Source organism: Thamnophis elegans, chromosome 4, assembly GCF_009769535.1.
Source record: "Thamnophis elegans isolate rThaEle1 chromosome 4, rThaEle1.pri, whole genome shotgun sequence".
Classification (NCBI taxonomy): Eukaryota; Metazoa; Chordata; class Lepidosauria; order Squamata; family Colubridae; genus Thamnophis; species Thamnophis elegans.
Genome location: NC_045544.1, coordinates 5074920 through 5219098, shown reverse-complemented (window position 1 = coordinate 5219098; position 144179 = coordinate 5074920). Strand labels below are relative to the sequence as shown.

The 144179-nt window shown below is 42.2% G+C and overlaps 1 protein-coding gene across 1 annotated transcript; it reads right to left on the bottom strand.

The window, feature by feature from the left end:
- Positions 1-37364: 37364 nt before the first annotated feature.
- On the bottom strand, positions 37365-82381 carry TINAG (tubulointerstitial nephritis antigen). Its single transcript, XM_032215155.1, is given in 13 exon segments — positions 37365-37481; positions 42033-42078; positions 49666-49780; positions 55108-55153; positions 56135-56312; positions 68382-68535; positions 70455-70490; positions 70493-70529; positions 70531-70578; positions 72696-72810; positions 76837-76926; positions 78990-79053; positions 82036-82381. Coding segments are annotated over 13 exon segments (1392 nt in total).
- Between the last annotated feature and the right edge of the window lie 61798 nt (positions 82382-144179).

Here is a 144179-nt window from a genome sequence, read left to right as displayed (position 1 = left end):
AGCATATTGCCCCCAACAATCTGGGTCCTCATTTTACCCACCTCGGAAGGATGAGAAGGCGTGAGTCAACCCTGAGCCGGTGAGATTTGAACCGCTGACCTGCTGATCTAGCAGTAGCCTGCAGTGCTGCATTAACCACCTGCGCCACCTTGCTCTTTAATCCAAGCCATCAGGATTTTAGCATTTCCTGTGAACTTGCAAAGTTATTCTGCCTACAGTTGCTTCAAAAATAACATGCTCCAATACTTCATGAGTATCCACGTGGATCTGATCCTCAGATTGTAATGGTATCCTCCCCAATCACGTTCGATTTTATCTATGGTCACCAATGTGATCAGTGATTTGTTTGTGGTTTAGGTGGATCCCTAATTCAGAGACTGAGAAACGGAGGAGGAAGTCTGCCTTTTCTTACTCGTTCACTTGCACCTGACCACAGAAAGAGAGAGAGATATGTAAGGCATTCTCCCATTCTCCCTATTTCTATAAGCCTATACTAGAGGAAAATAAGACAAGACTAACAGTTGTAATGTTTGGTCTCTTTTTACCCATCCTATAACTTCTTCTGAATATATTAATAGATAGTAGAAATACACCGAAGGGACTGGAGAGAGGGATCGAAGAACGAGGGGTAGAGAGGGTGGGAGAGAGGATTGAGGAGGGTGAAAAGGAAGAGAGGGAGTGTACCGGGAGGGGGAGTCGTAGAGTGGGAGGGGAAGTCGGGTAGAGGGGAATGATGGAGGGAAGATGGAAAGTTGGAGGGGGGCGAAAGACAGGGTGTATGGAGGGTCGAAGAGGTACATGGGTCTTATTTTGGGGGGTTTTGTGACAAGAGGAATGGCGGGTTTATTGTTTAATGTTATAGACCCGGTTATGCACAGTATATATGTGACTGTACGAAATGAAAATGGAAATAAAAAAACATTTATAGAAAAAAAAACTTCTTCTGAAGCCCTTATTTGTTTTAACCTTGGTTAGCTGAACAGGTCATAAAGCTTGTGTCCACAATTCATGCTTAGCTGAAAGCAAGAAGAGCACTTACCACTTTATTATAATCTATAAATTATTTTCTCTTTTGGCAGATTAGAATTTACCACACTTCTCAGTACTACTCGGACTAGCTATGAATCCAGTAGAGGCCTATCTGCTCCTGAGAATGAAACAAGAACTTGTTAGCAGCAGAGGCCTTGTTGAACTCAGTCTAAACTGCCAAAATTGGGTGTTTTTAAGTCTCAGAAATGTGCAAGGCGCGTGTGCTCCTATTTACACAAATGCAATGTCAATAATGTTGTTGCTCAACCTTGGTAACAATCCATTGTAATGAAGAAAGATAGCAGGTATTGGAATGACACAGTAATGTCAACCTAATTGACACAGCCTCTAAGTTCTGAGGTGTTTACATTAAAAAGGTGTGTTAAGTTTCCCTGCGGTTTCATACAAAAGTTGTGTATATGTTGATTTTGTATTTTATTTTTAATTTACAAGGGTGTCATGAATTTATTTTGTGAGGTTGTGTTATGGTATATTAGACAATTTAATTTTAAAACTAGACACTGTACCTTTTGGGTCGTCATTTCAGAAATATTTATTCCCAGATTCCTCAGTGCTTTCAACAGTGGCAGAGTTTCTAATGTACCTGAAAAAAATTCTAAAAATTAAAAGGACGTATTTGCCTTGAAAGTAGCCTGGGTTGAACTGTATCGCCACAGTTGAACATCAGGAGTTGACCACAGGAACTGTTTTTTGACATATGGTATTATCGTAAATGCTGTACGGTAATTTTTATGCAAAAAAAATGTTTGTAAAATTTGCCAAATTTTAAATTTTTGCTAAAAGATCGGCATATCTTAAAGATAATTCAAATGAGAGATATAAACGAGACTGGAAAAAATGGATTGACTATATACAAAACAAATACGGGACTGAGAAATTCCAGATAGCCTACGCTTAAGATCAGGAATGATTTAAATTGTTTAAAGTTAGCTTAGCAAGAAGAAGCTAAGATCAATGTTAGAGATGTTATTAAACCCTTTTTATTTTTTTTTCTCAATATATTTTAGACTGTGTTTGTTAAAAATCTATACCATGTACGGGCTCTGGGAAGTCGGGGGGGAGGGAGGGTGGGGGGCTGGGGGGAGGGGGGGAGGGAGGGATATATACTAGGTTAGATTTCAATGTAATATAACTTCACATGTATACTGTTTTCTATAATTTCTCTGTAAAAATAGGATAAGTTAAGTACACTGACATATGGTGGAAATACACCAAGGGGAGGAGGAGTAGGATAGAAGAAAGATGGGTAGAGAGGGCGGGAGAGAGGATGGGCGGGAGGGTGAGAAGGAAGGGAGGGAGGGGATCGGGAGAGAGGAGTGGTAGAGGGGGAGGGGAAGTAGGGTAGAGGAGGAGGATGAAGGGAAGATAGAAAGTTGGAGGAGGGTGGAAGAAAGAGGTGTCTAGAGAGGGGAAGAGGTATATTGGGTTTGTATTTTGGGGTGGTATTGTTGACAAGAGGAATTGCTGCGATATTGTTCAATGTGTATGGCGCCGGCTATGCACCAGTATATATGTGAGTGTATGAAAATGATTAAAATGGAAAATAAAACCTTTAAGGTAAATAAAAAAAAATTGCCAAATTTCAATTCCACAGGAGTCACGGGTTCCAGGTGTATTCTATGTGTTAACCCACTTGACGTATTTCAGTTGAAATAAAATCTTGCCCTATAATGCACCATTTCGCCCAGGTTAAGGTTAAGACATGAGAAGCTTAATAGCATATAGATAATAGATATATTTTCAAATATAAAAAAATATTATTTTTTCACAAATATTTTACATTGTTGCATGTGTTGAGTTCAGTTTGATTCCTGTTGATTAAATGAACAAAACCTATGTTGTTTTCTTGTCAAAGGACCAGAAATGATTTGCTGTTGTCTTCTGGAAGATACTTTCTGTTTACTTCCCAGTGTATGCTTATAGCTTTGAGAAAACAAAGACAGTCTGTCTCACACATGCATGGTGTAAGTATTTATTTAGTTTACAGTTTCTATAATTCACTCAATCAAAAAGTGGGCGGGGTTACAATATGTTAAACTGTAAAAACAACAAGAGCAGCAAATTATAACATAATATAATCCAGGTACCGGCAGTATTAAATTCGTTATCCCAATCAGCCTTCCCTCAAAAGGAATGCCAATAAACCTAAAATTGAAGACCATGTGAATAAAACAATTTTTAAAGGTGTGGAGGAGTAAGCTTCAAAGTGTATGGAGCCGCGGGTGGCGCAATGGTTAGGGTGCAGTATTGCAGGGCCACTTCAGCTGACTGTTATCTGCAGTTCAGAGGTTCTAATCTCACCGGCTCAAGGTTGACTCAGCCTTCCATCCTTCCGAGGTGGGTAAAATGAGGACCCGGATTGTTGTTGGGGGCAATATGCTGACTCTGTAAACCGCTTAGAGAGGGCTGAAAGCCCTATGAAGCGGTATATTAAGTCTAACTGCTATTGCTATTGTATATAGGCCGACATTGACAATTGCTGCTATAAGTTAAAAATTAACTGGACACAGGACAAACAGAATTAAATATCAAAAGATGCCCCCAGAAATAGATAATAGGAAGATAAGTTGTTACGAGCCAAAAGAGATGGGGGGAAAAATCCAATCAAAAGACAACAAAGGGAAGCTGGGTGCAAATTTACCAAATTTACAAATCCCTAAAACAAGGATAGTGATACAAAGGGGCATCCCAATTCTTTGAGTAGTTCTCAATATATATTTGGTGGCTCCTAATCCTCTTAATGCCTGGCCAGCCTAGTTGGATGGCATTTGGGTAAGTGGGGTGTGAACAAGAAAAAGTGAATGTGGCAATGATTGTATACAGTACTTTAAATCAACAAAAGTTTTGCTATAGCTTTAATAGCAATAGCAGTTAGACATATGCTGCTTCATAGGGCTTTCAGCTCTCTCTAAGCGGTTTACAGAGTCAGCATATCACTCCCACAGTCTGGGTCCTCATTTCACCCACCTTGGAAGGATGGAAGGCTGAGTCAACCTTGTGCCTGGTGAGATTTGAACCGCTGAACTGCAGATAACAGTCAGCTGAAGTGGCCTGCAGTACTGCACCCTAACCACTGCGCCACCTCGGCTCTTTCCCCTTTAAATTCAGAGTCTTTGTATATTCCAATAACACTGATTGCCTCCATGCTTGGTTGAAAGTAGTTCGTGAGAATTGCCAATTCTTTTCTCTGTGATCTGCACACCTTGATAGAGTAGATGATTGGAGCAACTGGTTTATAAATAGAGCCTATGAGCCGAGGTGGCGCAGTGGTTAAATGCAGCACTGCAGGCTACTGCTAGATCAGCAGTTCAGCGGTTCAAATCTCACCGGCTCAGGGTTGACTCAGCCTTCCATCCTTCCGAGGTGGGTAAAATGAGGACCCGGATTGTTGGGGCAATATGCTGACTCTCTGTAAACCGCTTAGAGAGGGCTGAAAGCCCTATGAAGCGGTATATAAGTCTACTGCTATAAGTCTACTGCTATTATAACAGACCAGGAGAGGACCTGTTCAAGAAAGGACATCCGAGAAGTATTAGCTGCCTTATCTTTTGTGATCATATGTTTCCACCACAAAAAACTATAATTATGTTCTTGGATGAGCATGAGTTCTTTTTTTAAAGGAGAAATGTATCAATTCCAGTCATCAAAAGAATGTTATGGATGTGTGGACACGATGGAAATAAATAATGGATAATGGAGATACAAGAGAAATGGAACTGCGGAAAATATTTCATTCATTTTTTTAAAAAAACCTGATCTGATTGAAAAGTTAATCTTGAAGACAGGGGCATCCAATGTGAGGGATGTTAAAAGTGCCTCCTGATGTTGCAAGATAAATCTGACCTTTTATATGTGCATCACAATGTAAAGTATGTAAGTATGTGAACTATGTGAATTATGTATAATACAGAGTTTGCATTCTAACACAATGCATGTTAACTCATTTTGATGAAATCTTAAGTTTGCTTCAGATGCTGCTAGTTGAACACGGTATGTTCTGATGAAGAATGCTTTTCTAAGGGTCAACCTGATTTTTATGGAAAGAAAGAGCATTTGATCTATGACAATCAAACTTAAATTCATCTCCAAGATTTATTAAATAGAATTAAGCTTTAGCATATTTCAGTGGCAATTGCAGGAAGTGATGGCCATGGTTAAGAGGGCAGAAGTAGAATACATTCTCATTACTGACTGTCTAGGAAGCTTCCAGTAAATTCATTGAATATTTTTAATACACATGAAAGTTAAACAATTGTACTAGATATTGAAGTGCAGATATTGCTCCCAATTATTTCCATTTTAAAATTGATTTATGAAACATCATGCAACAAGGTTGCAACTTCTTAATTATTGAGCCATAGCAAACTATGGTTTATGAATTATCATATTATGTAAATCTAGCCAATTGTAATTTATTCCATAGCTATGATTAAACTAATCATTGTGTTGTGCACATAAGGGCAATCTAAGAACCTGAGTGAGCACAGTAGGAGATAATAGCATTACAGCCTCAGTTTTTGTATTTACACAATAATATATAGCAGTTATTTCTATAACAACAAACCTATGGCAAAACCCAAAATCAAAGTTTCATTTTTCCATCTCAAGCATGAAACCTAGAAGCAGTTTCCAAGTAAAAACAAAATTAGAAGTGTTCTTTTCTATGAATTAAGCAGTCAGTTTAACCATCTCTACTTTTTTCCTTGTTGTGAGAAGTAATCAGAGGTGGGTTCCTATCAGTATGCACCTATTCGGTAGAACCGGTTCGTCAAATCTACCAAACCGGTTAGAAGAGGTTCCACCAGTGGACCCGGAAAGCAGGCCACACTACAGAAGAGGTTCCAAATTTTTTTGAAACCCACCATTGACAGACACACACACACAAACACACACACAGAGAGAGAGAGAGAGAGAGACAGACTCCACAATATGGACCAATAAATTGACTCCCCAAGAGAACTCAAACTACTCATGTTAATACTGGCTACAGTAACTGAATCTTGGAAATCTGATTTTCTTTCAATTCCTACAATTATATTCAATGTGAATTAGGGAGGTGCCTGTCTGAGTCTTTTGTACATGCCTTCTTGTTTTGCATCTTTTTCTCCTTGTTATTTTGATAATGGATCAGGCCAGAGGTGGGTTCCTACCAGTTCGCACCAGTTCGGTAGAACTGGTTCGTCAAATCTACCGAACCAGTTAGAAGAGGTTCCACCAGTGGACCCAGAAAGCAGGCCACACCTACAGAAGAGCTTCCAAACATTTTTGAAACTCACCACCGGCAAGGATCTTGTAACTTGACAGCTTTAAGGCTTGCATGTTTCTGAATAGCTACTTGGACCGACCTAAGTACTAATTCATAATTTCATATCCGGTCACATGGGCAGCAAGCCACTCCCTTTCGGTCACATGGGTGGCAAGCCACTCCCACAAAGGAGGCCACACCCACAGAGTAGGTTTCAACAATTTTTGAAACCCACCACTGGAAGTACTATATATTTAGCAAGTAATTCTAGATAAAGACTGATCTAGGCTATAATTTGGGGGGGGGGGGAGAAACAGTTGCCTAGAACTTTTCAATAGGAGAATAAAAAGGAATAAAGGAAAGAAAAGCAAACAGTAACTATACCTCCAACTGTCATCTTAAAAATAAAATCTGAAGAACAGATAATAGTCATTTAAATCATTGTGTGAACTGAAAAGTAAAAAGAAAATAGCAACCAAAAATTCGTTAAGAACTTGGTGACTTACTGATATTTTGATAATAATAGGTAGCACATCCTTTGACCTGACCTGTGGGTTAGGAAGTTGCCAGTATATTAATTTAAAAAATTAAAATTGGGGAACTGTGAAATTATAGTTGGGTTGGTTTAATGCAGTGGTGGGATTCAGCCAGTTCGCACCTATTCAGAAGAACCGGTTGGTAACTTTCTAAGCAGTTCGGAGAACCGGTTGTTGGAAGAAATCTCCTTCTGTTTTTTTCCACTTTACAGGGCTAATCCTGTAAGGAAGGCAGGAAGGAAACATTCTGGTGTTGTTTCTAGCCTCATCTTTATTGCCCTGCTTACAGAAACCGCCTCTCCGGTTAACCCTTATTACATTGTAACAGCTAAGGCGAAGCGCCCATCAATCTGAGTGATCTTGAGTTGGCCACGCCCACCCAGTCACATGACCACCGAGCCCCACCTACCCAGATGGTCATTAGGGCAGAGAGCCGGTTGTTAAATTATTTGAATCCCACCACTGGTTTAATGCCTGTAAATAAGGTGAGTTTGATGAAAAGCAACATGAATAAAATTGCATAAGTAAATACTTCCTCATTGAAAAAGTCTTTTTTTATTTATTGGTTGATTGGCTTTGGTAGTAACTATAGTTTACTTGTTTTTCAAAATTCATTTACCAAAGACTGATAAAATATTGCAGCTATGAGTAAAGAACAGAAGGAAATGTTTTCTTTCATCTATTTTATTTTCTTTTTTTAATTTTGCCATTTGGTTTTAGAGATTTCCTTTAGGTAATTTTTCTTGTGTAAGTTATATTAATTTTTCTTGTGTAAGTTATATTCTTGTGTAAGTTATTATTAAGTTATATTAAGTTTATATAGTTTAGATTGCAACCATAATAAAAGGCTAAAATTATTTCAGTTGTAGACCATTTTTGCTTGTCTCCAAGTAAGTCTCAACTCCTGGTGACAGCCTTGGAGACTTGGTCAGTATATTTACAGCTGCTGGCCCTACCTAGTTAACCTTGATAAAAATGAAAAAGCTAAGCATCACTGCTCCAGATGAGTGCTTGGATTGGAGACAGTCATGAAATTCCAGTTCTGTAGACTAAATTGGACAATTGAAGTAAAAAAAAATACAGATAGTCCTTGACTTAACAACTGTTCATTGAGTGACCATTCAAAGTTAAAACGACACTGGAAAAAATGACTTACGGCCATTTTTCACATGATCTGTCATCAAAATTCAGATGCTTGGCGGCTGACTCATACTTATGACCGTTGCTGTGCCCCAAGGTTATGTGATCACCTTTTGCCACCTTTTGACAAGAAGCCGAGGTGGCGCAGTGGTTAAATGCAGCACTGCAGGCTACTTCAGCTGACTGCAGTTCGGCTGTTCAAATCTCACCGGCTCAGGGTTGACTCAGCCTTCCATCCTTCCGAGGTGGGTAAAATGAGGAGAGCCTTTTCAGTAGTAGCTCCGACCCTTTGGAACGATCTCCCCATGGAGATTCGTACCCTTACCACCCTTCAGACCTTCCGCACAGCCCTCAAGATCTGGCTATCCCGTCAGGCCTGGGGTTAAAGATTATAATCTGTCCCCTCCCGAATGATGAATGAATGTTGCTTCTATTTTTAATTATGTACTGTCTTCATATGTCATTGTGTGTACTCCCCTCCCTATACGTTGTAAGCCGCCCTGAGTCCCCTCAGGGAAAAGGGCGGCCTATAAATAAATTTATCTACAAATCTACAAATGAGGACCCGGATTGTTGTTGGGGGCAATATGCTGACTCTGTAAAGCGCTTAGAGAGGGCTGAAAGCCCTATGAAGCGGTATATAAGTCTAACTGCTATTTCTATTGCTAAGCCAAATTCACTTAACAACGGTGTTACTGACTTAACAAACGTGAAGAGTCGTTTAACAACTGTGGCAAAAAAAGTTGTAAAACACACTTAACAAATGTCATATACTTAACAACAGAAATGTTGGGTTCAGTTGTGGTCATCAGGTCTACCTATAATGGCATCCTGGAAGGCAAGTGACTAACGTTTCTTTATTATTGCTTAAGGAAATTGCATAGTGCCTAAGTATAGTGTCTGTGTAATCACTAGGACAAGAACATCCATTTGTTACTTTTTTCTTTACTGTGTTTATGTTTTAGTTTTAATGCTGTACAGTCTCTTTTGTACAGCTTCTTGCCTGTAAAGTTTTCCTTCTTTCATAGATGTTTCTTTTAGTTGTTTGCAAGATTCCTTGGGAACTAATTTCATTGCAAACTGGAGAAAGGGACACAATTTATTAGTGAACAGACCAGACGATTAATTAAACAAGTAAACAAATATGCCCTTTATGTGCTAAAAATGGAATTTTATAACTTCTATTTGCATCGAATAGAAGACAAGCTTTATGTTTGGACAGCAGAGACATTACAGCAAAAGGAATGCATGATGGAGTATAAAGTATAGTTTTACAAATAAAGTATTCTTGAGACCGATGCTTGCTCGAAAATATATATCTATATCTATATCTATATCTATATCTATATCTATATCTATATCTATATCTATATCTATATCTATATCTATATCTATATCTATATCTATATCTATATCTATCTATCTATCTATCTATCTATCCATCCATCCATCCATCCATCCATCCATCCATCCATCCATATCCATATCCATATCCATATCCATATCCATATCCATATCCATATATAAGATTTTTACAACCGCTGGTAAGCCCCAATTATGGGAGGAAGCTAACTGCTTCCATCATCTGTCAATCGGCTCGTCACAAGAGTCCATCACGACAGAAACCCAATGTTTTTTACTGTTGCCTTTGTTATTTGTTGCACAAATAAAAAAAAAAAACGTGTGTGTGTGTGTGTGTATGTATGTGTGTGTGTGTGTGTGTGTGGGTATATATATATATATATATATATATATATATATATATATATATATATATATATATATATATATATATATATTATGAGTGCGGTGACATAGTGGTTAGAGTGCAGTACTGCAGGCTACCGTATTTTTCAGAGTATAAGACGCACCAAGATTTTGAAGAGGCAAATGAAAGATCTCCCAAAACCACCCCATTTTTTGCAAAAACAGGCCCGTATTTTGTCCAAAAAAGGGCATGCATAGCCTTTGGAAGGCTGGTAGAGTGCTGGGGGGGAGGGGAATGAGCAAAAAAATGGCCCGTTCTTTGGAAAAACAGACCTGTTTTTTTGTCAAAAATGGGCATGAATAGACTTTAGGAGGTTTATAGAGTGCTCCTGGCGGCTGGGGGGCAAAAACAAGCAAAAATGGGCCATTTCTGCTCATTTCTGCCCTCCCCAGCCGCCAGGAGCACTCTGGAAGCCTCTTAAAGGCTATGCACGGCCATTTTTGCAAAGTGGGCGGGGTTTCAGGAGGCCAAAAATGCTATATTCAGTGTATAAGACGCACCCAGATTTTCAACCTCTTTTTTGAGGGAAAAGGGTGTGTCTTATACTCTGAAAAATACGGTACTTCTGCTGACTGCCAGCTGACTGCAATTTGGTAGTTCAAATCTCACCAGGCTCAAGGTTGACTCACCTTCCATCCTTCCTCTTAACACTGTAAAGAGTTATATAAGTCTAAGTGCTATTGCTATTTTGGAAATACCTTACCATGGTGATTGGAAAGCCTGGGATACTGAGGTCTATTTACAGCGAAGAGCTTGGATTCTCTCATGGAAATTGGCAAGCAAATTAGGAAAGTACTTGACTTACAGAGATCAGAGACAGAAGAAGGCCGAAGTGTGAAAGAATTCTAACCAAGTCTCCCAGTTACATAGAGATACGCAAAGAAAGTCTGTTAAACAAAGAAAATAAAAATGCATTGCTAGTCAGTTCTGCAGCCAATGTCCCTTGTGATCAGCAAGTTTATAGGTGCAGAGAGCTGGTGTGTGCAAAGATCACACTCCAGCACTTCAGACTGCTGGAAGTGTTTTGCCTCCCAAGCATTTAGGGATTTGTGATGGGGAGTTGTTTGAAAACTATTCCTTTATTACGTGACCCGACAAAAGGGCGAACGACAAAATCTCGCCCGACTAAACCGTGTCGCTAAAACCGCGACGTCATCAACGTGGCGACAACAGCGCAGAGATAGAAGGACGCTTTAACTTAAGGTAAGGGTTAGGTTTAGGGTTAGGATTAGGTTTAGCGTTACGTTTAGGGTTAGGGTTAGGGTTAGGTTTAGCGTTACGTTTACGGTTAGGTTTAGTGTTAGGTTTAGCGTTACGTTTAGGGTTAGGTTTAGGGTTAGGTTTAGCATTACGTTTAGGGTTAGGTTTAGGGTTAGGTTTAGCATTACGTTTAGGGTTAGGTTTAGGGTTAGGTTTAGCATTACGGTTAGGGTTAGGGTTAGGGTTAGGTTTAGTTTTACAGCGCGCTTCTGTCGCTGCGCTGTTGTTGGCGCGATTCAGCACTCATTCGTCGGAGCGCTTTAGAACACGCGGTTTTGTCACCGCGGTTTAGTCGGGCGGGGTTTTGTCGTTTGCCCTTTTGTCGGTGAACCCCTTTATTATTTTTCAACCTTTGCTTGTACTGGATTGGCTATTTTGATGGAGTTAATAATCAGTTGATAAATATCACAGAACAAACTATTGGCTTTGGTGCAAAGCAGGTGACTTGTTTCCTCTGCTTACAAGATCTTCGATGCGGTGCAAGCTTTATAAGTCATCTTGTGATTTCCCGTGGAGATCCGGACCCTTACTACTCTTCCAGCCTTCCGTAAATCTACTAAGACCTGGCAGGCCTGGGGCTGTTGATCTGTATCCAGCCCCATTTTAATCAGTATACATGGTGTGAAATTTTAATAATTGTATTCTTATTTTAATTTTTATATATGTCCCTTTGCCTTATCTGTAAGCCGCCCAGAGTCCCAAGGGGGTGGGCGGCATACAAATGTCAAATAATCTAAATCTAATCTAAATCTCTATCACACAGTTGGATTGGATGCTGCTATACTATTCTTTGTATAGCTTTACTCTGCAGGTAGTTTGGAGGCAGTGATTGGAGGCTTCAAAATATGAATGTCACCAACAACAGGAAAGGCCATTATCAATTTGTATATGTAAAACTTTTTGAGTTCCCTCCTACCTTTGCCTGAAGCTTAGATGCAAATAGTAGAAACCAGTCATTCCGTTCCTGTTTTGAGATTGGATTTATTATTGAGCAACGCATTTCATTTCCTTTGGAGCAAGTGCACATGTTAAGAGCTAAAACTACTGCAAAATAAATCAGTATAAAATTACATCTAAATATATCACAGAAACAAGAGATTCATTTCTTAATTCATTTAGCATCAAGTATCTTGCTGCTTTGCAACTGCTGTATTTCTGAACCAAGCTGGCAGGGAAGGCACTTTCTACAATCCAGGGTTGTCTGTGAGGAAGAGACAAAAGAATCAAAATGGCAGTCACAGGTATAATTACTGATTGTACAATTGTAGAGATTAATTTGATTTTGCATTTAATAACTGCAGCTAGATTGTTGGTCGCGCAATACTGGAAGAAGGAAGATTTGCTTACTATTCAAGAATGGACATTGAAAGTAACAAACCTAGCAGAGATGGCTAAAATATCTGCATATCTTAAGGACCACTCAAACGAGAGATATAAACTGGAGTGGAAAAGATGGATTGATTATACTCAAAATTAATTCTCAACACTGAGCAGAACGGACACAATTTTGCATATTTTCACTTTTATTTAAATAAACTTAATCTATTTCATTTCTCAGTTTCTCATTATGTCTTTATCCAGATAAGAAACTATATGTATTGTATGTTTATCTGGGTCTGTTTGGGTTTTCTCATCACATTTCAGAAAATTGGATTATGGATGTATATTCTTGAAGAATTTGGCAAGGGGTTACAGTCTGATCACAGCTGGCAAAATTTTGCCACTGGAATAAAAAAGCTATCTGGTTTCTTTTTGAAACAGAAGCTTCAATGGTTGGCAACCTGCTTGTAGAAATGAGAAAAGTCATCTCCTATTTTATTTAGGAAAGAAGAGAGGCATATTTATGTTATTCGAATTTAAACGTGTTCTGGAATGACATTTGTGGGTTTTTCTTTAAAAAACAATATTTATCCGTAGCTCTCAGTCTCAGGCCGTGTTTCACGAATAATGAAGATGCTAAGATGGCAATGTCTTGCTTATTTGCCAAGTTTTGATTACATCTTTCCCTCATCCCTTTTGAACCAAGAGAGGCCATTTCAATTCTTGCCCTGTGTAGAATTGAGCCGGTTACCCAGTCATGGCAAAAGGTCAGCCACAATATGGACTAATAAATTGACTCCCCAAGAGAACTCAAAACTACTCATGTTAATACTGGCTACAGTAACCGAATCTTGGAAATCTGATTTTGTTTCAATTCCTACACTTACATGCAATGTGAATTAGGGAGGTTCCTGTCTGAGTCTTTTGTACATGCCTTCTTGTTTTGCACCTTTTTCTCCTTGTTATTTTGATAATGGATCAGACCAGAGGTGGGTTCCTACCAGTTCGCACCTATTCGGTAGAACCGGTTCGTCAAATCTACCAAACCGGTTAGAAGAGGTTCCACCAGTGGACCCGGAAAGCAGGCCACACCTACAGAAGAGGTTCCAAAATTTTTTGAAACCCACCATTGACACACACACACACACACACACACACACACACACACACACACACACACACACACAGAGAGAGAGAGAGAGAGAAAGGAAAAGAGAAAGAAAAAGTGAGAGAGAGAGATGAAAGGAAAAATGGACAGAGAGACAAAAGGAAGGAGAGAGAGAGAAAGAGAGAGAGAGAGAGAAAACACATAGCCGGCAAGCCACTCCCAGCAGGTCACATGGCCAGCAAGCCACTCCCACAAAGGAGGCCACACCCACAGAGTAGGTTCAAAAAATTTTTGAAACCCACCACTGGATCAAGCCTACCACTATAAAGTGATCTTCCTTATTTTTAGTTCACATCGTAGTGTTGCAAGGGGTGATTGTGTGACCCCCGGGATACTGCAACCATCCTAAAGGGGGAAAAAGGGGGTCAACCTATTTTCCAAAGTACCAGAGGGCAGGTCAAGAAACAATGGATGGAAGAGAGAGAAGAGGAGAGGAAGAGAGAAGAAACTTTGAATTAAGGAGAAACTTCCTGACAGTGAGGACAATTAACCAATGAAACTGCCTGCCTTCAGAAGTTGGAGGTACTTCATCATTGGAGGTTTCTAAGAAGAGACTGGACTTGCCTGAAATGCTATAAGGGTCTCCTGTTTGACCGGGGGGTTGGACTAGAAGATCTCCAAGGTCCCGTCCAGCTCTACTTTATTCCCACTTCTCATTTGGGAAGTGCCTAGAAGGACCGTGGAGACACCACAGACAAGCCAGCCACGAGAAGCTCAGTCAGTGTCCTAGAATCATACTTTCCCCATGTCTGAATAGCTGCTGATCTGTTTTGGACATGGCAAGAAATCCCTGATTTGTATACTCATCATGTATCAGGCTCATGTATCACCGAACATTGACTTGTCACAGTTTCAATTTGCCAAAAATATGGTAGGGGGAATAGGCAGTTCTAGAGATTTCACTGTCTGCATCATCTCAACAAATTGGTTTTTTTCTTATCTTTTTCTCTGTTTCATTCTAATAACAGTAATAATATAATTTTAAGAAGATACTTGGTTGATACCTAGGATGCTGGCAGCAACCCAAATCAACCATCAGCACCCGTCAAGGATATTTGTGATGCCTTTTTAAACGTTCGGTTGACTGAGTTTCATGTTTAATAAATCAAAGAGATGGTAATCATCAACATTACCATCCTTTGGTATTTGTCACCAGGATTCCACCATGTATCCACTGACTTGGAAATAAGTCCCATTAAATTCAGCAGATAAATTTCCGAGAAAGAGAAAGAGAGGTGTTTGTGTCATATTCATCCAAATGAGTCTTCCTCCTGTACTAATGAACTTTTCCTTCAAAGAAATTACTTTCAGTTATCCATGTTAAGAACTCATGGACTCAACAGAGAAAATTAGTGTGCATTATAGGCAATTAAACATTAATGCCCTTGTGACCTTGTGACCTCTAGACTGGATTACTGCAACGTGCTCTACATGGGGCAGCCCTTGAAGAGCATTCGGTGACTACAGCTTGTCCAGAATGCAGCCGCGCGAGCGATCGTGGGTGCGCCTCGGTTCACCCACGTAACACCTATCCTCCGTGAGCTGCACTGGCTGCCTATTGGTCTCCGGATACGCTTCAAGGTGCTAGTCGTCACTTATAAAGCCCTTCATGGTATTGGACCTGGGTACTTGAGAGACTGCCTGCTGCCAATTACCTCCACTAGACCGATTAGATCCCACAGATTAGGCCTCCTCCGAATTCCATCCGCCGCCCAATGTCGACTGGCGACTACCCGGAGGAGAGCCTTCTCTGTGGCTGCTCCGACCCTCTGGAACGAACTCCCCGTGGAGATTCACACCCTCACCACCCTCCAAGCCTTCTGCAAAGCCCTTAAAACCTGGCTGTTCCAACAGACCTGGGGCTAAAGACCTGTTGCCCCCCCACCTCGAATTGGTATGACTGTTGTGTTTTAATTATGTATTGTTTTTTTATGTCATTTAAATTCTTGTTTGTATCCCCCTTCCCTGGTTGAGTTGTGAGCCGCCCTGAGTCCCCTTCGGGGAAAAGGGCTGCATATAAATAAAATCAACATCAACATCAATTTTAAGGTTGCTTGCTTGTTTTAACAGATTATTTGCTATTTATTTGGCTTAGAAAGAACACTAAAAATGGCTTATAGTCCTATATAGAAGTAAAAAATATTAATACAAGAGGAGGAAAAATAAGGATAAAATATAAATAATGACAGATTTAGATAGTGTGTACTTTCTATTGATGCTGAAGATTATAGCATTACTAATTTAAAATATGTTATGCTTTAATTTCAAGTGTCATGGTTCAGTTGTGTTTTAATATATATAGCAGAAACATTAATTATATTAATGCTCCAATGTCCTTAGCATTGAAGAAGTTTCTTTGCTTTATATTTAATATTCTGATAGACATATTCAGTGTAAAAAAAATCATGTTCCACAATGCTGCTCAAATTTGGGTGAAATCCTCATTAACGAAGCTGCTTCATTGTGAATTAACTTCTCCATATTTGGTACAGCTGTCTGTGAAATATATTACTGTTAGACCAAGCTACGTATTTGAAAAGGATGGTATTCCTATTATTTCTGGTATCTAGAGGCAATGTAAAGAAGTGGATTAGAGAAATAAGATGATGATTTAACAAAGTAATTATATAGTATTATGAGATTGAGGTAAGCAGCTACTTCTCCCATCCGGCCACTTTTAAAATTGTCTCTTATCTATTTGTGGATCCTATTTAAGATATTACTTTTTTGTATTTTGTATTATAATAATAGCAATAGCAATAGCAGTTAGACTTATATACCGCTTCATAGGGCTTTCAGCCCTCTCTAAGCGGTTTACAGAGTCAGCATATCGCCCCCACAGTCCGGGTCCTCATTTCACCCACCTCGGAAGGATGGAAGGCTGAGTCAACCCTGAGCCGGTGAGATTTGAACAGCCGAACTGCAGATAGCAGTCAGCTGAAGTGGCCTGCAGTACTGCACTCTACCCACTGTGCCACCTCGGCTCTCAATAAAAACTTGATAGAAAAGAAAAAAAAGAAAAATGGGCATCTTTTACTGCAACTAGCAGCTATGAGTATGAATGTTCAACCGTTTACTATAATCATTGAGTTTTCAGTGCAAATTATTGCATGGCTACTTCTTATATCCTTCTGTTTATGTAAGTACAATGATGGTAATGGAAGGGATTGACGTTTGTTGATTCCCCCCCCCCCAGGAAAGCGGAACGAAAAAGAAGGAAGAAGAAAAAAGACACAAAGAAAGCAGCAAATAGATTTGCAACCATCCTACTGTAAGATTAAGTAAATAAAGTACACATTGTCAGAATGAAGTTGTAGTTCTAATTCGGTGGTGGGATTCAGCCGGTTCGCAGCCAGTTTGCACCTATTCGGGAGAACCGGTTGGTAACTTTCTAAACAGTTCGGAGAACCGGTTGTTGGAAGAAATCTCCTTTGTTTTTTTTTTCAACTTTACAGGCTAATCCTGTAAGGAAGGCAGGAAGGAAACATTCTGGTGTTGTTTCTAGCCTCATCTTTATTGACCTGCTTATAGAAACTGCCTCTCCGGTTAACCCTTATTACCATTGTAACAGCTAAGGCGAAGCGTCCATCGACCTGAGTGACATTGAGTTGGCCACGCCCACCCAGTCACATGACCACCGAGCCCCACCTACCCAGATGGTCATTAGGGCAGAGAACCGGTTGTTAAATTATTTGAATCCCACCACTCTTCCAATTAGAATTAAAGAAAGGGCCACTCTAGCACCCACTGTCTGGACACTATAAAGGATGGCACTGGGATGACCATGGCATATGTGAAAAAGATGGTGTGAGACAGAGGGGCATAGAGAGAGAACTGATCCATAGAATGGGGTTCACCGACAAAACCGCGCCCAACTAAACCACGCCCGACTAAACTGCGTCCGACTAAACTGCGTCACTGACATCATCAATAGGGCGACAACAGCGCAGAGACAGAAGCACGCTGTAAACCCTAAACCTAAAATTAACCCCTAAACCTAAACCTAACCCCCCTAAACCTAATCCTAAACCTAACCCTAAACCTAACCCTTAACCTAACCCTAAATCTAACCCTTAACCTAACCCTTAACCTAAACTTAATCCTAACCCTTAACCTAACCCTAAACCTAATCCTAACCCTTAACCTAACCCTAAAGCTAACCCTTACCTTAAGTTGAATCGGCTTGATTTCAAAGTGCTATTTAAAGCGCCCTTCTTTCTCCGTGCTGGCTGTTGTCTCCCTGTTGATGACATCAGCGGCGCGGTTTAGTTGGGCGCGGTTTAGTCGAGCGCGGTTTTGACGGGTCACGATAGAATGGCTGTGGGTCAGATATGACTGAATGGCTGACGAGGACAAGGACAACGAATTCTAGTAATTAACTATCTTGTGTCATTTTGAAACTAGAGATCATTACTAAATTTAAGTGAATCTGCAAACATTTACAACAATAAATTCCACAGTATGAAATAGAAGTTGAAGTTATTCATCTAACAAATAAGAAATCTTTTTTTATTTAACAAATAATCCATGACTAGAATAAACTCACATTTCAGGTGTGGTACAAACCTGCGGTTCACCGACAAAAGCGCGCCTGACAAAAGCGCGCCCGACGAAACCGCGGCGAGAAAACCGCAAGTTATAAACCACGCCAATGAATGAGCGCAGAAGCGCGCCGACAACAGCACACCAACAGAAGCGCACTCTAAACCTAACCCTAAACCTAACCCTAAACCTAATCCTAAATCTAACCCTAAACCTAACCCTAAACCTAACCCTGAACCTAACCCTAAACCTAACCCTAAACCTAATCCTAAATCTAACCCTAAACCTAACCCTAAACCTAACCCTGAACCTAACCTTTACCTTAACTTAAATCGTGCTTCTGTTAGCGCGCTGTTGTCGGCGCGTTGATGACGTTGCGGTTTTTGTGCCGTGGTTTCATCATCGCGGCACGCTTTTGTCATGCGCACATTTGTCGGGTCACGCAAACCTGCCAGTAGAGTTATAGTCCCCCCCCAAATCATTCCTATGTTAAAATAAATTCTGTGTCAGATTTATTTTTAAATATAAGATTATTTTAGATATTGAAGCGAAGCCTCACAACTTAGCTTGCCATTCTGAAAATGAAGAAATTGTATGTACTTTCCAGTGAGAATATCATTTTTCAAAACTGATGGGATGTACATCGTTAGCACTCAGTATGAAACAGTGATCCAATCTGAAAGTTACATTTGTTGGATTTTCACTAGTGTGTCATTATTTACTTATTTTATATGCCACCCATTTTACTCTGCAACTGGACAGCTAATACTAGATTATGCTATTACATTAGACTTTCCATTTTTGTTCTTTCATTATCTATGTTCCAGAAAAATACAAAACAGTAGCTAAGGTACTCAAATAATATTTAATCAGTTCACTATTTACTGATATGTTGATCAAGTCAAGCCTTTTAAATAGAAGCTAAATGTTGACATAGATAAAAATGAATTAAGGAACAGGAGGAAATGTTAATTGTTCTATTTGTTTATACCATTGTTAAAGAATTAACTATTCTAAAACTATTTGATATTGTGTTTACCTCTTGTTACTCTGTCTGCTCTGCTGACAGAATTTAACATTGCTACTTACTAAAGTATTTTTTTTTCTAGAAAAAAATGATATTTCATGTTGTATCTCATTGTGGGATGAAAGTACACTGTGTTTTTCTAGAATTCCTACAATATTATTTAATATTCCTGTATTTTACTACTGGAGTTTTTTTCAGGTAGAACAAATTCATAAACTCTCTAACGTAATTCCTCACTCTTTATTTCACCGAAAGTCCCAAGTTGCAGTTCCTCACACTTGACTTCATAAAACATTAAAAAGAATAATTCTCAGTAGCAGGTTTTGTTATTCTCTTGGAAGAAGGAATCTGCCAGGAAGATTTTAAATGATCTTTCCTTCCAAGTTTTAAAAATTGGCTTCCAATTGCTAATTTCCGGTCCTCTGATTCTTGAGTCTGATTTAAGGAACAATACAATAATTTCATATTTGATCTACCTTTAGATGACATTTCTATTTTAAAAACTAGATTACACAATCCAATCTGTTGGGTCACCAGGATCAGAGGTTTTGTCTTCCGAGCTTTCGGAGTCATGCTAAAGATGGACTCCAGCACGAGTATGAAAGCTTGGAAGACAAAAACTCGTCCCGGTGACCGACCCAGATTGGATCCTGCAGCATTATCCTGGGACACATATCCTGGCCTTCATTCATTCTAGATTGCACACACAAAGAAAGTTGGGGGTTTATTGGGTTCTCATTGGATGTTTCAAAAAGATTGGCTATCATGCTATTTATCTGAAGTTCTAATACATGTGAAGTCATTGGTCTTATCCATCATTCGTTTTTGGAGTATACATTATTACTGTGGTGAACCAGATTGGAGAGAAGAAATTAATTCAAAGATATTAAATTTTTGTTGAATAACGTCTCTAAATTTGAAAGTTATCTATGTGTGAAGACCTTTGGATGTAACATGCTTCGGCTGTTGCAAAAAAGGGGGTAATTGTATGTTCTTGGAAGGACATACAATGTACATCAACTAAGTCTTCAAACACTCAGCGTTGAACTAGCTCTTTATTAATGGAGGGTAAGATTGGGCAATATGATTCCATATTGTCAGTTCAGTTTCAGTTTATTAAATTTATATGCTGCCCTTTCCCCCCGAAGGGGACTCAGGGCGGCTCACAACTCGAACCGGGGAGGGGGATACAGACAAAAGATTTAAAAACAACAACATAACAATATATAATTTAAAACTCACAACAGTCATACCATTCGAGACGGGGGCAACAGCTCTTTAGCCCCAGGCCTGTCAGAACAACCAGGTTTTGAGGGCTTTGCGGAAGGCCTGGAGGGTGGTGAGGGTTTGAATCTCCACGGGGAGTTCATTCCAGAGGGTCGGAGCAGCCACAGAGAAGGCTCTCCTCCGGGTAGTTGCCAGTCGACACTGGCTGGCAGATGGGATTCGGAGGAGGCCTAATCTGTGGCATCTAATCGGTCTAGTGGAGGTAATTGGCAGCAGGCGGTCTCTCAAGTACCCAACTGAACTGAACTGAACTGATATTGTCTCCGTTAAATTTTCTTTTTAAAATTGATTTATACTGATTTATACCATTGCAATAGTATTTATTTTCTTCTATAGAAGAAAACTTTAACAGCGGGTGACTAAGAAAGAAACACTTGATTATTTTGAGGATCTTGATAAGCCAATTAGAAATCCAGAAAATGTCAAAGTTGACATAATTGAATAATTGGCTTCCTTGTTACATCTTTAATTGCTTATTCAGGAAGCCAAGAGAAAATGCTATTCTGAATAATCGGAAAATCTCAGATTTTTTTTTTCCTGCTAAGATGAAAAAAATAGATTCTCAGCATTTCCCAAAAGACTGCATTTGCCTGACATTTATGAATAGGATGGGAAAGGTTGAAAATTAATTTTAGTAGAAGTCTAAACAGTGCAGTTTCTGCATGCTCAATCTAAAATAAATCCCAAAATAAGCCAAATGCTGTGTTATGTGGAAGCTTCTCAAACTATGCACAATCACAGTCAGTGAGTGGAGGTAGATCCTGCACAACCCAAATGGCGCACAACAGATTGGACAGAAAGGAAGATGTTTTGAGTAAGATAGCAAAACAGAAACTAAAACTTTCAACTTTAATAAGATTTGTATGCCACCCACTTCCTAGGGACTCTGGGCGGCTCACAAGAAAAGTAAAACATAAAAATATTGAAAATACAATTATTAAAATAAGATATCATCCATTCAATCAAGTGGGGCTGGATTTCAATCAACAGCCCCAGGCCTGCTGGAACAGCCAGGTCTTGGTGGCTTTACGGAAGGCCGGGAGAGTGGGAAGGGTCCGGATCTCTGCGGATAGCTCGTTCCATAAGGCTGGCACAGCTACAGAGAAGGCCCTCCCTCAGGGAGCCACCAGCCGGCATTGTCCGGTCAGCGGCAACCGGAGGAGGCCAAACCTGTGCGATCTTATTGGTCATTGGGAGGTGAATGGCAGGAGGCAGTCTCTCAGGTAGCCAGGTTCAATACCATGTAGGGCTTTAAAAGTAACGACTAGCACCTAGAAGCGGGTCTGGAGACCAATGGGGAGCCAGTGCAGCTCGCGGAGGATAGGTGTAACATGGGTGTATCTAGGTACACCCATTATCGCTTGCACGGCTGCATTCTGGACCAACTGCAGCCTTCGAACACTCTTCAGGGGCAGCCCCATAGAATTGGCACAAGCTGATTCTGTGGAGGTCTTTCTAATGTAACTTTCAAATTTATTTCTGCAACTTGTAGAGGGTTTAAGACTGAGGTTTCTGGAGAGTACTGTAGGTGGGATCCTTTGAACATAGATGTATAACTCTGATTTGATATATTTGCAATTGCTATCTCATAAGACAGGAGTTAACTGCATCCAAGTTTCTTCCTGATATCAAGTTCTCATCCTAGCAGATAAATGCCAACAGCCTGGGAAAGTGAACAGGTTTAACAGGCTTAGCTGTTTCTTCTATGTCCTACAGGTAAGGCTAGGTAATGTTGGGCTTGCCCCAATTTCAGTTTCATTACAGTTTCAAAAGATTGCCTTTTAAAAAAAATAACAATAATAACAACCTTCCTATTTCCATTCACTGGCCTCCAGCAATCTTAATATAACTCGGCCACGCACTCAACACATAAGATCCAAAAAAGAGTGAGGGAAATCCTTTCCAAAGTGATGGACATGTGATAATTTGAAATGAAAACCTCCAGTTATTTCTTTCATTACTTACTCATTTATTTACATATGACCTTACCATTAACACTCTCAAGATAGTAGACCTCAAGAGAAACCTTTTTAAAAAAAGATGCTGTGAGATATATTGGAGATATATTGGAGCCGAGGTGGCGCAGTGGTTAAATGCAGCACTGCAGGCTACTTCAGCTGACTGCAGTTCTGCAGTTCGGCAGTTCAAATCCCACCAGGCTCAGGGTTGACTCAGCCTTCCATCCTTCCGAGGTGGGTAAAATGAGGACCCGGATTGTTGTTGGGGGCAATATGCTGACTCTGTAAACCGCTTAGAGAGGGCTGAAAGCCCTATGAAGCGGTATATAAGTCTAACTGCTATTGCTATTGCTAAAAGCATAAATCACTTAATTTAGAGTTACCACCAGATAGGAGCCACGGATATCCAGATGACCACTAAATGGGAGAAAATCCATAGTTTTGGCTGCCACCTAGCACATATGTGGTGTCTCATAGCCCAGAGCTGATAGTTTTGCCTAATTAGCACATGTAACCAATGACATCAAAGCTATTGGTTATACTATGCTGTTGTTTCCATCCTTCAGCTTTGTGGGAGGTCATTGCATATGCCTATTATCTAACCCAATTCCTCACAGCTTCGCCCGATGGTGGAGAAGGCCCTATGTCCGAAGAACTAATGCTTTGAAAATAGTAGTACATAGAGTGCAATGGGAATATATGGTCTTCAAGGATAGACACCATCACGGGGAATGAAATAATTCCTCAGATATACAGAATAACAGTTGGAAGGGACCTTGGAGATCTTCTGATCCAACCCCCTGTTCAAGCAGGAGACCTATGTCATTCTGGACATGTCATGACTATCCAAACTTTCCTTAAAAGCCTCCAGTGATGAAGCATCCCACAACTTCTGGAGTTTTCCACTGGTTAATTTGTTCTGTCAAAAAATTTTCTCCTTAGTTCTAAGTTGGATTGCTCCTTGATAAAATTCCATCTGTTACTTCTCGTCTTGCCCTCAGGAGCCTTGGAGAATAGGTTGATCCTTTCTTTTTGTGACAATCCCTCAAATATTGGAACACTGCTATCATGTCACTCTTAGTCCTTCTGTTTATTGGACTAGACATGCCCAGTTCTTGCAACTATTCATCATATGTTTTAGCTTCCAGTACCCTAATTATCTTTTCTGCTCTTCTCTGCACTCTTTCTAGAGTCTCGACATTCTTTTTTGTATTGTGGTGACCATACATACTTTATATTGAGGGATGCTGTGGCTCGGTGGCTAAGACACTGAGCTTGTCGATCGAAAGGTTGGCAGTTTGGCGGTTCAAATCCCTAGTGCCACGTAATGGGGTGAGCTCCCGTTACTTGTCCCAGCTTCTGCCAATCTAGCAGTTTGAAAGCACGTAAAAAATGTAAGTATAAAAACGGACCACCCTTGATGGGAAGGTAACAGCATTCCGTGCGCCTTTGGCATTAGTCATGCTGGCCACATGACCATGGAGACATCTTTGGACACCACTGGCTCTTCGGCTTTGAAACAGAGATGAGCACCGCCCCTTAGAATCAGGAACAACTAGCATATATGTGCAAGGGGAACCTTTACTTTTACGCATATAGAAATAGCAATAGCAGTTAGACTTATATACCGCTTCATAGGGCTTTCAGCCCTCTCTAAGCGGTTTACAGAGTCAGCATATTGCCCCCAACAACAATCCGGATCCTCATTTTACCCACCTCAGAAGGATGGAAGGCTGAGTCAACCTTGAGCCGGTGAGAGCCGGTGAGCTTTGAACAACCGTCAGCTGAAGTAGCCTGCAGTGCTGCATTTAACCACTGCGCCACCTCGGCTCAGCATATGTGGTGACATATAATGCGGCTATATAAAAATTATAGACCCAAGCTCAATGCTTGTTGAAATGGAAGCTTGGTTCAGAGATCTGAACTATAAGTCAACTTGCAACTACTTTAGAGATGTAGAACTTTATAAAATACTGGATAGACCAATAGTAGTCCATGTAATTTAGAGTTGTCTTCTGCCTTAAGTCTTTTGCATTCTCTGAACATGGCAGGATTTGAATGCTAAGTGTGTGTCCTAGTATTGAACTTACTGAGACACAGACAGAATTTCAGCTCGAACAATTGATGCAACCATCAATAGAATGCAATGCAATGGTTGAAAGGAAATTATGGCATGCTAAATTATAAAGCAGTACCTTAAATATTTAGAAATGGACAGAAATATCTTACGTAGTTAGAAATGGAAAGAAGTATCTTAAATAGTTTGAACATATTGAAACTAATTTGAAAAGTTACTCATTAGTAATATTTCTTTAATTGGAAGTCTATAAAAAAGAAATGCAATACTGTCAATTACATAAAAACCAAGGAACTCTAATGTTACTTCTATACATGAGCAGATTAAATTTATAAAGTTGAGTTAGCCTTCTATATTACAATTGACTTTAATTCTGTATTTTTAAACTCAAAACCTTTTCCACACAGTAATCTAGTATTAGCCATTTACATGCAATCTCCATTCAATATCTGCAATTGGGAACAGATGTTCTTCATATTTACCATTTTTGTCCGAATCCTGGAGTGAAAATGAAATGTTCATCACCCTGCAGTTCCCATCTCCTCTTTTAAAGCAATACATTAATTGCAGCGTTTCTAATTTGACTTCAGTGAGAAAAAGAAAGAAATAAATCATGCGTCTTGTTTATGCTGTCTTTCTTTGATGCACTTACACTGAAGTAAATCCAACTATGTTCAGGATAAGCTAGGCAAATGTGTAGTGTCACAGAACATGCTTATACATGTTTACTCAGGTGAAAATACCACCGAATTCAGTAGAATTCCGCTGCCATAAGATTACAGCCTCAGGTTTAATATTATTATTAAAAACAGCAAATAAGGAGTATTCTCTCTTCTGCTTCCTCACAATATTATAAACGGAGATTCTCTCAAGAAGCTAGGTGGTAAGAGATTCAGGGTGATAAAAGGAATTTGTATACTGTTGCTCTTTAATTTCACTGTAAAAATAGGACAAGCTGAATATATTAATAGATAGTAGAAATACACCGAAGGGAGGAGTAGAGGGATAGAAGAAAGAGGGGTAGCGAGGGTGGGAGAGAGAACGGGAGGGAGGGTGAGAAGGAAGGGAGGGAGTGTACTGGGAGAGAGGAGTGATAGAGGGGGAGGAGAAGTAGGGTAGAGTGGGATGATGGAGGGAAGATAGAAAGTTGGAGGCGGGTGGAAGAAAGAGGTGTATGGAGAGTGGAAGAGGTACATTGGGTTTCTATTTTGGGGGGTATTGTTGACAAGAGGAATGGCTGTGTTTATTGTTTAATGTTATATGGCCCCGGCTATGCACAGTATATATGTGACTGTACAAAATGAAAATGGAAAATAAAAACACATTTACTGGGGGGGGGGGGGGGGGGGGAAGGAATTTGCTTCCATAAGATGCACAGAAAGTCATAAACCTGAATGGGTTTTTAAAGAGGATTAGAAACATTCATAGACACAAAGCTGCTAAACCCAATGATGTCAATATAAATTATTTTCAGTATCACAAGCAGCAACTACTACGGAACAATATCAGAAGGTTTTCCCTAACATATTTTTCTTTTGGCTATTTGTTCTGACTGTGCATTATGGGAATATATTATTAGGGTAGATTGGTCTGATCTGCTGCAGTGTGTTTGATGGTCAATTATTAAATTCTATTCCCTAAATAAGATATCCAAACCGACTGAATAACAATAGCAATAGCAATAGCAGTTAGACTTATATACCGCTTCATAGGGCTTTCATCCCTCTCTAAGCGGTTTACAGAGTCAGCATATCGCCCCCAACAATCCGGGTCCTCATTTCACCCACCTCGGAAAGATGGAAGGCTGAGTCAACCTTGAGCCGGTGAGATTTGAACAGCCGAACTGCAGAACTGCAGTCAGCTGAAGTAGCCTGCAGTGCTGCATTTAACCACTGCGCCACCTCGGCTCGTTAATCTGAAATTAAATGGAAAATCAGTATTATAAAGAAGATTCTATTAATGTAATGTTGCAATAAAGATTAGAGTTCGTATTTCTGAGCATTCTTCTTATCTGGATTACTTCCCAAGGTTGACTGAGAAAGTAATCCAGATGTAGGATAGAGCGGTTCATCGACAAAAGGGCGAATGACTAAAACGCGCCTGACTAAACTGCGGTGACAAAACTGCAAGTTCTAAAGCGCATCGACAAATGAGCGCTGAAGCACGGCGACAACAGCGCGGCAACAGAAGTGCGCTGTAAACCTAAACCTAACCCTAACCCTAAACCCAACCCTAAACCTAACCCTTACCTTAACTTAAATCGCGCTTCTGTCGGCACGCTGTTGTCGGCGCGCTGTTGTCGCCGCGTTGATGACATCACGGTTTTAGCACCGCGCTTTTGTTGGCGCGCTTTTGTCATGCGCGCATTTATCGGGTCACGGGACAGAGCATAAACCTGCACAGCCCTAGAAAGACTAATTTAGTCATATACAATTAACCTGTCTACGCTAGTGTGATATGCAATGACTATATTGAAGTTACCCTCAATTTATGTGTGCAGGGACTCTCTGAGTAGTCATAGCTCTCTTTCTCTCTCCCCCCCTCTCTCCTCCTCCCTCCCTCCCTCCCTCCCTCCCTCCCTCAATGAAGCTTTCATTTTCACACCAATAGTGACAGCCTTCAGGTGGATTATAAAACACTTGCTTTTCAAGTAGCTTTTTGCATGAAGATGTTTATTTGACTTCAGCCTTCAGGGCAAATGTATATTTGGTGTGTCTACTGTAAACTGTAACTCCCTCTAGTGACTATAAGACGATTCACTTCTAATAACTCAGCAGAACTACTGCTACTTTGCTGACTGTATGGCTCACGTGGGTGAGTTTGAATGCTGACAATTCCAAATAAATATTACACTTAATTGGAAAATGTGGACATTTGCCACATTGGAAGAATCACTGGAAAAATCGCTGGAGCTGGCAGAAATGGCCAAATTGAAGACTTTAATCAAAGAAAAGAATGCATCCGATTTCATTTCTTCTTAGAAACCACTTCTAGATTTTGTGCTTGAGATAGAAAATATATATATATATATATGAAATTCTGACATTGGGATTTGCTGGTTATATAAATTTGGTGTTACAGAAATGGCTAGTATATACTAAAAGTAAAAATTGCTGTAATGTTATTACCTTTTTTTTTTGCTATGCTGGAAAGAGTTCAAAGTTAATACTTCTCTCTCTCCCCACTCTCCAGTTTCTTTTATCTTACCCCTCTCTCTTCTCCTTTATAGAATACAGAATAACAGAGTTGGAAGGGACCTTGAAGGTCTTCTAGTCAAACCCCCTTCTTAGGCAGGAAACCCTATACTGTTTCAGACAAATGGCTATCCAACATCTTCTTAAAGACTTCCAGTGTTGGGGCAGTCACAACTTCTGGAGAAAAGCCGTTCCACTGATTAATTGTTCTAACTATCAGGAAATTTCTCCTTAGTTCGAAGTTGCTTCTCTTCTTGATTAGTTTCCACCCATTGCTTCTTGTCCTACCCTCAGGTGCCTTGGAGAATAGTTTGATTCCCTCTTCTTTGTGGCAACCCCTGAGATATTGGAAGATGGCTATCATGTCTCCCCTGGGCCTTCTTTTCATTAAACTAGACATACCCAGTTCCTGCAACCGTTCTTCATATGTTTTAGTCTCCAATCCCCCTAATCCTATTTGTTGCTCTTCTCTGCACTCTTTCTAGAGTCTCCACATCTTTTCTACATCGTGGCGACCAAAACTGAATGCAGTATTCCAAGTGTGGCCTTACCAAGGCATTATAAAGTGGTGTTAACACTTCACATGGTCTTGATTCTATCCCTCTGTTTATGCAGCCTAGAATTGTGTGAGCTTTTTTGGCAGCTGCTACACACTGCTTTTCCTCTTCCCCATTGTCCCGCTATCTTTCTTTCACTTGTACTTTATATTTTGATAAGTTTAATAAAAAATATTTTTACAAAAAGGAAAATTAACAGGTATTTCCCCAGTTTTCCCTTTTATAAGTCAACGAACATACAGTAAGTAGAAACTTAAACATGGGTGTTTCATAGTAAAACTCAGTTCAGTAGAACTTGAGCACTGATTTAACTCATCACTGTTTTTTTTAATGCAATAGCAACATGTCAAAAAGTCATTTTTACACTGCTTTGATTAAAGTAGCCTTTATAATTCACGAGTACAGGAGGAGAAAATGGACCAAAGAAAAGAAAATGGGAGAGAAGTTTGAGAATTGAAAAAGAAAAGGACAACATGGCCCTGACACTCAGATATCAGCTGGCAAACTAATCAAACACTTTGCAAAATGAACAGCCAAGGAGAAATGTGGACTGGAGAGCTTGCAAAAGTGTGCCTGTTTTCAATATTCAATAATCTCAATGCAGCAATTCCCAGAAGATTTGAAGTGCCTGACTTTCTCCTGTCCAATCTACTTTTTCATTTATATCTTGACACTGCAGGGAAACATTTTATAGCAGTTAGCAATAGCAGTTAGACTTATATACCGCTTCATAGGGCTTTCAGCCCTCTCTAAGCGGTTTACAGAGTCAGCATATTGCCCCCAACAACAATCCGGGTCCTCATTTTACCCACCTCGGAAGGATGGAAGGCTGAGTCGACCTTGAGCCGGTGAGATTAGAACCGCTGAACTGCAGATAACAGTCAGCTGAAGTGGCCTGCAGTACTGCACCCTAACCACTGCGCCACCTCGGCGCAGTGGTTAGGGTGTAATTAGCTGATTACACGATGTGTCAGAAAAAATATATTAGTCCTAGTAAATTTGAAAGGACGCAAATAAACACTCTTGGCCAGCACAATCGTGTTTAACCTAAACTTTCAGCAAACAACTTGTGCTATCAGTACAAGTTCCTGAAATGATCCATGCCTTTTCTTTCTGCACTCTAGGTGGCGCAGTGGGTACAGTGCAGTACTGCAGGCCACTTCAGCTGACTGCTATCTGCAGTTCAGCGGTTCAAATCTTACCGGCTCAGGGTTGACTCAGCCTTCCATCCTTCCGAGGTGGATAAAATGAGGACCCGGATTGTTGTTGGGGGCAATATGCTGACTCTGTAAACCGCTTAGAGAGGGCTGAAAGCCCTATGAAGCGGTATATAAGTCTAACTGCTATTGCTATTGCTATCCCTTCTTTTCTACACTCTACCCTTCCCCTTTCCCTCTCCTATTTTCCCTACTATTTGTTTTTGTATTTTTTGTATTTTATATTATAAACACACACACACACAAAGATCCCCTGCCTTCTCCCCATGTGTATCTTTGCCCCTTCTCTGACAATTTTAATGTAACTATTTATTGTTTGATATTGGTGTTTTATTGATTGTTTGTAAGCCACCTAGAATTGCCTTGGTGAAATGGGTGGCACGTAAGTTGAATAAAATAAATAAATAAATGTGTCCAGTGATCCAAAAAGACCGAGGAATCCTTTTCTGTGGAAGGAAATGGCACATAAAGCGTTCCATCTGGCTTTCATCCTATGCTTTTTGGTGTCCTCCTAAACTTAAGTTGAGTATACAACTCACCGGTCTCATTTTCAGACCAATCTACTAGGCAACTTTATGCTGCAATTTGACAGTCTAAATTTGATTCCCTGGGCAAGATAATGGCAATCCAATCCTGTTGTGGCCCGGCAGGAGCTGTTAGAGCTGTCGCCAGACTCCGATAGCAAGGAGTCTTATGAGTCGGCCTTGGAGGAGGTGGAAGACCCTGGACAGGGTGTTGACGCCGAACAGGGCAAGGAGAGACTGGTTGGCCACCAGGTGGTGGCAGAGCATTGGGTCAAAGGGAATGTTCCTGAAAGCATTTGGGAGTTGTATCAGGATGCATGCAGGTGAAGGGCTACTCAGCATAAAGGACAAAGGAGGAACTACAGGAGAAGATTGCGAGCAGCTGTTGCTCATTGGGATCCTCGCCTGAGTATAAAGAGACTGCTGGTGCCACGTCCTGGTTGCAGAAGTCAACGTTCTGGGTCCTCATTTTACCCACCTTGGAAGGATGGAAGGCTGAGTCAACCTCGAGCCTGGTGAGGTTGGATCTGCCAAATTGCTGGCAGCTGGTGATCAGCAGAAGTAGCCTACAGTACTGCATTCTAACCACTGCGCCATTTCGGCTCAATCAATACTTGGAAGATGGCACAATTAGAATGAGAATGGCAGGCTATATCCTAGTTCATCAAAGATTCCTGATAACAATTGAGTACAGGTAGTCCTTGACTTATGTCCACAACTGAGACCAAAATTGCTTAGTTTATAGCAGTGGTAGTCAACCTGGTCCCTACCGCCCACTAGTGGGCGTTCCAGCTTTCATGGTGGGCGGTAGGGGTTTTTGTCCGATACTGAAGCACTTTCCTTTTTTTTTAATTTAATTGACTTCCCTACTTTATAAATCACCATTATTGTGGAACTGGTGGGCGGTTAGAAAATTTTACTACTAACAGAGATACAAAAGTGGGCGGTAGGTATAAAAAGGTTGACTACCCCTGGTTTATAGAGTCTCTAGTGGGTTGCACTATAGTAAAATAATGAACATGAAATTCATTGTGAACTTTGTTAATCACAATCTATGAAGCCTTTACTCCCAGGAGCCATTTTGCACAGCTGCTATGTTATTGCAGAGCTAAGAGTATGTCAGATTTCATTTTTTAAAAATACGAGCTGCGGGTTTCAGCCTCTCATAATCACAAAGTATTCTTTGAAAATATAGTAAGACAGCAGACACCAAAGGAGCTAATTGAAATGAGATCATGCCTAAATTTGACATGTTAATACTTTTTGGAAAATTTAGCCCAGTTTTCTCTTTAGCCCAGAATTCCCTAGCAGGCATGGATACTAGGAAATGAAGTCCACGCATTTTAACATTTATGAGGTTGAGAAAAACTGATTTGCAGGACTGACATTTCAGAAACTCTCCTTGATGAAGCTCAGCTATGCCTGGAGCGACATAGAAAATCAATGGAAGGGTTAGGATATGGGCATGTTTTCATTTGGGCTAAGAGATATTTTAAAATACCATCCCCAAGAAAACATGAACTGGGATTTGAAAGAGACATATAGAAAAAGAAAGGAAGGGAAGAAGGAAGAGAAAGAGGGGAGGAGGAAGGAAGTAGAGAATGGAGGAACGAAGGAATGGAAAGGAATGGAGGGTAGAAGAGAGAGGAAGAGAAGGAGAGATAGTAGGAGAGGAAGAAGAAGTGTGGAGGAGAGGTAAGGGAAGAAGAAAGAGGTAAGGGAAGGTGGGTAGAAGGGAGAGAAAAAGAAGAAGAGGAGGGAGGAAGAGAAAGAAAGAGAAGGAGAGAAGGTAGGAAGGAGAAGAAAAAGGGTTGGAGTAGGGAAGAGGTAAGGGAAGGAAGAAGGGGATGGAGAGGAGGAAGGAAGGAAGTAGAGAAGGAAGGGAGGGAGAAAAGAAAAGAAAGAGAAAATAAGGTGGTGTCTTAGCAGGTGCGAAGGATGGTAAACAAAGCATTTCAAACTATACCTTATAACCTTTTAAATGGAATAATAATAATATAAGAATGGCAAAGATAAAGAATAACTATGTGAATGTATATCTATAACTATATAGATATACATCTATATAATAAGGGAATAAATAACAGTAAAAATATAAAGCATAATATAGGTAAATAATATTTGGTCATAAGTAGCTAAGTATAAATAAATAAAGAATTGTACATAGAAATAGATACGAATAAGGAGATTATGAATGAAAGATAGAAATGTATAGTAGGGAAAACACTAACTGCAAAGAAACGGATTCGGAACTGCGGTATGATATACGATGGAACTTATTGTTCCTATGTTGTTTTTAAGTCATGTGTTTGTTTCTGTTGATGTGCTTATGTGTTTAAAATAAAAATTTATTAAAAATTAAAAAAAGAAAAGAATATGTCCCCGCATCCATAGCTGAAGCCACCTTTTTAAAACACCCTAAGCAGCTCTAGATATTCTAGTTGAATTGGGTTGTTTCCTTTGAAGTCAGTAAAAGTCTCTGTGGATAGTCAGAAATTTACTAAGATTCCCTTTTTCCTTTTTCCTCTCCTTTGCTTTCTGCCCTTAATGCAACGCACCTCATTGTGACAGGAGGGGGGAAAGTCTCATTCCCATTCCAAATGATACGGACTGGAACGCTTCCTACTTCTTCTCATTAAAGAACAAACAGAGAAGGTAATTGTTACCCCCCAAAAAAAACCCAGATAGGAAGGATGAGCAAAAGGTAGTTTTGTCAGCTTTTAGTCAGATCATATCCTTCTTTTCAGTTCACACTGCATTAAGGGTTCAACCTTTTAGGATTCGTTTTGACAAAATAATTGCTCGTAATGCTGAAGACTCACATCTCGTTGGCTCGCTCGCGATACGGCAAATGTGTATTTTGGGAGAGATGCAGCGATGCCAGATGCTGTGTGCAAATTTCACAGAGCAGCTACTTATGGCATCTCTATAATTACTCTTTCTGGCAGTACCTATCTCCCTGACACACATCACACAGATACATATGCTAATTGCTATGCGTACTTGGTATTTTAATGTCTAATGGCACACGGTTTTCATTGTATGGCGATCAAAGGCCGTCTCCGAAACAACAGCAGGAAGATGTCATCTTGTCTATTTTTTTTCCCCCTTCGGGAAAGTTTTCCACTATTGAACATTTTCCCAGAAAGAGGGGGGGGCAGTGCAGGGGGGGGGGGAGGCATGCTTCACTGCCAAGATTTGGCAGCCAAGGTTTTAAAAGGGAAAGGCATTTCTTCTCCAAGAAGAGACTTGTAAGTGTTCCTTGAATAATTCCGTTCAACTCTATGACATGTACAGCTAGTCCCCGACTTTTAATGATTCGTTCCGGGACTGTTCAAAATTGCATTGGCTCTGAATGAACGGTGGTTACAGTCGGTCCTCTGAATGATGTCAATAACCCAACTTGTGCTTATAGTCTTTACTCATAGGACCTATGAATAGCAGCTTCGAAGAGTGTTTGAGATTTCTGCTTCTGTCTGAAGGGGGAGAAAATGGTCTGGCATTTTCTGCTCTTTTTATTTTATTTTATTTAAAAATAATAATCTTTATTGGTTATACATTTTTTTAATAAGACATACAAATACAAATACAACTTTAAACATACAAATCCTGTACTGTCTTCTCTTATTTTTTTTCTTTAAAACTAAGATATGTTAAGTATATTGATATGGAAGCATAAATACCATCAACATAGAATGGAGTTTGCTCGGAAGTTGAAATACACCAAGTGAAGGAGAGGAAGAGTGGGAAACAGAGGAGAGAAGAAAGATAGGAAGAGAGGGGTAGGAGAGAGGGTAAGGGGGGAAGATGAGGAGGATAAGGAGGAGTGGAATGAAGAGAGAGGAGAAGGAGAAAGGAAGGGGAAGTAGAGTAGAAGAGGATGATGGAGGGAAGAAAGGAGGTAGGAGAGAGATAGAAGAAAGAAACATTAAAAAAAATACATTTGGGACATCTAAGGCCCATTCTTCCTGGCCTTAGTACTTCGATGCCTGCCAGTAATTCTGGCAATGATGCTTAAAACTGCTCCAGGATGGGTCTAAAATAGCAGAATCCTAAATCCTCAAGGAAAAAGCTTTTTTGCCTCTGTTCCTGGGAAGGCCCGGCTGGGGGAGATATGTATACGTCAGAAAGGCAGGGGTTTTTATGTGTGAGCGAGGAAATACATGCTTGTATGGTTCCGTCTGTGCAAAGTTGATGGGGAAAATATCTTTGAATCTTTCGGTTAACCAAAGTGTCCTGGATTAATTTAAGGGAAAATTCATTTGCTTAGAAATCACTTTAGTGCAATTGCTAATATGGTTGTAAAAGGAAATGGGTTTTTGTTTTTTAGAGAACAGGAATTCATGCTGCATTCGTGCCTATATATATATATAATTTTGCCTCTGGATGCAATTTAATCTTAATACATTTATTGTTTCTCTCAATTGAATATACTTTATTTTGCTAATGGGAAGGCGGCCGTGCCAGGTTTTCTGCTACCCGGAGCAGCCACTTGAAGGAGGGTGTCCCAGAAACTTTATTAGAACCAGTGAATGTAGCTGCAGTTCTGAATCAAAAACACTTTTGTGGAAACCCCCCCCCCCCCATGGCTCCCTGCAGCTAGTAGGACCTAAAATCATGTTGCTGAAGATGAAATAAAATTGTTTCATTCAATGAAGTGTCCAACAAATTGTTCCCATTTGGGGAAATAAGGGATTACATAAATGACTTCAATTGTCAGTATTTCAATATTTTCAGATGTTCATATGCTTCTGAAGTTTATTCCTACCACATGGAGGCTGACATCTGGACAGAGAAAGGGGTTTTCCAACATTCTTCTTTCAGCCTTGGGAAGGGAAACATATAGTCCCAGATATCCAATACACTGCCGAATTGATGTCACCAGCAATTTATGAACGTCTAAGTTATCAGTATAGACCAGTGTTTCTCAACCTTGGCAACTTGAAGATGTCCGGACTTCAACTCCCAGAATTCCGGACATCTTCAAGTTGCCAAGGTTGAGAAACCCTGGTATAGACTAACTCTGGATGGCTCTAATAAATTATAGCTTCCATTTATTGAAACGTTTATTGTAAAATCTTAACGCGTGTATATGTGCCTGTGAATATATGCCCTGTATGTTTTTGTTTCTTTTCTTTAGCTTTCTTTCTTTTATTATTTTATAGTTTTCTTTTTCTTTGCTTTATACCTGGGGAAGGGTCAATACAGGTAGTTGTCGACTTACAATAGTTCATTCAGTGGCCATTCAAAGTTACAACGGCACTGAAAAAAAGTGACCGTTTTCACAAGTGACCATTGCAGCGTTCCAGTTGTGGGATTCAGCCAGTTCGCACCTATTCGGGAGAACCGGTTGGTAACTTTCTAAGCAGTTCGGAGAACCGGTTGTTGGAAGAAATCTCCTTTTGTTTTTTCCCCACTTGACAGGGCTAATCCTGTAAGGAAAGCAGGAAGGAAACATTATGGTTGTGTTTCTAGCCTCATCTTTATTGCCCTGCTTACAGAAACTGCCTCTCCCATTAACCCTTATTACCATTGTAACAGCTAAGGCGAAGCGTCCATCGACCTGAGTGACCTTGAGTTGGCCACGCCCACCCAGTCACATGACCACCGAGCCCCACCTACCCAGATGGTCATTAGGGCAGACAACCGGTTGTTAAATTATTTGAATCCCACCACTGCAGCGTTCCCATGGTCATGTGATTTATATTCGGATGTTTGATAACTGTTTCTTATTTATGACGGTCGCAGTGTCCCAGGGACAAGCGATCCTCTTTTGCGACAAACAAAGTCAATGGGGAAGCCAGCTTCACTTCACAAGAATGTTACTAACTCAACAGTGGCGGTGATTCGTTTAACAAATGTTTACAAGAAAAGTCGTAAAACGGGATAAAACTCTCAACAGATTTCTCACGTACCAACATAAATTCTGGGCTCAGCTGTAGTCGTAAGTTGAGGACTACCTGTATAGGCCCTTTACGATCTGTGGACTTCAACTCCCAGAAATTCTAATACAGGAATTCTGGGAGTTGAAGTCCGCAGATAATAAAGAGCCTACTGAGCACTTCAGCTGACTGTTATCTGCAGTTCAGCGGTTCTAATCTCACCTGCTCAAGGTTGACTCAGCCTTCCATCCTTCCGAGGTGGGTGAAATGAGGACCCAGATTGTGGGGGTGATATGCTGACTTTGTAAACCGCTTAGAGAGGGCTGAAAGCCCTATGAAGCGGTATATAAGTCTAACTGCTATTGCTATAAAGAGGGCATAATCGTCTACACCTGCTTTATACAGTTAATAAAAATACTTCCCCGGGGGCGGGGGGGGGGGGAGAAAGTCATGAAAGTATTCCTGCACTGCTATATTCCAGAAAATTGGTTCTCAGAGGCATGAATAAAACAGCTAGCCATGATTACTCTTAGCTATCAATAGGCCTCTCTTTCTAACTCCTTTGAAAGACATAGTCATGTGTTGTGGCCCAGCAGGAGCCGTTGGAGCTGCCACCAGACTCCGACAGCGAGGGGCCCTATGAGTCGGCTCTGGAGGATGTGGAGGACCCTGGACAGGGTTCTGACTCCGAGCAGGGCACAGAGAGGCTGGTTGGCCACCAGGAGGCGCCTGAGCCTTGGAGCAGTGGGGAGGAGACAAGGGAGAGTGATCCAGAAACCAGTGAGTTGTTCCTGGATGCACGTCATCGAAGAGCTACTCGGCGTCAGGAACAATTACGCAATTACAGGAGGTAATTGCACTCAGCTGGTGGTCATTCGGCTCCTCTCCAGACTATAAAAAGGCTACTTGTGCACATACCCTTCTTGCAGAAGTAAACGCAGGAATGAATGTCGGAGAACATTACTGTCAGCTTGGCAGGCTGGATTGCTGCCAAGCCTTATTTGTGTTTATTGCTGCCCAAGCTTGTCTCTGCCTGTTTGCTGCCAAGGACCTGTCTGTCTGTTAATTAAATGCCGTAACTTATCTTTGGCTCGGAGTATATGTTGGTGTGGGACGAGGAGGGTCAGAACAGTCATGCAAAGAAATGTGTTCAACAAAAGACAGGATACAAAGGTATGTGATTATAAATAAAGTTAAATAATGATATTCATCTGCTCTTTTTGAAGCAAGCCAGTTCTGTTTTTCTTTTTCTTTTTTAATGCATTTCCCTCAGGGACTCTAGTGGTTAAAAATACACAATCTCACAAGACTAAGATTTGATCACAATTCAGAAGAAAAAGAGACCAACCCAATTGTTCTCATTCCGTGTTTATTGCATTTGGACTGTTCCAATAATGAATATGATCATCTAAATACCAAGAGAAGTGAAGCTAAGTCCATGCTGGACTCACATTTAAATGTCCACCAAAAATCTTACATCTGACGTAGAAATGCGGCATATTTGGAGAAGAGGAAATAACAACTATAAGTATGCCCATATTGAGGTAAGAGGTTACATATTCCATTTGTACAAAAATATGTAGAACAAAATAGCGGTCATAATGAAAATCTCTTAAAGGTGACATTTGGTAGCTAGGATCAGTTTTTCAATATCGCATTCATTTTGTCCTCGTAAAATCCTGAAATAACCGTTTTCTCCCCAGGAAATTCCCCAGGAATTTGCAGCAATCTAGGGGTGGAGAAGAGAAAATATTTTATTATAGCAAACACAGTCAAATTATGATAAATGTGAAGAAACAGAATGCAAAAGAGGAGCTGGGATATTCACTGTTCTGCCCTGTTCTGCCCTTGAGAGACCGCCTGCTGCCAATTACCTCCCACAGACCCATTAGATCTCACAGGGTTGGCCTCCTCCGGGTTCCGTCTACCAGCCAATGCCACCTGGCTATTACCCGGGGGAGGGCCTTCTCTGTGGCAGCTCCGGCCCTCTGGAATGAACTCCCCGCAGGGATTCGGACCCTCACCTCTCTCCAGGCCTTCCGAAAAGCCGTCAAAACCTGGCTTTGCCGGCAGGCCTGGGGGTGATGAGTTCCCTCCCCTCTCGACATGTATGGTTGTGCGACTGTTGCTTATTTTTATTATTTGTATTTTGTCTTTTATGTTCCCCTTTTTTCCCCCTTGAATTGTTCGCCGCCCTGAGTCCTCCAGGAGAAGGGCGGCATACAAATAATAAAATACCAATACCAATACCAATACCTGTCCTCATCCAGTTAAATTGTCATTTCCAAATATTTCTTTTAAAGAGCTACTTAAAAACCTCTCATAACTCTCTCTCAGGCTGATGAATAATTAGCAATTAATGGGGCTTTTTTTATATAATGCCAACTAGATCATCTTCATCTGTAATGCAGTAAATTGGGAGGGCGGGTGTTAGAGACAGTTTAAATTTCCCCTTCTCAACTGAGAACCTAATAAAAATACTTCTTCTTCTGACACTCTCCAGAACCTTATGAGACAAGACAAGATGTTATTAAAGACACATCCTTCTCCAAAGGGGTTACTTTCATATAGAGTGTGTGCTGATTTGGAGTGGCCACTACATGTCCCATGTTACCTCGTTCTTTGAGAGATAAGATGTTGCAAAAGGAAATACTGCAAGATAACTCTCTAGCGAATGTTTTTCAAGCTTAGGCAATTACTTGTTGAAGAGCGCACATCTTAAAGATGCCAAGTTTGAAAAACAAACACTGCTTTAAGGAAGGGTCTCCAAACTTGGCAATTTTAAGACGGTAGACTTCAACTCCCAGAATTCCCCAGCCAGCATGACAGCAGAGACATCAAAGTTTCCAAGAACCTTGGAGTTGATTAAATGACAAAGTCTAATCTAATCTCAGACTTCTAAAATTATATTCCTAAAGCGAATCTTCCCGAAGAGGTTAGCTGCTGTTGGACGAAACTGTGATCAGTTCATGATATCTTTGTTTGAAACTGGAATTACCCGACCATTTTTTTTTCTTTTGTGCTTGTTTGTATTTGTATTTGTATTTTGTATTTTATTAAATTTATATGCCGCCCTTTTCCCTGGGGGGACTCAGGGCGGCTCACAACTCAAGAGGGGAGGGGGAAAAAACAAACTTTAGACATATAGAACAATACAAATTTAAAAAACACAACATTCATACCATTCGGGCGGGTTACAATCTTAGTCCCAGGCCTGACGGGATAGCCAGGTTTTGAGGGCTGTGCGGAAGGTCTGGAGGGTGGTGAGGGTACGAATCTCCACGGGGAGATCGTTCCATAGGGTCGGAGCTGCCACCAAGAAGGCTCTCCTCCGCGTGGTTGCCAGTCGACATTGATCGGCAGATGGGACTCGGAGGAGGCCTAATCTATGGGATCTAATAGGTCGAGTGGAGGTGATTGGCAGTAGGCGGTCTCTCAAGTACCCAGATCCACTACCATGAAGGGCTTTATGGGTGACAAGTAGCACCTTGAAGCGTACCCGGAGATCGACAGGTAGCCAGTGCAGCTCGCGGAGGATAGGTGTTATGTGGGTGAAGCGAGGTGCACCCACAATCGCTTGCGCGGCCGCATTCTGGACTAGCTGAAGTCGCCGAATACTCTTCAAGGGCAGCCCCATGTAGAGCACATTGCAGTACTCCAGCCTAGAGGTCACAAGGGCACGAGTGACTGTTGTGAGAGCCTCCCGGTTCAGGTAGGGGCGCAACTGGTGCACCAGGTGAACCTGGGCAAATGCCCCCCTGGTCACAGCTGATAAATGGTGTTCGGAGTGTTTCCCCTCCCCTCCCCCTGCTTTGTGTTAAGAATGATAAGAATAATAAATAACTTTTTAAAAATGTTCTAAAACCTTATCAGCAACCAAGCAAGGCAACAACAGGGATTAGGGTTGACACATGTATTGTTTTTCAGAATATGTAATCTGCTTTGAGGTGGCGCAATGGTTAGGGTGCAGTACTGCAGCCACTTCAGCTGACTGTTAGCTGCAGTTCGGCTGTTCAAATCTCACCGGCTCAGGGTTGACTCAGCCTTCCATCCTTCCGAGGTGGGTAAAATGAGGACCCGGATTGTTGTTGGGGGCAATATGCTGACTCTGTAAACCGCTTAGAGAGGGCTGAAAGCCCTATGAAGCGGTATATAAGTCTAACTGCTATTGCTATTGCTATTGCTTTGACTCCTTAGAATAAAGAGTTTGAGCAACAACTGTTGAAAAAGTCTAGTGGTTATTGACCTTGATACTTAGCTTTTATCCAAACAGAGCTATTAAGAATGGGGTAGAGAGGCTTACTATGGAAAATCAGTGCAGGGGGAAAATCTCATTTAGACTAATAAGGATTCTACCCCCTGGTAGCCTGGTTCCATCACAAGCGACTTTAATTGCGAGAAATGAACTAAAGAGGGATTGACAAAATGGATGCTCTGAGGGGAAAACCTGTTTTAAGGATGTCAGTAATGTGTCCCTTTGGTTAAAACATGCATGAATTGGGACCAGTGGTGGGATTCAGCCAGTTCTCACCTATTCGGGAGAACCGGATGTTAACTTTCCAAGCAGTTCGGAGAACCGGTTGTTGAAAGAAATCTCCTTTTGTTTCTTTCCCACTTTACAGGGCTAATCCTGTAAGGAAGGCAGGAAGGAAACATTCTGGTGTTGTTTCTAGCCTCATCTTTATTGCCCTGATTACAGAAACTGCCTCTCCGGTTAACCCTTATTACATTGAAACAGCTAAGGCGAAGCGCCCATTGACCTGAGTGAGGTTGAGTTGGCCACGCCCACCCAGTCACATGACCACCAAGTCCCACCTACCCAACTGGTCATTAGGGCAGAGAACCGGTTGTTAAATTATTTGATTCCCACCACTGATTGGGACGCACATAAAAAGTCAGCACTTAGCCCTTAATTCTGGGTTTGTTGGTTTGGTTTGGAAGTTCAAAATCAAACTTTTTGATGCTTTTTTGACCCTCAAACTTTCCTGATCAAGTGGCGTGCAAAGAATAGTTTGACTTTGACCACAAAATGACGAAAGGAGAAGCTTAAATAGCTCTTCTCCATATGCCTTCCATAGCTGATTTAGATAATTAAAAATGCAGAGCTGTGTGTGATAGGTACTTCGAGCCAAAAAGCGGGATGGGGTGTAAAATACATTCTGTGGCCCTTTCACTTATTTAGTTGAACAGCAGTGGAACAATGATTACTATTATCTAGTGAGAAAGAAAAATTAACATGATATTTTTGTCCCCAAATTTGGTATGTACTTCAAACTCAACACAATATCCCCTGGATTGATAGTGACAAGCAGTTAAGGCAATACACTATAAGGCTCAAATTACAAATATACTGCAAATAAATAATAAACAGTTCATTGAGGTTAAATCAAAACGGGGACTCTGTCTTCACTACAAAGTAGTTTTGTGTAATATAGAATTGGACAGAATTGGAAGGTACCTTGGAAGTCTTGGTTCCACCACAAATGCGCGAATGACAAAAGCGCGCCTGAATAAACCGCGGTGACAAAACCGTGCCGACAAAACCACGTGCCGAATGAGCGACGAATGAGCCCTGAAGCGCGCCGACAACAGCGCGCCGACAGAAGCGCGCTGTAACCTAACCCTAACCCTAACCCTAACCCTAAACCTAACCCTAAACCTAACCCTAAACCTTACCTTAACTTAAATCGCGCTTCTGTTGGCGTGCTGTTGTCGGCGCGCTGTTGTCGATGCGCTTTTGACATTGCGGTTTTAGTGCTGCGGTTTTGTCGGCCCGCTTATGACGTTCGCGCTTTTGTCGGGTCACGGGAAGTCTTCTAGTCCAACTCCTCCTCAGACAGGAAACTCTATACCAGAGGTGGTATTCTGCCAGTTCACCCAGCCCACCCACCCAGACATCATCAAAGATGCTCTTCACATGCACAAAAGGTTCTGTCCATGCGCAGAAGCGCCTCCCCCTCACCCGTGCGCTCCCAATTCCGAACCAGTAGCAAAGATTACAGCGTTTCATGCCTGCTCTATACCATTTCAGGTTGTCTAATCTCTTCTTAAAAACGTCCATTGTTGGAGCATTCACAACTTCTGGAGACAAGTCGTTCCACTGATTAATTGTTCTCACTGTCAGGAAATTTCTCCTAGGTTGGTCCACTCCTTGATTATGGAGTCGGTATATGTTTTGCTGAAAACTGAGTGTGTTTCTTAATTACAAGTACTTTTCCTGCTGATTTCAAAAGCACAAATAAACTGTATTTGGATTAGAGGTTAGCTCCTAAGCACTTACCCAATATTTTTGCCACTGTCCTTCGGCATCTTCTAGCATACCCCACCTATTCAAAGAGAAAGCATATCAGGGGTGGGTTCCTGCCAGTTCTAACCTCTTCTATAGAAGAGGTTCCACAAATCTACAGTGCCGTTTTGAACCGGTTCCAGCTCCCTCCCCCTGCCCGTCCGAACATGATCAAGATGAAGAGCAAGAGGAGGAATTCTGGGAGTTGAAGTCCACAAGTCTTAAAGCTGTCATGTTTGAACACCCCTGGGTTTTTTTTCTAAAGGGTTAGGGGTGCAAGGGTCTTGTAACTTGACAGCTTTAAGTCTTGTGTGCTTCAAATACCAGAGTTTCTGAGCCAACATTTTGGTTGCAAAGCAAGAGCGTTGTTAAATGAGTTTCACCACATTTTACAAGGTGGCCACGGCCACAACGGTCACATAACTGCCAAGCCACTCCCACCCAGTCACATGGCTATCAAGCCACTCCCACAAAGCAGGCCACACCTACAGAAGAGGTTCTAAAAATTTTGAAACCCACCACTGAAGCATATATATATGTATATATGCCTGGGGGCAACTTTAATGTTACAATTCAAATCCTTTTTTTATTTTGTTCCCAAGAGTGAATATGTTGCCATCATTCTGTGGTTTATGGGCAAATAACACTTTGTATTACACTTCTTTGAGAAATAGGTGACCTTGTGTTGTAGCCAAGCACTATGTAGGGAGCGCAAGTAATTCCATTTAATCTATTTAATCTATTAGGCTGAAGGATTTTTGCTCCGTGTGAGTGCAGCTGTGGTTTCCAATGACTTATTTCATATTGCTCTATCTGTACAGAAATCAGAATGCATAACCTTGGCCTTATTTCTATTCTCAGTCAACCCCACAGCTTGAATTAACAACAATAAAAGACAGCAACAAAATAAATCATGGAGTGCCTTGCTTTGTGCCGAAACTGATCTATTGCAAAACCTAATAACTAATATTTCATCTTATTATTAAAAAAAGAGACACAGACCAGTTCATAAGGATACTATTTTTTTAACACAGACATCTGCTCCAAGGATTAATTTCAGAGGCAGAACACAGGATTGAGGGCAACAGGATATCCTATTGCCGTGATGGTGAACAGGACGCAGAGCCATATCGGTGGGCACATGAGCTCAGCTCCGGTGCACATGCGCGCATCAGATAGCTGATTTTCGGGTCTTCTGAGCGCACCAGAAGTCGGGAAACAGGCTGTTTTCAGCCTCCGGTGTGCCTCTTGGGGGGGGGGGGCATTTTCACCCTCCCCAGGCTCCAAGAAAGCTGTGTGGACATGCATGGGGCAGAGGGAGGTCCTGTGTACATGCACAGGGGGCATGGCACAGGGGGCATTAAATTATGAGGGTTTGGCACCTGAGGCGAAAAAGGTTTGCTATCACTGTCCTATCCACTGTCCTATCCACTGTCCTATCCACTGTCAAAGAAGGACTGGATGATATGATAGCAGTGTCTAAGATATCTAAGGAGGTGACACAAAGAAGATGGGGGCAATTTATTTTTCAAAGATGACAAGCCTTTTTGTCTTGCCATAGAAGGCAAGGATGGAAACTAATCAAGGGTAGAAGCAACCCAGAACTAAGGAGAAATTCATCAGTGGAATGGCTTGTCTTCAGAAGTTGTGGGTGCCCCATCACTGGAAGCTTTTAAGAAAGCCACTTGCCTGGAATGGTCTAGGGACTCCTGCTCAAGCAGGGGGTTGGACTAGACAACCTCCAAGGCCCCTTCCAAATCAGTTATTCTGAGACAAAATGAGTAATTACCCTTGTCAGCGCTAACAGTATTAAACTCAGTAAACCAAACGCTTGACTGAATAAAAAATATATTTCCATTTCTATAGTTGTAGCTCATGTAGGATAATGCAACATGTAGGATCGAATCCTACAATAGTATTTCCATTTCAACTCAATTTCTAAGTGGAAATTGAAATTGAAAATAGAAATAGAGATGTGCGATATCCAACAGAACAAAGAAAACCTGAGCTTCCTGTATAAAGAATGTCCTACAAGCCCTGCTCTTCGCAGCTCCCTCTTCTCCTTAGAGCCGAGGTGGCGCAGTGGTTAGGGTGCAGTACTGCAGGCCACTTCAGCTGGCTGCTATCTGCAGTTCAGCGGTTCTAATCTCACTGGCTCAAGGTTGACTCAGCCTTCCATCCTTCCAAGGTGGGTGAAATGAGGACCCAGACTGTGGGGGCGATATACTGACTCTGTAAACTGCTTAGAGAGGGCTGAAAGCCCTATGAAGCGGTATATAAGTCGAACTGCTATTGCTATTGCTATTCTGCGCCATTAACTCCATCCTCAACATTCACACAAACAAGACAAGTCATATACAGACAGAAAGACAATTTCAAAACAGGATGGGTTGGGAATTTATGGCCTCCAGTAGTCTTCCTTCACGGTGCACTAAAATGGCTGCGTCTCTAAACTGCTAAAACAGTGACGACGAACCTTTTTCTTATGGCGTGCCAAAATTGTGTGCATGCACACAAAATTGTGCACTCCTGAAATTCTTGTTGCCCCCTATGGGCCTGTTTTTTGCCCTCCCCAGCCTCTGGAGGCTTTCCTGAAGCCTGGGGAGGGCGAAAATGGTCTCCGCTGGGCCCTCCGGAAGGCCGAAAATCAGCATGTGTGTGCCGGAGCTGATTCCTGGCATGCCAGCAAATATGGCTCTGCGTGCCACCTGCATGCCATAGTTTTGCCATCATGGTGCTAGAATAACTTTACAGGAGGGGAAAGAATGGGCTATTTCAAAAGGAGGTGTGTTGTTACTGTAAAAGATTGAAGGATGGACGAGACGTGGGGCGGCTGAGGTGTATTGTAATTTATTTATTGTAAACGCAACAAGTAATTATGTACAGACAGGATTCAGCACTTCGCCCTGCTTGACAGCTATTTATACGGGAGCTGTCAAGCAGGGCGGCCAATGGGAGTGCTTCTGGCAGCCCGTGCTTTAGCCAATCAGGCACGGCTAGGCTGTTGCCGGCTGTCAGTCGTAAGTCGAGGACTGGCGGCCGGTTGCAAGTCGAGGACTTAGCAGTTATTCTTACCCCAAAATTGTCCAATTTATAAGGAAGAATAAGCCTGGTGGAATCTTCAGATAGATTGGAGGAAAGGAGGCGAGCATTGGGTCCTTGAACTGCAGAAAGCAGCATCGAATGGACCTCCCCCAGAATACTTGAAGCCTAATCTGACTACGCCCAAGGGGAATATAGTCAGGTTTTTTATATTAATAATATGTATTTATAACAATTTTTCCTACTGTTGACAATATACTTGAAGATTGCTTTTTTAACATCCCATAGATCCATCTTATCTTACAACGGTCCTACTTCTTCTTCCCTCCCTCCCTCTTTCCTTCCCTCATTTCTTCTCTCCTACTCCCCTTCCTTCCCTCCCTCCTTCCCCTTCCCTCCTTCCTTCCCTCCTTCCTTCCCTCCTTCCTTCCCTCCTTCCTTCCTTCCTTTCTTTTCTCCTTCTCTCCTTCCTTTCCCCCTTCCTTTCCTCCTTCCTTCCCCCCTTCCTTCTCTCCTACATTCCCTCCTTCCTTCCCTCCTTTCTTCTCTCCTTCTCTCCTTCCTTCCCTCCTTCCTTCCCTCCTTCCTTCCCTCCGAATATAGTCAGTTTTAATGAGATTCTTGCAACATAGATAACTAACAATAAAGCTTCTGCTTGAGAACCAGCTCTTCAAGAGTGGTTGTGTTTGCTTGTGTCTGATAATAAGGCAATGGCTGTCTTAAACAGCAGAAGAGGCAGACTTTTGTGAGTTGTTTAATATTATCACCACTGTAGTTTTTGTACAAGAAGAGAACTATCTCTGGAAGTTCCCACCTCACATAACAGAATAATTTAGATAATTCTTTGTGTAACTCAGATTAATTAAATCAAGGACCACTTTGGCTTCATCTCAGGCAGAACAGAGAAGACAAAAACGTGTATAATGAGCTATTTCTAATTTTATAATATTGTACGTGTGTGTGTACTAATGTCTTTTAATTACTTGTTTGTCGTATCTGTGTGTACATACACGATATGAGGTGAAATTTCTTCCCTGCTTCAGGCTACAAAAGGCTTTGCCACATGGGTAATATCTATTAGCACTGCAATTGCTACAGAAAGCAGAGAAAATTATCTTTGCAATTGATATTCCCACCTTACATGAGGGATGAAACATTCTTGCATTTTAAAAAGCACCACAGTGAAAGACTGAATGAGCCTTAAATGCATTGGAAATGTCTTTTAAATATGTGTATAAAATGTAAACAATATTTTAATAATCCACAGAGTTCTCTTTCTTCTGAAAATCATTAAAAAAAACAATCACTTCTTCCATTTTTGAGTATTCATTAGAAGAATCTCAAGTTCTAACAACAAGATTAAAATAGTACAGAAGGAAGTAATAAAAAGTAAATAAGTTTCATATATTTACAATATATATTTCATATAATGGTCGAATGGTCACTCATGCCCTCGTCACCTCAAGGCTCAATTACTGTAATGCGCTCTACATGGGGCCGCCCCTGAAAAGTGTTCGGAGACTACAGTTGGTCCAGAATGCAGCCGCGTGAGCGATATCGGGTGTACCTAGATACACCCATGTTACACCCATCCTCCGCGAGCTGCACTGGCTTCCTATTGGTCTCCGAACGCGCTTCAAGGTGCTAGTCATTACTTTTAAAGCCCTACATGGCTTAGGACCTGGATATCTGAGAGACCGCCTCCTGCCACATACCTCCCAACGACCAATAAGATCTCACAGGTTGGGCCTTCTCCGGGTGCCGTCGACTGGACAATGCCGGCTGGCGGCCCCTCAGGGGAGGGCCTTCTCTGTAGCTGCTCCGGCCCTGTGGAACGATTTACCCGTAGAGATCTGGACTCTTCCCACTCTCTCGGCCTTCCGAAAAGCCACTAAAACCTGGCTGTTCCGGCAGGCCTGGGGCTGTTGAACAAGGTCCAGCCCCACTTAATGGAATGTATGGTGTGTTGTTTTTTTAAATTGTATCTCTCTTTATTTTTAACTTTTAACTTTTATCTTGTTTCTGTAAGCCGCCCAGAGTCCTACGGGATTGGGCGGCATACAAATTTATTAAATTGCTAAATTGATATAAATTATAAAATCAACTTCAAAAAATTCAAGTATTATTCTGGAGTCCCCAACTGAAGTTGATGTGAAATTTGCCACTAATGTCCATAAATTTATCCTTAAATTTCAGAGTAGCAAGTTTCTTCAATAAGAATTTTTATAGAAAGCAATGCAGGTAGTTCCCGAATTATGAACATGATTGAGGCCAAAATTTCTGTTGCTAACCGAGACATTTGTGAAGTGAATTTTGTCCCATTTTACGATCTTTCTTGTCACAGTTGTTAAGTGAATCACTGAAGTTGTTAAATTACTGTAGTAGCATGGTTCTTAAGTGAAGCTGGCTTCCCCATTGACTTTGCTTGTCAGATGATCACAAAAGGCGACCACATGAACCCTAGGCATTGCAACCGTCATAAGTATGAGGCAATTGCCAAGCATCTGAATTTTGATCACATGACCATGGTGATGCTGTAATAGTTGTAAGTGTGAAAAATGATCATAAGTCACGTTTTTCAGTGCCCTTGTAACTGAATGAATTGTTTTAAGACGAGGATAGCCTGTGGAGAAAATACAAATACTAAAGTAGTCTGATTAATCAGAGAACAGCTGGAGAATGTATAACAAACTAAAGATGGCTAAGACGCTGAACTTGTCTATCAGAAAGGTTGGCAGTTTGGCGGTTCGAATCCCTAGCGCCACATCATGGAGTGAGCTCCCGTGTCCCAGCTTCTGCCAACTTGGCAGTTTGAAAGCACGTAAAAATGCAAGTAGAAAAATAGGAACTACCTTTGGTGGGAAGCAGAGGTGGATTCCTACCAGTTTGCACCTATTCGGTAGAACCGGTTTGTCAAATCTACCGAACCGGTTAGAAGAGGTTCCACCAGTGGACCCGGAAAGCAAGCCACACCTACAGAAGTGGTTCCAAACTTTTTTGAAACCCACCACTGGTCCTTGGATAGGATTATTCTACACTATCATGCTCATATTTATAAAACTCAGGGCCTCTGTGAAAGGTAAGGATGACTACTGCGATTGTGGTGCAGTCAGAACATTGCGTGTGTTGAAGTTGTTTTAACGCAAACCAAAGATGCCTTGTAAAAAAACAAGTTGACATCATATTCTTATGCATGCCAGTGCTGTGTGTGAGGTAATTTAAGGTGGTTCTGACAAGTGTCGTCGGCATCTTCATACCCGGTCACATGGGCGGCAAGCCACTCCCATCTGGTCACATGGGCGGCAAGCCACTCCCACAAAGGAGGCCACACCCACAGAGTAGGTTGGAACAATTTTTGAAACCCACCCCTGCTGAAGAAGGACCAACTATACAAGCACATATGCCAATAATAGCAATGGCCAATTTGGTCAACCTGAAATGGTACTAGAAGGAAATATAAAGCACAGATTATCAACCAGTAGCTGGCTCAGTATGCAAGCAGCCCAGTTCTTGATAAGCTACTCCTCATCTTAGTCCCTGTTTAAGTGGTACAACTTAGCATGCGGCATCTTAATGTGCTATGCCTTAATGCATCTCATCAGTTACTTTTCACAATCTGCACACTGTAGCTTCATGTATAAGAATCTACCCATCCTATTATGAGATGGCATCATGGAGATGAAATTTGACAGCTGGATTGCAATAGAAAGAAAAGTGCAGAAAACACGTGTTGCATTGGCTGAAATCCAGTTGTACAGCATGTATCCCATTTACATAAACCACTGTCACTATTGTGGTCAATTTTAGCCTCTTAAGAAAGCTTCTCTCAGCTTAACCCTAACTTTCAAGCATCAAGAGAAGGAAGTCTTCCATGTTCCTATGCAAAATTCATTGTCTCCCTGTTATATGCCTCAAAAGAGCCGAGGTGGCGCAGTGGTTAGGGTGCAGTACTGCAGGCCACTTCAGATGACTGTTATCTGCAGTTCAGCGGTTCAAAACTCACCGGCTCAAGGTTGACTCAGCCTTCCATCCTTCCGAGGTGGGTGAAATGAGGACCCAGATTATGTGGGGGCGATATGCTGATTCTGTAAAACCGCTTAGAGAGGGCTGAAAGCCCTATGAAGCGGTATATAAGTCTAACTGCTATTGCTATTGCCATATACAGGTAGTCCTCGAGTTACGATCAAAATTTCTGTTGCTAAGTGAGACAGTTGTTAAGTGGGTCTTACCATATTTAATGACTTTCCTTGGCATGGTTGTTAAGTGAATCACTGTCGTTACTAAGTTAGTAACATATTTGTTAAGTGAATCTGACTTCCCCGTTGATGTTGCTTGTCAGAAGGTCACAAAAGGGGATCACATAATCCCAGGACACCACAATTGTCATAAATACATGCCAGATGTCAATTTTGATCACATGACCAGGGGGGATGCCGCACCAATCATAAGTGTGAAAAAAATGGCCGTAAGTCACATTTGTCAGAGCCACTGCAACTTCAAACAGTCACTAAAATGAAAGGTTGTAAGTTGAGGACTGCCTGTATTATCGGAAACGACAAGGAGAAACAGCCATGGATTCACTTACCCGACTAATTTGACAGAATGGAGTCCCTCCTGGCGCTCACGCTGTGGTTTTCCACTGGTGTGCCTATAAATCCCGCTCTTATAAAGGAAGAAATCATCGTATACTTTCATGACGGCTGAAGGGGAGCAGTGAGTGGAAAAGGGCAAAAAAAAAAAAAAAAAGATAGCTGTAATTCTAATTTCAACTAGTGTTCATTACAGAGACATCTGTAATCGTTTTAATAGATGGAAATTATTTTGCAATCCTTCCTAAGCCTAAAAGCTTTAAATATAAACAAATAATTCGCAGGAGACCTCGGTGTTAGCAGAAAATCAACAGTAAAAATCCCAGGTGAATTCCAGCCTGCTTTCCCCAAAATTTAAATATTTTATGCAGGAACATGAGTTTGATCAATTGATTTCTTCCACATCTTTGGTTACCTTGTTCAGACTGTTCTGACGTTTTCACTTGAAACACAGAAACCAGTGAGACTCCTATTCTGACTGATAGATAAAAGGGTGTGTGATTAAAAAAAAAATCTGTTGTGGGAAGAAGAGAAATGATGATTCGTCCATCTGATGCCATGACACAAATGATGTGGTTGATGTATTTCCATCGGACATCATGACACGAGTAGAGTAAGATGCTTGTTTTGTGTGATAATGGCACAAAACAGGTTGTTAAGTAAGATCCCCGTTGGGAGAGCGAGTACGTTCAGAGAAGTGTTGTGAGAGTTGTGTTGGAGAACACACAAACCAGCATTACAGAGACACTGCAGTTTCAATAGGCTTTTACTTTCGTGGAAATAGAGATATCAGAGTCCATCAAACAGTCCAAGTCATACACGGATAAGACAGTCAGTCATCAATGTCTTTCAGTTAAGGGATAATCCAAATAACATAGTCCAGTATCATATAATCAGTCTGGTACACAAAGTTTCCTAACAGTTGCAAAACTTACAATAGCTCACGGCACTTTCTAACAGCCAGCTTCCAAAACACTCAGATCAGATCAGCCCAGCATCTAATAAAACAGAGAGCTAACAGACATTCTGGCTCCCTCTTATGGCCGATTGAGGAAAACAGCAACCAATCACATTTTACAGTATGCTTTAAAGAAACAGTTACAGCATTGCTACATGATTTATATATTGCCAACCCAACCGTTAGAATTATATTCCTAACACAGGTTTCATTAACTTCATATCAAACTTGATACTGAAATGCCACTCTCTGTATACCGCAGCCTGATGCAAGCATATAAGGAAAGGAAAACATGCACTGTTTCCAGACAGCCAATAAAGCATCATTCAATCATCATCATCATCATCATCATCATCATCATCATCATCATCATCATCATCATCTTTTAACGAGCCCTTGCGGGATGGAGTCTGGGCAACTGAATGGAGCTAGCAGTGTGTTTAATGGCCAGATGCCCTTCTTGTTGCCAATGTGGAGTTTTGTTGAGCAGATCATATTCTCATTGTGTCCAGTGAGAGAAATATCTGCCTCTACCTTGGATCAAACTTGTTGTGAGGAGAGAGCGCCACCTCTGGGCCACCGCTCCATAACAAAGCATCATTCAATCAATTTGAGAAAACAGATTATTTGTTTCTTTTCCTTCATTTTCTTCCTTAATTCCTATCCGGTCAAGATGGAGTGTTCCTCCTTTTACTCCACCTTGTTTTTATAGCTTGGCTTTTGCGACATCCCTTTTGGAAACATCTGACTCTGTCTCCTCCAATCCCTCTCACACCTACAATCTGTTCTTCCTTACCATTCCCTCAAATCTCTCGTGCTAGAATCTCTTTCATTTCTTTCATGTTAGGATTCCTATTGAAAATCATTAGAATGTAAGAGAAGACCTAGCCATCGATCCGTCTAGTCTTGTATTATATGTCATTCAGCCATCATCGAAAAAGCTCCTGTGTGCCTAGACTGGACAGTTATTATCCATATTCCTTGTAATAGAATCATATCATAGAATCTGAAGGCTGGAAGAAACCCCAGTGTTCTTCTAGTCCAGTGTTTCTCAACATTGGCGGCTTTAAGTCCTGTGGACTTCAACTCCCAGAATTCCCCAGCCAGCTGTTCTAGTCTAATCTTTTCAGGTTGGATCTCTCTCTGACAAGCTTCCACCCATTGTTTCTTCTCCAGCTGGGGAATTCTGGGAGTTGAAGTCCACAGGACTTAAAGTCACCAAGGTTGAGAAACACTGTTCTAGTCTAATCTTTTCAGGTTGGATCTCTCTCTGACAAGCTTCCACCCATTGTTTCTTCTCCAGCTGGGGAATTCTGGGAGTTGAAGTCCACAGGACTTAAAGTCACCAAGGTTGAGAAACACTGTTCTAGTCTAATCTTCTCAGGTTGGATCTCTCTCTGACAAGCTTCCACCCATCGTTTCTTCTCCAGCTGGGGAATTACGGGAGTTGAAGTCCACAGGACTTTAAAGTCACCAAGGTTGAGAAACACTGTTCTAGTCTAATCTTCTCAGGTTGGATCTCTCTCTGACAAGCTTCCACCCATTGTTCCTTCTCCTCCCCTCAGGTGCTTTGGAGAATACCGTAATCAGATGCCCTCTTCCCTGTGATAGCCCTTCAAGTATTAGAAAAACAGCTACCATGTCTCCCCTGGGCCTTCTCTTCATTAGGCTAAACATAACCTAGTTTCCTTCCCACCAGTCAGTATTTAAGTCATGCTGCCTGTAATCCATGTAAACATTAGCATTAGACGTCGTAAATTTCCTCATCCTTCAAGAACTCCTCCAGACCCATTTTGCAATCACCCAACCCGGCTGCCATGATCTGCCCTTCAATCATAGGGAATTCCAAAGTTTAACAATGTGAAAAAGCACGTTTATTGTTTCGGAGTCTCCCTTCATTTTAAGAACTTATATGCTAACGTGTGGGAGAGGGAGAGAAATATTTGCACAGGTGTCCGTGGGCGGACAGGGAGATGGCAACAGAAGCTGTATTTAGAAAATTTCTAAGACTGCTCGCTCATCAAGGAAACTGATCAGGTAGGTATGCATGAGACATTGTGATGCAAGTACATACTGGCATTTTGTGAATGACTCATGCACAGATGTCATTGTTTGAGCATAATTGTTATGGATGCCCCTTTGTGTTTGCCACGAGTGATGTCATATGCCTTCATCACTCGACCTCTGACTCAACTTCATCCAAGCTAAAAAGCCTCAGCTATCCTAACCTTTCTTTGTAAAGCCTTTCCACCCAGTAATTTTGAATGCTTGTTTTCTCCTTTTCTCCAAGTCTCTAATATCCATCTAAAGATGCAATGGTCAGAGGTGTCCATGAGGCTCCTCAGGTTTAGTATTTTAAAGTGTCACTTCTTAAATCTCCCTTTCTGAGGAACCTGTTTGACCCCCCTCCTCCATCCAGTAACGAAAGCCGAGACATGCTTAATGAGAATGTCCTTTAATAGCAAGTCCAGACTCTTCAGTGGCTGAAAGCCAAATAAACAAATAGATAAGGACTTTGGCAGCAAGTCGGACAAACCTTGGCAGCAATGCAAACAAACTCTGGCAGCAATCCAGCCTGCCAAGTTCGTTTCTCTTTAGTCCAAGCGTTGACTTCTGCAAGAAGGGCGTGGCACAAGCAGTCTCTTTTATAATTTGGAGAGGAGTTTAATGACCATCAGCTAAGTGTAATTACCTCCTGTAATTACGTAGTTGTTGTTGATGCTAAGTAGCCCTTTGACGGCGTGCATCCCGGAACAACTCACTGTTGATTTCTGGATCACTCTCTCTTGTCTCCTCCCCACTGATCCAAGGCTCAGGCGCCACCTGGTGGCCAACCAGTCTCTCTGCGCCCTGCTCGGAGTTGGAACCCTGTCCAGGGTCCTCCACATCCTCCAGGGCCGACTCATAGGGCCCCTCGCTGTTGGAGTCTGGTGGCAGCTCCAATGGCTCCTGCCAGGCCACAACAGGAACCCAAGCATGAAGTGACTTCAGTAGTTCTATGGTTCATTTTTCCCTCCCATCAGCTTATTCGCCAAGCTAAGGTGGCATCCTTCTAGTTCTATCCCTCAATTTCAGAATTTAAAATTCCTCTGAGAAACTGGTGGGGTTTCCCATGCCCAGTTCAAAACCAAAGAGGACTCCTTAGCTGATACAATAACACACCATTTCTATTCCACCACTTCTCCAACGCTATTTGAACCCAACCTGCCTGACCTCTTTTGTAGCTCCTGCTCAGTGGTGGGATTCAATTTTTTTTACTACCGGTTCTGTGGGGTGTAGCTTGGTGGGCGTGGCAGGGGAAGGATACTGTAAAATCTCCATTCTCTCCACACTCCAGGGAAAGATTACTGCAAAATCCCCATTTCCTCCCAATCAGCTGGAACTCAGGAGGCAGAGAATAGATTGGGGAGAGGGGTAGTCAGAAGTGGTATTTATCGGTTCTCAAAATTTTTGTTGCTGGTTCTCTGCTTTGCTGCTGCTTTGGCTGCCATTGAAACGGGGAGGGAGGGCATGGTATTTGGGAGGGGAATCATTATGTGCTGGAGGAATATTCTAGACGCTGTCCTGACCATCTCATTGCGCATGTGGAGGAAGGGAGTTTCCCGCCAAGGTTAACTGTCCAGCATTCCACCCTGATGATGTTTTTTGAAGATATCTCCCACCTGACAGTTGGGTGAATTATAATTGGACTATGGACTGGGGTGCCAAGGGGAGGAGATTGACCTATACATGATATTCTTTGCTTTCATGCCTAATTAACCAGATTCAGCTTTGCTTTGCTACTATTCGTTTGTAATTAGTAAAAGTACACTTAATTTCAAACAAATGGAGTTGAGTGGTTTCTTTCCTGATTATTAAATGAAGTAGCACCTGACACCAGAACTGGTCAGAACCTGCTGAATACCACCTCTGCTCCTGCTGGTCTCAGAATGCTGAAGATGTCAAGAACCAGCCAGCGCTTTCCAGCTGACCAATAGAAGAGGAAAAAATTATCAGTCTCTCTTGTGCTGATTGATGGTTTCCAACCCAAATCAGGGACTCCTGATTCTTCAAATATTGCCCGCTCCTATCCAATATGATGGTATTGAAGCTTCTTTCCCCCACATTTAATGCCCATAAATATAGATCTAGACATCATTAATTCACATTCCTTGTTTTGGAGTGATATAGTTATAAACGATGAGTTTCACTGAACCTTCTGAAGGGACACGTGGAGGAGTACACTATAAATCAAGCGTTGCTATTTTGCCATCTTGGTTTAGGATTGTGATAAATCATCTAAAGCAAATACCACGGAAATTGAAACTGAGTCATGTAGTAGAATATGCGGAACCTTCGGAAGAATGAGTGTTATTTTTGTTATTCTCCCCCAAAAAACAATAACACAGACAACGAATATTCTTAAGAATTGTCTGTGGTAAGAGTTTGCTTTTATGCATGCCATGCTTATTAATTTATTTCAAACCAAGCTTTCCTTTACCTTGCACTGGACCATTTTCTCTGATTTCTCTCATTATATCGGCTTCCTAGAATTGGAACACAAAAAAAAATGGTATATTTATTTTTGCCCTCATGTCAGGGGTTCCAAAAAACACCCCCCAATGAAATAAAACTGCAAGGCTCGTGTTTCCTCAAAGTTCTATTTTATTAGGGATGCCATATTGGCACATCTGGGAAAACCCAAATCTGAAACTTCCAGGTTTTCCCACCCTGTTGAAAGTTCAAGAAAGTTCAAGATCCTGCCCCCAACGCGCACAAGTTCATCACATGGTCCAATCTTTCACTGCCATGAAGACAAGTCCTTCTCATCCACATCCGGCCAAGTGCAGAGACAAAAGTGACCTTGACTTTCTAAGAAGAATGTTGTTATGGCTACATAGCACCCAACTCCATATAAGAGCCGAGGTGGTGAAGTGGTTAGAGTGCAGCACTGCAGGCTACTTCAGCTGACTGCAGTTCTGCAGTTCGGCTGTTCAAATCTCACCAGGCTCAAGGTTGACTCAGCCTTCCATCCTTCCGAGGTAGGTAAAATGAGGACCCGGATTGTTGGGGGCAATATGCTGACTTTGTAAACCGCTTAGCTCTCTAAAGCCCTTAGCTGAAAGCCCTACGAAGCGGTATATAAGTCTAACTGCTATTGCTATATAATCCCCCCTCCCATTTTCCCACAGTAAAAAGTGTGGCAGGCATGAGATCCAAAAAGAAAAGATGGCTTGCAGATCTGACATCATATTTATGTTTCTGAATTGGACATGTTATTTAGAGAAAAGGGCACACTGCATTTATTAAGTATAGCACACAGTTTGATCTGATTTTACTACATTCTCCTTAGAGAAAGGATTTCATTTGATACCCTTACCCAGTGATGAGTCCATTTTGAGAAAGAAACTTCTGCGCGTGCAAATATCTGCATCGATGGACTTTGAGAACAAACCAAGAAACTGCCAGCGTTTGAAGTGACAAATGTAAATTGCAGGAGTTGAAATTTACTCACGCTGAGCGCTTACCTTTGAAGAGATTCGGTAGGGAGAGCCACACTGATAAATGCGGTTTGATGTTTCAAACTGATTTGGACATGGCTTTGTAGCCTGTCTTTTCCCCTCAGCATCAAACATGCTTGTAATGGCGCAATTCATTGGGTGAAGCTGGTTCCAGAATAGAGGGTAGCAGGCATGGGATACCAGCCTATTTAGATTAAAATACAAATAGATATGTTTTTTAAAGAATGTTTTAAATAGACAGGATTCCTGATTTTATCCAAGGAATTGGTTTGGTTTGGTTTATTGGATTTATATGCCGCCCTTCTCCCAAGAACTCAGAGCGGCGTACAACATTAAAAAACACATATTACAAAGTTTAAAAAAAAAAATAGAATATCCTAAAAACAAACCCAATTAAGATTAGAGCCGAGGTGGCGCAGTGGTTAAATGCAGCACTGCAGGCTACTTCAGCTGACTGCAGTTCTTCAGTTCGGCTGTTCAAATCTCACCGGCTCAGGGTTGACTCAGCCTTCCATCCTTCCGAGGTGGGTGAAATGAGGACCCGGATTGTTGTTGTTGGGGGCATTATGCTGACTCTGTAAACGCTTAGAGAGGTCTGAAAGCCCTATGAAGCGGTATATAAGTCTAACTGCTATTGCTATTGCTATATGTCAGTCCATTACAATAATAAGCTAGTTTCAGTGCCAAAACCAGGATTCAACCTAGGCTGAAAAATCGAAACACACTTGTTTCTGAATCAATTAATGTAATACAGGTTTGTCTTAATTTCTCCTGGGCCTATCTTCTCTAATTTCAGGAGCCTAAAATAACCTGACTTTTACCATTCAAATGGAAATCTACTGAGTTTTTATCCCATATTATTGTTACAATTTTACTGCTATTGCTATTGCTATTGCTATTAACAATAACATTTTAAAAAATGGTTTGTAGAGAAGGCCTATCTTTTAGATTGGTGGAAGGCAATGTTTTTTGGTAGGTTTGGAAATACACTTATTATTATATACTTTATTCATTAAACATGAAACTCAGTCAACTGAATATTCAAAAATGCATCACAAATACCATTGACTGGTGCTAATGGTTGATAAGGGTTGCTGCCAGCATTCTAGGTATCAACCAAGGACCTTCTTAAGATGTATGATGTTCCGAGTAGCGCAGGGTTTTTTGCAGTTCTGCTGGAATTATTGCAGGAACCTACAATTTCTTTATGTGTTTTGCAAAATTCTTGGACATGGTACCAAGTGCCCCGTTGACAACGGGTATCACTGTTTCATCCATAGCCGTGTAGTTTCAATAGCCAGGTCATGATATTTTGCGATTTTTTTTCCAGTTCTTTTTCTTCTACTCTGGTATCTCCTGCTATATCAATAAACGGTACGCTTCGGCCCTTGACAACCGTGATATCTGGTGTGTTGTGTTCCAAATACTACTACTACTACTACTACTACTACTACTACTACTACTACTACTACTAGCAGCAGTAGAATCAAAAGAGGATGGGAGGGCAGAGAACAGCTGTAACTCAAAGTCACCTTCAGCAGGTCCAAGACAAAAATTTGGATTCTTCTTTGGGAATATTTTGAATGGTGGTTAGTCAAGTGGCTGCTTCATTATTGGGGATTTTTAAGAAGAGACTGGACAACCACTTTTCTGAAATGGAATAGGATCTCCTGCTTGAACAGGGGGTTGGACTAGAAGACCTTCACGGTCCCTTCCAACTCTGTTATTCTGTTACACTGTTAAAAAAAAAGCATAATATGTCTATTGGAAGCTTATACATTTATATATATATATATATATATATATATGTATGTATGTATGTATGTATGTATGTATGTATGTATGTATGTATGTATGTATATGTGTATGTGTGTGTGTGTATATGTGTGTGTGTATGTGTGTGTATGTATATATGTGTGTGTGTGTGTGTGTTGCATTTTGTGCTGATAAATAAATAAATAAAGGGAGACTAGTATAGATCTATTTCAAGCTATTTAGCTCTCATCAGCTAGCCATACCCTTACTGGGATTCGAACCTGTGCAACCTGTGTAAGGGTATGGCTAGCTGATGAGAGCTAAATAGCTTGAAATAGATCTATACTAGTCTCCCTTTATTTATTTATTTATCAGCACAAATGCAACACAAATGTAACAAAGGCAACAGTAAAAAATAATGGCTTCTGTCGTGATGGTCCTCTTGTGATGAGCCGATAGACAGAGAATGGAAGCAGTCAGCTTCCTCCCATATTTGGGCATTCCAGGGATTGTGACACTACATGCATGCACGCGCGCGCGCACACACACACACACACACACACACACATATTTTGAGAGGCTGGAGATTTGCATTCTCCTTCCATGTCATTGGTTGCATACATGCCTGTGTTAGAATATGGATTCGATTCCTGTTCAAGCGAAGGCCTTTCAAATTAATTTATACCTTATAACTTGAAGGAAAACTATTTTTTAACTTACAGCGTAGCTGCCTGGAATTAAATATGAGCCCATCTTGATCAGCGCTGTGCAAAAGGAAGTTAAGCGCCTTCTTACTGCCAGAATCTAAGCCCTGTTGGAAACCAGGTGCTAAATCCTATTTGCATCTCTCAAAAAGTGAATCCTGGTGATTGAGGCCGCATTGTGTTTGTCCCTGGCTCTGCAATCACTTTTCTGGTACCTATGAAATATCCCATACTAGGTGAGATATATCAAAATGAAAAAAAAAATCTGATCTAAGAAATAAGTTAGTAAGAGGATATAATCAAGCTGGTATCTTTCAAAAAAGAAGGTAGTCTATACCTTATTATATTCATTTTTTCCCTACTCTTAACTTGAAAGCATTTATCGCATTACTTATTCTTTTTTTCTGAATCACTCAGAAGCCAGGAAAGCTTTTATATCCCACAGTTCAAAATGTATACCCTAGGAATCCTTTTTATCTTGAAGAAATAGACTCCTTGCAGCCACCATGTCAGATGGGATTGTTCTGCAAAGCAACAGCTCTGGAATTCTGTTCAAGAAAGTTATTTCCTAACAAGCTATTTTATTAGGTTTTGTTGGCTACTTTGCTTGAGCCAAGATAAGGCAGCTACATTGTGAGGTCTGACGCAGACCTTCCATACAGCTGACTGGATTCCTGAGATCTCATTTGGAAAGGGTTATAATAGAAGGCTACCTATGGGTATGATATTAAATGTTTTATGGAGGAAACCAATGTGTTCTATTTTTCTGTGTTTTCTTAACAATGGCAATAAAAAAAACCTCTTCTTAAACAGTGTATTGATTCTGTGATCTGTAATAATTCAGTGATAACATATGTTTCCTTCGAACATATGTGCTAGTCGTCCTGACTCTAGGGGGGCGGTGCTCATCTCCGTTTCAAAGCCGAAGAGCCAGCACTTTCTGAAGACGTCTCTGTGGTCATGTGGCCGGCATGACTAAATGCCGAAACGCTGTTACCTTCCCACCAAAGGTGGTTCCTATTTTTCGACTTGTATTTTTGCATGCTTTAAAACTGCTAGGTTGGCAGAAGCTGGGACAAGTAACGGGAGATCACTCTGTACGCCGCGCTAGGATTTGACCCGCCAAACTGCCGACCTATCTGACCGACAAGCTCAGCGCCTTAAGCCACTAAGCCACCCTGTTCTTTTATCAGTGATAAGAGTTCTACTAATATATGAGTCATGCTAGTGTATGGCTGAAGCAGTACAGGAAGTAATTGAATTAAATTCCCTGAGTTAATATTTTGTGGATCTTAATCTTAGTTAAATAGGATGCACAAAAATGTAGATCTTATACTTTTGAAGTCTGCACTCTCGTCTTAAGAGATGCCTTCTTCAATGCTTCAAGATGTTTTGTCATACAGTTCCTATCATGAGTGAAGGCAAATATACGTACCTGTGTCCCAGGATAATGTTGCAGGATCTAATCTGGGTCAGTCCCTGGACAAGAGGTTTAGTCTAGCAGTTCCTATCATCCTGACTTTTAGCTATGCTGATTGCAACTGAAGGAAGTAGACTGCGATGCCTAGAAAGTGTTGGTTGAGGAATCTGGGAGTTGGAGTTGAAGTTGAAGCTCAACATTTTAAAGTCACTGACGTTGACTTTAAACACTGATTTACATAATTCGAGCCAAGGTGGTGCAGTGGTTAAATGCAGCACTGCAGGCTACTTCAGCTGACTGCAGTTCTGCAGTTCAGCTGTTCAAATCTCACCGGCTCAAGGTTGACTCAGCCTTCCATCCTTCCGAGGTGGGTAAAATGAGGACCCGGATTGTTGGGGGCGATATGCTGACTCTGTAAACCGCTTAGAGAGGGCTGAAAGCCCTATGAAGCAGTATATAAGTCTAACTGCTATTGCTATTCAAGCACTATAAAGCAGTGGTCCCCAACCCCCGGTCCGCGGCCCGGTGCCGGGCCGTGGAGTACCTGGCACCGGGCCGCGCCAGCCATGATCGCTGCAGCTGGGCGCCGTGGCTCTTCTGCTGCGCCAGCCGCTCCTCTTCCAGCTGCTCGCCCAGCGCGCAAAGCTCCCGGCAGCGGCGCCACAGCTCCTCGAGGCGCCGGCGGCTCTCCTGGTTCTGCGCGCGCAGCTTGCGCAGGTCCTGTTGGCCCAGGCGGCCCCCTTCCAGCTCCTGCAGCGCCCGCAACTCGGCCTCGTATCGCTCCAGGCTCTGCGCGCAGCTCCAGCTCAGCACCAGCGCGTAGTCGGAGGCCAGCTCCGCTTCTCGGAGCGCCCGGCCCAGAGGACGCGCGGGGCAGACAGCAGCGCGGCCAGGCCGCTGCTTGCGCGCTTCCTGCAGCCCTTCGTGCTCGGCCAGGAGCTGCTCCAGCAGCGCCTCCAGAGCGGCGCAGTCGGCCCACAGCCCCTCCAGCTGCTGCTGCCGCCGGGCCCAGCTCGGGCTCCAGGCGGCGGAGACGCAGCTCTCCAAGTGCGCGCTCAGCCTCTCCAAGCTCTCCAACTCGTGGCGCAGCGCGTCCCGCTCCAGCTCGCCTTGAGGTGATCTCAAAAATAAGCTAGGTTGGATATGACTGGGATAAGATTTCCAGATGTTGACTTGGCTCAAGTCACCGGTTCCTTTTTCTTGCTGAATGAAAACTCCTGCATCATGGTTGTATGTAGGATGTATTTAGAAAAATTCAAGATGGGAACCATCTTGGTTTTTATGTGATGCAAATAAAGAATAAATAGGCTTTTAATTTCATAGTCATGGCTATTACCTTGACATTTTCGATGTCACCTCTGACACCCCTGTCCCAGATAATTTGGTGAATGGACAGAGAGGCTACCAGCTAGTAGTAGGCTGGCTTGAATGCACTTACTAAGAAAGGATTCACAGTGAATTCAATGAATAACATTTTGGGTGATCATCAATCTGATGGGAGCTATATATCTATTGCAGCATTTACCTGCAAATTTAAAGGAAGTCCAGAAAGCGATTGCAATCTACTTTGGCATATATTTACAAATACATATTGAATAATAATGCAACATCTAACATTTATGATATATAAATGAAATATATATGATATATAAACAATCAATGTGTCGTCGCGAACAACGCCCCCCCACCCCTGCGCGCGCTCAGCGGGCCACGGTAAAATTATCACAGGCTGACTGGTCCGCGGCGATAAAAAGGTTGGGGACCACTGCTATAAGGATTTAAGGCCTAAGGCAAAGGGCATGATAACATCTCAGACTATTTACACAGCAGAAGTTGGTCTAGACTAAGAGTTTGTTTTTATTTTAGAACCAGCGATGGTACAGCATTTGCATCTCCATTAAGGAACCTATTGATGATCTCAGGAACAAGGGCCTAAACTTTCTGGAAGAGAGAGTTTGGCCTTCAAACAGAGACTGGTGTTCATTATGCTGTTGATTAAATGTTTATGGAGATTCTGGGTCATCCAGGGTCATGGTGCTCTCAGTGATGTTTTTGTCAAAAAGGCGACTTTGTTTTTTCTTGAAGATGTTTCACTTTTTATTCAAGAAGCATCCTCAGAACTGAAGAAGCTTCTTGAATGAGAAGAGAAACATCTTCAAGAAAAAGCAAAGTCCAGTTGCCTTTGAAAAGCATCTTTGAGATGCTGTTGATAATACTGCTTCCATGCCACCCAATATCCAAAGTCACCATCTCACTCTAGCAAACAATAGAACTAGGCTTTTCATGATCCCAGGGACTTGTAGCCCCGTGGAGATGCATGGATATTTTATGACATTTGTCCTACACATGTCAAGCTTCATTCTTTGGCTTCAGAAATATTTGCAGCCTCTAAATGGCAGATTCTATATTATGCTGTCAATGTGCAAGCTGATATACGTACAGTATGAGAGGGTAGATTCTTTGAAGAAAGAAACAAAATCAGTAATTCCATTTTCATAATCCCAAATAATAATTAAGAGGTTCTGTCAAGTGGTGCTAACAAGATTCCTGTCTTCCTTCCATAAATTGAATATTGAAAATATTTAGAACTCAAGATGCAAAAGGATTAAGGCTTCCTATTGTTATGCAGCTATTATTCTGAAAAAGTTCTTTTAAAACCGCAGATGTGGGAAAGTTCTGATTCATATCTTTTGCTCTTCTTCCTTTCAGAATTAACCACCGACAATTATCTGTGAACAATTTTGAGGGGGAAGTTGAGAAAAGAGAAAATAAAATCCTTTCAGAAAATCTTCAGTATCTTCGTTCCACTTTGGTGAATAATATGGTGGCTTCTGATTTCCTTAAACTTCAAATACCTTTTGAAATAAACTAACTATAACTATTGAGAAAGGCATTCATAAGCCTTGTCATTTTGTTTATTTGTTCTGGTTAAAGTGGCACAGTGTCATGGAAACACGGAGAATTCCCCCCAACCCACCGCAGGCTGTAGCTGGAAACTGATCATTCTGAATAATGTTAAATGTTTGTTCCATACAACTACAAATCTGTAAGATTTAAATTTATATATATATATTTGATAAATTATCAAATGCTGCAGGTAAATTATAAGTTAGGAATTATATAAACCAGTGGTCCCCAACCTTTTTATCGCCGCGGACCAGTCAGCCTGTGATAATTTTACCGTGGCCCCGCTGAGCGCCAGCGCAGGGGTGGGGGGGCGTTGTTCGCGACGACAATTGATTGTTTATATATCATATATATTTCATTTATATCATAAAATGTTAGGATGTTGCATTATTTTCAATATGTATTTGTAAATATATGCCAAATAGATTGCAATCGCTTTCTGGACTTCCTTTAAATTTGCAGGTAAATGCTGCAATAGATATATAGCTCCCATCAGATTGATGATCACCCAAAAATGTTATTCATTGAATTCACTGTGAATCCTTTCTTAGTAAGTGCATTCAAGCCAGCCTACTACTAGCTGGTAGCCTCTCTGTCCATTCACCCAAATTATCTGGGACAGGGGTGTCAGAGTGACATCGAAAATGTCAAGGTAATAGCCATGACTATGAATTAAAGCCTATTTATTCTTTTATTTGCATCACATAAAAACCAAGATGGTTCCCATCTTGAATTTTTCTAAATACATCCTACATACAACCATGATGCAGGAGTTTTCATTCAGCAAGAAAAAGGAACCGGTGACTTGAGCCAAGTCAACATCTGGAAATCTTATTCCCAGTCATATCCAACCTAGCTTATTTTTTGAGATCACCTCAAGGCGAGCTGGAGCGGGACGCGCTGCGCCACGAGTTGGAGAGCTTGGAGAGGCTGAGCGCGGCAACTTGGAGAGCTGCGTCTCCGCCGCCTGGAGCCCGAGCTGGCCCGGCGCAGCAGCAGCTGGAGGGGCTGTGGGCCGACTGCGCCGCTCTGGAGGCGCTGCTGGAGCAGCTCCTGGCCGACGCACGAAGGGCTGCAGGAGCGCGCAAGCAGCGGCCGGCCGCGCTGCTGTCGGCCCCGCGCGTCCTCTGGGGCCGGGCGCTCCGAGAAGCGGCAGCTGGCCTCCGACTACTGCGCTGGTGCTGAGCTGGAGCTGCGCGCAGAGCCTGGAGCGATACGAGGCCGAGTTGCGGGCGCTGCAGGAGCTGGAAGGGGGCCGCCTGGGCCAACAGGACCTCGCAAGCTGCGCGCGCAGAACCAGGAGAGCCGCCGGCGCCTCGAGGAGCTGTGGCGCCGCTGCCGGGAGCTTTGCGCGCTGGGCGAGCAGCTGGAAGAGGAGCGGCTGGCGCAGCAGAAGAGCCACGGCGCCCAGCTGCAGCGATCATGGCTGCGCGGCCCGTGCCAGGTACTCCACGGCCCGGCACCGGGCGCGGACCGGGGTTTGGGGACCACTGATATAACAATAGCAGTTAAGCTTATCAAAAAACTAAGTGAAAGCAACAGCAAAGTAATTCCACTCAAATAAGCCAATGGCTTGAGAGGAGCGTGTGGAGAGGAGGTTATGGGTCAGAAAAGCCAAGATGGCAGCAGTGGTTGCATGACTGAGCCCCAGTGAGGGATTCAAAAATTCTTACTATCGGTTCTATGGGCATTGCTTGGTGTTCTGACCCCCCTCGTCCCACACCAACACACTCCGAGCCAAAGAATAAATTACGGCATTTAATTAACAGACAGACAGGTCCTTGGCAGCAACCGGCACAGACAAGCTTGGGCAGCAATACAGCACAGTTAAGCCCTGGCAGCAATCCAGCCTGCCAAGCTCACCATAATGTTCTCCAACATTAATTCCTGCTTTGACTTCTGCAAGAGGGGTATGTGCACAAGCAGTCCTTTTTATAGTCTGGAGAGGAGCCTAATGACCACCAGCTGAGTGCAATTACCTCCTGTAACTGCACAACTGTTCCTTACGCCTATTACCTCTTCGGTGCTGAGCATCCAGAAACAACTCACTGCTGGTGTCCAGATCACACTCCCTTGTCTCCTCCCCACTGGTCCAAGGCTCAGATGCCTCCTGGTGGCCAACCAGCCTCTCTGCGCCCTGCTCAGAGTCGGAACCCTGTCCAGGGTCCTCCACATCCTCCAGAGCCAACTCATAGGGCCCCTCACTGTAGGAGTCTGGTGGCAGCTCCAACAGCTCCTGCTGGGCCACAACAGGAAGGATACTTCAAAATCTCTATTACCTCTCCACTCTAGGGGAAGGTTACTGCAAATCCCCATTTCCTCCCAATCAGTTGGGACTCGGGAGGTCAGAGAATAAATGGGATGGGGCCAGTCACAGGTGGTATTACTGGTTCTCCGAACTACTCAAAATTTCCGCTACCGGTTCTCCACAACTGGTCAGAACTGCTGTATACTACCTCTGCTGAGCCTCATCCCTTTTGTATGTGTGGCAATCACCTGCATGTACAAAGAGGTGGAGCTTCTGCCCTGTACTCACATCCACTACCTTAACATTTTTGACCTGGTCTTGCTGGCCTTGTCAAATTTGCCCTACTCTCGATCCGTGAAATGATTGATAATTTGTGCAAAGCCTTCCCTTCCTCCCCTGAATAGTGAGACTGATCTGAAAGTGGATTTAAACATGAGAGGTAACAAGAATGATATGGAAAAGATGCCCCACTATAAATATAAATGAAACTGCCTTATGTTTTAATAATGAAAGAGATATAATAACAAATAACAAATCAAAACTGACCTAGAAACTTTCCTACCTTGAATTTGCCAATAGACTTGTTATACTTTTAAAGAACTATGTGAGAAGATACAGAGAAAAAACGAAAAGAAATCGAGTTTTACTATTTGAAGGGATTAAAGTTCAAATTTGCTAAAAGTAAAAAGAAGGAATATATAGTTGGTTATTTGATCAAAGTTAACATAGACACCTTGTTATCTTGGGTAATCCTTAATGGACTTTTGCTGACCAGAACTGAATGACAAGGTTTTAAGGATTTGTTTATAGGTAAGATATGAGACATGGAAGGAAGATATTTTTGTTCTATTTAAGAAAGGTGATAACTTACTAAAATAGTTTACACTTATTGTGATGAAGGGGGAAGTCATATCTTTACATATTTTATTTTTTCTTTACTATATTTTTTAAAACTTACTTTTCTACTCTTCCACCTTTCTGCATTTCTACTTTTCCTATTATTATTTTAGTTTATATTCCTTTGCAACTTTTAGCTATTATATTTAATAAAATTAGCATAAAAATAAATATTGCCTGTACTTTTTATGCCTGGGAGAGAATGAGTTATATGTTCTTAAGAACCTTGTCAAACCGATTTTGAAAATAAGTATCTCATCGGCATAAACTCTATTTTATGTCCATCACTGTGAATAGTTGCATAATTGCATATTATTCTGTTTTATTCACAGCTGCAATAGAGTATTTAGCCTACAAGGAACAGACAGAATTCAGATCTGTTTTTGAATGACAGCTGTAATTTTCTTCACCTATAATCTGTCATATCATCCCATCATGTATAATTACAAGCACTGATGAGGTTTTGTCCCTGTTGGAGGACTACTGTCTATTTAGATCAAAATACGTGCTGCAAGAAATCCTTTTTATCACATTTTAGTTATGTTACTGTTTGGATTTTTCTTTCTCATATTATTGTATGTACTTTCACATGGACAATACAAAGGATTCAGGATATTTAACATTTATAAAGAGTAGTGAAATGAGTTACAGTTGGAGAAAAAGCTAATATGTAATTATTTTACAGGATGGATATAAGCTTACAGGCTTATATATACTCACATTTTGTAATATTTAAGTATATCTTGCCAGCAGTTTAGACATGTTATTGTTGGGGACAGCACATTTACACTGTTATACAAGCTGTATTCTCACTACTTTATAGAGCCCGAGGTGGCGCAGTGGTTAGGGTGCAGTACTGCAGGCCACTTCAGCTGACTGTTATCTGCAGTTCAGCGGTTCTAATCTCACCGGCTCAAGGTTGACTCAGCCTTCCATCCTTCCGAGGTGGGTGAAATGAGGACCCAGACTGTGGGGGCGATATGCTGACTCTGTAAACCGCTTAGAGAGGGCTGAAAGCCCTATGAAGCGGTATATAAGTCTAACTGCTATTGCTATTACTTTACATTGTAGCCAAATGTCATTTCTTCAATATTGTCACATGAAAAGATATACATAGATATTTACAAAATGCGAGGGGGTGTACTCACTTCTGTGATACACTCTATAGGTGTTTGGTAGGTTGATCTATGCGTTCCAAATACCTCAAATCACTGTAGGAAATTTCATATCCACATTTTGTTGACTACACACGGCATATCAAGCCAGAAAGCGTGGTTTACAAATCACAGAGGCTCACTGTGATTTGCAGACAAACACTATAGGAGGCAGCTATGGTTCTCTGTGCCAGTTTAAAAAAGCAACCTTTTGCATAGCTAGATATATATTGTACTCTTTGAACTGCTAGGGAAGGGCCAGCTTAGCTCTCTTCCTGCCTATCAAGACATTCGAAGTTCCACTGTCTCTTTGGGAAGCAGCTCCTCCTTCCTGGGATCTAGATTGTTTTCCATCATCTGATGGTGAACAGGAATCAGCTGGAGTCTTAAAGCCTTTAACGACTTGCCCTCAGCCTGTCAACATGGGTTAATAATTTTGTATTGTTGGAAGTTATTATCCAGCCCTCTCCCAGAAAAAGGAAATATCCTAGGAAATATCGAAAAGGCAGAATATTTCTCTGGATGTGAAAAGAAGCATGTTTTAAAAGACAAATAGTTGCCTATAAACTTTCTGCCCATCCCCAGCTAATGGGCCATTGAGATGGCCAGGCTAGCCCACTTTACATAATAAAGACTTCACCAGCAGCTACAGAAAGGCATGATAATATACTCAACTGACCACAAGCCATCTGAGAAATCATCACAGCCTAGAGAGTTGCCCCTGCATGGCACCATGGGAGTCTGACAACCAGTCAGAATGCATTTCTTACACAGGAACAGGAAACAGAGAGGTGGGACTGAACAGGGTATAAAAAGCCTAGCAAGCCCCTCCCTCGGCCCTTCTCTTCTTCTCCACCAACATTGAAGCATGTGATCACCTTTTCTGTTCAGGGCTCAAGCCATGTGGCCCTGTCCACCAATAAACCATCTTTCCAAGCAGCCTCCGTGTCTCCAGTGTCTTTTCCCCCACTTGGAGCTGAACCCAGAAGACATTTCTTTCAACAGTGTGAGAGAAACAACACCAGTTACACTGTCTGTTTTCCCATGAAAATGAACCCTTGAGAAATAGCTGGTATCCATCCTGAAATGTCTCATCTCTCGAAAGGGGATGTGTGTGTATCATAATATTGATCCTTTCTTACTTCTAGGAATAACATAACAATCTTACTTACCCATATTTTTGATATAGGACCAAGCGTTGCTTAGGCTCCCTCCCTCGCAGCCATGCTGATTCTTGATGGCACAAGAGACCAGATTCTGAGGGGAAAGGTTGTCCGTGAAACGGCCTTGGGAATGGATTGCTATTCTATCTGCAGCCACACCTGTCCAATGGAAAAGCATCAATTATAAAGTTCCCTGTGTGAGAGGTAGTAATAAATCTTTGAAATGGAAGACGTGGAACCAGCTAGCATTCCTTAATTTTCGTAGATTACTGTGAAAATACAAGAGCTTTTCAAAGGTTAAAGGTTTATTGCATTTATATGCTGCCCTATTCCCGGAGGGACTCAGGGCGGCTAACAAACCCAGGGGAGGGGGGTAATACAACAAGGTAACACAACAAACAAGATACAGAGAGAAATTAAAAACATCAACAGTCACACAATTCGAGTGGGGAAGGGAACTCGTCAACCCCAGGGCTGCCAGAACAGCCAGGTTTTTTTTTTAATTTTTATTGTTTTTTATTAGTAAGAGAAAAATACAACAGCCAATAGATTGCAAAAGGCAATACAACATCCACCACTGTTTTGCTTTACATTTGACTACGTTTCGAGACATTTCCATAATAACAAATTCGTTATAGACATCAAAAGTTAGGCATCTTCTTCCCTCCCTCCCTCTTTCCTTCCCTCGTTTCTTCTCTCCCACTCCCCTTCCTTCCCTCCCTCCTTCTCTCCTTCCTTCCCTCCTTTCTTTTCTCCTTTTCTCCTTCCCTTCCTTCCCCCTCCCTTTCCTCTCTCCTTCCCCCCTTCCTTCTCTCATACATTCCCTCCTTCCTTCCCTCCTTCCCTCCTTCCTTCCTTTTTTTCTCTTAGATTCCCTCCTTTCTTCCCTCCTTCCTTCCTTTCTTCTCTCCTTCTCTCCTTCCTTCCCTCCCTCCTTCCCTCCTTGCTTCCCTCCCTGCTTCCCTCCTTCCTTCCTACCCCGCTTTCTTCTCTTTCTTCTCTCCTTCCTTCTTTCCACGTCTCCTTTCCCTTCTCTCCTTACTCTTCCTCCCCTTTAACCTTCCCCCCTTCTTCCGATTCCTCCCCTCTTTCCTACTCTTACATTCCCTCCCATTCTTCCTCTGCCTTTCCCTTTCTCCTAGAACAGCCAGGTTTTAACGGCTTTACGGAAAGCCTGGAGGGAGGTGAGGGTCCGAATCTCCGTGGGGAGTTCGTTCCAGAGGGCCGGAGCAGCCACAGAGAAGGCCCTCCCCCGGGTAGTCGCCAATACAAGAATGCCATTATAGAATGACAGAGTTAGAAGGGACCTTGGGGGTCTTCTGGTCCAACTCCCCTGCTCAAGCAGAAGACTTTTGGCCAATGGATAGTCAAGAATGAAACCCATGTTGCCCCAATATAGTTCTCCTACAAGAAATGCCATACATTTACTATATCTAACCAAATTCCCCCTTGTTAAAACTGGGTTACTTCACTATGGATGAGTTAAGAAGTTAGTTCCATTCAATTTTTATAAGATCTTATCCATAGTCGCAATATTCTTTATGAAGAACATCTACTTCTTGTATCTGATTGCATACTTTTATTTTTTGATCGCACATAAATAGCAATAGCAGTTAGACTTATATACCGCTTCATAGGCCTTTCAGCCCTCTCTAAGCGGTTTACACAGTCAGCATATCGCCCCCAAACAACAATCCGGGTCCTCATTTTACCCACCTCGGAAGGATGGAAGGCTGAGTCAACCTGAGCCGGTGAGATTAGAACAGCCGAACGGCAGAACTGCAGTCAGCTGAAGTAGCCTGCAGTGCTGCATTTAACCACTGCGCCACCTCGGCTCTTAAAGAATCTACTGAGATCGAGGCTAGCATTTTAGATTTTTGTTTCTCTGAAGGGTGATGGGGGAGAAGTACTCTCGACATTCTTATTCAAAAGAAAGAACAAAGAAGAAGAAACAGAAAATAAACCGGAGTTGCTGTCTTTTCAATGCACCGAGAGAGAGGTCAGGATAAGTTTAAGGCAGGTGTTGTTCAATCATAGTTCTAGGCACCAACATCAATGTAGCCAAAAGAGCACATTACTTGCAGTGGAAAACGCCCAAGATGCTGCACAGTTCTTTGGTCCAAAGGATCATGAATCCAGCCTGGCCATTCGTAGGAAAGCCACAAAGTATTCAGGGAAGTCTGCAACATCTGCTGTGTTTTCCTAAAGAAGTGAAACATTTGACTGCAGAACACTATAGGACTCAAGGCTGCCCCATTGCTATCCATGGGCTACAATGAAGTGCAGATATAATGGCACTCTAAAAATAAGAAATAGAGGAAAGTCTGCATTTCGTTACAAATATTTACCCGAGTAAAAATAATCAATTGTGGGGGGAAAACAATCATAGATTGTGGTCTTGATTATCAACTGCCTATAAAAGATACATTCGTTGGGCGTTGCACACAAAAAAGATCTCTTCTCTATAGCATGAGTGCCCAACATCTGGCTTGCCTGGCTTTTATTGAGTGAAATTGCCTCGTGACCCTCAAAACCGCGCCCGACTAAGCCGCGCCCGATTAAAACCGCGTCGCTGATGTCATCAACAGGGCAAAAACAGCCAGGGTGGAGAAAGAAGGGTGCTTTAAAATAGCGCTTTGAAAGCAAGCCGATTCAACTTAAGGTAAGGGTTAGGTTTAGGGTTAGCTTTAGGGTTAGGTTTAGGGTTAGGTTAAGGGTTAGGTTTAGGGTTAGGTTAAGGGTTAGGTTAAGGGTTAGGGTTAAGTTTAGGGTTAGGTTAAGGGTTAGGATTAGGTTTAGGGTTAGGTTAAGGGTTAGGTTTAGGGTTAGGTTTAGGATTAGGTTAAGGGTTAGATTTAGGGTTAGGTTTAGGATTAGGTTTAGGGGGGTTAGGTTTAGGTTTAGGGGTTAATTTTAGGTTTAGGGTTTACAGCGTGCTTCTGTCTCCGTGCTGTTGTCGCCCTGTTGATGACATCTGCGACGTGGTTTAGTTGGGCGCAGTTTAGTCAAGCACAGTTTTGTGGTGGAACCACATTGCCTTGCGTCACATAGAAATATATATGTTATACTTAATGTACATAAATACATAACAATGGTAGAAGTTTGTGGGGCTACATTACTAGCTATCCAGGGCAGTGGTGGGATTGAAATAATTTACCAACCAGTTGTCTGCCCTAATGAGCAGCTGGGTAGGAAGGGCTCAGTGGTCATGTGATCGTGTGGGCGTGGCCAAGTCAATGTCACTCAGGTTGATGGGCACTTCGCCTTAGTTGTTACAATGGTAATAAGGGTTAACCGGAGAGGCAGTTTCTGTAAGCAGGGCAATAGAGATTAGGCTAGAAACAACACCAGAATGTTTCCTTCCTGCCTTCCTTACAGGATAGCCCTGTAAAGTGGGAAGATTTCTTCCAACAACTGGTTCTCTCCGAACTGCTTAGAAAGTTACCAGCCGGTTCTTCCAAATAGGTGCGAACTGGCTGAATCCCACCACTGGTGAAGGGCCACCTGCTGCTGTGGGCAGTAATGGGAATCCTTCCGATTTAACAATCAGTTCGGTGATCGTGCGATTTGCGGGCGTGCATGCGCAGTTTGAAGAAATCTTCATTTCTGGGTTTCTTCAGAGGAGTCACACAGGTGATTCACAGGGCAATCTGTTCTGCTGCGCGAATCAATTGAGAAGGTGAAGCAGAGGTGGGTTCCTACCAGTTCGCACCTATTCGTTAGAACCGGTTCGTCAAATCTACCGAACTGGTTAGAAGAGGTTCCACCAGTGGACCCGGAAAGCAGGCCACACCTACAGAAGAGGTTCCAAAAAAATTTGAAACCCACCACTGCCACCCACACGCACAGACAGACAGACAGAGTGACCCAGAGAGAAAGAGAAAGGAGAAATAAATAAAGAAAAAAAGAAAAAAGAAAGAAAAGAATGAGAGAGAGATGAAAGAAAAAAGAAAAAAATGGACAGAGAGACAAAAGGAAGGAGGGAGAGAGAGAGAGAGAGAGAGAGAGAGAGAGAGAGAGGAACACACATGGCCAGCAAGCCACTCCCACCAGGTCACATGGCTGGCAAACCACTCCCACAAAGGAGGCCACACCCACAGAGTAGGTTCCAAAAAATTTTGAAACCCACCACTGAGGTGAAGGTAGGAAAATAGGGCGGGCGGGCGTTTGGGCCCATCTGATTGCCAGGGTGAACCGGTTCACTCCCAGCTGATCATCAGAGCTACCGATTCACCCGAACCAATCCGAACCGGTAGAATCTCAGCCCTGCCTTAAGTGATGTTTGCACTTTGAATAGAAAAGAGAGAAAACGGAGTTACCGTGATAGGTCGCATGTCCATCAGGGCAGCCGATGGGTAAAATGTGCCGAGCCGATAATTGAAACCTTCTTTCAAGCTCATTCCCCAGAACTGACTGTAGTTATCAGCTTTCCACCTGTCTCACAAATAGATAAAATGCATCAGGTATGTACAGTATGCGTAGTTTGTATTTGTATGCAAAGGTGTGTTTAAAATGCTTCAGATATGCTCTCCTTTACAAGTCTTTTTTCCAAATTTCATTTCAACTTGAGGGTAATGTCAATAAAGATGATTATTTTTTCCCCTACAATCAGTGCGCTTGGAATCAATTATTTCAGGATTCTGGAACTTACGAAGCACGATAGTTGATAATATGAATCTGTCCCATGATTTTACATTTTTATTTTTCATTTGATAGTTTTTGGATTTGACATAGACCTTAGTTTTTTTTTTTTTTTTTTAAATGTGGCCCAGGGGAGGGATGGGACCATCCAGGAATCCTTAAAAGGCCAGTTTCAAAATTCTACTGATCCTAAAAAATTCTAAAGATTCTTAATGATCCCATCCTTTCGCATACTAATCAACTGGTGAATGTTCTTCAAATAATAGGGAGCAAAATGGGAAAGCTGAGATGAAATGCAGGATCTTCTTCTCCTCCACTATCATAGCCAGAGGTTGTGTTAAAGTGATCTGCTTAGCCAATCAATTAAAATTCAAGCAATTGCATTCATTTGCACCATATGTTGAGCTTGATTGATTTGAATTTTTATTAGGGATGTTTTGGGTACAGGTAGTTGTTGTGGCCCCGCAGGAGCCGTTGGAGCTGCCACCAGACTCCGACAGCGAGGGGCCCTATGAGTTGGCTTTGGAGGATGTGGAGGACCCTGGACAGGGTTCTGACTCTGAGCAGGGCACAGAGAAGCTGGTTGGCCACCAGGGGGCGCCTGAGCCTTGGATCAGTGGGGAGGAGACAAGGGAGTGTGATCCAGACATCAGCAGTGGGGAGGAGCCAAGGGAGTTGTTCCTAGATGTGCGGCACCAGAGAGCTAATAGGCATAAGGAACAGTTACGCAGTTACAGGAGATAATTGCACTCAGCTGGTGGTCATTAGGCTCCTCTCCAGACTATAAAAGGAATGCTTGTGCACACACCTCTTTTGCAGAAGTCAACACATTAACTAATGTTGGAGAACAGTATTGTGAGTTTGGCTGGCTGGATTGCTGCCAAGGCTTGTCTGTGCCGGTTTGCTGCCAAGGACCTGTCTGTCCATTAATAAATTCCATAAAGTATCTTTGGCTCGGAGTGTTTTGGTGTGGGACGGGGGGGGGGGTCAGAAGAGGTAGTCCTCATCTTATAACCATTAGTTCAGCAATCCAGGGTTTTCCCCACCTCTTATGGCACCACATTTTCCGCACAATGACTGCAATAGGGAGAGCTACACAGGTGCCTTGCTTAATAACAACAACAACCTAATGGCCCTAGTTTTGGGCTTTTAAGTGGAGAACTACCTGTATGTGTTTGGCTTAGAACATTCTGGGAACAAAGCAGGGCTGGGTTTCTCGCCCCATTCCAACCGGATCGGTTGGAACGAGGCCGGCGGCATCCTCGCGCACGCACGCGGCGTCCTCGCGCACGCACGCGGCGCGCGCATGCGTACTAGCGTCTGCGCGATGCTCCAGCCGCTCCTGGAGGATCGCGCAGGCGCTGTATGCGTTCTGCACATGTGTGGAAAGCGCAGAATTCGTAAAAACCGGGTAAGGAGCGGACGCGGGTGTGCGGGCGCGGGCGGGCGCGGGGGGGGGGGGCTTCGCCGTTCCCGGAAGTTACTTACTTCCGGGTTCGGCGACCAACCGGATCGCAGGGACCGGTGCAAACCGGGCGAAACCCACCCCTGGAACAAAGCCTGCTTGGTTAGTTCATGATTCAGTATAGTGTGTGTATTTAAAAAAATGATGCTATTCAGTCACAAAGTTGGCCTGTTGTGTGAACCTAGCTAATATGAGGGTTGTTGGGTTTTTTTAAAAAAAATTTTTTAATGTGGCTCACTCAATATTGCATATTTTGAATACCGTCTGAAAAAGGTCTGCCTTGTTTGTTTGTTTATTTATTTATTTATTTGTTTGTTTGTTTGTTTGTCTTGTATGCCGCCCACTCCCGGAGGACTCCGGGCGGCTCACAAAAGACAAGGGAAAGAGGGGAATGAGACAAAGACAACATATTAAAAACAAAACCAACATTCACAATTTCCGTGGAGGTAGATGCTTCTCAGCTCCCCCCAGCCTGCTGGAGCAGCCAGGACTTGGTGGCTTTGCGGAAGGCCGGGAGGGTAGTAAGGGATAAAAACGTCTCAAGATTGCAGCCACAATTAGCTATGAAAGGTCCTAGTTAACATATATAAAAAAGGAACGAGATTTGGTCACCAGTTGTGGTTGTCACCTTGACTTTTTCTAGTCCCTGATCTGATGGCACCTTATTTAAAAACTTGGTGGCAGTACAATCTTTCATATTAATAAATAATAGAACTCACTTCTTCAGATGTATGGATGATTATTCTCAGTTAATAATTATAAATTCACAAAGACAGACTATTATTAGAAAGTGAAGCGAAAAAAACTATTAATTTCTGATAAGAATAATTTTTGGGGGGGATGATGGTGCATAAACCTATCAAAGAAGGCTGTTATCACAGCAGGAAACTAAAATTACGATTAATGTCAATGCTTTTTTCCTCTCCTGCGAAATCAATTAGATCAGAAGGGTGGGTGGGTGGGTGGGAAATCTTGGCAATATGCGTGTAGCACATTCCATCATTACATTAGGACGGCCACATAGATTCCTATCTCATGGAATGAATAATAAGGAATAAGAGTTATGGAAACAGGAAGTTGTTCCTTTTTGAAGTCATAAATTGCAAAATTCTAATATTTGCAAACCTAAAACTCTGGACGGTTCAGCTTTGTTGCTGTTTGGTGATTAACTGATTTTGTAGATTTATTTCTAAAATTAAATTACGTTAGAAAACCTGTATCGGAGTGGGCTTCAAAAAATTCAGCAACAGGTTCTCTGTCCAGTTGCTGGGTGGGCGTGGCCAGGGTGGGCGTGGCCTAATCAACCTCCTGCCTCATGTCGGGGGGGGGCGTTTTCGCCTTTCCAAGACTCCTGGAGGCTTTTCTTGAGCCTCTGGGAGGATGAAAGTGCTTCTCCCGGGCTCCGGAGGCCGTCCAGGAGGCCCGTCCTCCCCCTCCCTGAGCCTCTGTGTGGGCCCTGCACTTACTTCTTATCCAAAATGGGCCATGTGGAGACTGCTGGGAGGTGTGGGGCAGGTTGGGGTGGTTAAGGCCAGCCAGGAGTGGGATTTGGAGGTTCTCCCAACTGGCCATAACACTAGCTATGGCCCACCCCTGTATTTGATACAGGAATTCATATTACTGTAACGCGCTCTACATGGGGCTGCCCCTGAAAAGTGTTCGGATACTGCAGAATGCAGCTGAGCGAGCGATATCGAGTGTACCTAGATACACCCATGTTACACCTATCCTCTGTGAGCTGCACTGGCTCCCTATCAGTCTCCGAACGCGCTTCAAGGTGCTGGTTATCACATTTAAAGCCCTACATAGCCTAGGACCCGGATATCTGCGAGACCGCCTTCTGCCACATCCCAACGGCCGATAAGATCTCACAGGATGGGCCTTCTTCGGGTGCCGTCAACTGGACAATGCCGGCTGGCGGCCCCTCAGAGGAGGGCCTTCTCTGTAGCTGCTCCAGCCCTGTGGAACGATCTACCCGCAGAGATCCGGACCCTTCTCACCCTCTCGGCCTTCCGAAAGGCCACTAAAACCTGGCTATTCCGGCAGGCCTGGGGCTGTTGACTTCAGGAATGAGGTCCAGCCCCACCCAGATTGAGTGTATGATATATTGCTTTTTAATCTGTTTTCTCTTTCCCTATTTTTAACTTTTTATCTTTTTAGTCTTGTACTTTGTAAGCCGCCCGGAGTCCTTCGGGATTGGGCGGCATATAAATTCATTAAATTTACAATTTACAATTTACAATATGTAGCATTCACAAGAATTAGTATATTATGGCAACAATCCACTTGATTACTTTCTCTGTTACTAAAGGGGAAGCTATCTGCATCAGTGTCACATAAATCAAGATGCTTACCCATAGGTCCCACTGTTGATTTGCTCAATTAATTTGGGCTGAATGAGGCACGTTTTATCTGTGCATCTCCAATGACTGTTTACACACTCGCTGAAAGGAAGGGAACAGAGAATAGTTTTTAATGGGAAAAAAAAAGACAAAATTATGGAGAAGCAAACACTGTAGATGAAACAAGTAGATGGTTCTCAAGTGACCTGCTTGTGAAATTTTCATGCTCACTAAGCAATAGCAACAGCACTTGGAATTATATAGCATTTCACAGGGTTCCACCACAAAACCGCGCTCGACTAAACCGCGCCCGACTAAACCGCGTCGCTGATGTCATCAACAGGGCGACAACAGCGCGGAGACAGAAGCACACTGTAAACCCTAAACCTAAAATTAACCTCTAAACCTAAACCTAACCCCCTAAACCTAATCCTAAACCTAACCCTTAACCTAACCCTAAACCTAACCCTAAACCTAACCCTTAACCTAACCCTAAACCTAATCCTAACCCTTAACCTAACCCTAAACTTAACCCTAACCCTTAACCTAACCCTTAACCTAACCCTAAACCTAACCCTAACCCTTAACCTAACCCTAAACCTAACCCTAAAGCTAACCCTAAACCTAACCCTTACCTTAAGTTGAATCGGCTTGCTTTCAAAGTGCTATTTAAAGCGCCCTTCTTTCTCCGCGCTGGCTGTTGTCGCCCTGTTGATGACATCAGCGACGCGGTTTAATCGGGCGCGGCTTAGTTGAGCGCGGTTTTGATGGGTCACGATTTCACAGGGCTTTACAGCCCTCTCTAAGTAGATTACAGAGTCAGCCTATCGCCCCCAACAATCTAGGTCCTCATTTTACCAACCTTGGAAGGATGGAAGGCTGAGTCAACCTTGAGCCAGTCAGGATTGAGCAGTGAGTTAGCCATGCAGTACTACACTCTAAGTACTGCGACACCACAGCTCTTGTATGTCATAGACATAAGACCTAGCCAGGAAATCTAGGGCGTCTTTTGGAGAGCAACTGTCCTAGTTGGGAGGAGGCATCAAACAGGGAATTAGCCTAGACTCATTACATAAACACAAGAGGGCAAGATCTGACACCCCCAGAATGCCTTTCAGCTTAATCTAGGAGAACCTGTCAGTCTGGGAAGATTCCTATGAAATAGGTAATAGAACAATAAAGTAGCTAGCTTAAACTCTTTCATGTGTGGGTTTGGCTGTTTGTGCCTGACAGCACCTTACTGGTATTCATCTCCACATTTCTTTTTCCAGTGTAAATATTTATCAGGTGGGCAGTTCCATCTTCAAACTCCGTAAATGTAATCCTACAGTACCAGTTTATCCACATTGTAGCACCAGCAGTACAGCAACATATTTGTAAGTAATTCATGGGCTGTTTTGATGCAGGCTGGCAATAGCAATAGCAGTTAGACTTATATACCGCTTTATAGGGCTTTCAGCCCTCTCTAAGCGGTTTACAGAGTCAGCATATTGCCCCCACAGTCTGGGTCCTCATTTCACCCACCTCGGAAAGATGGAAGGCTGAGTCAACTTTGAGCCGGTGAGATTTGAACCGCTGAACTGCAGATAGCAGTCAACTGAAGTGGCCTGCAGTACTGCACTCTAACCACTGCGCCACCTCTGCTCTTCTATCTATCTATATAAAAATGATTGTGTGTGTGTGTATTTTCCAGCATAACTCTGGAACGCCTCAAGCAATTTCAAATAAACTTGGCACACAGATGACTTACTCTCTGGGAAAAAAAATATTGTGGGGGTAAGACACCCCTAAAACCCCTCAGGGTGTGTGTTTTGTTAACATATAGCCTGTGGTGCCTTAAAATGGCTTCTACTGTGCTGCTGTAAAATGGCTTCTACTGCGCAGCGCAGCAGAGTTGCCATGGTAACGGCTTCACAGTACTCCACAAGAGGGCTCCCTCTGACAAGAGGGAAAATCCAACATTAGAAATTACGTTTGTTCCTGACATTTCCCCCCCTATAAATAAATACCCGGGCAATACTGGGTTATCAGCTAATCCTTTGTAAAATGCTTTCTCTTTGATTTGCATAAATGAGGGGAGCATTCGTTCAAATTAATGTGAGTTTAGGATGACGGGCGTTTTAATCACTTGTATCACTGAAGATTTTTCATTCCTTTCACATTACCAACTGTTGCAGTTATCTTTAAATGTTGTTCCTTCTTCATGATGCTGGCCGTCTTTGAAGCAACCTGTCAACAGAACACATAGAAAAAGGAGGGAATAGTTAGAAAATTGCTCCCACCTTTAGTCATGTCAAGTGGAAGGCTTAATTTTTTGCATCAGTGAGCTGAATTAATAATTCGCCCTTGCAGAAAAAGGATGACTTAAAAGAAAAGGAATCTCTGTAAAAGGTGTTCAGAAGGATGCCCACCTGTGCAATCCTTGTAATGGAATTCAAGAGTCATTCTACTTTCCATTAACGTTGCTTCTATTTCATTCCTGAAGTACCGTTTTCTGAAAATAACTTTCCCTTCTCCGATTTTATGCTTTGTACTTCTTTTAAAAAGCTAGTTTGGGGTAGTAGTTAGGGCACCCAGCTAGAGACTCGGAGCCCTTGAGTTCCAATCCCACCATAAGCGCAAAGGCAGCTGGATGACCTTGGGCCACTCCAGTGGTGGGATTCAAATAATTTAACAACCGGTTCTCTGCCCTAATGACCAGCTGGGTAGGTGTGGCTTGGTGGTCATGTGCCCATGTGGGCGTGGCCAACTCAACATCACTCAGGTTGATGGGCGCTTCACCTTAGCTGTTACAATGTAATGAGGGTTAACCAGAGAGGCAGTTTCTGTAAGCAGGGCAACAAAGATTAGGCTAGAAACAACACTAGAATGTTTCCTTCCTGCCTTCCTTACAGGAATAGCTCTGTAAAGTGGAAAAAAGCAAAAGGAGATTTCTTCCAACAACCGGTTCTCTGAACTGCTTGGAAAGTTACCAACCGGTTCTCCTGAGTAGGTGCGAACTGGCTGAATCCCACCACTGGGCCACTCAACTCTCTCCAGATAGAGTAAAACAGATTTTAAAATCCCAGGAAATCAGTCCAATGGCCTGACTCAGTTTAAATATGTCAGAGCTGACAAACTGCAACCTTTTAATCTTCAGGCGCCACATCAACTATGTGGTCAGATGATATCGCTGTTACTAATCCTGTTATCTTGCTATCTATTTGGGTTTCGAAACAGCTGACATACTGTCAAAAGGATTCTCTTGAAACCAGCAGGAAACCTATCCAGCAATATTTAGTTTTTAAGTTAAAAACAGAAGAGAGTGGAAAAGGGCAGTTTAACAGTTAAATTTGACACGCATAGGAGCAAAGTCATTCCATCTATTCATTTTGGGAACAGTTGTCTGGCTGCTTAAAGCCTTCAGTCACTTGTGGAGCTGAGAAGATAGAGCTCTCAGAGGAATTGCTCTTTTTTAGCCCTTGCTAGCCACGTTTTTATTTTTATTTTTAGGAAAGCGAGAAAGACCCAGCTTCCCAAATGAGCAGAACTTATTAAAAGAACTGAAATAAAAGCTTCAAGAGTATGCTAATAGCAGATGAAGCAGCCGTGCATAGTAATACTGAATTTTAAACACTTTATTAGCTTGTATTAATAATGCAGTTTATTCTCTTCCATTTCCCCAATGCTGCTTTTATAAAAATAAAGAGGAATGGTTGATGTATTTTGTAATAAATGATACTAGTATTTTTTTTAAAAGATAAATGCAGGAAACTACAGTATAATTTCCTCTCTTTCTACACATTTACTGCAAGCTCTTAAGAATACTCATAACACGCAGCAAGACTGCTGGTGGCCCAATACTGGAAGAAGGAAGATTTGCCTACTATTCATGAATGGACACTAAAAGTAACAAACCTAGCAGAGATGGATAAAATATCAGCATATCTCAAGGACCATTCAAACGAGAGATATAAACTGGAGTGGAGAAGATGGATTGACTATACTCAAAATAAATACGGCACTAAGAAATTCCAGATAGTTTATGACTGAAGAAACAAGGAATGATATAATCTGTTTAGAGCTAGCCTAGCAAAGAGGAGTTAAAGCTCAAATGAAAGATGATACTAACTTCTTTTTTTAAGTTTATTTTAGAATATCTTTGTTAAAGATTTATACCCTGTATTGGTTCTGGGAAGCCGGGGGGGGGGGGGAGACTGGGGTGGGGGGGTTGGTTGGGGAGGGTAGAGGGAGGGAGGTAAACATTTGTAAAAGGTTTCTTTCTCAAAATTTTCAATTGAAAAAAAAAGAATACTCATAACAGAATAATAGAGTTGGAAGGACCTTTGTGCTCTTCTAGTCCAGCCCTCTGATCAAGCAGGAGGCCTTATACCATTTCAGACAAACTGTCTATCAAACTGTCTGTCAAACTGTCCAGTTTCCTCTTGAGAACCTCCAGTGCTGGAGCAATCATTACTACTGTAATGCGCTCTACATGGGGCAGCCCTTGAAGAGCATTCGGAGACTTCAGCTTGTCCAGAATGCAGCCGCGCGAGCGATTGTGGGTGCACCTCGATACACCCACGTTACACCTATCCTCCGCGAGCTGCACTGGCTGCCTATTGGACTCCGGACGCGTTTCAAGGTGCTAGTCATTACTTTTAAAGCCCTACATGGTATCGGACCTGGGTACTTGAGAGACTGCCTCCTGCCAATTACCTCCCTTCGACCAATCAGATCCCACAGATTAGGCCTCCTCCGGATACCATCAGCCAGCCAATGTCGACTGGCGACTCCCCGCAGGAGGGCCTTTTCTGTGGCTGCTCCGGCCCTTTGGAACGATCTCCCCGTGGAGATTCGGACCCTCGCCACCCTTCAGGCTTTCCGCAAAGCCGTTAAGACCTGGCTGTTCCTGCAGGCCTGGGGCAGATGAGTTCCCAGCCTCACTCGAATTGTTGACTGTTGTGTAGTTTTAATTTGTCTCTGTATCCTGTCTTGTTTCGTTTGTTTTTTGTATTGTCCCCTTTCCCATATGTCTGTTCGCCGCCCTGAGTCCCTCCGGGGAATAGGGCGCCATACAAGTCTAATAAATGGAATGGAATCACAACTTCTGAAGCCAAGCCATTCCAAGGCTCCTTCAAGACTCCAAACCTTTTTACAGCATTCAGTCGGTCACATTCCAGAAGGACATTAACTCCTCTGCCTGGTAGAAATGGAGGTGGGAGCACTTACCCCATTGCTGTTCCTGAGGTCTTAAATGCTCTGGAGCATGCTTGTGGCAAACCATCCAGAAGTCTGGGCAACAGTCAATAGAATCAGGCGGCTCCGAAGTGCAAAATTCATCACAGTAGCATGTGGCATTTCTGACATTGTATTGAAAGATGCAGTTGTCATCTCTGCCTGGGCAACAGCCTCTCAGCCAGCAGTAGCTTCTTCTGAGGGGAATTCTTCTGACTCTCTTCCTTCCAGAACAATCTGGAGAACAGTCCTTGTGTAGGGTATTATTTCTGGAGGCAAATAGCTCTTCCGTACAAATCATGATTGCAAAGCAACATAAAGCTAAATCCCAGGCCCCCATTCTTTCTTGAGTATAACAGCAAATTGCTATCAGGATGGCTGCCTCAGATGTTTTGAAACTCGGAGCAGGACTGTCTGAAGTGTTTATCTATGTCTACATTGATGTCAAAACTCCTAAAAAAAGAAGCCACACAGATTCAGCCAGCCGTCTGCCACAGGAACATTCTTAGTGTTGGGGAAAACATTTGTACTTTAACCATTAGTCAGAGATGCTATAAAATGCATTATTTACAAAGTTTTAAAAAAAACCAACTTAAGCATCATGAGGATGACAAATGCAAGCTGTCTCTTCGAATGGCCGGGAGTCTTTTTAAGATCATTTGGAACAAAACGATCGAGCCAATCCTTACTCTAAAGCCATTAATTGTGAAGTTTTGTATCAGTGTTTTTTGAGTTCTATCTCTACATAGGACAGCATAGCTTAAAGTATATGAAACTATGGAAATTAAGTCAAGGCCTAGGGGGTACAGTACTTCACTTACAAAGTCAGTTTCAAAGGTTTTGCTTACGAGGAGAGGAGAGAGTGTTAGGGATTTCCTTGTCAAAGACCAGTAGCAGAGGTGAAAAACATCCTATTCAACTTCCAGTAAGTAATTGTTATGTTACCTGTAGCAACATGGCAGCCATTTTGTGGCATATATTCAAAATTCTGAGCATGTCCACATATTGGCAACGGATATTTTTCTTCCCCATTTTATTTTTCTGTTCTGTATTTTTTCTATTGTTTTATATACCATTTTTGTTCTATTAATAAATAAAGGAGAAAAGTATTTTGGGCTCGCAGCCAGCTCGAGCCGGGACTGATAAAGACATTCCTTTGCAAGCTTCATTTGGCTTTTGTTTCTGAACGAACAAGGTGGGGGTCAGAACAAGCACCTATGGGTTGCACTAAGTGCAAATGGAGAAGGACCTCATAAGTGTCAAGTGCAAACGAAAATCAAAGATCACATTTCATTTTACAGATCATATCCCTCTTCTTCCCTCTCATACATGCACTACATGCCTTTTCCCCCCTTAAATTAAAAATGAAACGTCTTCATAAGTGCTAATTTCAATTCTGAGGGGTATAGTTCCTCCTCTTTGATCATTTTGATTCTCCTTTTCTTCCCCTTGTCCAGGCTTACATAAAATCTGTGTTTTACACTTTCATCAGAAAAGTATAGACGAGAAGACACAGAAGAAAGAGTAACTGCTTGTTGCAGACTACACTTCAGGGGTGGGTTTCTCGCCCTGTTCCAACCGGTTCGGTTGGAACGGGGCCGGTGGCATCCTCGTGCACGCGCACAGTGCACGCATGCGTACTAGCGTCTGTGTGATGCTCCAGCTGCTCCTGGAGGATCGCGCAGGCGCTGTATGCGTCCTACGCATGCGTGGAAGTGCAGAACTTGTCAAAACCGGGTAAGAAACACGGGTGGGCGGGTGGGCCCTTCGCTGTTCCCGGAAGTTACTTACTTCCGGGTTTGCCGACCAACCGGTTCGCGGGGACCGTCGTGAACCGCCTGAAACCCACCCCTGATACACTTCCTTTATTTTATTTATTGGCACGGCCAACGCTCTTTTTAAAAGACACAGCATCATTCAAATATAACAAGAGCAACAAATCCAGCTGGACACTTAAGGATTCCAGAGAAAAGGAGCTCTTCATATTGATGCATGAGTAAACACTGCCCCTGAATATTTAAACAAGATGAAATCCCAAGACCACATTTTAAAACCAATGGTCTAGGTCCAAGAATTACTATGTTTAACAACAAAGCCCAACATTGCATCTTCTCTCACAATTGTGTCACTTGACCTAGCTATTAAAAAGCAATTCGGTCCAAAGACAAACTTTACAAATGGACAAGTAAAAAGAGCAGCCATGAATACACGCCAGTTCTTGAAGTCCGTTGTTGTTTCAATGTTTATCCTAATTGTATTTTGGATTAACTTCCCCTATGTTGGGTACAGTGGTGGGTTTCAAAAATTGTTCGAACCTACTCTGTGGGTGTGGCCTCCTTTGTGGGAGTGGCTTGCCACCCATGTGACCGGACGGGAGTGGCTTGCCGCCCATGTGACCGGATATGAAGATGCCGACGACGCTTGTCAGAACCACCTTAAATTACCTCGCACACAGCACTGGCATGCATAAGAATAGGATGTAAACTTGTTTTTTAAAAGTCATCTTTGGTTTGCGTTGAAACAACTTCAACACACGCAATGTTCTGATTGCACCACAAACGCAGTAGTCATCCTTGCCTTTCACAGAGGCACTGAGTTTTATAAATAGGAGCATGATAGTGTAGAATAATCATATCCAAGGACCAGTGGTGGGTTTCAAAAAGTTTGGGACCTCTTCTGTAGGTGTGACTACTGCGTTTGTGGTGCAACACAGAGTAGGTTCGAACAATTTTTGAAACCCACCACTGCCCCATACCTTTCTTCTGCCCACGGGAATGTGGCATATCTAGTTTCTTATGAGGTGATGTCCAGTTGTGGGGCTTCGGATCTGAGGGAGAGCTTCTGTTTGTGCTCTTTTTGTGCATTTCGTCCAATTTGTGGATCAGTAGGAGAGGCAATGCGTGTCTCTACTAGAAAAGAGACTATTCAGCCCTTGATTCTTCCTGAAGTATTTAGGAGAATGCCTCAATGAAGCTTTGGAAAAGGTCCTAAATTACTATGCTCATGAAACACAGAAATCAGTTTGCTTTTTTATTCCATCAGGAAAAACAATCCTTGCAGAAAGAAGAAAATGGTGGACATTTCTGAATACTTTTACAAAACACTGGGCTGATTTACAGCAATGATAACTTCTGGATACCAAAGTTCAAATTCGAGAATTGCTGGCCAATTCTTCTAGCCAGTAATCAATAGACATAACAACACAGAAAAAAACGTTTTGTACAATATATAGTTTCATTTTATTTCTTTTGAAAACATTGCGTGATTTTTCCAAACAAATGATTTTTTCCCACTACAGATAGTAAATGCTCAGTCAACAATCTGGGATAAATATTTTCCTCAGTCAATCCACATCTCTCTGGAACTGCTGAATTTTTTGAGTCTGCTTGCCATGTGCTATCCTGTTTCCCCCAAAATAAGACCTCCCCGGATAATAAACCCAATCAGGCTTTTGACCCCATGCGCTAAAATAATCCCTCTCCCGCGAATAAGCCCTGCCCGAAAATATTGCCACACAGTAGCAGCCATGAGGTGACAAATCTCGCTGCCTCCTGCATGTCAAAAAATAATAAAATCTCCCCGGAAATAAGGCCAAGCACTTATTTCAAGGTTCAAAAGAAAATAAGACCCTGTCTTATTTTCAGAGAAACACGGGATCAAGAGTTTTTAGTATACACAGAAAAATAATGTTAATATTGAAACACTTCTACTTATTTCAGCATGGGTTGTGTGGCAGTGTTGTGCCAGACAGATGAGTAATTTTCTACATATCCTACATTATGTTTAAAAAAGAAAAATAGATGCGCATTCATCTCAACCCCAAAGAAGGAATATCCTATGTACAGAAAGCAGATCTCCAACTACAACAACTTAAATATTTGCAGTTCAAATATTATGTACAAACATTTTTTTTGTAAATACTCAACATTTTTGTGATCAGAAAAAATAATAATCATGGCACCAAACCAACATTTGAAGGTAGATTTAACTGCCTAAGACATTTGAAAGTAGCTTGAACACATTCTTTATTCAGAAATGATATGATTTCTGAACAGTACAGATCCTTGTTCCGGTGACAACTGTTCTTTCCCGCCTCATTTATTCTGATGAAAATTCCACAGTATTCAAGATGGCTGAGTTTATGATCTTTGCCATCCATCTGAAATTTCCATTTCAAAAGGCACAGCAACCAAATTCATTACACAGAAACCTACCAAATTCCAGATGATCCTCTGAATGGTGTGATGGTAGAATACTACAGTCTACAGGTAACGCTCGACTTAACGACAGTTCATTTCGTGACCGTTCGACGTTACAACAGCACTGACAAAAGTGACTTATGACCATTTTTCACATGTGTGACCGTTGCAGTTTCCCCGTAGTCACGTGGTTTGCATTTGCATGCTTGACAACTGACTCAGATTTATTATGGTTGCCGTGCCCCCGAGTGATGTAGAGGCGAGGTGGCGCAGTGGTTAAATGCAGCACTGCAGGCTACTTCAGCTGACTGCCGTTCTGCAGTTCGGCTGTTCAAATCTCACCGGCTCAGGGTTGACTCAGCCTTCCGTCCTTCCGAGGTGGGTAAAATGAGGACCCGGATTGTTGTTGGGGGCAATATATGCTGACTCTGTAAACCGCTTAGAGAGGGCTGAAAGCCCTATGAAGCGGTATATAAGTCTAACTGCTATTGTTATTGATGTGATCTCCATTTGCGACCTTTTGATGAGCAAAGTCAACGGGGAAACCAGATTCACTTAACGACAGTGTTCCTCATTTAAGAACTGCAGGGACTCACTTAACAAATGTGGCAAGAGAAGTTGTAAAATGGGGCAAAACTCACTTAGACAAATTTCTCACTTAGCAACATAAACTTTGGACTAAGTTGCGAACTTAAATTGAGGATTATTTGTGTAAGCAACTTTATAGCTTCACCCTAACCCATTTTACAATGTATATAGCAGTGGTGGGATTCAAATAATTTAACATCCGGTTCTCTGCCCTAATGACTATCTGGGTAGGTGGGGCTTGGTGGTCATGTGACTGGGTGGGCGTTGCGAACTCAAGGTCACTCACGTCAATGGGCGCTTCACCTTAACTGTTACAATGTAATAAGGGTTAACCGGAGAGGCAGTTTCTGTAAGCAGGGCAATAAAGATGAGGCTAGAAACGACACCAGAATGTTTCCTTCCTGCCTTCCTTACAGGATTAGCCCTGTCAAGTGGAAAAAAGAAAGCAAGATTTCTTCCAACAACCGGTTCTCCCAACTGCTTAGAAAGTTACCAACCGATTCTCCCGAATAGGTGCGAACTGGCTGAATCCCACCACTGGTATATAGACAATGTCGGCTATTGATTCTTTTCATAGCATAGTCCAAAATAGTACTTTTGAACGCCTTAAAATCTAGTTTGGATTTATTCTTATAAAAAGGAACATTTCCTCTATTATTCTTCTACCAGTCCCTAAAATTTAAGCGAGAGAATCATCTCTGTATCCTTCCCGAGCTGGAGTCAGGATGAGCAAAAGAGATTTTCCCTCATTAAAAAAAAAAAGATCCTAGGAATATACTTTGATGTAAGCTAGTCAGAGTCGCCTTGATGGTTGGCAAATAAATTTGATAAATAAATTAAAAATAAGTCCCTTCAGCCACTTCTCCCTGTCTTCTATCCAGATTAGTTTTGGTTGCTGCTTTTATTTTTGACGTCCAATTCCAATGTTTTTTTTTAATTGTGTTTTATCTTTTATCCTTCTTTATTTTGCTATATGGCAAATGATTCTTTTGCTTTGTTTCTACTGTGGGAGAGATCTGTATAATCTTCTCTAAAATAAGTTAGCATAGACTGTAACTAATGTGTAGAACAGCCATGCATTTTTAGCTGGATTATCCTACTCGTTCAGATTTTTATTGGTAATGTAATCAAGCTGTTTCAGCTGTAGATTTCTCCCTTTTTTCTCATTTTTAATTCAGACTTTTTTAAAAAAATCAGTTACAGTTGGTTTGCCAGGCCTATTGAAAAAAATTAACCCAGTTTTCTGTGTACCTTCTCAATGTTATCATACACTTTTTTTTTTAAACCAATCATGTCACTCTATTTTCAATGCCAGGATTTTTCACACGCCGCAATCCAGAATCCGGCTCACCTTTCTCCCCTGCTGATTGAATGTTAAAAAACAGAGTACAGGCAGATCTGTTTCCTACAGCGAAGTAATTATAAAAGTCATCTTTTAGGCTGGACAGTCATGGACTACAAACCATTTTGAATTCAAACCAGTGTGAAATTGGAAAGAGACTATTTTATTCAAAATGGGCTCTTTTAGTCATTATAGAACCATTTTGAACTTGAAGCCAGCTCTGTCAATTGTCTTTACCTTCAGGTGGTCCAATTGCCAATAGAAGCTAGCAATCAGATAGATAGATAGATAGATAGATAGATAGATAGATAGATGGATGGATGGATGGATGGATGGATGGATGGATAGATAGATAGATATGGATGGATGGATGGATGGATGGATGGATGGATGGATGGATAGATAGATAGATAGATAGATAGATAGATAGATAGATAGAGATAGATAGATAGATAGATAGATAGATAGATAGATAGATAGATAGACAGACAGACTTCCCTTTGAAGGACTGCTTTCCTGTTTCCTCTTTAAGAACTGCCCTTCTGCTTTTGTCCTTACTGTTGGTTTTTTTTAAGACACGGTAACAATTTTCTTTTTCTGAGTTGGTTACTTTGCCCTTTTTTAAAACAAGTAAATAAATAAGTCAACTTATATGTGCCATATTTGTCTAGTGGCTGTAATGTGAGGGGAATGGGGTATTAAGAAAAGTGTAAATATTTGGTGCCTCAGGGGAGAAAAGATATAGATAGATAGATAGATAGATAGATAGATAGATAGATAGATAGATAGATAGATAGATAGATGATAGATATAGGTAGGTAGGTAGGTAGGTAGGTAGGTAGGTAGGGAGAAGATAGATAGATAGATAGATAGATAGATAGATAGATAGATGTTAGATGGATGGATGGATGGATAGATAGATGATAGATAGATAGAGGGTAGGTAGGTAGGTAGGTAGGTAGGTAGGTAGGTAGGAAGGTAGGTAGGTAGGAAGGTAGGAAGGTAGGTAGGTAGGAAGGTAGGAAGGTAGGAAGGTAGGAAGGTAGGAAGGTAGGAAGGTAGGAAGGTAGGAAGGTAGGAAGGTAGGAAGGTAGGTAGGTAGATGATAGATGGTTGGATGGATGGATGGATGGATGGATGGATGGATGGATAGATAGATAGATAGATAGATAGATAGATAGATAGATAGATAGATAGATACCAGGTTTCAGACCAACCAGCAACTGATTCTAACTTCCTCCTTGCAAATTAGCCAAACTGCAATTAAAGCAAACCAGTGCAAAGCAATATGCATGCAGCAAGTTTATGATGGGACAGTCTTTTAGAGAAAGCTGGATGTGTTTAATAATCCAGTTGTGAACTGGATTATAGAGTTCAGGGATTCAGTGGTGGGATTCAGCCAGTTTGCACCACTTCGGGAGAACCGGTTGTTAAGTTTCTGAGCAGTTTGGTGAACTGGCTGTTGGGAGAAATCATTAGGGCAGAGAACTGGTTGTTAAATTATCTGAATCCCACCACTGGTTCAGGTTCACCGGTATAATGTCTAGGAGTATTAATGTCTTCCTGGACATTTCTTTCTGCACCCTCCACATTATGCCTATTTTACTGGGCTAACAGCGTTTAAAACATGAAATATGTGTAACGTTCAAGAAATACTTAACATTACCTTGCTATTTTTTTAAAAAAAAATCTAAAATGTTAAAAAGCAAAGTGACAGTCTCCAGCACCTTCTTTCGTTGGAGCAGGCCTCCAGGAGACCCCAAGCATTATTAGAAACTCAGAACAATACCTTTATTAACATCTATTATTGGATCAAGTCACATTTTCCCGCATATGTTGTTACTGAATTGCCGGCTGGATGCATTTCGGAGGCTCACAAATACGGAGATCCTTTCACCAGAGCTGCTAGTATTTAAGGCCCAGTGATTCCAGGGCCTAAGAACTATCCCAGGGCCACAAGATGTAGTAGCTACGTGGCATAAATAGATGTCAGAGCTTCATGGCTGTACCTTAGCTGAGATTTGCGGAATTATTTCTTGAGTTTCCACTGAGTGGAGAGGGATCTCTTTGGTATGGACTTCCGGTGTCTAGAAAATTTAGGTCTCGGTAGAGTGATTTGTCCTTTCTTCTAACCGAGGAAAGCTGAAAAGAAACCATATGTCAAATGGATACTGTTGAATATGTTGAGGGAAAGACGCAGGAGCTATGGATTCAGAGAGTAAGATATTTATTGCGAGATGACTGCGATTCAAAACGCCCCTGCAACTGTCAGGGTATTTATACTCGAGCCCAAAGCAACTGTCAAATGACCAGCCAATCAGAGAGCTGGTAACAGGGAACATTTGCATATATAACACTCCTTCCCCCCAGTTATTTGCATACTCAACACTCCTCTAACATTTGCATATCTAACAGATACTGTGTGAGCACAGCCAAGTACTTGTTGATTGCCGGTTTTATTATTTATTTATTTATTTATTTATTTATTTATTTATTTATTAATAGAATTTATATGCCGCCCAATCCCGAAGGACTCCGGGCGGCTTACAAAAAGAAGAGGAAGAAAGAAATTATAAAAAAGACAGATTTAAAAACACAACACATGCATTCGTTCTAATCGGGGCTGGACCTCAACAGTGAGGTCAACAGCCCCAGGCCTGCCGGAATAGCCAGGTCTTAACAGCTTTCCTGAAGGCCATGAGAGTTAGGTTTTGACTAGCAGTCAAGAAAAGTATCTGATTTGTTTATATCGCATCCACAAGGTATGTTTGTTTTCGTTGGAATTATTATACAGATTTGACAACAAGGTAGTAAGAGCACCATAGACTTGACTGAAAGAAGAATCTATTACACAGTCCTGCACCAAGTAAAATCTTAATTAGGATTGTCCAACCTTGGCAACTTTAAGACTTGTGGACTTCAACTCCTAGAATTCCCGAGCCAGCCATGGAAATTCTGGGAGTTGAAATCCACCAGTCTTAAAGTTGCCAGGGTTGGACACATCTGGTCTAAATAGTCCCGAGGTGGGTTCCTACCAGTTCGCACCTATTCGGTAGAACCGGTTCGTCAAATCTACCGAACCGGTTAGAAGAGGTTCCACCAGTGGACCCGGAAAGCAGGCCACACCCACAGAAGGGGTTCCAAACTTTTTTGAAACCCACCACTCTCTCACTCTCTCTCTCTCTTCTCTCTCTCTCTCACACACACACACAGACTCACACAGAGAGAGAAAGAGAAAGAAAGGAAGAAATAGATAAAGAAAAAAAGAAAAAGAAAGAAAAAGTGAGAGAGAAAGATGAAAGAAAAAAAGGAAAAAGGGACAGAGACAAAAGGAAGAGAGAGAGAGAGAGAGAGAGAGAGAGAGAGAGAAAGAAAGAAAGAAAGAAAGAAAGAAAGAAAGAAAGAAAACAAACACATGGCCAGCAAGCCACTCCCACCAGGTCACGTGGCCAGCAAGCCACTCCCACAAAGGAGGCCACACCCACAGAGTAGGTTTGAAAATTTTTTGAAACCCACTACTGAAATAGTCCCTTGATGTTTTGATCAAAAACAAATGTACATTACGCATATGATGCAAGTAGGTGATTATACTTTTTTTACATTTTTCATTTTTATACAGTCACATATATACTGTGCATAACTGGGGCCATACAACATTAAACAATAAACACAGCAATTCCTCTTGTCAACAAAACCCCCCAAAATAAAGACCCAATGTACCACTTCGACCCTCCATACACCCTTTCTTTCGCCCCCCTCCAACTTTCCACCTTCCCTCCATCATTCCCCTCTACCCTACTTCCCCTCCCCATCTACCACTCTACCTTGGCAACTTGAAGATGTCTGGACTTCAACTCCCAGAATTGATAGATTAGCAAAAAAAAAAAAAAAAAAAAACCAACTTTATTGGCTTATTGAATAAGGGGGCCTTCGCCAGGAAGAAGCTGCTTCCTTTAGCTATCACACCAACAAAAGCACAACCAAACTAATATTCATTCGTTAGACTTCATGCTTTCAGAACTGGAAAATGGTTTACCTCTTTAGAACTGAGTGCTTCATTTTCAGGAATAGGCACAATTGGATGAGTGGTCTGCAAAAATGGAAATGTCAAGAACATTAAAAGGCAACTGAAGTAGCCATGACGACATAATAATGGCATAACTTTAAAATAAAAGGCGCAAATTGAAAACTAAAGGCCACTACAATCTGCTCCTAATATCCTCATTATGACTGTCTGAGGACTTATTGATACTGTTATCAGGAAAATGCCAGATGGCGTATTTGTGCAGACAGCAGATGAGAGTTCTTCGGACTGTGACTTCTTATGTACAGAAAGAAATAGTCTTGCCCGTTTCCAGCAATAATTAACATTGATTGAAAAAAAGGACATTATTTTTCTTTTCATTGCGATAGCGTCTACACAAGAAAGGGTAAAAAGTAAAGGTTTTCCCCTGACCAGTCATGTCTGACTCTAGGGGGCGGTGGCCATTACCATTTTCTAGCAAAGGGCGCCAACATTGTCCAAAGACGCTTCTGTGGCTGGCATGACCATACACGAGGTGCATGTAATGTAGTTACCTTCCTACCAAGGTGGTACTTACTCAGAGGTGGGTTCCTACCAGTTCGCACCTATTTGGTAGAACCGGTTCATCAAATCTACCGAACCGGTTAGAAGAGGTTCCACCAATGGACCCAGAAAGCAGGCCACACCTACAGAAGAGGTTCCAAATTATTTTGAAACCCACCACTGGTCCTTGGATATGATTATTCTACACCATCATGCTCATATTTATAAAACTCAGTGCCTCTGTGAAAGGTAAGGATGACTACTGCATTTGTGGTGCAATCAGAACATTGTGTGGGTTGAAGTTGTTTTAACGCAAACCAAAGATGCCTTTTAAAAAACAAGTTTACATCCTATTCTTATGCATGCCAGTGCTGTGTGTGCGGTAATTTAAGGTGGTTCTGACAAGTGTCAGCGGCATCTTCATCTCCGGTCACATGGGCGGCAATCCACTCCCATCCAGTCACATGGGCAGCACACCACTCCCACAAAGGAGGCCACACCCACAGAGTAGGTTCGAACAGTTTTTGAAACCCACCACTTATCTATTCACATTTGCATCAGAGATGGTATTCTATTGGTTTGGACTGGATAGCCAGAACCAGTAGTGGAAATTGTAGGTGACTTCGCCCACTTGCGCCCAGCTCTATGGCATCCCATTTAGGCCCTTTTTTTTCACCAAAAGTGCATGCGCGGAACATTTGCGAACCGGTAGGGAAGGTAAGTGTATAACACCCCTGATTTGCACGCTTTTGAACTGCTAAGTTGGCAGGAGCTGGAGCAAGAACAGGAGCTCACCCTATCATGCAGTGCTTTGGTCTCGAACTGCCGACCTCCTGGTCGACAAGCCCAGCTTCTTAACCACTAGGATACTGTGCCCCTTTTGAATTTGAATTTAATAAAATTTATATGCCGCCGAATCCCGTAGGACTGTGGCTTACAAATACAAAAATAAAGTCAAAACTAAAATATAGGGAAAAGAAAAGGTAGATTTAAAAACAGCACACCATACACTCAATTCTAGATGGGGCTGGACCATATTTTGGGGTCAACAGCCCCAGGCCTGCCGGAACAGCCAGGTTTTAGTGGCTTTTCGGAAGGCCGAGAGACTGGGAAGGGTCCGGATCTCTGCGGGCAGATCGTTCCACAGTGCCGGAGCAGCTACAGAGAAAGCCCTCCCCCGAGTGGTCATCAACCGGCATTGCCCAGTCGACGGCAACCGGAGGAGGCCCAGCCTGTGAGATCTTATGGGTCGTTGGGAGATATGGGGCAGGAGGCGGTCCCGCAGATATCCAGGTCCCAAGCCATGTAGGGCTTTAAAGGTAATAACCAGCACCTTGAAGCATGTTCGGAGACCAATAGGAAGCCAGTGCAGCTCACGGAGGATAGGTGTAACATGGGTGTATCTAGGTACACCCAGTATCGCTCGCGCAGCCGCATTCTGGACCAACTGTAGTCTCCGAACACGCTTCAGGGGCAGCCCCATGTAAAGCGCATTGCTGTAATCAAGCCTTGATCTAAACAAAAAGCTTTAGATCTAAATAAGAAGCTTTTCCATGAAAGATAACAGAAACTGAAAAGAAACATGCACTTTAGGTCCTGAAGACCCTCCCTGTATGACATTGGCATCAATGTCACCCTTCTCGGAGAATCAAAGTAATTTTATTTTCGCTCATTTGAAAGCCAGACTCTAATTGCAATACTTCTGCTTGTGATCTGTGATCCCGAAGGCTTGTGAGGTTTAGATGTGAGAGGCTGTTTGTTGATCTATCAGCACTCTTGCTTCATCCCACCTCAGCTGCTTGAGTTTTGAAGCTTTATAATAGATTTCACAGGGAACCAAGCCAATAAACCTGATCTTAACCTTAAACCTTCTAAGTCTCTTTTTCATTCCCTGGTGGGGTTTTTTAAAGATGCTTATAAGAACTGCTGAATTGATTTCTCCTGTTTATGTATTAATATTTATCAATGTCTTGCCTCGTGAGTTTTCTCAGGCTTTTTGACTCATGTGAACTAAATATTAGTTATATTTTCTCACCCACAAAAATGCTCATATTGAAGATCAGGCTGTAATCTACATGCCTAGTTGCTGTTGTTAGGGAGAAAATTCTGGCTGTAAAGTACAGGGTCTCTCGCTCCTTGGATTTTGGAGGAGGTAAAAGACAAGAGAGACTTCTAGACAGAGGTGGGTTCCTACCAGTTCGCACCTATTCGGTAGAATCGGTTCGTCAAATCTACCGGACCGGTTAGAAGAGGTTCCACCAGTGAACCCGGAAAGCAGGCCACACCTACAGAAGAGGTTCCAAAATTTTTTGAAACCCACCACTCCTAAAGGGTTAGAGGTGCAAGAATCTTGTAACTTGACAGCTTTAAGACTTGCATGCTTCAATGCCAGAGTTCCTGAGCCAACGTGACTGGAGGAGGAATTCTGGGAGTTGAAGTCCACAAGTCTTAAAGCTGTCAGGTTTGAAGACCCCTAGTTTTTTTTCCTAAAGGTTTAGGGGTGCAAGGATCTTGTAGCTTGACAGCTTTAAGACTTTCATGCTTCAATGTCAGAGTTCCTGAATAGCTACTTGGACCGACCTAAGTACTAATTCATAATTTCATATCCGGTCACATGGGCGGCAAGCCACTCCCATCCAGTCACATGGGTGGCAAGCCACTCCCACAAAGGAGGCCACACCCACAGAGTAGGTTCCAACAATTTTTGAAACCCATCACTGCTTCTAGAGCAGTGTTGGAGAAAAGAACAGACGAACCAGGCATCACTAAGAGCCCATATTATGGATTACATCATTGGAATAAGAGTAGAAAAATTTAGTTATCTACACATAACCACCTATCAGTCCTGTTTAAAGTGACCCATTCCCCGCTGGGAAGGAATCACAAGACTATCTGCAGGCTGTTATGAAGACTACTCTAGGCATCTAATGGATAAAATTGCTCAGATCCATTGAGGTGCTGAGATCGGGTTGATGTGATCAAGGCATAGATTTGTTTTGTTATGTGGGAAATGCTTGGCTCTGTGACTCTTGAGGGAGTGGGCAGGACATGCTACCCAGTCACCTGCTTATGTAAACAATGTCCCTCCTGATCTCCTAAGAGGTGGCAAGTGGATAAATCCATGCAACAGTAAATTTATCCTTGAGAAGAGGATTGCTTCACTTGGCTTGAAAGAGGCAATGATGTGCCCACTTGCCTTCAGGAAGCCATAATTGTATTCAATGGTTCTAGACAATTTTGATCCAGAAAAGGTGACGAATGTTGTCAGACTACAGTTCCAGGCAGCCTGGAAGAAATGAATTACCTGGACTCATTTCAATTGGATTTCAAGTCAAGCATTGTAGGGAATTAGCATTGATCACACTTGGTAACCTCTGGTGGAGCTGGGGCAAGGGTGGTGCAACTCTCCTGCTTTTTCTTACATCTCGGCTGGGCCCAATGATGCTGCTCATCTCACTAGAGGCAACTCTCAGTGGCTTACAGACATTCAATTAAAATGCAATATAGCACATTAAAACTATGCAGCATTTGCACTATGCTCTTCTCTGCTTCTGAACTCATAAAATGTTCTGCAGAGCTGATGCGGGCTTGTTCCCATTTTAAGATGATGCTTGGAAGCACCTGTAACAAAGAGAATTTGTCTCTGGTGATCATGTCCCAACGAAATGCAGAAACATGATCAATTAATTCTGTATAAATCAAGCATGGTCCGAAAGACTTCATAAAAATGTTATCAAAATAGCAAACACTATTTTAGATATAGAGCAAGCTTCAGGTTTCCCAAAATTGCAAGAGAGTTTCCAAATGTAAAGAAATGCAATTTTTCTTGGAGAATACAAGATGTTTTAGTGGGAGAAGAAACATTTAGAGCAGTGTTTCTCAACCTTGGCAACTTTTTTTTTTAATGTGCTTTTTATTTTCCATTTTCATACAGTCACATATATACTGTGCATAACCGGGGCCATACAACATTAAACAATAAACACAGCAATTCCTCTTGTCAACAATACCCCCCAAAATAGAAACCCAATCTATCTCTTCGACCCTCCATACACCTCTTTCTTTCACCCCCCTCCAACTTTCCATCTTCCCTCCATCATTACCCTCTACCCTACTTCCCCTCCCCATCGACCACTCTACCTTGGCAACTTGAAGATGTCTGGACTTCAACTCCCAGAAACTCCCAGCCACCTCTCCATTGCAGGCAGTGATTAGGACAGTGTTTCTCAACCTTGGCAACTTGAAGATGTCCGGACTTCAACTCCCAGAATTCCGCTGGCTGGGGAATTCTGGGAGTTGAAGTCCAAACATCTTCAAGTTGCCAAGGTTGAGAAACACTGATTTAGAGCAATTATTTGACAGGAAACTAATAACTGCATCCAACTGTTAACCCATGGAAACTGCTGGAACATTTTCTATGAGAAAAGCCAATTAAAAAGCTGATGACTTTTATCCTGTCTGGACTTGCAGGTGTCATACAGTGAACAATTATTTCCTGCCAACGTTCTGCATAAAGCAGAATCATTGAATGTAAGAATTCGAGATCTCCTGCTCCAACCCCCTGCCAATGCCAGTATCCATTACTGCAACTACAATCTGCTTTTTTTTTTTAAAAAAAAGAAAGAAACTAGACAATAAATGTGCAGACATTCAACAGCCAACTTCAAATGTCTTCAAGTGTCCACAAAGAATACCAAAGAGCATAGTAAAACGTTACAGAGGTAGTCATGCCAAGAAATCAACTCTGAACATGCTGGCATTATCCCTGATGTGTAACGGCACTATAGATTAAACTCAAATGGACAAAATTGATGTACTGGTAAAAGTCATAAGAAAATCTGCTAATGAAGAGCTGAATTCTCTAGAAGCATGCTGCCTGCCTAATGGAGTATGCATTAACACAGGAGGGAAATGGATGGATTTCTCCCTCTTTTTTCCCTAGTCAAAATTTCACGATGACACCACAGTAACCAACATCCTATTTTTCCGCAAAATGTCTAGCACGGAATCCATAGGAATAATGTGACACAGCTGACAAATAGTTTAGTCAATGAAATTAAACATACTTTTCAGCAATTTGTACAGCTGAGGACATATTTCTAGTTTTGAGGCCCAAGGCTACAAAATGATGTACAAGCCAGGGAACTCCTGTTCTCACAATTTAACAAGTTCAACACCGATGTTCGAACATTCCTTTAATCCTGTTCTAGCATTCCTTTTATCCCTTTGAAAAGAGCCCAAATGACAGGATGTAGGCTAAATGTACCAAATGAAAGATTTTGCACACACTATATAAATGCAAATATACCTACATGCCCATTTTGTTCAGTTTCCAAGTAAGCAACATTATACAATTGCTTAAAGGGAAGAAATGCATACATTCCTTGGTAAGCTAAAGACTTTTTTTTAAATGCGAAAATACAAATGCAACAAACATTGCAAAGCATGATTACTTCCCTCGTGTCTATACATCATATAGTTCATATATTGCTATTTATGCTTTAAACTTGTTACCATTCTGTTTTTGAGGATATCATTAACTGTATCCAGCTATAACTATCACAATCCTTCCACCTCTCGCACCAGTTTGTTCTTTTATATATTTGCTCTGGAAATCAATCTTTATTCATTCTCTGGCCTGGAAACCGGGAGATGGTGAGTTCTAGTCCGTTTTAGCCAGTGGTGGGTTTCAAAATTTTTTCGAACCTACTCTGTGGGTGTGGCCTCCTTTGTGGGAGTGGCTTGCCGGCCATGTGTTCTCTCTCTCTCTCTCTCTCTCTCTCTCTCTCTCTCTCTCCTTCCTTTTGTCCCTCTGTCCCTTTTTCCTTTTTTTCTTTCATCTCTCTCTCACTTTTTCTTTCTTTTTCCTTTCTTTCTTTCTTTCTTTCTTTCTTTCTTTCTTTTTCTTTCTCTTTCTCTGTGTGAGTCTGTCTGTCTGTCTGTGTCTGTGTGTGTGTGTCTCAGTGGTGGGTTTCAAAATTTTTTGGAACCTCTTTCTGTAGGTGTGGCCTGCTTTCTGGTGGAACCTCTTCTAACCGGTTCGGTAGATTTGACGAACCGATTCTACCGAACTGGTGCCAACCGGTAGGAACCCACCTCTGATTTTAGCCATGAAAGCCAGCTGGGTGACTCAGTCTCTCTCTCTCTCTCTCTCAGCCCAACCCATCTCAAAGGATTGTTATGGGGAAAAGAGAAGGAGGATGGAGCCTTAGGTATGTTTGCTCCCTTGAGTTCCTTGTAAGTAATAAGGCAGAATTTTTTAAAAATCTAATAAATAAATACTTCTTTAACACTCAGTTTTGTATTTTGTCCTTATTCATTCAGCAGCCATATATTCCTGCGTCCCTCCTCCTGTTTTGCTATGCATACTTTTTAAATCAAGCACTGCTACTCATCCATCTGTTATGATTCTATCAGACCCTTACTCCCATATCCAAGCATGGTCAAGACCACAATGTTACACACAGCCAGTTTTGTTTCTTTTAACCAACATTCACTTCTCACAGCAATTCACAGACATCAACACTCCGTTGCATCTCTACCCACAACTGCATTACTAAAATTTCTTCATCCATTTCTCCACCTTTAGTAAGTTCTGAACTCAATTTTCTCTCGCACCGACTAATTTTGCTCATAAAAGCACTGGGGAAACGTGTGATTGGAAGAATTGAAATTTGCATTATGTTAGAATCTTAAAGATAATTTAGAAATTTAGGCTGTACTTCAGCCAGGGACTGACTTATTCCTAACCAGAACATAGAACAACAGGGATGGAAACACTGGTGGATTTCAATTTATTTTACTACCAGTTCGCCGTTCCATTAATTAATTGCTCTCCCTGTCTTTAAACTTTAAACTTTAATAGAATTTGTATGCCGCCCACTCCCTAGGGACTCTGGTGGGCTCACAACAAGTAAAAACATTTAAAATACTGTCAGTAAATTTCTCCTTCGTTTTAGGTTGGATCTCTCCTTGATAAGTTTCCATACATTACGTCTTGTCTTCCCTTCATAGGTTGACCCCTTCTTCTTTGTGGCATATTGGAAGACTGCTATAATGTCACCCTATCTACAAATGCTTTGGAAAACCAAGCACATGTACAAGAAGATAAACTAATCTTACCTTTTTCTGCGTCTTTATTTTGTTTCCCATTCACATTTTATTATTTATTGTTGCATCTATCTCTGATGACTCCCTACTCTTGCAAAACAGATTTAATTGAGGTATTAAACTGGAGACAGTATTTGCTTCCATATTTTTTTAATTGGACAAGAGATGATGTCTTAACGTTTGTATAACAATAAGTCCTTTGAGGGGAAAAAAATACTATCAGCGTCATCTTAAATCCAAAGCAGAGCAGAATCACTTGACAATGTAATCACTGGCTAATGAGGGGGAGGGGGAAAACATAGCCACAAAATTTGGAGGAACTTTATTTTTTTTAAAATTATTTTAATTTTATCAATTTCATATATACATTAACAATTATATGATCTCATAACTGTTATTAATAATATGTATTTATAACAATTTTTCCCTACTGTTGACAATATACTTAAAGATTGCTTTTTTAACATCCCATAGATCCATCTTATCTTACAACAGTCCTACTTCTTCTTCCCTCCCTCCCTCTTTCCTTCCCTCGTTTCTTCTCTCCTACTCCCCTTCCTTCCCTCCCTCCTTCCCCTTCCCTCCTTCTCTCCTTCCCTCCTTCCTTCCTTCCCTCCTTTCTTTTCTCCTTCTCTCCTTCCTTTCCCCCTTCCTTTCCTCCTTCCTTCCCCCCTTCCTTCTCTCCTACATTCCCTCCTTCCTTCCCTCCTTTCTTCTCTCCTTCTCTCCTTCCTTCCCTCCTTTCTTCTCTCCTTCTCTCCTTCCTTCCCTCCTTCCTTCCCTCCTTGCTTCCCTCCCTCCTTCCCTCCCTCCTTCCTACCCCCCTTTCTTCTCTTTCTTTTCTCCTTCCTTCCTTCCTCCTCTCCTTTCCCTTCTCTCCTTCCCCTTCCTCTCCTTTACCCTGCCCCTCTTCTTCCCATTCCTCCCCTCTTTCCTACTCTTACATTCCCTCCCATTCTTCCTCTGCCTTCCCTTTCTCCTATTCCTCTCCTTTCTCCTCTCCTTCCTATCTTTCCTTCTACTCCTAAAATTTGGAGGAACTTTAATCTTCTTGACTTTCCTATCGAAAATTAATTTACTCGTTGGCATAAGCTGCAGGGGCACTTATGAAGGAGCAGTTAGAAACTAATAGATATTTTTATATAGCAATAGCAATAGCAGTTAGACTTACATACCGCTTCACAGGGCTTTCAGCCCTCTCTAAGCGGTTTACAGAGTCAGCATATCGCCCCCAACAACAATCTGGGTCCTCATTTCACCCACCTCGGAAGGATGGAAGGCTGAGTCAACCTTGAGCCGGTGAGATTTGAACCGCCGAACTGCAGATAACAGTCAGCTGAAGTGGCCTGCAGTGCTGCACCCTAACCACTGCGCCCCCTCGGCTCCTATCTATTAGCACTGTTAATAGCACTGTTTTAAGTAATGTTTTCTTTTCTTTCTCTTTTGTTTATATTCTTAAAAAAACAAATAGTGGAGATTTGGGCATTTAACTCAGAAATTTAAATTCTAACATATTGCAAAACAATATAATTGTAAAATGGAATTTAATTTTTTTATGGTTAATTTCTAGTCAAATACACACTAGCCTTATGGTAGTTTTTTTTTGTCCAGTGAAAGATACTATCTATACCAACTGTTTATTTCTTTTCTTCTTTTGCCTGTTTGTTTGCTCCTTTTAAAAACAAATCATCATTAAAAAAAAATAAACAAAGACTAATTTGCCTAGCAAATTTAAGACAAACTGTTTCATCCTTATTTAATTGGATGTGATTGGGAAGCAGGGGAACATTTCGACTCTATTCATTAATGTTAATTATTTTAAAATAATTTAACGCAATTTTCTTAAAAAATAATATAATGCTATATTTACACCAACGGATTAAAAATGATTTTCCCCTAAGAAAGATTAACGGTGAAAAACTCATACCCAATTATAACATTTTTGCATTTCAAAACGCTGGCATTTTCAAAAACTGATTTTTAAGTTTATTATGCTCTGGGATGTTCTTCTGAAATGGCAACAAGAGATAAAACGTTTTGCCAAAAAAATAAACGCAGAAGTTAGATGTGAAGACAATAAAAGGCATTTTTAACTTCCTATGTATTATTGATGTCTCATGCTGTCTGTCTTTTGACTGGGGACTGATAATCTCCTGCAGGTGAATACATGAATCAGCCCTTCAGGATGGAAATATTCAAAGCTTAATATTATACTTTTTCTAAGGGCACCTGTTTTTCTTAACTGACGGAAGCTAATCCAAGCCAGTTCTATGGAAAAGCTGCTTTAAACTTAACTTGAAATGAAACTGATTTTAAAAACGGATTGTATTTTACATGGCTGGTTTGTAGTAACAGGATTCCTTGCAGAATCTTCAAACAGTAATCTTCAGAGTTAAGATACCAAAAGCAAAAAAACGCTTGTCTGAATTGGATAGGCCATAATGGTCATTTTACTCAGCAAATCTCGCTCCCTAGTGGTAGAAAAGGACAGAATGCGTTTTTTGGCTGGTTAGCTCAGGCATTTGAACAAGCAAGAGAAAAGAAAAGAAAGTTACTCAACTGAATAATTAAGATAAAACCTGGCTATTTCAATGAGCAATAGCAATAGCAATAGCAGTAGACTTATATACCGCTTCATAGGCCTTTCAGGCCTCTCTAAGCGGTTTACAGAGAGTCAGCATATTGCCCCCAACAATCTGGGTCCTCATTTTACCCACCTCGGAAGGATGGAAGGCTGAGTCAACCCTGAGCCGGTGAGATTTGAACAGCCGAACTGCAGAACTTCAGTCAGCTGAAGTGGCCTGCAGTGCTGCATTTAAGCACTGCGCCACTCTACAGGATCCAGCAGAATTATCCAGTTAAATAAATCATAGTAAAAATTTCATATAGTTACATTTAACAATGTTTCCCCTAAAGTACTTCCCACTGCCAGCAGCTCAAAAGTGCCTTCCATTCTTCTGAGATTGATAAAATGAGGACGCAGACTGTTAGGGGCAATAAATTGCTTAGAGAGAACTGTAAAGCACTATGAAGTGATATATAAGTATATTGCTATTGCTATCTCTTTTTTCCTTCCTTCCTTCCTTCCTTCCTTCCTTCCTTCCTTCCTTCCTTCCTTCCTTCTTTCCTTCCTTCTTTCCCTCCCCTTTCCCTGGAATATGCGGAAATGAAATTGCTAATGTGGTCATTGTCTATATTGTGGGGGCAGTCACAAATGCTATAGTGGCAGAGGAGAATTTCACAAAAAAATAATGGTACTATACATTTTTATGAAGCTCAATGATACATTCCTTAGTAGGATCAATAACAGGGGTGGGTTCCGGCTGGTATGCCCCGGTACAGCAGGCACCATACCGGAATGGTCCTGCGGAGGGCCCACCTGCCCGCCCTCCCTCCTTACCTATGTTTGACCCAACTGGATCATTTGCACACACACATGCAGTGTACGGCGCTTGCTTGATGCTCCACCAAGCACCTAGAGCATCACAGGGCAGTGGGTGCACATGGTTGATGCCCAGTTCCCGTCACACCGACGGGATCTGGAACCCACCACTGGTCAGTATCTTCAGGCATCTATAACTTGTAAATTATTTAAGTCACTATACAAATACAAATCTGTCTGACTATAATAGAGCCGAGGTGGTGCAGTGGTTAAATGCAGCACTGCAGGCTACTTCAGTTGACTGCGGTTCTGCAGTTCGGTTGTTCAAATCTCACCGGCTCAGGGTTGACTCAGACTTCCATCCTTCCGAGGCGGGTAAAATGAGGACCCGGATTGTTGTTGGGGGCGATATGCTGACTCTGTAAACCGCTTAGAGAGGGCTGAAAGCCCTATGAAGCGGTATATAAGTCTAACTGCTATTGCTATTGCTAATATTGTCTCAGGAAAAAACCTGAATCTGTCCTGAGACTTCTCTCTTATTTACTTGGAAGATTTGCATCTTCCCGCTGAACTGTTTATGAAGATTCTTGGTCATCCAGGTAGAGTTGCTTAGAAGTTGGGTCATGGCAACTATATTTTTTGTTTGTTTGTTTGAAACATTTCTCTGCTTATCCAAGTAACTCCTTCAGGATAAACAATGAAACATTTCAACCCAAAACGAATAGAAATCTGGTTGCCATGACTCAACTTCTTTTCAGTGTAGTTTACGACTGATAACCCAAAATACCAGTTTACAATAAGCTCATCTTATTCCACACATACAGGCTGGAATGAATAGCTCAGATAGAGAAACCAAAATGTGCCATTTCGTGTCAATAGACTCCTAGTGGGAGAGGGAGGCAGAAACAAATTTCTAATCTCTATAGTGGTTGAAAGTTAGGGACAGAGAAGTTCTCCTTTGAGAAGAAGAGAGTTCAACAAATCTCTGACAGGCAAAAATTTAATCTCTTGGCAACTTTTTCATTCATCTTGAGAGCAGCACAAACCAGAGTTTTTAAAGGCACTAATTCTGTGGGACTAAACTGGCCCTGTGAGATTAAGCCTATCTCTAACAGCAGTTCTAAACATTTTAGTGACTACAGTACAGAGGTGGGTTCCTACCAGTTCGCACCAGTTCGGTAGAACCGGTTCGTCAAATCTACCGAACCGGTTAGAAGAGGTTCCACCAGCGGACCCGGAAAGCAGGCCACACCTACAGAAGAGGTTCCAAACTTTTTTGAAACCCATAACTTACACACACACACACACACACACACACACACACACACACACACACATGCACAGACAGACAGACTCACACAGAGAGAGAAAGAGAAAGAGAAAGAAAGGAATAAAGAAAGAAAGAAAGAAAGAAAGAAAGAGTGAGAGATGAAAGAAAAGAAGGAAAAAGGGACAGAGAGACAAAAGGAATGAGAGAAAGAGAGAGAGAGAGAGAGAGAGGGAGGGAGGGAGGGAGGGGGGGAGAACACATGGGCGGCAAGCCACTCCCACCAGGTCACATGGCCGGCAAGCCACTCCCACAAAGGAGGCCACACCCACATAGTAGGTTCGAAAAATTTTTGAAACCCACCACTGCTACAGTATCTATTTATTTCATCAGCTTTAGAGCACACTTTATGCATATGATAGAGAAGTGAGTGAAAGCTTAAATCATAATGGTAATTATGATTATTTAAAGCCCCATTGTATTTTATGTTATTTTGACTGGAGCAAACTATAAAAGTACATGTGTTTGACTCTGAGTATTGTTATGGTTAGCGTTATCTTTTTAAGCCCTGTACTAGCCTCCAAAGGCACTTTCGTATACAGGTGTGGATTGATATCTTTTGAAAAGAACATTTGGTTCAGTCCTCTATGTAGCAACACTGCTGGATTTATTTTTTTAAGTTTATTTATTGCACTTACATCTTTTCCTCTTTTTTTCTAACCCTAACCCTACGTGAATATCTTTGTGTATTATTCAGATTATAACCCTGTGAAATTTGGCTATTCTGAGAAATAATTATCACAGAATCGGGAGGCTGAGCCTTTTTCAGAAATCCACTCCAAACAGTCAGAGGACTTCTGGATCGGTCAGAGAAGGAAGGAAGCCACTTGTTTTCTGCTCACATAGACCTCACCCTTACTAGAGGATCAGTGGTGGGTTTCAAAAAATTTTCGAACCTACTCTGTGGGTGTGGCCTCCTTTGTGGGAGTGGCTTGCCGCTCATGTGACCTGGTGAGAGTGGCTTGCCAGCCATGTGTTTTCTTTCTCTCTCTCTCTCTCTCTTTCTCTCTCTCTCTCTCTCTCTTTCCTTCCTTTTGTCTCCCTGTCTCTTTTTTCTTTTTTTCTTTCATCTCTCTCACTTTTTCTTTCTTTTTTTCTTTCTTTCTTCCTTTCTTTCTCTTTCTCTCTCTGTGTGAATCTGTCTCTCTCTCTCTCTCTCTCTCTCTCTCTCTCTCTCTCTCTCTCTCTGTGGCTCTTTGCCTCTCTCTCTCTCCCTCCCTCCCTCCCTCCCTCTGTGTCTCTCTATGTGATTCTCTCTCTGTGTCTGTCTGTCTGTCTGTCTGTCTGTCTGTCTGTCTGTCTGTCTCTGTGTGTGTGTGTATCTCTCTCCTCCAGTGGTGGGTTTCATAAAATGTTGGAACCTCTTCTGTAGGTGTGGCCTGATTTCCAGGTCCACTGGTGGAACCTCTTATAACCGGTTCGGGAGATTTGACGAACCGGTTCTACCGAATAGGTGTGAACTGGTAGGAACTCACCTCTGTAGAGGAGGCTGGGGAGTAGGAAATGGGCAACCATGAAACAGAACGAAGACTATCTTGTGCCATATGTTTTTAACTTCTTTTTTCTAATCTCGCTCATAGGTTATTCAGAGAGCCAAGTGCTGGAATAGGGATGGGGACAGTCATGTGCTAGTCCTCCCTGAAGCCCGGAAGCTGCCTGGATGGCCTTGGGACCAACACTCTCCTCACAGCCCAAATCAGGACAGGGCTGTAAGGCAAGCCAGTTGATAAACAAAACCCTTCATTACATTCTGCACTGATAGTGTTGCTTTGAGAACGAGGCAGGTGCAGTGCAAAACAAGTGAACTCTGCCGAAAATCCAGGAAAAACAAACAGGAAGAAAAAATAACCACTGTGCAATTATGTTATTTGCACCTCTCTTAAATGCTCACCAAGAGGAGCCTTCGACCAAGTCCTCTGTAACGGTCCACACAGGAAGGAAATCCTGATAAAGGATGCAGAATTAGAAAAGGAAGGAGTGGGGGGGGGACTCTACCTGTTCGGTCTGAAGATCACTTCTTTCTTCCAAATATTTTCTGAACGGGTTTGGCTGGACAGGCTCTTCTTTTTCTTCTTCTTTTATTATTATTTTTGCTTTCACTGTAGTTGGTCGGATTACCCCAGGCTTTGTCTAGTAGGGAAGAGAGAACGTGATACAGAAATGTTAAAAAAAAAAGTCCACAGGCTGGAATGACAAATGTGCAACGTTCGAGCCAATGCAAAAGCGTAGATGAATGTTTCAGAATGAATGAACGAATACGAGTGTGTGTGTGTGTGTGTGTGTGTGTGTGTGTGTGCCAACTTTAACAGAGATGATATATAGTACAGAGAGTTTGGTCTATTAGGCAAGAAGTTCTAATCCAAATTTTTGAGATCATGTGCCAAAAAAGTGAATATACTAGCCAGAACTGTTTCCGCCTTTCACATTCTTTATCAGTGGTTCAGGTCATGGAAACCCTCAAACTGGCGTGTTCATTGTTCCTATATTGGTAAACCACATGCTGGCACATGCCACCTTCTATGCTAACACTGAAAACAAAGCACTTTAGCCCTGAGAAGCTTCAGTGTAGCATAATGGTTAACGGATTGGGCTTTAATTAGGGAGAGCCAGGTTCAACTCCACCCTCAACCATGAAAACCTACTGAATGACTTACTTTTAGCTCATCTCTGTTGTGGCCCAGCATGAGCCGTTGGAGCTGTCACCAGACTCAGACAGCGAGGGGCCCTATGAGTCGGCCCTGGAGGATGTGGAAGACCCTGGACAGGGTTCCGACTCCGAGCAGGGCGCAGAGAGACTGGTTGGCCACCAGGTGGTGCCTGAGCCTTGGATCAGTGGGGAGGAGACAAGGGAGAGTGATCCAGAAACCAACAGTGAGTTATTCCAGGATGCACACCATCGAAGAGCTACTCGACGTCAGGAGCAATTACGTAATTACAGGAGATAATTACGCTCCGCTGATGGTCATTAGGCTCCTCTCCAGACTATAAAAAAGACTGCTTGTGCCACGCCCTTCTTGCAGAAGTCAACGCTTGGACTAAAGAGAAACTAACTTGGCAGGCTGGATTGCTGCCAAGGTTTGTCTGAATTGCTGCCAAGGTCCTTATCTGTTTGTTTACTTGGCTTTCAGCCACTGAAGAGTCTGGTCTTGTTATTAAAGGACATTCTCATTAAGCGTGTCTCGGCTTTTGTTACTGGATGGACGAGGGGGTCAGAACACATCTCTATCCCTCAGCCAGACCTACCTCACAGGGTTGTTGGAGGTATGCCTCCTTCAGCTCCTGGAGGAAAGGCGGGATATACATCTAATGAATAAATAAAGTAAAATGAAATATGTAATAGCTATAATGGTGCTTCCATGCATCGTGCAGGCGGCTATTACTGATGCCCTGGGCCTTCAAATGAGGCTAGGTCAGAACTATTAATTTATGGGAAAGAAAACGAATACAATCCTTAAAACCTGAGAGTTTCTTTTTTTCAATATATTTTTATTTTTTTTACATTTAAAACCATGTAGTACCGTGAAGTCGAAATGACCATACATTCACATTATATACAGCTAGTCTCAACCATTGACAATTAGCCTACTTAATACATTATCAATCCTTCTGTCCAATCACAATATTTACAGTTTGTTCCAGTCTTGTCACCTTGTCTTATACCAGTCATAAAATCTGTTCCAGACTTCAAAATATTCTGATTCCCCTTTATTTTTAAGTTCAAGAGTGAGCCTATCTGCTTCTGCGCAGGCCAACACTTTTCTGATTATATCTAGCTCTGATGGTGTATTTTCTTTTTTCCAGTATTGTGCATAAGTTATGCGCTCCACAGTTAGTACATGTATAATTAAATAAAGTGTATCTTTCTTAAACCCCTCCGGTATTATACCTAGGAGAAAAATTTCCAGTTTAAACAAGATTTGGTCTCCCACCATTTGTTCTAACCATGATTGAATCATTTTCCAATAATTTTTTTGCCTCATTGCACGTCCACCACATATGATAAAAAGTGCCTGGTGTTTTTTTTACACTTCCAACAATTTGGGTCCAGACTTTTAAACATTTTGGAGGGCCGTGCTGGGGGGGGGGGATGCCATCTGTAGAACATCTTATAAAGATTTTCTTTATACGCCATAGCCATTGTTAGTTTCTGATTAAGTATCCAAAGTTGTTCCCACTTAGCCAATTCCACATTGTAACCGAAATTTTTCCCCAGGTGACCATAGTTTCTTTGACATGCTCCTCCTCTAGCTTGTATTCCAACAAAAATCTATACAACACTTTGATAAGCCTGTTTTCTGTCTGTATCAAAAGTTTATCTAATGTTGTGTAGTCTTTGACAATACCTTCCTTTTCCCTATCCTTTGGAAACCTTGACTGTATCTGTAAATAAGACCACCATTATATTTGCATCCCTTGTGAGGTCAAATCTAATCTAGTTTTAATCTCCCCCTGCCTGTTCAATAACTTTATATGTAACTACATTTTCCATATTAATTAAATTTGGAAAAGCTGAGAGTTTCTCTCTACCTCTCTAATTAGAATTTTACAATACAATGAAAAATAAAAAAAAATAAAGGTAGGAGACAAAAGAAGTGTGGGGGGGAAAGAAAACACACACTCTGTCTTTTCTATCAAATATTTGCCATCTTAGCCTTTTTAACTTTAACGCAGGGATTGAATTGAATTGAATTGAATTTTATTATTTGTATGCCGCCCTTCTCCGGGAAGGACTCAGGGCAGCGAACAACTCAAAAAGGGGAAAGGGGGAACACAGAACAGAATACAGATAATTAAAATAACCAAGAATCACACAACCATACAAGTCGAGACAGGAGGGGAACTCATCAACCCCAGGCCTGCCGGCAAAGCCAGGTTTTGACGGCTTTTCGGAAGGCCTGGAGAGAGAGACGAGGGTCCGAATCCTTGCGGGGAGCTCATTCCAGAGGGCCGGAGCTGCCACAGAGAAGGCCCTCCCCCGGGTAGTAGCCAGGTGGCATTGGCTAGTAGACGGAACCCGGAGGAGGCCAACCCTGTGTGATCTAATGGGTCTATCCCCCAACCCACACTCCTCACTTCCCTATGAATGCACATATATCCCCCATCCCCCCACCCATGTGCGCACATCTGCATGCACCCCACCCCTGCACGTGCACAGCAGAGACCCAAAAGCACAGTGGACGTGAGCTGTGGCAACAGCTCGCATGCTCGAAAAGAGGGCACCATGTCCCACGGCCCTATACCATTTCAGATAACTGGTTGTCAAATCTTTTCTTAATTAGGGATGGCCTTACACATATAGTCAAGCATATAGTTCCCAGTGGAGCCAAATTATTTCTTTTTGACTTTGGCACATTCTTTCTTAAGAGAGTTCCGATATTAAGAAAAACATTTCCCCAGGACTTTTTCAACATAAGGATAATTCTTTGGGCCTGCTTTGATGCCACATCTTTATTGTTGGGTCTGCCACCGTTGTGTCTTTATGTGAAATTTTTATTCAAACCACATGAAGTCTGAGAATGTGGTTCACTCAGTCCACTCAACATAATTCATATTCTGAAGAGGATAGTAGTGAACTAGAAATGTACCTTGTGTGTCCCAGTCACTGCAGGAGCCGTTAAGTAGAGATTGGCCTGGAACAAAAAATTTACAATATTAACTCAGTGAAAAGAATCTTAAATCAGGGAGAGTTACTTATGTTAAGAAGAGGGGATTCAATAGCACACACTTCTGTGTCCATCTTTGTGAAAAGAACCGAGGTGGTGCAGTGGTTAGGGTGCAGCACTGCAGACCACTTCAGCTGATTGTTATCTGCAGTTCGGCGGTTCTAATCTCACCGGCTCAAGGTTGACTCAGCCTTCCATCCTTCCGAGGTGGGTGAAATGAGGACCCAGACTGTGGGGGCGATATGCTGACTCTGTAAACCGCTTAGAGAGGGCTGAAAGCCCTATGAAGCGGTATATAAGTCTAACTGCTATTGCGATTGCTATTGCTATTGTTTTTTTTTTGTTTCGACTTGGTTTGAGCATTTCTTTTGTCTTGAGAAAAATAAACAGGTGACTTTCAAGCATAAAATGAACTCAGGGGCCAGCTGTTCTTTCTTTCCTTTTTTTAATATAAACAATCAAAATCATCACCATATTGTAGAACCATTTGAAACGTAAGCAAAGAGGAAAAGATGCTAAAAAGAAGTATGCTCACTAGCAATCTAAAGCAGTGTTTTTCAACCACTGTGCCGCGGCACACTAGTGTGCCGTGACATAGTGTAAGGTGTGCCGTGGGAAAAACACTTTATATATAGTCAATATAGGCACAGAGTTAATTTTTTTTAACATTTTCTAATGGTGGTGTGCCTCGTGATTTTTTTTCATGAAAAAAGTGTGCCTTTGCACAAAAAGGTTGAAAAACACTGATCTAAAGTATTCATATTATCGGGAAAACTATTTTTGGAACTGTGGATGATTGGTGACATTATGGCCAATTGAAAATATGAATGTATATTATAAATCAATGGGAATTCTTTGTTCTAATTTCTGCTTATTCTCCTTGGAGATAGGTGATATTATAATACTTTAAAGACTCATTGTTATTTGATAGATAATTATGAATTCAAGGAAATAAGGATTGTTACAAATGAAAGAATATTAATGGTAATTTGAACACATAATGCTCAATGACAGCGAAATATCCATTTATGTTTAATGCAAAACCAGTGATGTTAATCTTTTTATCATAAGAATTGATGCACAAAAACTTGTAACCAAATGACATGCTTGATGAAATGGAGGAAAATTGGTTTTTTTTTCCTTCTCTTGCTTTGTTTTGTACGTGTTGTTTTGTTTAAAAAGAATAAAAATATATTTTTAAAAAATAAAGTATTCATAGTATTTACCCATATTTATATTATAGACATGCTAACGCTGAAAACTATTCAATAGAAGCTTCCACATTTACAGCAGATAACCTGCAATTGCATATGTCTTATCCAATGATGGGGATAATATTTCAGCTTTGTGACAGAATGATCACTTCCATGCTGGTAATTGATCCCAAAGGATTGGCATAACATGGGCAGACCAAAGTGTGTTATTTCTCTGTTTTTGCTTTTATTGACTTTACAGAACAAAATGAATCCACTTTCATTGTTTCTCCTTGGAACTGTCCATCAGAAAAAACCAAGAAACCAGATTATAAATAGGATGACTACGAGGTTCATTTTACAACCGAAGTCCCTCTATTTTGAGAATGTCTGCTGCTTGAATGTGCAGACCACTTAGAGCCGAGGTGGTGCAGTGGATAGAGTGCAGTACTGCAGGCCACTTCAGCTGACTGCTAGTTCAGCAGTTCAGCGGTTCAAATCTCACCGGCTCAGGGTTGACTCAGCCTTCCATCCTTCCGAGGTGGGTAAAATGAGGACCCAGACTGTGGGGGCGATATGCTGACTCTGTAAACCGCTTAGAGAGGGCTGAAAGCCCTATGAAGCGGTATATAAGTCTAACTGCTATTGCTATTGCTATGTGGTGTAAAGATATGAATAAGAAGTCTTGTTATAAAATCAATAATGCATGTATGCTGGGGTTTCTGATGTTACCTAAACATGGAACATTAACCTATCTTGAAATAGCCTTCACTTAACAATTGGGACTGGCAACTCCATTTCTAAGTGACCTGGTCATAAAATGTGACATCACATGATCCTGACAACTCACAACGACAGTTGTGGCAGCTCTAGTTATCGTCGTTAAGTGAATCCTGCATGACTATTAAGCATGATGTTTCATGATCATCATTTGCGACTTCCTACCATCGTCCCCATTGACTTTACTTGTCAGAAGCCAGCATGAAGTTTGCAAACGGCAATCATGTAACTGTGAGCAATAGCAATAGCAATAGTTAGGCTTATATACCACTTCATAGGGCTTTCAGCCCTCTCTAAGCGGTTTACAGAGTCAGCATATTGCCCCCAACACATGTAATTGCACACCATGTTTGCCCAAATTGCAATTATAGAACCACAGGGATCAGAGGTGGGTTCCTACCAGTTCGCACCTATTCGGTAGAACCGGTTCGTCAAATCTACTGAACCGGTTAGAAGAGGTTCCGCCAGTGGACCTGGAAAGTAGGCCACACCTACAGAAGAGGTTCTAAAAAAAATTGAAACCCACCACACACACATACACACACACACACACAGAAAGACAGACAGACTCACACAGAGAGAGAAATAGAAAGAGAAAGAAAGGAAGAAAGAAAGGAAGGAAGGAAGGAAGGAAGGAAGAAAGAAAGAAAGAAAGAAAGAAAGAAAGAAAGAAAGAAAGAAAGAAAGAAAGAAAGAAAGAGCAATAGCAATAGCAGTTAGACTTATATACCGCTTCATAGGTCTTTCAGCCCTCTCTAAGCGGTTTACAGAGTCAGCATATTGCCCCCAACAATCCGGGTCCAGAAAGAAAGAAAGAAAGAAAGAAAGAAAGAAAGAAAGAAAGAAAGAAAGAAAGAAAGAAAGAAAGAAAGAAAGAAAGAAAGAAAGAAAGAAAGAAAGAAAGAAAGATAAAAGAAAAAAAGGCAAAAGGGACAGAGAGACAAAAGGAAGGTGAGAGAGAGAGAGAAAACACATGGCCAGCAAGCCACTCCCACAAAGGAGGCCACACCCACAATTTTTGAAACCCACCACTGACAGGGATCCTGCTATGATCGCAGTTAGGAGGATCAGTCATAAATCTCCTTGTTAAGCACTGTTAGAATTTTGAACAATCACAAAAGATTGTCTTGTGAACAATCACAAAAGAACAATCACAAAAGAATTTTGAACAATCACAGAAGAGGAAAACCTACAGTATATATGATTTTCTGTTTTAACTCACCTTACCATTAGCACTTGAGTAGATGACAAAGGAATTTATAGTTCTGTACCTTGCTGCAATAAAACTCTCTTGCTAGGCTATTGATTAATTAGGATATATTTCTTGGAAATAAGCATCGGGACACAGATGGATATTAATCATATTGGGCAGAAGTATGAAATAAGGATGAATTTGAGTCGGTTTATAATCATTATGTCATCCCGGAAAAAGTTGGCAAGAGTCAATATTGGCTTGATGACATTTAATCAATACTTATAGTCATGATGAGATTCTACATTCTTTTCTCCTAACTTTTTTATCCACATTGACTCCTGATGACTACAGGAAGCGGCACAAATATCTTCTTCCTAGAGTTTCTCTTAGTTCCTACCCACAAATCATTTACGAAGTAAACTTTCACTACAAAGCTTTAATATAAATATTAGGACTATTGTTTCTGTGATGCAAAATTTCAGCCAACCACTCTAGGATAGCAAATTGAGTTTTCTGCAGGTTTTTTCTGGTATCTGGATTTTTGCAGCTCTGGTTCTAGATTTTTGGGGTAGCCCTAATGTCTTTACTAATGTCTAATACAAAGTACATCCAAGAGAAATTAAAACATGTATTCATTTATATTGATTTTTTTCACCTTGTTTTTCAGCAGTTTGTTATTGATATAAGGAGAAAATGCCATTACTATCTTTTTAAATGAATGTTAAAATGAAGTGGAAGAAAATCCAACTTTGTATGAGTATGTTTCTCCACGGAACTTTATGATGACATGTTGATGGGATGGAGATGAATAAAATACAAATGCTTTCCAAAATGTGCACATTCTCCATTCCTCAGAGATGGATTTCTGTCATTCAATCCGATAGAAGCTAAAATTATAGCAATTGCAACTCACAATGTCGATTTGAATGCAGCATTCTTGCCTCTCACAAAATTGCAAGATGCTTTGATCAGTGCTTAATTCAAAATGAAAAGAGGAAGGAAGGAAGGAAGGAAGGAAGGAAGGAAGGAAGGAAGGAAGGAAGGAAAAGAAGGAAGGAAGGCTATTCTCAGCTCAGCCTAAACCACAGTTTTTGGAGACTCATTTTAATTATTCAATCATTAGTGGCAGAGTTCTCACAAGTCCTCTCAAAGGTGTGTCCTGCTATTAAAAACAAATGTGAAGACCATCTTATGAAGATACTTACATATTTGGTTTCCCTGCCAGCTGGCCTCTGTGGAGCAGTAGACATCTGCAAGGAATCCAACAATTTTGTGTTAGAACAGTTTGGCATTGTGCAGAAAACTTTTTTTTGCTAAATTGTCACATTTGGGCACTGCTGGAATTTGTTTTCCATTCCCATCCAACAACAAAAACAGTAAGAAAGCTGTGGGTTGAATTATAGGCATGTAAGGGCAACTGTGCTCGAACAAACCTATCCCTTAACTTACCTTTTAACGCATTTCTCTTATCCTCGTCTTGCTGTTATGCTGTTTTTAAAGTTTTATGAGTTTTATTAAATGTACAAGGGACCCAAAACACCAACACATCTGGAGGAAGTAAAAATAGCAATGCGACAAAGGCAACTAGCACAAAGGGCACAGTGGTGGGATTCAAAAATTTTTACTATCGGTTCGGCGGGCGTGGCATGGCTTGGTGGGCATGGCAGGGGAAGGATACTGTAAAATCTCCATTCCTTCTGCACTCCAGGGGAAGGTTACTGCAAAATCCCCATTTCCTCCTGATCAGCTGGGACTCGGAATGCAGAGAATAGACAAGGGCGAGGCCAGCCAGAGGTGGTATTTACCGGTTCTTTGAACTACTCAAAATTTCCGGTACTGGTTCTCCAGAACTGGTCATAACCTGCTGAATACCACCTCTGAAAGGGCTGAAAACCCGTGGTAGAAAAACCTCTGAACTGAAAAAAGATAAGCAACCAAAAAACAGGACTCTCTGAGCTACCCAAAAGCCTATCGCACCTCTTCAATCAACAGTTGATAAGTACCGTATCTTATTTGACTGTGATTCTGACAAGCTCTCATCCCCTGATAAGTAATAGACAAAGACAGAGAAGTAGTGAGAATGGAATCTGAGACCGATGAACTGGATCCCAACCAGAGGTGGGTTCCTACCAGTTCGCACCTATTCGGTAGAACCAGTTCGTCAAATCTACCGAACCGGTTAGAAGAGGTTCCACCAGTGGACCCAGAAAGCAGGCCACACCTACAGAAGAGGTTCCAAACTTTTTTGAAACCCACCACTGGTCCTTGGATATGATTATTCTACACTATCATGCTCCTATTTATAAAACTCAGTGCCTCTGTGAAAGGTAAGGATGATTACTGCGTTTGTGGTGCAATCAGAACATTGCGTGTGTTGAAGTTGTTTTAATGCAAACCAAAGATGCCTTTTAAAAAACAAGTTTACATCATATTCTTATGCATGCCAGTGCTGTGTGGGAGGTAATTTAAGGTGGTTCTGACAAGTGTCGTCGGCATATTCATATCCGGTCACATGGGTGACAAGCCACTCCCATCCGGTCACATGGGCGGCAAGCCACTCCCACAAAGGAGGCCATACCCACAGAGTAGGTTCGAACAATTTTTGAAACCCACCACTGATCCCAACCTATTAGAGGCCAACACAGAACTGTCTTTAGCTGCAAAATAACCGCTTGCTTACGGCCCACAAGGTCAAATCTGTATATTGATCAGCTGTCAGAGGCCGAGAAAAAGCTAAAAGAAATAAAAAGGCTAGGAGAAGAAGGATTCCCTGGCTTTGTAAAGGAAGGTGGTGAGAATGCCAATACTGGCTAGTGTACACTAACACACACACACACACACACACACACACACACACACACACACACACAGAAACACACAGAAACACAGAGAAATACAATATTCTATGATACAGAGAATTCAAAGCTTAGCACTGAAGGGCCATTTGAAACATAAGTACTACAACTGGGGGGAAAAGCATGTTATACAAGTGGTCCTTGATTTATGGCCACAACTGACCCCCCAATTTTTTTGTTGTTAAGCGAGACATTTGTTAAGTGAAATTTGCCCCATTTCGTGACCTTTCTTGCCTCCGTTGTGAAGTGAATCTGGACTCCCTACATTCGCTGGAGTTGTTCAGTTCGTAAGCTGGTTGTTAAGCGAAATCTGGCTTCCCCATCGACTGTGCTTGTCAGAAGGTTGCAGAAGGTGATCCCATGACCCCGGGATGCTGCAACCGCCATAAATATGAACCGGTCGACAAGGAGCCGAGGTGGCACAGTGGTTAAATGCAGCACTGCAGGCTACTTCAGCTGACTGCTAGTTCTGCAGTTCGGCTGTTCAAATCTCACCGGCTCAGGGTTGACTCAGCCTTCCATCCTTCCGAGGTGGGTAAAATGAGGACCCGGATTGTTGTTGGGGGCAATATGCTGACTCTGTAAACCGCTTAGAGAAGGCTGAAAGCCCTATGAAGCGTTATATAAGTCTAACTGCTATTGCTATCTGAATTTTCTACATGGGGCAGCCCTTGAAGAGCATTTGGAGACTTCAGCTGGTCCAGAATGCAGCCGCGCGAGCGATTGTGGGTGCACCCCAGTACACCCACGTCACACCTATCCTCCGCGAGCTGCACTGGCCGCCTATTGGTCTTCGGATACACTTCAAGGTGCTAGTCATCACTTATAAAGCCCTTCATGGTATTGGACCTGGGTACTTGAGAGACCGCCTGCTGCCAATTACCTCCAATAGACCCATTAGATCCCACAGATCAGGCCTCCTCTGAATTCCATCTATGCCGTTTGGCTACTACCCGGAGGAGGGCCTTCTCTGTGGCTGCTCTGGTCTTCTGGAACGAGCTCCCCGTGGAGATTCGGACTATCACCACCCTTCAGGCTTTTCGCAAAGCCCTTAAAACCTGGCTGTTCCGACAGGCCTGGGGCTGATGAGTTCCCCGCCCCCCGCTCGAATTGTGTGGTTGTTGACTGTTTTTAAATTGTTGTAGTTGTTTGTCCATTGTCTTTCCTCCATGTTTGTATTCCCCCCCCTTACTTTGGTTTGTGAGCCGCCCTGAGTCCCTCTGGGAATAGGGTGGCATAGAAATGCAATAAATCAAATCAATTCAAATTTTGATCACCCCACTATGAGGATGCTGCTAAGGTCGTAACTGTGGGAAACGGTCATGAGTCAACTTTTTTTCCCCCAGTGCTGTTGCGATTTTAATGGTCACTGGATGAACTGTTGTAAGTCGAGGACTACCTGCATATAGAAACGATCCACATAAAAAGCCAAAAGAGAAGGCTCGTCCTGAAATCTGTCACAGTTGCTTAGGTGTAAAAGAACACCGGCAGAATTAACCACAGATAACAAGGCTCCCACACTGCCAAGGCTTTAAGAGGCTTTTGCTGTTGTTTCAACAACTCGTATTACCCCCAAATGCTCTTAAGCCTTTTCTACACAGCTTTGGGATTCTGCCAACTGGAATATTTTAAAATATCTGTGCCTGCCACTCCTGACTCCTGGGAAGCTTGCCAAGGTGTAACGGGAGGGTACATCCAGGAAGGTTTCTGATAAGGTACGTATATTCTTCAGGGAAGATATCCAGAAGGGCTGAAGGAGGGAGAGAAATTTGACTCAATGCACCCGTTACTATGCGTTCTCAGGAGGAGCTAATGAACTCAATATAGGACCTTGGAGTTTGGAGTTTATTCAATTTGTAGGCCGCCCTATTCCCCGAAGGGACTCAGGGCGGCTGAACAAAAGCCAAGGGAGGGGAAATTACAAAAAGTAAGACAGAAACAATCAGACAATACGAACAACTTAAAAGCACAACAGACACAGCAAATTCGAGTGGGGGGGGGGAACTCAACCCCAGGCTTGCTGGGACAGCCAGGTCTTCACGGCCGTCCGGAAGGCCTGAAGGGTGGAGAGGGTCCGAATCTCCACGGGGAGCTCGTTCCAAAGGCATTAAATTGAGTTTGCCCAACATGACAATAACCACCAATTCATTAAAGGCGTTTCTACCTCTGCGTGAAGGGGAGATACCTCTGCACCCAGATAGCCAAACCTCTATATCTGGATCATCAACAAACTCTGTGGCTGATATTGCTCCATTAAGCAAGACGAGGCGATGCCTCAGTATAAATCAAGGGGAATTCAGAGTCCCTACAGAATCCTTAAATACTAATCAGGGCTCAAGAAGTGAATCTCCTGCCAAATTTCCTTTGCAAGTCAGTTTAAATCCAGTGATGAAAAAAGATTCTACAGGGCCGGTTAGATCCTTCAACCATCATCTATTATTTTCATGTAAATGATTCCATTTCTTTCAAACTGTCTCCGGCATATGTAAAATTAGGGTAAAAACTAAATTCCTGTATAACTCTTGTCAAAAAGATCGGAAGATGCTTCTTCATCTTTTTTTCTCTTCCTGTTTTATTATTATTCACTGTTCTTCCTCATTTTCCGCTTTTCTAATATTTGTATCGTTTTTATCTTTCTAAAAATTCCTTCGGTAAATGTTATATTAATTTTTTTTAAAAAAAATCAAATGCTGTTCTATGTTGTCAAAGTGAAAGCAAAAGAAAAAGTTAGAGAACTTTACATCTCCCTTTTTACTATTTAAGTTTAGCAGTCATCTTTACATCCCTGTTTCAACAACAGCAACAAAAAATAACATTGAGACTTTGATGGGGTTTCATTAGCAACAACACTTAGACTTATATACCGCTTCACCGTGCTTTACAGCCCTCTCTAAAGGGTTTATAGTGTTTGCATATTGGCCTCAACAATCTGGGTCCACATTTTACCCGCCTCAGAAGGATGGAAGGCTAAGTCAACCTTGAGCCTGGTGAGATTTGAACTGTCAAATTGCAGGCAGCTGGCAGGCAGCAGAACAGTGGTGGGTTCCGGATTCCGTTGCAACCACTATGGTTGCAAAGGGGCCTGGTGTCCTCCACATGAATGCGCTGAGCACGCACGCACACACACATGTGCAGTGCACACATGCGTCTTACCTTCCAGCAACACCTCCGCAAGCCTCCGCGACACTCCAGCTGCTCGGCGGAGAGTCGCGCAGGCGCTGTATACACGTGCACAGAAGTGCCAAAGGCTTTAAAGACAGGTAAGGAGCGTGGTGGGCAGATGGGCCCTCCCGAGCACGGTACCCGGTGCTCCAGGCAGGCTCCGGTATGCCCGTACCAGAGGTGGGGTGCTACCAGTTCGCACCTATTCGGTAGAACCGGTTCGTCAAATCTACCGAACCAGATAGAAGAGGTTCCACCAGTGGACCCGGAAAGCAGGCCACACCTACAGAAGAGATTCCAAAAATTTTTGAAACCCACCACTGGTCTTTGGATATGATTATTCTACACTATCATGCTCCTATTTATAAAACTCAGGGCCTCTGTGAAAGGTAAGGATGACTACTGCGTTTGTGGTGCAATCAGAACTTTGCGTGTGTTGAAGTTGTTTTAACGCAAACCAAAGATGCCTTTAAAAAAAAACAAGCTTACATCCTATTCTTATGCATGCCAGTGCTGTGTGTGAGGTAATTTAAGGTGGTTCTGACAAGTGTCGTCGGCATCTTCATATCCGATCACATGGGCAGCAAGCCACTCCCATCCGGTCACATGGGCGGCAAGCCACTCCCACAAAGGCGGCCACACCCACAGAGTAGGTTCGAACAATTTTTGAAACCCACCACTGGCCCGTACACCTGCTACCCACCATTGCAGCAGAAGTAGCCTGCAGTACTGCACTCTAACCACTGTGCCACCGTGGCTCATTTTCATTCGCATTCTTATTCACTTACTTTGCCCGTATTTGAATCGAGTACGCTCTTCAGGGAGCCTGGAGATGAATTACATCGGTGCTGTAAGAATGGATTGAAAAGAGCAGGCGTTCAATGACAGAAGGCGAAAGGAAGCAACCCGAACAAGGAAGCAGTTGTAGACGTTAGCATACCCTGGGCGAAGGCTCTTGCAAGACTTCATCAATAGCAGCACAAAGTTCTTCTGTTTGTTGCCTGAGTTGGGCAGGCGAGCACATCTACGGGGTTTTCAAAGAGAGAAAATGATTTCCTCTGATTTTCAACTCCAGAGATTAAACATCTTGTTAGCCCCGCTTCTTTCTCACAGGATCACAACTATTCGGCGACTTCAGCTAGCCCAGAATGCGGCCGCGCGAGCGATCGTGGGTGCTCCTCGTTTCACCCACGTAACACCTATCCTCCGTGAGCTGCACTGGCTGCCTGTTGATCTCCGGGTGCGCTTCAAGGTGCTAGTTGTCACCTACAAAGCCCTTCATGGTATTGGATCTGGGTACTTGAGAGACCGCCTACTGCCAATTACCTCCAATAGACCAATTAGATCCCATAGATTAGGCCTCCTCCGAATTCCATCAGCCGGCCAGTGTAGACTGGCAACTACCCGGAGGAGAGCCTTCTTGGTGGCTGCTCCAACCCTCTGGAATGAACTCCCCGTGGAGATTCGGACCCTCACCACCCTCCAGACCTTTTGCGCCGCCCTTAAAATCTGGCTGGCCTGGCTGGCCTGGGGTTAAAGACTCTAACCCCACTCGAATTGTATGATTGTTGTGTTTTTAAATGATGTAGTGTCTTTATGTTGTAAATTGTTTGTCCTTCCCCCCCCCTTTTTGAACTGTGAGCCGCCTTGAGTCCCCCCAGGGAAAAGGGCGGCATACAAATAAAGTGACTATGACTATGAACCCCAGATTTCCATTGGCAAACAAGATGAAGTGAGTTTTGCCCGTTTTATGTCTTTTCGGGGCCACCATTGTTAAGTGAATCCACCACGTTGGTTCAGTTAGTAAGCACAGTTGTTAAATGAGTCTGGCTCCCCCCCCCTTGACTTTGCTTGCGAGAAGGTAAACAAAAGGAACACTGTGACCGTCGTAAATGGGAGACGCTTGCCACCCATTCTGATTTTGATCCCATGACCACGTGGATGCTGCAATGGCCGTAAGTGTGAGGGGAAAGGGCCAAGAGTTGGATTTTTTTTTCAGTGTCATTATAACTTTGAATGGCCATTAAACAAATGGTTGTAAGTCAAGGACTATCTGCATCGAGATGAGTTCCACTTTGCGGAGCTATTTGATCAGCACTGCACTACTTTGGATGACCACTAGATGGTGCCTAGAATTTTGTGGTATCTCGCGGAGCTATTTGATCAGCACTGCACTACTTTGGATGACCACTAGATGGTGCCTGGAATTTTGTGGTATCTCGCGGAGCTATTTGATCAGCACTGCACTACTTTGGATGACCACTAGATGGTGCCTAGAATTTTATGGTGTCTCTCTTGCTTTCTGCTCAGTGGTCATCAGAGTTTTGCAACCCAAATTGAACGTTCCTGGTACTGGGGAAATTTCCTGGCATTCTTCTTTTGATAATACCCTTTTTCAAAACATAAAGACTGGGCGGTGCTATGCAGAATTTGGGAAGCTGAAGACAGGTGTCTCTTATTTCAACTTTTTTCTAGCTAAACACTTCCCCCCCCCTCCAACTTGCCGTAAGAGTTTACCACCAAGAAAAATGAAAGCCAAGGAGATCCCTTGTTGGTGTGCTTTCTGCATTTCATCCTGTTAAGTATATGGTAGTTTGCATAGTCCATGGCTCCACAGTGGACCCCATGTCACTCAGATCAATGTGATTGGTTGCTGTTTTCCTCAATCGGCCATAAGAGGGAGCCAGAATGACTGTTAGCTCTCTGTTTGTTAGATGCTGGGCTGATCTGATCTGAGTGTTTTGGAAGCTGACTGTTAGAAAGTGCCGTAAGCTATTGTAAGTTTTGCAACTGCTAGCAAACTTCAAGTACTGGACTGTTTGTATGTTTATGGACTATGTTATTTGGATTATCCCTTAACTGAAAGACATTGATGACTGACTGTCTTATCCGTGTCTGACTTGGACTGTTTGATGGACTCTGATACCTCTATTTCCACAAAAGTAAAAGCCTACTTAAACTGCAGTGTCTCTGTATGCTGGTTTGTGTGTTCTCCAACACAACTCTCACAACGCTTCTCTGAACGTACTCGCTCTCCCAACGGGGATCTTACCTAACAGCTGCTTTGAATCAGATCCATTTTAGCAGCACCCTTGAGCCAAGAGATTGCCGAATTTATGTGCAACAAGAGATTTCTCAGAAGGTCTCAACAACCACAATGGGTTTTAACGCATTGCATTTGCTAATTGATAAAGTCCTTGCAATCTTGCACGCATGCAGCAGCATCTGCATAGGCGTTGTGTGTTCCCCACCCTCCCCTCTCCAGTTCATCCCAATTTAAACCCTACATCATTTTTAGCTCATCTATCCAGTTGATGAAGACAGCTGGAGCTCACTAAAGCTTATACTTTTTAATAAAATGTATCCATTGGGAAAGCTGGGAAAAATTAAACCTGATTTTGGACCCTCCTCCTCCTCCTCCTTCTCCTCCTCCTCCTCCCCAACCAGATTATTTACCAGGTGTTTCTAAAGTTGTGCAACAATAGCAATAGCAATAGTAGTTAGACTTATATACCGCTTCATAGGGCTTTCAGCCCTCTCTAAGCGGTTTACAGTATTGCCCCCAACAATCCGGGTCCTCATTTCACCCACCTCGGAAGGATGGAAGGCTGAGTCAACCTTGAGCCGGTGAGAGTTGAACAGTCGAACTGCTGAACTGCAGTCAGCTGAAGTAGCCTGCAGTGCTGCACTCTAACCACTGCGCCACCTCGGCTCATCAGCGCTTCCACTTCAAAGGCCAAATGGGGCTTCAGTGGTCATATGAGCTCACCGTGAAACCAAAGGATTCCTATAGGATTTGGCTCGACAGAGGTTGAGGGGAGGAGGCATTTTTTCCTAGGATTTGTGCAGTTGCTTTAAATAGTTGCACAAGTTGCTCTGAAAACACTAATCCGTTTTCTGAAGCATTTTTTTTTCACTTTCAGATGCAAAGCATTGCACAGTGTGTGTCACCTCCAGGACATCCATAGCAGGGTGCAGGCTGAAGCAATTCTTTCCCTATTCAGTTCTGATTGTGGAAATTTGACGGGAAAACAATACAGCCAAAACGAAATGAATAAAAAAAAGAACCAATTAAACACGGAGATATTAATTGTCACCTCTGAATGGGTATCCAGAGTTCTGTCCTCCACTTCCTCTTCTGCTTTGGTTTGTTCATCAAGGGCCTGTGAATGAATTTGTATAATTCTGATATTAAGACAAGAATAACAATAACAACCCACTTATATAATATCTGACAAAGTAATTTATATCATATACTAGTCAACTGTGACAGATAGTCAACCCTCTAAGCATTATAATATAATTAAAATAAGCTCTTGTCTAATTTATTTTGTTGGTTAAGCAGCTGATTTTTGAACACACACAAATTTGTGGGAGACAGCTCCAAAGTAATGGGGTGTTTTTAAAATGTACACCTTAAAGTGTCCAATCTGCAAGTGGTTATGTGTTCTGGAGCATCTGAAGTTTCCAAGTGCTTTTCAATAACACGTCTACGTAACTCATGTGAGAACTGTTCAAAGGGAAGATGTCTAAGAACTAGGTAACCATGAATAGTGCCTCCTGATCTCGAAACAGGCCCAACTGGTGCACAAAATAGAATTGTGCCAAGGGTCTCCTAGCCATGTCTACCACCCAATATCGAGTGATATTGGGTGCACCGAGGTACACCCACGTTACACCTGTCCTCCACGAGCTGCACTGGCTACCAATTGGTCTCCAGACGCAATTCAAGGTGTTGGTTATCACCTTTAAAGCCCTACATGGCTTAGGACCAGCGTACCTTCGAGACCGCCTACTGCCACATACCTCCCAGCAGCCGGTGAGATCCCACAGGGTGGGCCTCCTTCAGATGCCGTCAGCCAGACAGTGTCGGCTGGCGGGCCCTCGGAGGAGAGCCTTCTCTTGTGGCTGTTCCGACTCTTTGGAATCAGCTACCCCCAGAGATCCGGACCATACCCACTCTCATGGCCTTCAGAAAAGCTGTTAAAACCTGGCTGTTTCGGCAGGCCTGGGGCTGTTGACCTCATTGTTGAGGTCCAACCCCGATTAGAATGAATGTATGTGGTGTTGCGATTTTAAACCGTTTTTTTCCCCTCTTTTTTGTAAGCCGCCCAGAGTCCTTCGGGATTGGGTGGCATATAAATTTTACAAATAAATAAATAAATCTGCTTATGCCCTTAATTTCAAAATTAATATTAACACCAGCCCATATCTTTGGGCACCCAACTAACCTTCTGTTCCAGAAGCAGTGTGTTTGTTGGGATGGCTGCAAAGGCCTTGTAGCTTGCATTGATCTTGTGCGACTGTAAATCATAATTAGAAAGGGGAAAGATGTGATAGCATTCAAACTAATTCCTTTAAGACTTCAATATGGGATAATGATTGCACTTGTATACTGTGGCTCTTTAATTTTAGTGTAAAAATAGGACAAGCTGAATATATTGATAGACAGTAGAAATACACCGAAGGGAGGAGTAGAGGGAAAGAAGAAAGAGGGGTAGAGAGGGTGGGAGAGAGGATTGGAGGGAGGAGGAGAAGGAAGGGAGGGAATGTATTGGGAGAGAGGAGTGATAGAGGGGGAGGGGAAGTAGGGAAGTAGAGGGGAATGTTGGAAAGAAGAACGAAAGTTGGAGGGGGGCGAAAGAAAGGGTGTATGGTGGGTCAAGGTGGTATATTGGGTTTGTATTTTGGGGGGTATTGTTGACAAGAGGGAGGGCTGTGTTTATTGCTCAATGTTATATGCCCCGGTTATGCACAGTATACATGTGACTGTACGAAATGAAATGGGAATAAAACATATATTTACACTTGAAAAAAGACTTCAATATGAACACTGTCTTAGTATAAGGGAGAAAAAAAGTTACACAGTAAAATGATTTTCTGCCTTTTTAAAGTATCCCCCTCAATGCCATAATTTATGTCATAGTGTTCCCTTTATAATTTATTTCCGAGGCCGGATATCTATTCATATATTTTAGTCAACACAGATACTTTTTTTCTTTCGGTCCCTAGATTCAGTTACAAGCTCACGGAGACCCTTGTGAAAAGAGATGGATGATCACCTTTAGGGGGTAATTTCTCTTCCCCTATCTCAGTGTGAATCTCAAACTTGTTAACCAAAGTAAAAGTACAATATCCGAACGGAGAAGGAAAGGGATTTTTGCGAAGAAGGAAAAACTTTTCTGCCTTGTTCGTTAGCTCTTCCACTATTTCGTTTATTAGGCAATAACAAAACATTAATTAACCAAAACATCTCAGAACCTGCTTGGAATAATTTCACTCTCAATGTCATTCAACCTTCAGAAAAAGTGGGAATTTTTTGGCCATCCTTTAATAAGCTTCTATGCTCTTTTTAACAACTCAGAGGGTGTTCTGCAAGGCAATTGTAACAAATTACATGAATGTTTTCCTGTTGTCCCCGCTTTCTTAAGTTAGGGGAGGGGTGTCAAACTCGATTTCATTGAGGACCACATCAAGGAGCCAAGGTGGCGCAGTGGTTGAATGCAGCACTGCAGGCTACTTCAGCTGACTGCAGTTCTGCAGTTCGGCTGTTCAAATCTCACCGGCTCAGGGTTGACTCAGCCTTCCATCCTTCCGAGGTGGGTGAAATGAGGACCCGGATTGTTGTTGGGGGCAATATGCTGACTCTGTAAACCGCTTAGAGAAGGCTGAAAGCCCTAAGAAGCGGTATATAAGTCTAACTGCTATTCTATTGCTAAGGTTGTGTTTGACCTCAGGTGGGTGTGGCCAGCTCTGCATCTCTCGGGTTTGGGGCACCTGTGGTGGCCCGAGCACTCTACCGATGAAAATGAACTCCTGAGTTCTGTTTTTGGCTCAGATGGCCTCCTGCAACCCTCTGCCAGCAAAAATGGAGCTTGCGGGAGCCACACGCTGCCCTCCCAAGCTCCATTTTTGCTGGCAGAGGCACCGTGGGCCTCTGCTGTTTCCAGGGCAGCCAGATCTAAGTACCCCATGGGCCAGATCACTTCCTTTTATTCTTTTCTGGCATATTGTAAAGCATTGAAAGCAGAGGTGCTATTCAGCCGGTTCTCCCTGATTCGGGCGAACCAGTAGCAGCGGCTGCAGGAGGCTCCTCCCACCACCCCAATGTAATGCGTGAGCACTGCGCATGCACAGAAGATGGTGCACATGCGCAGTTGTGGCACATGTGAGTGAAGTGAAGTAAGCGTGCGAATCATTTGCGAATCAGTAGGGAAGGTAAGTGAATCCCACCGCTGATTGAAAGGCAAATTTAATTTCTCTTAAATCATCACTATTCGCGTCCTCACTTTCCCTGCTATCCCACCATTTGCATCCCCAGCATGACAAGAACTTTAGTTATCTAAACCAAACGTTAGTAACTCTTACGAGACAAAGTGGTTTTGGCAGCTCACTGATCTCATTTGTCAGCATTACAATTAGCACTAAACGCCATTTGTTTTACTCTATTCTTCGCTGCTTGCCTTTCATCCTGTCCCCTGAATAAGAATTTTGACTCTGCGGGGTCCCTTTCAATAAAGTTGTAAAGCTGGGATTTAATTAGGGATTCTGCATGTACGTGCCCAGCTGCAAATATGACGGGGGGGGGGGGCTTCCATCGTCTCCTACCTTCTGCCCACCTAGCAGTTTGAAAGCATGCAAATGCAGGTAGATAAATAGGTACCACTTCAGCGGAGAGGAAACAGCTGTCTGTAACATCCTGGTGGCCACAGGATCATGGAAACATCTTCAGATAGTGCTCCTTAATGGCCCTTGAAATGGAAATCACCATCGCCCCCTATAGTTGGTTACAACTAGCAGAGTAAAATCCACAGAGACGCCTTTCCCCTCCCCTCTCCTCCCCTGTCGACTTGTATGGTTGTATGATTCTTGTTTATTTTAATCACGTGTATTGTGTTTTATGTTCCCTTTTCCCCCTTTGAGTTGTTCGCCACCCTGAGTCCCTCCCGGAGAAGGGCGGCATACAAATAAACTAAATCTGAATCTAAATCTGAATCTTTCCTTTTTTCTTCTGCTTGTGCAGAATTTCAGAGAGTAGAACTGTACGTTTGACATGCTCCGTGTATTGTGTGCACTGTCACAGAAGAACTGCAATAGTAGTCACAGACAAGAGTTCAACATGCAGCAAGAGGCAGTATCATTATTATCACAGTCATGGTGTTTCACTGTTCTGATGACAATGAGTTAAGTATGGAGAAGGTTAGATCCTACTATGGATCCAGAGGTGGGTTCCTACCAGTTCGGACTGGTTCAGCCGAACCGGTAGTAACTGGGTCACAGGAACCGGCAGCGACCCTGGCCTGCCACGCCCCCGAACCGGTTTTCTCGGTGCTGCCATAGGTGCTGCCATCTTGTTTTTGCCTTCTGCACATGTGCAGAGCAATTTTTGTTGCACAGCGTGCGTGGGCGCGTGGCGCATCCCTGAGTAAACCAGCAGTAGCGGCAGGCAGAATCCACCCCTGATATGGATCCTATCAGCAAAGGAATTTCAGCTGATAGGATTGAGCAGAGGAGCCTTTTCTGCCATGGACCTTCTCCAGGGGTGGGTTCCTGCCAGTTCTAACCTCTTCTATAGAAGAGGTTCCACAAATTTACAGTGATGTAAATTCGGGAGGGCAAAAAGGGCCTTCCCAGGCTCCAGAGGCCCTTTAGAGTTCCTGAACTTCCAATAGGCCCTCCCCAAGCCTCCATGCGCGCCCTTAGAGCCGAGGTGGTGCAGTGGTTAGAGTGCAGTACTGCAGGCTACTTCAGCTGACTGCAGTTCTGCAGTTCGGCGGTTCAAATCTCACCGGCTCAAAGGTTGACTCAGCCTTCCATCCTTCCGAGGTGGGTGAAATGAGGTCCCAGATTGTGGGGGCAATTTGCTGACTCTGTAAACCACTTAGAGAGGGCTGAAAGCCCTATGAAGCGGTATATAAGTCTAACTGCTATTGCTATTGCTATTGCCCTCCACTTACCGGCAACCAAAATGGGCTATGTGGGGACTCCTGGGAGGGGCAAGGTGGGTGGGGCCAGCCAGGATTGGGATTTGGCGGTTCTCTGAACTGCACAGAATCTTAGCTAGAGGTTCTCCCGAACCCCTGCGAACCCCCAGCAGCCTAGCCCTGGTGCTATCAGATTGCATTGATCTGGCCTGCAGACCCACAAAAAATTGGGGAAGGTTTCAGATAAGGCACTTAAGAACCTTTCCTGCAATCCCAGAGGAACCTGTCGTCCCCTGGAGTGATGTTATTAAAACTGAAAGTTAACTGTTCTCCCCTATTATAGTTTTAATTATCCCTTATGCTGCCCCACAATGCTTGACCGTCCACACGGTTGTTGAGCATCCTTATCAATGAAAGCTTTAAGAAAGAGCCAAGGTGGCGCAGTGGTTAGAGTGCAGTACGGCAGGCCACTTCAGCTGACTGTTAGCTGCAGTTCGGCGGTTCAAATCTCACCGGCTCAAGGTTGACTCAGCCTTCCATCCTTCCGAGGTGGGTGAAATGAGGACCCGGATTGTTGTTGGGGGCAATATGCTGACTCTGTAAACCGCTTAGAGAGGGCTGAAAGCCCTATGAAGCGGTAGATAAGTCTAACTGCTATTGCTATTGCTATAATATCCTTTAGTCCCTCTGGAGGGAAATAGGCAGTTCTTAAATATGAAGAACAAACTTATAAATAGCGTGTACCAAAGTCTCCTATAAGTGGCGCAGAACTATATCAGAGAAAAGATGGACGGAAGCTGCCACAGACTGAGTTAGTAGTAGTTTTGTACAGCTGACTCCATATGAATTCTTGACAATTTACAAACAGCTGCCTAAAATCCATGCAATTAGCAGTCAGGAGGCCCAGAGTTACTTTACACTAAACTAGATGGGAGGATCTCAGCCTCTGACCCAGGGGTGGGTTCCGGCAGGCACCACTATCCTTTTGATCATGAGCACACCGCACACGTGCTTAGAGCCGAGGTGGCGCAGTGGTTAGAGTGCTGTACTGCAGGCCACTTCAGCTGACTGTTATCTGCAGTTCGGCAGTTCAAATCTCACCGGCTCAAGGTTGACTCAGCCTTCCATCCTTCCGAGGTGGGTGAAATGAGGACCCAGACTGTGGGGGGGGGGATATGCTGACTCTGTAAACCGCTTAGAGAGGGCTGAGAGCCCTATGAAGCGGTATATAAGTCTAACTGCTATTGCTATTGCTATCTACAAAACAGATACCGGAATGGAATAGCAACCAGTGCCAAGTCACTACATTGCAATTAAAGGGATTTCTGGAAATTGCCTTTGAGAGAGAGCTGCGTGCTAAAATATCGTAAATGGGGAGATGGGTTGCTTGTGTGCATGAAAGAGACATTTGCCTCTGCAAATTTGGCTCAAAAAGAATGTAAAAACATCCTTTACAGATGGTGGGGATGAATGTAAAAATAGGACGTAATTATTAGCAGTCTTCATACATGTGATTTATTATAAACTAGCATATGCTATGATTTACACAAAGAACTGATTTTATATGTAAATATTTGTAACCAGTAACAGAACTGCTGTCTGTTATACTGAAGTTTAATTTTAAGCATTTCCACAGATCAAAGTTAATTCCTACCAGCAGCAATCATTGGTTTTGATTAAGGGGGTTTTCAAACCAGCCCACTCTTACCACAAACTTGAACCTTCAGTGCTCCATGAGGTAACAATCAACAAGGCCAGTTTGTAGCATACTTAAATAAATTAAACCAGTACATCCTCCTCAGTTGTTTCTCGTACCGACGAGCACAGATTGAATTGTCAGACTCTCATGAATAAAATGCTAGAGAAATACTCTCTGGGTATAGGTAGTCCTCAATTTACGACCATAATCGAGCCCCAAATTTACGTTGTTCAGTGAGAAATTTGTGAAATGAATTTTGCCCCATTTTATGATGCCACATTAGTTAAGTGAATCACTGCGTTTCTTAAATTAGTGACACGGTTGTTGATTGAATTTGGTTTCCCTGTTGACTTTGTATGTCAGAAAGTCGCGAAAGGAGGTGACCTGATTCAGGGACACTGCAACCGTCATAAATGTGAGTCCATTGTCAATTTACATTTTACATTTACATCCAAATGTAAGCCACGTGATTCTGCAACAGTCATAAGGAGCCGAGGTGGCGCAGTGGTTAAATGCAGCACTGCAGGCTACTTCAGCTGACTGCAGTTCTGCAGTTCAGCTGTTCAAATCTCACCGGCTCAGGGTTGACTCAGCCTTCCATCCTTCCGAGGTGGGTAAAATGAGGACCCGGATTGTTGTTGGGGGCAATATGCTGACTCTGTAAACCGCTTAGAGAGGGCTGAAAGCCCTATGAAGCGGTATATAAGTCTAACTGCTATTGCTATTGCTATAAGGGTGAAAAGTGGTCATAAGTCACTTTTTCCAGGGCTGTTGTGACTTCAAGCAGTCACTAAATATTCAAGGACTACCTGTAACTCACCTGTTTGTGAAATGTAATAATTCTGAAACTTTACAAGCGTGGTAAAAGATACTATCTCAGGCTGCAAACAGACAACAAAAGTTGATTTGGAAATTTTGGAAAATCAAAGGCGGAATTTAAGCTTTGCAAATACATCCCTACATATCCAAATTTCCATAAATCTCTTTAACATATAAGATTCCCCCTCCCCCCGGTCTAATTACAAATGCAATTATGTCTATATTTACAATTTTCTTTTAATTGGGGTGCCATTTTCCTGGAACAGAAATGGAAAAAGGATTAGAGGAATAGAAAGAAGCAATCAAGATAGTACCTGAGGAGTCTTATTCTCACAATCAGGAGTCAAGGAAAAGGACAGCGGTGAGCTAGTCTGCCTTGATCTTGACAACTGTGGGCAAGGAGAATGCTTTCTGGCCAGGGATCCGGGTGGCGTTATTGCTGGTGGAGACTTGTGTCTTGAGCAGGGCGAACAAGCTCTGAAGTTTGAATGAAGAGGGGACGATGCGTTTGTCTGGAGCAAAGGGGAGTTGATGTCACAGCCTGGAGGAATAGTTGATGGCAAGTCTTGGCGATAAAGAGGCCAATGAGTTGATAAATTTTCACCTCGGTCCTTTGCAAAGGTATGTAGAAAGGGTTCTTTAGGCTGATTGCTAGAATGCACAGGAGCTGGAGAGTAAGACAGTTTTGGTGTCGTGGGAGAGACTCTAGGCCTTTGGTTGACCGCAAGGGTTGGCGCTGGATGGGACTTGGTAGTAAGAGTGGGAGACCAGGTGTGCACTTTCGTAGACTTCTTTGGATCTCGTGTTTTGATGACCCTTTGCCTCAAAACATGGGGAGATAAGGAAAAACTGGTCTGTTTGGGTTTTAACAGAGGAGAGACGACGGTTTTCCGGTAGGAGGAAATCGTGGGTGACAAAAGACGCAGTTTGTCAGGGGAACGTGCCCCGATATCAAGCATCCTTTGAGGGGACAGAGACCAAGTTTGAAGGGTAGGACTCGACCTTGAGGAAACCATCCTATTCCTTGGCGCATTAGAAAGCCCGGAAAAGTGACCTTCACTTTGGTATGGGGAATCGGACCTGAAGATAGAAAACTGGGATGCGGCTTTCTTGGGAGTGGGAGGGGTAGTTTTAAATTTCTGCTCAGTTGCCAGAGTTGAAGAATCAAAGGAATTGGGAGAAAAAGTGGCAGGGCAGGACGAGGGAGAAAATGGCCTTTTTGGAGAAGACCCCGACTTCAGAATAGCAGTCAAAAGAGAAAGCCTAGATGGAAGAGGAGATTTAACTCGAGACTCTGGCGGGTTCCCACTAAAGGGCATTTGGCCACAGTGGATGTTGACATTATATATATTTGAGGAGGATCCGTGTAGAGAAGATGGCAGTTGCGTGGGACTCGGTGATAAGACGTGCGTGGTGATATGAATGGGAACCTGGGGCCAGGAGACCAGTTTCTTGGGAGGAAGAAGAGAACAGGCCTGAGGGGACGAGCCCTGAAGAACATCTGCTGAAGTGACAACCTGTGAAGCAGGACAGGGATCCTTGCTTAACGGCAGCGACAAAGAGGTGGGCTCCTTTTCGGGTTTGTGACTTTGAACATTGTGGGGTAACTGACCATGATCTACAAGGTTCTCACATGAGGAAGGAAGTATTTTCGGTGTGGAGGAAGGTAGACTGGAAGAAGAAGTAGTAGACTGGAAATAGGTAGATGTCTGGTGGACGTAGGATCCATTGGCAGACCGCCACTGGCTATGAGATTCTTGCTGAGAAGAAGTCTGGTGGCCTGAAGTGGCCAGTCCATGTTCTACTTTCAGATTAGTTGAAGAAAGTAAAGGAGCAGCAGGTGATTTATGGGAAAGATGATCAGAAGCAGACAGAGGAGAAGTTAACTGGAGAGGGGAAAGAAAAAGAAGAAAAGGTTAGAATCAAATCTGGAACGTCTACTGAGTTCTTTACCTGGGAATGTGGCTGTCTTAATTTCCAGAATTAAATAGCAGAGTGAGATGCTAAAGTCTGCAGTGACGTGCTGTCAGCTTTATGGCTGGTGAGGCACTTTTTAGACTTGTGGACTTCAACTCCCAGAATTCCACAGCCAGGCATGCTCAGTTCTGATTTAAAGCGACAGCATTTATGCCCCTTGCAAAATAGGTTTTCTCATTTTTTTCTCCCTCCCCCTCCTTCCTCCCTCTCTCCCTCCCTCCCCCCTCTCTCAGACAGACACACACAGAGAGAGAACTTGGATCCCTCTCTCACTCACACACTCACTCTCAAACAAACACAAACACAGAAGTTGGATTGGATATATTTTCCAAAGGCTTGAAAGCAGCTCCTCTGCCATACCCCCCCTTCCCCTGCTGCCTTCCGATCGGAGCCTTTGATTGCAGGTGAATTACGTTGCCTTTTCAAACTTGTAATCAGTGAAGCTGGGCTTATGTACTTTTATCCAGCTCTGCGTGTGTGTGTGTGTGTGTGTGTGTGTGTGTTTGAAAAGGCAACGTGGTTCTGCCAGAGCTCTGAGTCAGACTAAGCTAGTTGCTCCCAGAGAACTCTAAAAAGCCTCTAAAAATGCCCTCTACAGGAGGCGAGAGAACACGTGCCTCCTTTGCATACAAAATTTTTTGCTTGTTAACCCTTGCTTAACTCTTAAAAGGCGAAAAATTGCTTGTGCACAGGAGGCCCCTATTTCTCTGGCCTCCTCCTATAGTTAACACTAAGCACTGTTCCAAGTCACTGTGAATCTGGTAGCAACTACCTTGGCTTTAATTATTTTTAAAAAATTCTTTAAAATTCTTTCCTTTTCCTCATGACTGGTGAGGCAACGCCTCCCCTGCCTCTAGTGATTGCACGTCCCTGAAGCTGTGGCATTTAATTTTAAACTATTCACATCCATTTTTATTGGCATAGAAGAAATTATCTGTTTCCCACAGCTCTTGCCCCATCGTATCATAACTTTGCAAAAATATGAAAGCATCTACAATGAAAACAATTCTAAGAAGAGAACTGAAAAGGCCCTACTCGCCCTTTCTGTCAATGGTCCTTCAATTTGACCAAATAGTTGAAATCAGTGGTACATGCAGCTTCTCATACGTACATGCCAAGGATGTTGATCAGCCAATGGGCATGTTCTTTAGTCTTTCCTGCCTATTTTTTAAAAACTTCTTTCAGTGAAATCAGATGTTCCACAGGGGTTTCTCAAGCGTTTTCTATCAGATCAAAATGTTTTTAAATACCAATTACTGCCCATAAATACCCATTATGGAAAAATAATTTACATGGGATAATACCAGTGGTGAAATTCAAATTATTTTACTACTGGTTCTGTGGGAATGGCTTGGATGAGTGTGGCAGGGGAAGGATACTGCAAAATCCCCATTCCTTCCCCACTCCTGGGGGAAAGATATTGCAAAATCTCCATTCCCACCCCACTCTGGGGCCAGCCAGAGGTGATATTTGCCGGTTCTACAAACTACTACAGAGCCGAGGTGGTGCAGTGGTTAGAGTGCAGTATTGCAGGCTACTTCAGCTGACTGCTAGTTGGGCAGTTCGGCTGTTCAAATCTCACTGGCTCAGGGTTGACTCAGCCTTCCATCCTTCCGAGGTGGGTAAAATGAGGACCCGGATTGTTGGGGGCGATATGCTGACTCTGTAAACCGCTTAGAGAGGGCTGAAAGCCCTATGAAGCGGTATATAAGTCTAACTGCTATTGCTATTGTTATTGCTACTCAAAATCTCTGCTGCCGGTTCTACAGAACTTGCTGAATAATACACATGCGTTGCCATTTCTCAGGGCAATGGGAAACTAGAAAAGAACCCTCTAGGACAGTGGTAGTCAACCTGGTCCCTACCGCCCACTAGTGGGCGTTCCAGCTTTCATGGTGGGCAGTAGGGGTTTGCTGTAACTCTGCTTTATAAATTTTAAAGTTACTTCCCTACTTTATAAACCACCATTACTGTGGAACCGCTGGGTGGTTAGAAAATTTTACTACTAACAGAGATACAAAAGTGGACAGTAGATATAAAAAGGTTGACTACCCCTGCTCTAGGACTTCATGAGCTCCATTTGTAATAATTTGATCATGTTGGTATCGGTTGTGGCCCAGGATTGATTCAGACACAACATTCCTTCAGCCATCGTGAGGTCTACAGGTAACATTCACTGTCAGACCAACAACCAAAAAGTAAACAATACCCCAATCCAGGAACTGCCAAACAAACTAACAGTCAACAGCCCAACCAAAGAACTTCCAAACCCATTCCGTCAAGCATTGATGGGACGGGTCACTAGAATATAAATTGAGACCAACTCCTACTTCTAACTAGCACTGATGATGTTGCCCTGTTTTGGTAGTGAAACATCTGCAAGAAAACAAGCTCAAGGAGCATCAAAGACTCCTTATTTCAATCCTGACCTACAAATATTCTCCTTTATTGGTATGATGCCACCAGGGGTGGGTTTCTTGCCCCGTTCCAACCGGTTCGGTTGGAACGAGGCCGGCAGCGTCCTCGCGCACGTGTGCACGTGCGCGGCACACGCATGCGTACTAGCGTCTGTGCGATGCTCCAGCTGCTCCTGGAGGATCGCGCAGGCGCTGTATGCGTCCTGCGCATGCGTGGAAGCGCAGAATTCATCAAAACTGGGTAAGGAGCAGGCGCGGGCGCACGGGCGCACACGGGTGCGGGGGGGCCTTCGCCGTTCCCGGAAGTTACTTACTTCCGGGTTCGGCGACCAACCGGATCGCAGGGACCGCCGCGAACCGGTTGAAACCCACCCCTGGATGCCACCCACTCTCTCCCCTACTCTTACCTTCTCCCCAACCCTGTGTTTGTGTGTGTGAACTACTCATAGCTCAGACTGTTTCCTTTCCTGAAGTATAGAAATGGAAAAAAATATTATGTATTCAATTTGCATAACCTCCTAACTCAACGATGACCCTGGGCTTTACCTGAGAGGGTTTCTGTGAATTGGCTGAACTGCAGGGAAGGTCGATGTGTTGTGGCATCTGTGGCACATTCTCTTGTCCTTTGCACTCATCACCACTGGGCACATGGAACGCAGCTAAACCCTCGGAACTTTCATGTCCGTAGCCGTTGCCTAAAATAGCCTGCGTATCTTCATCTGAGTCGGTGATGAGAACGAACTCAGCTTTGAAAAGATCCTTCCCATCCATTCTCCCTCCCTTTGCCTTGCCTTCTTGGGATTTGAAAAGTCTGTGCTTATCGTTAAGGCAGCTGGCAGCTTCACCAGTTCCCTTGTTTCCACTTCCTACGGTAGATGGCTTCTCCCCTTCTTTTGTTCCAGCAATTACTTCATTCTAAAGGAAGGGAGGAAGGAAGGAAGGAAGGAAGGAAGGAAGGAAGGAAGGAAGGAAGGAGGAAGGGAGGGAAAGAGGAGAGAGAGATGACTCAGTGTTATGTGCTGCTATGCTTCTCTCCGTGCATAATAAATTAAAATTCCTACAGAAACCATGACCAGGACAAATAAATATCTAAGAAATAAAATACATACAGTATGTGTCGAGAACTGAGGAAACTAGTTATTGAAGGGATATGCATTCAATTTTTACCACCTCTACCCCATTTCACAAGCACGTTGTCTGTCAGAGGACAGAGTCTTAAGCTACAATCAGCTTCTTGGTCCCTTTCGAATGACACCAAAGACAAAACTGGAAGAAATAATTCAATCAATATCCAGGGCAGTGCAGAAATCTGGAACAGCTGCAGCCGGGCAGTAGGAAACATGGAGCACTTCAAAAAAACAAAGGCCAAGGGAAATGACTGGGATTCCCACGATTATCAGAGGGATAAATTTGGAATAAAATCCCGTAGGTATGAAGGAAAACAAAGTTTCAAGCCAAAACCTTTTCTAGCAGACAAAACAAAAAGAAATATAACTGTGAAGCTTTGCTTGTGGCTCAAGACAGTTTAGGTTATATTTCAACCAAACTGGGGGTGGGTTCCTGCCAGCATTACTACCGGTTCAGTGCCGGAAAATTTTTGCGCACTTCTCTCAGAACAGAACAGAAAATCAAGATGGCGGCCCCAAGGATAGAACCAGTTCAGGCACGTGTCCTGCCGAGTTACTACCTACTCAACCTAACCAGTCCGAACCAGTCTTAACCAGGCCGAACCAGTAGGAAGCCACCTCTGAACCACATGTGACCTTCTTGGAACCTTTGCAAGACAGACCTAGAATGAAAGACACAGTATATTTAATTCTTCTGTATGTTGCCCTTCTTAAAGAATCTCTCCTGTTGCTCTCGGAGGTTTCATTTCAGTAACATACAAACAAAAATGGTAAGAGGGTAATTCAGATTTCCTGGCAGTAGATTTCATATTTACATACAATCTGCACTTTTCCTCCTCTTTAGCACCACCTCATACTGGGAATAGTGTTAACCCTGGAGGATGGTAGCTTAGGAAAAGCTGTTTCTTTTCCCTGAGAGCCAGATGTTTTGGGTTTGGCTGCCAATCACCTTTGTACTTATTTAATTTTCTCGTTTAGCCAACAGCCCTTGAATCTGCCTGTTCTCCACAACTCAGTTCCCAAGCCTTCTGCTGGGTCATCCTGTATCTTAGTTAGCAGGTATCTTGTCTTCAGAAGGGACCCAGTGGCTCAACGGCTAAGATGCTGAGCTTGTCGAACAGAAAGGTCGGCATTTCGAATCCCTAGGCCGCGTAATGGAGTGAGCTCCTGTTACTTGCCCCAGCTTCTGCCAACCTAGCAGTTTCGAAAGCATGTAAAAAATGCAAGTAGAAAAATAGGGACCACTTTGGTGGGAAGGTAATGTTCCATGTGCCTTTGGCCTTTAGTCATGCCAGCCACATGACCACGGAGACGTCTTCGGACAGCGCTAGCCCTTTGGCTTTGAAACAGAGATGAGCATCGCCCCCTAGAGTCAGGAATGACTAGCACATATGTGTAAGGGGAACCTTTACCTTTATCTTGTCTTCCTTCCCTTTTTTTATTTCGCAATATAAAGGATTCAACATACATTGGGATTCTAGCATAGGTATCTTGATCACACTGGACTGGACTTCTTCACTTCATTAAATTAATAATTAAAACGGTCTAATGGGTTGTTATGTCAGCGTTCCAAGTATCATATAGAATTAAATCAGAGACCAAGGCAAAACTATCCCTGAAGTTCCAATTTAATAAAGCAGACATCTTAGGCACATCTGTGTTAATCCCAACACTGGAAATGACATCAGAATCCCAGCCAGTTAAAAGTTCATGATCTTGTCCCCACACCCACAATCCATCACATGGCCCAATCTTCTTCTTCCAAGCTGGTATCCACACCCAGCTTCCTCCAGTCAAGTGTACTGGTGCAGAGACAAAGGATGACCTTGGCTTCTAGAAAAGAATGATAACAATACGTTCCACAATCCTACTCCTGTCTATTCCCCCCTCCCATCAACTATACTAAAGAAACAGCATAATGAAATAAGAGAAAGTGTGGCAGGCCAAAATTCTAAAAGGAATATAAATGCAGGCCTGAAACGTTGTTTGGAAACAGAAGCTGAAGAAAGGGACTGAAGGAGAGGCTAAAGGGATTGGCCAATGAGGTCTGATATCCCTTCCTATATCCAAGTCCAAACCTAGTCCAAACCTAAATTGTTTCCCTTTTTAATCTGTCCCAAAGGTATTTTTTTTCCAAAAGACAACCGGACTTTCTTAGCTTTTTTTTCCCGTTGAAAACATTTAGCTTCTTACCCAAGAGGCTGTTCCGATCTGAAGAATGTCAGAACTGAAGATGCTTCTTGGATGAGAAGCAAAACATTTTCAAGGGGAAAAAAAAGCCAAGAAAATCCAGTTGCCTTTTGGGAAGAAAAACACATTTGGAACAACCATAACCTGGATTAGGGGTCAGAAACCTGTGGTTGCTCTGGAGCCGCATGTGGCTCTTTCATCCCTCTGCTGCGGCTCCCTGTTGTGAGTCGGCTCCACAATTGATAGGGCTTTCGGTTAGGACAGGTAGAGGAAAAAGGATGCTTTGCTAGGAGGAGACTCTATGGTGGGGAACCGGACTTCCGGTCGTCTCCAGAATTGAACAGGAGCCAAGGTGGCGCAGTGGTTAAATGCAGCACTGCAGGCTACTGCTAGATCAGCAGGTCAGCGGTTCAAATCTCACCGGCTCAGGGTTGACTCAGCCTTCCATCCTTCCGAGGTGGGTAAAATGAGGACCCAGATTGTTGGGGGCAATATGCTGACTCTCTGTAAACCGCTTAGAGAGGCCTGAAAGGCCTATGAAGCGGTATATAAGTCCACTGCTATTGCTATTGAACAGGGGGCTTCCGGTTAGGACCTTTGTGGCTCTTTGAGTGTTTAAAGTTGCTGACCACTGATCTGGACAGTTGAAAATCTTCACAGATTCCCCTTCTTAATGTTCAAAGAAAAGAAGAAAGTATCTGGTAACTGTGTCTTTAAAGTTAAATAGCTTGGCTCATCTTTTAGATTCTCGTTGCTACTTGCATATCTGAGGTTCTTAGAATCAACCCTACAGATATTCTGTTCTGGTGAACATTTTAATCTCAGACATTGAGCTGGATTTGTACATGCTTAGATTTACTTCCGGCACTGGGGGAAAAAACACACCATGTATTTTAGGCTATAAATGCTTTTCTGCCTATTGTACCCAACAGGCTGGACATATTTTGAGACAATTCTCCCCATTCCCCACTCCAACATAACTGAGACAAAGATTAACATATAAATTAGCAAAATAGATTTTTTTTTTAACACTCTTATATTCAGATCCTTCTGCAATACTCACACAGTATGTTGTGCAGTCAGCAAGGTAGCATTGAGTTGGCAGTCTTCCGAGGGAGGGCACAAAAGTGAAATTAAGAAATCCAGATTCCGAAGGAACCTACAATAGATGCAGATACTGTATAGCAAGGGAATTGAACAAACATAGCATTTGGCTGGGTGGCCGGCCTATGTTATATCACCCAACAGATACTGCTACGGTTCATTCAAAGAATTGAGGAAAGACAGGCTCTGTTTTTTTTTTATCACTCTGCTGTAAATATTCACCAATTTATGTCGACTTTGGCATAGTCATAAGCAGTTATTGTGTTGGAGTAGGAAGGTCCCAGTTCTTCTCCACCCATAGGGACAGAGTCTCATTGGGTGACTTCAGAACAGCTGCTTTCTCACAATCCAACCTATTGTAAAGGCCTCTTGGGAGGAAATGAGAGGCAAGAACTCTATGAAGGTCACCATAAGATGCTGAATTTCTGTCTGTCTGTCTGCCTGCCTGTCCGTCTGTCAGTGTATGTGTATATCTCTGTCTCTGTCCCTAGCTACCCGTCCGTCCGTCCATCCATCCATCCATCCACCCACCCACCCACCCACCCACCTCCCTACCTCCCTATTTATCTTGTGGCACGACAAAACCGCGGTGATCAAAATAGTGGTGATTAAACCGCATCGCTAAAGCCGCGACGTCATCACCGCCGCGACAACAGCACGGCGACAGAAGGGCATTCTACATGCTTCGTTCTTTGCCTCTGTACCTCCAAAGGTAGCCCTCCTCCTCCAGCTGACAGCGGCAGTGGGCCTGGGGCAAAGCAGGCTGCCCAGCAGCAGCAGCCCGTGGGAAGGGTCCAGCTCAGCCGCGGGGGGATGACGCCGCCTGCCCTGCCTCTTCCTCCGGGGGAGGCAGCGGCGGCGGCGGAGGACGCACCAGTGGTGGCGGCTGAGGCTCTCCCGGGGCCGGCGAAGCGGGCTTGCCCGGCGGAGGCAGGCCGCCCTCTTCTTCCTCAACAACATCTCCTTGGACGGGCGGCCGCCGCCACCGGGCAAGGCCACGTCACCTGTCTCTGCCTCTGTCTCTCTCTGTCTCTGTCTCTGTCTCTATATCTATATCTATATATCTATATATCTCTATCTCTATCTCTATCTCTATCTCTATCTCTATCTCTATCTCTATCTCTCTATCTCTATCTCTATCTCTATCTCTCTATCTCTATCTCTATCTCTATCTCTATCTCTATCTCTATCTCTATCTATCTCTATCTCTATCTCTATCTCTATCTCTATCTCTATCTCTATCTCTATCTCTATCTCTATCTCTATCTCTATCTCTAGCTCTAGCTCTCTAGCTCTAGCTCTAGCTCTAGCTCTAGCTCTAGCTCTAGCTCTAGCTCTCTAGCTCTAGCTCTCTATCTCTATCTCTATCTCTATCTATCTCTATCTCTATCTCTATCTCTATCTCTATCTCTATCTCTATCTCTATCTCTATCTCTATCTCTCTATCTCTATCTCTCTATCTCTATCTCTATCTCTATCTATCTCTATCTCTATCTCTATCTCTATCTCTATCTCTATCTCTCTATCTCTATCTCTATCTCTAGCTCTATCTCTATCTCTAGCTCTAGCTCTAGCTCTATCTCTCTAGCTCTAGCTCTCTATCTCTATCTCTATCTCTATCTCTATTTCTATCTCTATCTCTATCTCTATCTCTATCTCTATCTCTATCTCTATCATCTCTATATCTATATCTATATCTATATCTATATCTATATCTATATCTATATCTATATCTATATCTATATCTATATCTATATCTATATCTATATCTATATCTATATCTATATCTATATCTATATCTATATCTATATCTATATCTATATCTATATCTATATCTATATCTATATCTATATCTATATCTATATCTATATCTATATCTATATCTATATCTATATCTATCTATATCTATATTTATATATCTCTATATATATCTCTATATATCTCTATCTCTATCTCTATCTCTATCTCTATCTCTATCTCTCTATCTCTATCTCTCTATCTCTATCTCTATCTCTATCTCTATCTATCTCTAGCTCTATCTCTATCTCTATCTCTAGCTCTATCTCTATCTCTATCTCTCTATCTCTAGCTCTAGCTCTAGCTCTAGCTCTAGCTCTAGCTCTAGCTCTAGCTCTCTAGCTCTAGCTCTCTATCTCTATCTCTATCTCTATCTCTATCTCTATCATCTCTATATCTATATCTATCTCTATATCTATATCTATCTCTATCTCTATCTCTATCTCTATCTCTATCTCTATCTCTATCTCTATATCTATATCTATATCTATATCTATATCTATATCTATATCTATATCTATATCTATATCTATATCTATATCTATATCTATATCTATATCTATATCTATATCTATATCTATATCTATATCTATATCTATATCTATATCTATATCTATATCTATATCTATATTTATATATCTCTATATATATATCTCTATATATCTCTATCTCTATCTCTATCTCTCTATCTCTATCTCTCTATCTCTATCTCTATCTCTATCTCTATCTATCTCTATCTCTATCTCTATCTCTATCTCTATCTCTATCTCTATCTCTAGCTCTATCTCTATCTCTATCTCTCTATCTCTAGCTCTAGCTCTAGCTCTAGCTCTAGCTCTCTATCTCTATCTCTATCTCTATCTCTATCTCTATCTCTATCTCTATCATCTCTATATCTATATCTATCTCTATCTCTATATCTATATCTATATCTATCTCTATCTCTATCTCTATCTCTATCTCTATCTCTATCTCTATCTCTATATCTATATCTATATCTATATCTATATCTATATCTATATCTATATCTATATCTATATCTATATCTATATCTATATCTATATCATCTATATCTATATCTATATCTATATCTATATCTATATCTATATCTATATCTATATCTATATCTATATCTATATCTATATCTATATCTATATCTATATCTATATCTATATCTATATCTATATCATCTATATCTATATCTATATCTATATCTATATTTATATATCTCTATATATATCTCTATATATCTCTATCTCTATCTCTATCTCTCTATCTCTATCTCTCTATCTCTATCTCTATCTCTATCTCTATCTATCTCTATCTCTATCTCTATCTCTATCTCTATCTCTATCTCTATCTCTATCTCTATCTCTCTATCTCTAGCTCTAGCTCTAGCTCTAGCTCTAGCTCTCTATCTCTATCTCTATCTCTATCTCTATCTCTATCATCTCTATATCTATATCTATCTCTATATCTATATCTATATCTATCTCTATCTCTATCTCTATCTCTATCTCTATCTCTATCTCTATATCTATATCTATATCTATATCTATATCTATATCTATATCTATATCTATATCTATATCATCTATATCTATATCATCTATATCTATATCTATATCTATATCTATATCTATATCTATATCTATATCTATATCTATATCTATATCTATATCTATATCTATATCTATATCTATATCTATATCATCTATATCTATATCTATATCTATATCATCTATATCTATCTCTATCTCTATCTCTATCTCTATCTCTATCTCTATCTCTATCTCTATATCTATATCTATATCTATATCTATATCTATATCTATATCTATATCTATATCTATATCTATATCATCTATATCTATATCTATATCATCTATATCTATATCTATATCTATATCTATATCTATATCTATATCTATATCTATATCTATATCTATATCTATATCTATATCTATATCTATATCTATATCTATATCTATATCTATATCTATATCTATATCTATATCTATATCTATATCTATATCTCTATCTATATCTATATTTATATATCTCTATATATATCTCTATATATCTCTATCTCTATCTCTATCTCTATCTCTCTATCTCTCTATCTCTATCTCTATCTCTATCTCTATCTCTATCTATCTCTAGCTCTAGCTCTAGCTCTAGCTCTAGCTCTAGCTCTAGCTCTAGCTCTAGCTCTCTATCTCTATCTCTATCTCTATCTCTATCTCTATCTCTATCATCTCTATATCTATATCTATCTCTATATCTATATCTATATCTATCTCTATCTCTATCTCTATCTCTATCTCTATCTCTATCTCTATCTCTATCTCTATCTATATCTATATCTATATCTATATCTATATCTATATCTATATCTATATCTATATCTATATCTATATCTATATCTATATCTATATCTATATCTATATCTATATCTATATCTATATCATCTATATCTATATCTATATCTATATCTATATCTATATCTATATCTATATCTATATCTATATCTATATCTATATCTATATCTATATCTATATCTATATCTATATCTATATCTATATCTATATCTATATCTATATCTATATCTATATCTATATCTATATCTATATTTATATATCTCTATATATATCTCTCTATATATATCTATATATCTCTATCTCTATCTCTATCTATCTATCTATCTATCTATCTATCTAT